We start from the raw sequence: 137,649 nt of genomic DNA on the forward strand, positions 1-137,649 counted from the left end.
TCCTGAAAATGTTTCCATAACCTTATACTAACCCATTCATGCCTAGTGGACTCTCCCATCCTTCTAAATTGGATCAATTTATTTCCAAAATTAGGGATGTCTAGTATATTTATTTCTGTATTTAGAATATTTCTTACATAAATTCCTTTAAGCAAACAGCGCAGACACTGATGAGACACCGCATCATGCGGCGTCTCATCTTGGTCTACGCTGTTTTGCAATGCCTTTTTTCTAGACGCTCGGCATAAATGGGTTAAAGGAGCAAAATTAGTAGAACATTTATGACAAAATCATATGCTAAGAAACAACATTCGATTTAATATCATATACTTACTATGAGATACAGGGCAACAAATGTATTTTTATGCATAAATTTTGGATTCTCTTATTTATTCTTTACATTTTAAGCGGGGGGGGGGGGGGGGGTAATGTTTTATGTTTGTGATCGCGATTTAGATACTCCGTTTGTTGACACATCATGTTTAAATAATGTAACAAGAGCTTGCAACATAAAATGATGGTATTGCGTCATACATATCCATATACGAATTTTTACATAGTTCAAGACCAAACCCATTCTTCTATTTTCAGTGTTATTTATATTTCAGCCCAAATCATGATAGTTGTTGCATGCGACTGCGAACAGGCACAACAGAGGCGTCATTGAGACATCACCGAAGACTCCCGAGCAAGATCCAATGACGTGTGTGGTGTAAAATTACGGACGATTTAGGGCCCGTATGCATCAACCTAACAAAGACGTTTGAATAAAGAAACCTTTGAAACTGTTCTTATTCAGAGACCACTGTAAGTCTGAAGCATTGATAGTTTCCACCCACTCAAGTGGCATCATTTATTATCTGATGCGTTTTAATGTGACTCTTTCGGTATAGCACCGAAACTTCATTATGAATTCGTAACCTACCGGTTTGAATTTGAAACGACTCGGTATGAATTCGAAACTACCGGTATGAATTCGAAACTACCGTTATGAATTCGAAACTGCCGTTATGAAGAGCAAACGAATGGTCATTTGCGCCAGAAGAGTCTGGAATCTTAATGCTCTACAAACTCTGAAGCCACACCTACTTGATATAGAGAGACAGTGTCCTTGGGTCTACTGTGAGCACAGCGGCGCTAAACACGAATCTCGAACTGTTTTTTTTTTGGTTATCTCACAGTTCTTGTAAGTGTTTGTTTTTGACAAATGTCCTCAGTATTGGCATAATTCTTAACTAATATTTATCACAAAAACATGTAAATAAAAATGGCTTCGTGATGACACGGACCCGGACTCTAGGGTCTAATGCTATCAGGCTGAACAGCTGTATGTACAATTTTATGGTAATAGTTGTTTTATTTACATTATGAAGTTGAAATGTCTATAAATGTATTCAATAATTTGTTGTTTTTTTGTAAATACTAACAGGATATTTATTTATTTGTATTTATTTTATGGCAAATGTGTTATTTCTTCATATTTGCAGAGAGCAATGCAACCTAATAATGCAATGCCCCATGTGTTACGTTTGTGACGTTTTAAGATTTGAAATTTTACATAAAATTGTGGATATGTTAAATAACAAAGCATGTTGCTGGAAAATGTTGTTATTTTTTTTTAATTCAATGACCGATTGGTAATGTCACTATGAATGTCTGTGTATATTTATTTTATATTTATTGTTTAATATTTGTTATTGCATTTGCTTTTACAAAAATTCGCTGAACTTTATTTTGTTATAATTCGGAGTAGCCTTAAAGTGTTTTAAGCCAATAGTTACTATAAATTACATTGGCTCAATGTAATCTTAGTTATATTTAATTTGTATATCGTGCCATAATATTCAGACATTCACAGAACGACGTCATTGCGTTTATTGTCATGGTTGAAAAAAAGCCACTTATCTGTAGCTCCGTTTTGAATAGGCAACACGACTCAAATATAAACGAAAATACACAACGAAGTTATTCCGCGTTTTTAAGGACTTCGTTTTAGAAAATTGTCACTCTTCCTTTGATAATATGGTATCAAGACGGTTCAAACTGACTGTCAATATTGAACGGAAAAAAAGACAACACAATTTAAAATAATTATGTATTTAAATCTAGACAATTATATTCTTATTTTTTCTTCATTCGGACGCTTTACAAACATCAATAGTGTTTTTGGAGATTAGGATGCCACATTAAAATCAAATTAGAACATGGGACTGACACCAATATTGGCCAAGGATAATCGAACACGTGATTGACCTGCCAGCAGATTGTTTTTAAACGTTTATGTTGGCAGCTACCCAAATGTAATTGTGTTGATTTGCCTTGGGGTGGCTTTAATGAATAGAACGGAATTCGTTTATGTAGCAGAATTGTAAAACATTAAGCCGCAGGTTTATAAGTCAAATATATTTAGAATGGAATGTCAAATTTTGATTTCAGTGCAAGCGATCCTATAAAAACACAGCACATGTACCACCATATCAGATTATCTGGGTTATGCACATTGCTCGTATTCTGTATCATCTTACAAGTTTCTATGCGCGTCTACAAATATTTTAAAAAGTGGATTTACGGTAAATTGAATAAGAGTTAAAAAAAACAAAAACAATATCATCATCGACATCATCAGCACAAACAAAAATCTTTTTTCTTCGTGACCTTTGTGCGAATGTAAGTAAAATGAATTATTAATGTTCTTTTTTTATATGCATTAATATGCCTAACATAAGCAAAATTTAATATTGCTATATGCTTTCGGACTCCTCGCATCCGTGTCCCAACCGTGTATGCGCATGAGTTGCTTAAACATGTGCATGTGTACATGCGGTGGCGGGCATAAGCCATTCAGTGAACAGTTTTCATTTTATTGCACAACTATTTGCTAGTTTATGTAATAAACGAAATAGTTTTCGCAAAAAAACTACGCTCCTTTTTGGCAAATAACCAACTCTTTGTTGCTCTTAAACCTCACAGCCTTACGTCTTCGCGACTGTTGAACCTCAAGGCCTTAAGTCCTCGCGGCTGTAAAACCTCAAAGCCTTACGTCATCGAGGCTGTTAAACCTCAAACCTTTACGTCATCGCGGCTCTTAAACATCAAAGCCTTACGTCCTAGCGGCTCTTAACCCTCAAAGCCTTACGTCATCGCGGCTCTTAGACCTCAAAGCCTTTCGTCCTCGCGGCAGTTAAGCATCAAAGCCATACGCCCTCGCGACTCCTAAACCTCAAAACCTTACATCCTCTCGGCTCTTAAACCTCAAAGTTTTACGTCATCGCGGCTCTTAAGCCTCACAGCCTTACGTTATTGCGGATCTTAAACCTCAAAGACTTAACTCCTCGCGGCTGTTAAACCTCTTAGCCTTACGTCCTCGCGGCTATAAAACATCTAAGCCTTACGTCCTCGCAGCTGTAAAACCTCAAAGCCTAACGTCCTCGAGGCTGTTAAACCTCAAAGCCTTACGTCCTCGCGGCAGTTAAGCATCAAAGCCATACGCCCTCGCGACTCTTAAACCTCAAAGCCTTACATCCTCTCGGCTCTTAAACCTCAAAGTTTGACGTCATCGCGGCTCTCAAACCTCAAAGCCTTACGTTATCGCGGATCTTAAACCTCAAAGACTTAACTCCTTGCGGCTGTTAAACCTCTTAGCCTTACGTCCTCGCGGCTATAAAACATCTAAGCCTTACGACCTCGCAGCTTTAAAACCTCAAAGCCTAACGTCCTCGAGGCTGTTAAACCTCAAAGCCTTACGTCCTCGCGACACTTAAAAATAAAAGCATTACGTCATCGCGACTCTTAAACATAAAAGCATTACGTCACCGCGGCTGTTCAACGTCAAAGCCTTACATCTTCGCGGCTCTTAAACATCAGAGCCTTACGTCCTCGCGGCTCTTCAACTGAAAAGCCTTGCGTCATCGCGGCTGTAAACGTCAAAGCATAACGTCCTCGCGGCTAATAAACATCAAAGCCTTACGTTCTCGCGGCTCTTAAAGCTCAAAGCCTTAATAAAACAAGATATTACTTCAATTACTTAGTATCAATTGATGATGTTAAATTAAAATGCATTTCTTTATTTCAAAAATTCGATTTCTTGAAAGCAATGCGATTTCTTAAAGGGGCCTTTTCACAGATTTTGGCATATTTTGAAGTTTGTCATTAAATGCTTTATATTAATAAATGTAAACATTGGATCTTAAAAGCTCCAGAAAAAAATCAAGAATAAATAAAAACAAGGAAAAAAAAGTAGCCGGTACCAGGGCTCGAACCAAAGACCCCCGGAGTCCTGGAGTTAGTCTGAAGTAAAAACGCATTAGCCCTCTCGGCTATTCCGCCGAGCATACACAGCATTTGTATTTTATACCTTATATAAGCAATCTTCGTAGTTTCGTTAATTTAAACGACAAAAACAGAACTCTCCAAATTATTAAATCGTTTCGCGTTGCAACGCTTTATAATTTTTAGGTTTTCAAATCGTCAAAAGATACATATAATGGCTATATTGGACTATGGTAAATGTTCAGTAATACGGTTTCCGCACAAATATCATAACTAAAACGAAAATTTGCGAATCTGAAACAACTTTTTTCAATTTTGTCAATTTACCAAACCGTGAAAAGATCCCTTTAATATAAAATTATAGGAAAAAATTATGTTATTATAAAAAATGTTTCATGGATACCAAACAATCGATTTTCGGATAAATTTAATTTCCGGATATATATTTTTTTGCATATAAATATGCATATATTGGTAGCAAAAATAGTTTTTTTTATATCAAAGACATTTTTAAAAAGCAAATTAAATTCATATTCGAAACGGACGAAAACGTTACGTTGTTGTTGGAATAGTACGGATTTTTCTATAATAAAATGGTATTTTGTATAACAAATAACAGATAAAAAAAAGTAACCATTTCGTGACGAGACTTTTGACAAAGGAAACCGAATGTATCGCGGAAACAAATTTTAATTACCGCGTGATCTTATTGTTATATCGATGAGTAAAACTGGCTTACATTCAGTGATTCCTTGGCGTTTAATAGTAACTATCAGGCGAAAGTTTGCGAAAGTTGATACTGAAACCAAAACAGATCGTGACAGGCGAGAAGATGTCAGAAAGAAGACTGTTCAAAAACAGCAACAGCGGTTCGATTGTCTTAGTTCAGAGATGAATGTTTCCCAGGCAATTGTCAAACCCGACTGTACGAAACCAAAAGTTTTGAAGTCGTCCGGTATGAAGAATGCCTTGGTGAAGACAGTACATGAGGCCATTAGCAACACCAATGAAAAAAAACATTTTGGAAGAACACATTCTAATTTTCCTTTCGAAAAGAAGCATTCCAAAACCAGTAATGGAGACTGCATCACATGCAACAATTGAATTTGCTGGGGTGAAATTTAAGATGAAAAGAAACAGTGTTCAATAGTATAATATACTATATAATATAACAACCATTAAAGTCTGTATTGTTCATGCGTCCGTCTCCGAATCATATAAAACGTAGTTATGCGAAATGGTAATTATTAAATAAGCGACGGATAGCAAAGATTCCACGAATATACAGTGAATTCGGAATAATGGCCGGATTACCACAGTTCCGGATATGCAATACGCATATGCAAGAAACAAATGATTCCTCATTTGGAGAAATAGATACATAAATAAAATAAAAAGTTAAACCGCGTCTTGGTATTAGGCATAGGAAAAGAAAGAAGACAATGTTGTGTTCACTACGCTGGTGGTGAGGTTCGTGATATTGATGAGATATAAGGACTTGAAGACAGTGACGTTTTGAATGAAGAACAGGCTGAGCTTCATCCCCTTTTTCTTGGTATTCAGCATCAGGTCACCTAAGGCCGATATTCCATCAAGGATGTCCGAGGTGGTCTGGTGGTCGAAACTTGGTCCATAGTGAGTTGACACCGATATCATCAAAGATGCCGATATTGGCTTTGAAACACTGTAGGTCTAAATGTCAGTGTCGATTTTGTCGGTGGCGGTGTCGAGGAAGGATTTGCTCAGAACTGGTAGATCACTTCTCTGTTGTATCAATTGCGGCTCGGCCGCTACGTTAAAAGAAACATTTGAACGTAAGCTGACGTCAACGAGGAAGTGAAAATCATGGACATTTTAGATGACCGTTTTCGAGTTGAATTCAGTAACATTGTAATCTTCATTTTCGTTAGATGGTTAGCGTTTAATTCGGCATTACCGGTATATTATATTTTCTGTTAAATAACTAAGTTCACCTGTAGTATTCGCCTTTTTGTCTTTTCTCGTTTAAGTTAAAAACGATCCCCAACAAAAACGGAGTTCATCATGACTGTCTTATTGTATTTGGCGGCTGAACTCCATCAATTGTTTTTGTTAAGTCTGTACTTTTTAATGGCGATGTGGTCTTCTTCTGTATTGGGGCCCGTGATACTCGAACGAAAATCCCCACTGGTCTTATGATGGCCTTTATTCGGAATAACCCGGGTTGCTGTTGCTTGAAACAATTCGATCCGAGCCGGGCAACATCGATCTAACGGCTAACATACTCGTCTATCAAATCAATTCACTTAAATAAATGCGAATTTATCAATGAAATATCAAAACTTGAGCTCACCTCAACAATGACATGAAAATAAGTCGCGTTCTGAAAAACCTGGGCGTAATGCATGTGCGTAAAGTGTCGTCCCTGATAAGCCTATGCAGTCAGCACAGGCTAATCTGGGACGACACTTTCCGTCTTAAAAGGATTTTCGTGTAGAAGAGACTTCTTTTAAACGAAAAATACCATAAAGCGGAAAGTGTCGTCCCTTCGGACTGCACAGGTTAATCTGTGACGACACATTACGCACATGTAGTAAGCCCAATTTTCTCAGAACGCGACTCAAATAGTCTTCATTTGGAATGAACTTCGTTTTGGACTCGTCGGATTCTTTCATATCTCAGCCCCCCCCCCTCCTCCTCCCCTGGCATTAAATGGTTTTATAGCATATTGCACGAATGTCTCTTTGCCGAGTCCGTTTAACACTACCTGCAAATTTGTGCTAACCTCAAAAAGGACTTGAAAATAGTTTACATTTTTGATAAAAGTCATTTTTAAGTCCTTGAATTCTTTCATTTCATACGTCAGTGTTGTTTATTATGTTCTCAGTCGTGGGATGATTTGAGTGTTTTGGCATATTACATAAATTCTTCTAAGCCGAGTCCGTTAAATGCAACATCTGAACTTGAGCGCACTTCAACTTGGACGTGAAAACCGTCACTGTACTGAGTAAATTTCGTTTTCGAGTCGTCCAATTATTGTATACCTTAGTCTTATTTCTCTCTATTCGCCACATGATGGTAAGCGTGTTTCGGCTTACGTAATCAATTTTTTTTTTCGAGTCAATTGAACGCAACCCCTGAACTTGAGCCTACTTCAGCAGCGACGTGATAGTAGTAGAATGTTTGTCGGAACGGCTGCTTGTCGAATTCTTTAATATGTGAGCCTATTTTTCGGCGTAAGCTGTATTAAGCCAGTTTTTCACCCTGACTTGACCTTTGTAAGGGTCCAATAATACTCAAATAAAATTTCCCGCGGCTAGGTACGAATGAATACACTTCATTTATTCCATTGGCTGATTTGAGTATAACACCAGAACATTGGAAACATATCCGCGTCTTTGTAACACTGTTTTACTGCATGAAACAATTTTATCTCTAATGAAAAGGCTCAATAGATAGAACAGTTTTACAATCAATTTTCGACATAAATACAGTTTGTGCGTTCACCTTTTATTTTCAGAGAATTACCAGCGCAAAAGCGTTTATACTAAAGGCTATGTTGTCATATTTAGTACTTACTTGCATTGCATTTCAACCCGCGAGGTTTCGGGTCAATAAGCGGCTATTTGTGAAAGTCATAGTTTATATACAGTTCATCGTCGGAGTTCGCAGAAGGGGTTGCGATCATTGTGTTACACCGGTCTTACTGACAATAACGTAGTGACTGTAATGCATTGCATTCCAATCCGCAAGGTATCAAGGTCAGTTTGTCAGTTTGCGGTCAGTTGCAGAAATCTTTATATAAACGCCGTCTCGTAAACTTTGTGCACTTGAATTATGTTTTGATCAGAAAGATACTAAATAAAGATATTCGGCGATATTATTGTGGTATGTCAATCATCGATTTTTAATATGGTTTCAACATTGGCACGATAAGGACCAATTTTGATAAAATTAATTAGAAATATTTATCCATTTAGACCATTTTATTAAGCATGAGCACAATAATTCACTATACTATAATTATGCAATTAAATAAGATTCGAGTATTGCCGGCTGACCTATATGCACTCGTTTATTTTCATGTTTCTTGTGTTTTTCTATTCTGTAAATATAGATATCTGAGTAATAATATCACATAAAGCATAATAAGCCACGAAATCTGGCGCAACACCCCGTAATTGATTTGCTTATGATGTAGCTAAGAACTGCGCAGAAAAAAGGCATCCGCTACTTTTTATCTCATAGAGATAACTTTTGATCGTTCATAAACATCGACCACAATCAACGCCGTATATCTTTTTTAAAGATATTTCTTGTTTTCTTTTCGGCATATTTCATCAACTCCTGTTTGCCGAATCCTTTGAACGCAACATCTGAACTTGAGATGACCTCTACTTGGACGTGAAAACTGTCGCTATTTTTTATGAACTTCGTTTTCGAGTCGTCGAATGCGTTTATATCTCAGTCTTATTGTTCTTTGAACGCCAATATATGTTTAGAGTGGTTTGGCGTATTTTATCAAGTCCTATGGGCTGAATCTGTTTTACTTAACCGCCGAACTTTAGCAGATCACAAGAAGGACTGAAAATAGTCGACATTTTAGATTTAGTCGTTGAATTGCTTTGAGATATCAGCCTTATTTTTCAATCTCACGAACGGAATGGTTAGTGTGTATCGGCATATCTGATCGATTCCTGTTTTGCCTTGTCCGTAAAACGAATTATCTGGGGGAAAAAAGATGAATTCAACAATTGCGTGAAAATCGTGGACATTTTAGATCAACTTCGTGTTATAGTCTTCGAATTCGGGAACATAGAAGTCTTTTTTTGTCTTTCTCCGGCACGGAATGGTTAGCGTGTTTCGGCATATTTCACATTCCTCTTTTCCGAGTCAATTTAACATAACCTCTGAAATTTAGCTGACCTAATCTAGGACGTGAAATCGTCGCCATTTTTGATGAACTTCGTTTTCGAGTCATCGAATTTTTTATAGCTCAGTCTCATTTTTCTTTTTCGCCAAATGTATGCCGTGTTACGGCACATTTAATAAATTCCACATTGCCGAGTCTGTTGAACGAGACCTCTAAACATGAGTTGACCTCAACTAGGACCGAATGTGAAACTGTCGTCATTTTGAATGAACTTCGTTTCCGAGTCGTTGATTTTTTTATATGTGATTCTTATTTTTCTTTCTTTGCCACAGAATGGTTAGCATGTTACGGCATACATCATCAATTGCCCGTTGCAGCGTTCGTTGAACGCAGCCCTTGACCTGTATATGATACAAAAGTATTGGATATGTTTTTCGGGTCGTCGATTTCTTTCTTATCTCAGTCATAATTTTTTATCCGCAACGGAATAGTTAGCGTGTTTCGGCATATCTGATTAAATTCCTTTTTCGCCGAATACGTTAAACGTATTCTCGGAATTTTAGCTGACATCGACTTGAACGGGATGTGAAAATTGTCAACTTTTCATATAAACGTCGTTTTTTAGTCATCGAATTCGGTAAGTAAGTCATTTGAACTCAACCTCTGAACTTTGTAATACCTCAACAAGACGTCAACACTTTCACAATTTAAGAAAAACTTCGTTTTCGAATCGTCGAATGATTCTATTTCTCAGTCTTATTTTCCGTTTTCCTCAAAGAAATGGTTAGCGTCTTTCTGCTTATTTCTATCAATTCCTCTTTGCCGAGTCCGTTGAACTTAAAATCAGAACTTGAGCTGACCTCCACAATAGTCAAAATCTATAACGACCGTCATTTTTGAGGCGTCGAATTCTTTGCAGTCATTTTGGAATGGTTAGCGTGTTTGGCATATTTCATCAGTTCCTCTTTGCAGAGTCCATGAACGCAAATTCTGAACTTAAGCTTACCTCTAAAAGAAACTGAAAAAGTAGACATTGCGGATGAACGTGGTTTTCGAGTCTTTCAATTCTATCGCAGTCTTATTTTTCTTTCCCCGTCACGGGCCTGTTAGCGTATTTCGGCATATTTCATCAATTTCTCTTTGCCGAGTCCGTTTGCACGCAACCTCTGAACTTGAGCAGGCCTTGGACGTGAAACCCGTCGCATTTTTTGATGAACTTCTTTTTTTAATATTCGAATTCTTTTATATATTGATCATTTTTAATTATCCGGCACGCATGGTTAGCCTGTTTGGCATACTTAATCAAGTCCTCTTTTCCGGATCCGTTGAAAGAAACCTCTGAATTTGAGCAGTCATCAAAAAGGAGCTGTAAATAGTCGTCATTTACATATACTGTGTATAATAATATATAATTGAATATGGGAAAGAGTTACTTTGCACTAAGAATATCATTTAAACGCATAATTACAAAATCGACAATGATAATAATAATAATAATACATGTAATAATAGTAATAATAACTATAATAAAAATAATAATTATGATAATAATAATGATACATGTAATAATAATAATAATATTATTATTAATAATAATCATAATAATAATGTTTTTATTTTCTGAAGGAAACTCTATAAGACAAAACATTTTAACAAAGATGTATATGTATTGACACAATGATAGTCGTGTTTTTTATTGTTCCCTTCAAACAAGATCATGAATCAATAACTGAACATGTATATATAAGAGAACATATCCATCAGAACAACAATATAAGATTAACACATTAACAAAACCTAATCTACACTTTTTACATCATGGTGGAGTAAGATAACATTAACAAAAATAGTAAACACAAACAATACGTATTTATGTATCCATTATTAAAATGTTTAAATCTTCAACTTATTTATTCGGTTTATAAAGTACCACCAAAAATCCGTATGAGAAAATCTATTTTAAATACACATTTTAAATAAGATGTGGAGCAAATCAAACGATTAAAACAAACGATTATTATTTAACACTTTAAACATAATTATAATCTATGTAGAGTAGCAATGTTTCTTAGTTTTACAATATATACTGCATGTAAATATTTATATATTACAAAAAATGACGTAAATTTCAGAAAATTCATCAGAAATAAAAAGAAATATGAAGAAAATACGAAAATGGCGTTATTACTTAGATCGGGACATTCAGAAATATACCAAGCACTTTTAGATATATGTATTCTGGTATATGGTATAAACACTTTCTGCAATGAAGCAAAACTTAAGATCTTTAAAATAAAGTATCGCTATCTTTTTTATATTTAAAGTTTGTTGAAAAGGTATGCATAAATGTTCCTTGAATAACACATCAGGGTTTAGATAAATCTTTATTTTGTTAGCTTTAAAAATTGCGGAGGATTTTTTTTTAATAATCTTAACCTACATAGTATGCTACAAATGTTTTAATTTTAATTTTAACATGACATCCTATTTTGAAAAAAAGAACTTGTACATATAAACACTGTCTTTTTTATATAACCATAAACATTTGATCTAATGAGGTTGTTTTCAATACTCTGTTATGTCTATTTTACGTCTCAGAATATTTAGGCAGATTTTTTCCCAAATAATTACCTGTTTAGGTCAATTATTGGAATGTATTGTTGTTGCACACTTTATGAATTGGTACACATTGTTATTGTAATGTACATAATCTCGTTGCTTTTATTATAGTATACGAAATAAAGCATCCTTATTATTTTGTTGGTTAACAATTAATCTGCTTATACTACTTATGTATGTTTTCTATATATGCTTGACAACGTTTATATATATGTATTGAAAAGAACAAAGCTACTCGGTGATTTTCGCATGTGTAAAAACACACAAATGCATCTAAAATGAAAGTGAAAAATGTCGTTGAGACCGACATCATTATAATGTAGAAGACATAAAAGCAGTGAATTATGTGTCCGCTATATTCACAGTTCTTTACTGGATTGTGTTTGTTGTTTCATTTTCTACAATTGGGAGCCGGAAAAAGGAGGAGTTCTCTCCGCTGTTCAGTCATAATGCTTGATGGAATACAAATGGGTCGTGTTCTATGAACAGGGGGTTTAATGCAAGTGCGTAAAGTGTCGTCCCATATTAGCCTGTGCAGTCCGCACAGGCTAATCAGGGATGACTCTTTCCGCCTAAACTGCATTTTTACTAAAAAGAGACTTTCTTTAAACGAAAAATATCATAAAAGCGGAAAGAGTCGTCCCTGATTAGCCTGTGCGAACTGCACAGGCTAACCTGGGATAGCATTTTACGTACATGCAATAATCCCCTTTTTCATAATGCACGGCCCAAATAAACTATGCGGAAAATTTCAGCTCATTTTAAATTGAGAAACAAGAACGGTATTGTTGACTAATTGTAATGTGCTTTATAGCTTAACAGTAATATTCTTCATTCGCGATTGTTTTAGCTAAAAAAAATGTTTAATGTCGTGTATACTGCACTGGGCTTTAATTTCAAACAGAGATCGAAATGTTATTGATTAGTCTTTGTTTCGAATTGCTTTTTTTTTGTAAAAAAAAACAACGTGTTTATGATTCATGGAACAAGATATAGTACACGATTTGCTATGTGGTTCAACCTTTTGTATGATTATTTATAACTACCTTCGTAGTTATAAAATGCAGCTTTAACAGTGACAATGAATGTGTTTTAAATATGTGAACAACAATACTAGTAACCGGGCGGTATTAGAGTTTAAGTTTGTTATTAGACGTTGTACGTCGAGTAATCATAAATGATTTTGAAACAACAATATATGTATAAACTGTAATTGTTTTTAAGCAGGTTTAATTCAAACTAGACGGATGATGGTATATTGCAAGAGTTGTCTCTTATGAATTGCAAACTATGTGTTAGCAGCTTGTTCTTGCAATAATAATACGCACTGTTTATAGTATTAGATCTCAATCAAATTTTATGTCAGATTTGGGGGAAGTTTTGTTAAAATGTAACAAGAATATCTTCAATACTATTCAGTTCAACTGCCATAAGTTAGGCGTAAACGTTGCGTTTCCACTTACTTAAACTACCCAATTCCGTAACCTTGTGTTTGGTATTTGAGGAGAATTTTTCGGCGTAAGCTGTCTTAAGCCAGCTTTTCACCTTAGCCTGACCTTTGTAAGTGTCCAATAAAATTCCAATAAAATTTCCCGCGGCTAGGTACGAATGAATACACTTCATTTATTCCATTGGCTGATTTGAGTATACCACCAGAACATTGGAAACATATCCGCGTCTTTGTAACACTGTTTTACTGTATGAAACAATTTTATCTCGAATGAAAAGGCTTAATAGATAGAACAGTTTTACACTCAATTCTCGACATCAATACAGTTTGTGCGTACACCTTTTATTTTCAGAGTATTACCAGCGCAAGAGCGTTTATACTTAAAAGGCTATGTTCTCATATTTAGTACTTACTTCCTTATTCCTGTCAACATGTTAACATGTAAAAGTATAAAGAGCAATGGAAGCGAGGCCTCACTTTAAAGCATTGCATTTCAACCCGCGAGGTATATCGGGTCAATTCGCGGACATTCAGAGTTTATATACAGGTCCACTGGGGGCTGACGAGGTCAAAGCGTAGTCCGTTTCGCTACGACGTCGGGTATATGTTTCACTACGAAAACATTGTTTTAATACACTACTTAATCAGGCGAGTTTCATCTTTTCTGGTGTTTATGGATTAAAGAACGGAACATCCAATAATGGTAGGTACCTATTTTCAATAACAAACTAATAACAAATGCGCGTAGTTGCAACCTTTAAGTTTATTTTGAGCTAAAATCGAAATATTTTTATTTGAAGCACTGCATAAGGTGGTTATTCTGTTAAAATAGCCAATTACGGTAACTTAAATTACATGTTACTTTGATTCGGTGTACATTACACATTTTAAAGTACAAAACAGGTTACGAACATGTATTTTAATTATTCAAATGCTTTGTTTCGAAGGAAATTACAAGTCGCTTTATGTATAGGTTTCGCACAGAGTATGTATTGGTTGCGCAACGAAGTACAAATATAATGTATAGGTTGCTCAACGAAGTTTCTGTATCCATTTCAGGACATATCACATGCAGGTTGCAGTTAACCGGGGACAACCGGGGCTCCACCGGTAAAGTATTCAAATGTTTAATACCTCCGGGATGAACCAGGAGTTACCGCGAAGGACCGGCAATGACCGGCTTGGCACTGGAAACAACCGGGACTGCACCGGGAACAACCGGGACGGCACCGTCAGAGCACCGGTTTACTTATGTAACGTAGCTATAAAGGGACTCTGCCGGCATTCACCGGGGCTCCACCGCGGCGTTGCTGTAGCTCTGCCAGGGTGTGTTTTGGCCCCGGTGGAGCTAAGGTGCCGTCCCGGTTGTTCCCGGTGCCACCCGGTCGTTGCCGGTCCTACCCGGTGACTCCCGGAGGTATTAAACATTTTAATACTTTCCCGGTGGAGCCCCGGTTGTACCCGGTCGTCAACGGTTCATCCCGGTGGAGACCCTGTTCATCCCGGAAGGGCCCCGGTTCATACCGGTAGATGCCTGATCACACACTGGGGCTCCGCCGGCATCATAGTTAGACTGGGCCTTAACCGCATTGTAACACGAGGTAAATTTACCGGCCGTCATGTACGCAGTAAACAATAACCTGTGACAGAAACCCACTGCCACACCTTTACAACAATATATTGATTACCGGTATGCAATTGCGGATTTGTGCCATTGGGGTTCTACTTTCCACACCTTACGGCTGTTACAGGTGTGGATTTTACAGGTAAAATCATGTATACGAACATGAAATTCATCTCAAAATTAATTGACGATAACCGATTTTCAAGAAAATCGCTTTGATATATACAATGAAAAACTCAAAATCCGTATGAGATAAATAATGATCGAAGTTGGGACATAGGATTTACTTTAACATAAGCAGAGTTTCGAGATAAGCGAGTTGGGGATAACGAGAATCGAATGTTATTTGATAAAGAGTACCGTATGCTATAAGGGATTGTCACAAAGTGAAGATGCGTCATTTTTATTGAGACCGACGACATTAGGTTCTCGACTCTCAACTGTCATCTTATATATGGCTTTTCGATTTTAATCGTTTCCTTTGGCCTAGTCGTGAATTTAATTATATCATAATAATGTGCATTGCCATGTCGACTGTGCGCTTCGGATCATGTTGTGCCGTTGTTACTACCTCTTCCTCAAAGGAAACATCCAGCCACTCCATGACTCTGTATTAAATTGTTTTTTCTTTATTTTGCCTTTGAGAGATAACCAATACGTCTTCTGTGAGAAACGCATACACGCTAAAGCGTTGTCGTAGCCAGGCATATACGTATACTGTCAGAGACATGATCATGCCTAATAATAATATTTAGCCTTTATTTCTGATAACTGGGTCACCCTACACATTTCTAAACACACCAGTGGCTAAACGATACATAGATCAATATGGAAATTGTAAAATTGTGTCAATTAAACACAGTTGTAAACCTTAATTGCATTTTTTAAAAGTGAAACTTGACTTCGGTTTGATAAATCAGCGGTATATTTCTTGTTTAACCGCATAAACCAGACACATCTTGGATTATAATTTTATGTAACAGACCTATGAAATGTCATTGTGCTTAAATTCAGAGTTTTGTTATTAAAAAAGCATAATCTTACATGTTTTAAACACAATTTTCGACTAATCCGTTCTCGATGTCATGTGTATTTAAACAATGTTTTCGTAGTAAAACATATACCCGACGTCGTAGCGAAACGGTCTATGCTTTGACCTCGTCAGCCCCCAGTGAGGTCATCACCGGAGTTGGCGGCCAGTAAAATAATCGTTATATAATAAAGACGCTATCCGTGAACTAGGTGACCTGGAATTTTCTTTAGACCAGAAATATGTTAAATGAAGATATTTAGCAATATAATTATGGTATGTAAATAATAGATTCTTAATGTGTTTTCAACAATACAATGATAAATATTATTGTTGATAAATTTAACAATAATTATTCGTCCATATTGACTAATGTACTAAAGTGATATTATGAGCATGTAACAGTTTATAGGTGTCTATCGCAACCGTTGATTATTTTTGATGTTTCTACTTCATATACACTTATATTAATTAATGCAGCATCATCATACTAAAACAATATACCAGAAAGAGAAAAATAATGCATTTGAATATCAACCGTACTTTCGTTTGACAACTGATCATGCGTTTACGAGTTGAACCTAAATTTAGTTTTAGTGCAGATTTGTTCATACGACACAAAGACACGAAATTGTTTTACGGATCATTTCAGCTTACAGGACTGGGTGGGTCACGTAAGAATATCGAATATAAAATATATTTTTATAAACAACTGGTAGCAAGGTGAGTTGCAGATAATTAATCAGTAACCACATTTTAACTAACTATTTTGACCTGTTAATTCTTTTCAGCTCAGTTCAACAGTGCAAAATGCCCATAATATCACTTTAAGCATTTGCACGATGATAATTGATACTGTTAATAATCGAATCAAATAGCAATGCCCGACAAACCACTAAAACAGGTTTGTTCGAAGAACGCGCCTATAAATACGGATACTTCTCGTGTGGCCGGTTGACTCATATGTTTAAATTTCACTTCCATTCTTCTTTTGGTTTTCTGTTTTGTATCTATAGGTTTATGACCAGCAATATGTTATAATGTAAAATAAGCCGCGAAAACTCCCCGTAACATCCCGTACTGCGTGTGATGCAGCTAAGAACTGCACAGAAAAAGACATTCGCTATCCTTGATCTCATTCATTAAACCATTTACGCCGTATATCTTTTTTAAAGATATTTCTTGTTTATCTTTACTTACTAAATATCTTAAAACTTTACGACTCTTTTTTGTTACATTCGATCATAGTCGCTAAATTAATATTTACTCTACTGGACTAAACAAACAAAGTTCTGAACACGATTGGGAACATTTCTGCATCTTGTCAAATGTGTATTACATTGGAAATCTTTTTTTTAGTTATCGAAATAAAAATTAAGGCGACCTCCCTACACTGATTTTTTTATATGTTAGTTGACAAAAATTAAGTTGGGACATTCTCTGTGAAAAGGGGGTTTTATGCATGTGCGTAAAGTGTCGTCCCAGATTAGTCTGTGCAGTCCGCATACGCTAATCTGGGACGAGACTTTACGCCTAAACTTAATTTTTGCTAAGAAGAGACTTTATTTAAAGGGATCTTTTCACGCTTTGGTAAATTGACAAAATTGAAAAAAGTTGTTTCAGATTCGCAAATTTTCGTTTTAATTATGATATTTGTGAGGAAACAGTAATACTGAACATTTACCATGGTCTAATAGAGCCATTATATGCATCTTTTGACGATTTTAAAACCTAAAAATTATAAAGCGTTGCAACGCGAAACGATTGAATAATTTGGAGAGTTCTGTTTTTGTCGTTAAATTTTGTGAAACTACGAAGATTGCTTATATAAGGTATAAAATACGCTCAGCATGTGTACTCGGCGGAATAGCTCAGTAGGCTAAAGCGTTTTTACTTCAGGACTCTGGCAGGACTCCAGGGGTCACTGGTTCGAAACCTGGTCCGGGCAATGTTCTTTTCCTTTTTTTAATTTTATTCTTGATTTTTTACTGGAGCTTTTACGATCCAATGTTTACATTTATCGATATAAAGCATTTAATGAATAAGTTAAAAAAATGCCAAAATCTGTGAAAAGGCCCCTTTAAATTTGAGATCCAGTGATTTAATATAAATCGCTGCTCATTTCCACAGAGAAAAATAATAGTTGTTTAATTGAATAATTGATGAAGGTTTACAATCAAGCGGCAATATAATTATTCATATTTATGTTCTTCCTGTTGGTTTAAACGAAAGCTAACTCTTCTGTTTCACTTGGTGGTGCGGAAAATACCGCCTGATTTATAAAAATATGTATATATGACAGCCAACTATAATCCATCTGTACTTATTCCTCCCGGATGCATGTGATTTTGATTGGATGTCACCATGTGTTTTACAACTTAGTAGTACACGTCTTAACACGATAAGTAAGCTTAACAGGTTAGTCATAGGTGTAAAATGTTACATACAATGTATACCGTTTCAATCGTGTCTGGTGTAATTTATGGTCGCCCATGACCGTACGGCGATGGCAGATAGCAATGTATGTATGTGCGTCAGAGTGGGGAATCTCGTCGAACTTATCTCTAGCGTGTTGTTCAAGTCAACTGGTATGACGTCATTCAGCATCCAGGCAGCGTTTGTGAGGCTACGGGTATATCCAAGAATCCATTCCCACTCACAGAGACACTATTTGCTGCAATGGCGTCTATTTATTCTTAAATCTTTTTTTTTTTTTTTGGGGGGGGGGGGGTATGCTGTACTTGAAATTAAACCCGTAAATGATGATGATGATGATGATGATGATGATGATGATGATGATGATGATGATGATGATGATGATGATAATGATGATGATAATGATGATGATACTGATGATGATGATGATGATGATTAAGAGGAGGTGGAGGAGAAGAAGGAGGAGGATAATGATGATGATGATGATGATGATGATGATGATGATGATGATGATGATGATGATGATGATGATGATGATGATGATGATGATGATGATGATGATGATGATGATGATGATGATGATGATGATGATGATGATGATGATGATGATGATGATGATACGGAATCTTAGCTATATGTAAAAGCCAGATATTTTGCTGTGGTGGTTCATATGTTATTTATTGTAAGTAAGATCGATAGCGCTGAAATTGCATTTTGAAATTACATTCTATATATACCGTATTCAGCTTGTCAACCACTGGCTAAGTTGTTAACGTTTTTCCTACGTGTACGAATTTCTTCTATTCATTAAAGCAAGCTCGATGCCAATAAACCTAAAAGGGTTTGGTAGCTGCCAAGATATACGGTTTTTAAAACAATATGCTGTCTTGTAAGAGGATCTTTCTTGTCAAAGAATCTTCATAAAGGAAAATCCAGCACATCATTTTCCTGAATCAAATACGTAATTATTTTAACTTGTGCTGCCTTTGTCTTAAATATGGACAGTAAGGTTGAATCGTCACTTTGTACTAACGAACACACGTACATCCGATTCTTTTCGAGTACATGTAGTATGAAGGCAATCGCTACCATTTAATTTACTAGCTGGATCTAGGTAAATGCTGATTTTGCATAGAGGTACGACTACCCAGGATCAACATATACATGTGTATATGTGTTCGAACATTAACCGTGTTTAACATAATCCCAGCTTGATTTTTAACAACTCGGAAAATAAGGGTAACCAACTAAGTTGAACTTACCATACCAGCATTAGTCCTTTAGACTGAATTAGCCCTGCGCGAAATTCGAACCTTTGACCTTCAGCCCCGTACGTCAGGAGCACGTAGTGTTATATAACAAGAAAAATATAAGGAAAACAACTCAATTATATATGAAACAAAACTAAGGCCATCGCTGTAAGTTGGTCGTTGAATGTCAAGCACAGATGGGTTTACAACACTTAACCGCAACTCCAAATGACAAAAATATATGGTTAAGTCAAATTTTGTATTCACATATTACTTCTTGATTAGCAGCATGCAATAACGAATATTTTGCACAATAAACGGACAATTATTATACAAAAACATTCATAGTGACATCGCCAATCGATTATTTAATAAAAACAATAACAATATCGTCCTGCGATATAACTGTCAACTACGCTCAAAGAAGGATTTCATTCAAATTTGGGCTACACACAAATAAAACATAATGTAATGTTTCTAAATAATTAAAATAAAATGTATCCATGATTTGGTGTACCCAATAAGGATTCAAATCTGGAAACGTCACCGACGTAACACACGTGATATTGCATCATTTCGTTGCATTGCTATCAACAAATATGAAAAATGTACATATTTGTCACAAAATAAATACAAAAACATAAATAACATGTGATGTTTGAAATAACAATAAATATTTCAATAAATCTATAGACAACGGAATTTCATCCTGTAAACAAAACAATAACAAACATACAACAGAACATATTGCCGTTTAACTTATTATACATTTAATAATTTTAGTACTACGCAATACATTCGAGAGAGTTGCATTTAACTTACGTGTCAAAATAGTATAAAAATAGAATTAATTTTGCAATTCAGTGGTTATCGCATGAGACCCAAAAGTCTAGACCCATGTTCCATCGAGGCAATTTGTGTTAATATTTATGGTAATACTGAGGGCATTTATTGATGAGATTCGTCAAAAACACGCACTGTGAGATTGCTATTTATACAGTTTGAGATTCGTGCTCAGCGCCGTAGTGTCCACAATAGAACCAGGAGCACACTGTCACTAGATATCAAGTACTGTTGTAGTCGTGGCTAACAGTTGTAGAGCCATATGATTCACGGCACTTCTGATTCGTTCGACCAATCGTTTGATCTTCATACCGGTAATTTAAAATTCATACCGGTAGTTTCGAATTCATACCGGCAGTTTCAAATTCATACCGGCAGTTTCAAATTCATACCGGTAGTTTTGTTCCCATATCGGTGTAGCCAAATAAAAACGCTCAAAATACTTAATTCTGATTGTGAGTGTGTGAAACCCATGCACGACTCAAATTAACAGCGGTTCATAGAGTAGAACAGTTTCAAGAGAAGTTTTTATTCTAAGACCTACGTCCGAATATTGGTTGATGAAAACGAACATCAGACCGCACATTGTTCAACACCACATACGTCATTTGATCTTTCTCTGATGTCCACGGTGATGTCACAATCACGCCTCTGTTGGGCCTTTTCGCAGTCACACCTGACACAATTATTATGATTTGGGCTGAAATATTAAAGAAAACACTGAAAATAGTAAACATATGTACTATCTAGAGCTACAGAAAATATTCGTCGTTTGATATGTATGAGGCAATAGCATCATTTCACTCTGCACGTTCTTGTTACATTATTTAAACATTCTCTGTCAGCAAACTGACTTGTCTTAAACGCGGACACATTAATTATTGTATTTACTTAAAAAAAAATTTTAATGTTAATGTTTTCCTTTTTCATAGTAAGTATATTATATAAAATTTAATGTTGTTTCCGAATACGAATTTATATGTGATTTTGTCATAAATAATATACTTATTTTGCTAACTTAAAGTAGGTAATGACAATATGTGTATGACGGTTGGGGCGGACGTTTTTCACACCCTTTCATTCCGCATATGCATGGCCAGTGCAATTGATAGGCTCCTGATTCTGGGATACTGTTAGTATAGGGGAGCCCTTATACCGATCCATATATATTCAAGGTCTAAGGGGAGTAAATAGACTCACGCCGATATGTTTTTGGAATCAAAACTCAAACAATGTGGATATCCGGATTTCATCTATAACCACACCTACCTGTCACAAGATCCTGCCCATGACCCCTTTCACCCCGGCGGTCCTGTATGTGTCGATGAGGTCCCGCAACGTCCGCTCCATATACTGCTCTAGCTCGGCTCGCCGCCACAGCAAGTAGCTGTAGTGCTTCCGGTAATCCTTTAGCAGTCGCGACTCCATGATGGACGCAGAGAGACCCGTTCTCGAGACGTCGTGGTGTAACATCAATGCAATTTTATTTGGAATATCCTGTCTCCTTTTGAATTCGATTTTTGTAATTATGTTTTGCCTTCTTGTCTAACAGTAAAATCCTGTGAACAGCTATATCAATTAACAAACAGATGAAATACAAGACCGTATATATTGTTTGCTATAATGTAAAGTTTATTTTCTGAATTAATACTGATTCTCCTCGAATAACAGCGTCTTGATTTTATAATAAAAGTTATCTCACACACATTCAACGATGCAACCTCTGGTAAATCACTGAATGTTCTATATTTTATGCACTTCTCCTCGTCGATTGAATATTAAGATTACTTTAGCTTTCCACGATTTAATTTCCGCAGTACGTTCGATTTCTTGGTTTCAGAAGGCTCGCCACTTAATGAATTCCTCTAACTTTTCTTTTCGTGGTATTTGTAACACAATACATTTAATTTTCCTTGTTAAGTAGCCCGTGGTATTCCCCTATCTACTAAACGCGTTCGTCGGTTTAGTTAATGAATTAAACACTGTTCTGCTTTTGAGATTTATTCTGGTTTAAATACACGGTGTTTGTTTACGTTATAGGCACCTTATCAAGCGCATTAGCCTTTCACAAAATGGTGACAAAATCTAGTCCGTCGGTAAAGTATTGGTTTTCGCAATGCTGTCATGTGAAATGGGTTGGACCGATTACGAAATTCTGAAGTTCCCAACTTGTTTGATAATCCCGGCTAATAAAACGTGTTCTCGTTTGTACATACCGGTATTTGTAAATGCCGAAATGTACAGACATTCTTAATGGAAACTCCATTAACAAACATGCCGTGTCAATATATGAGTCGTGTTCTGAGAAAACTGGGCATAATGCATGTGCGTAAAGTGTCGTCCCAGATTAGCCTGTGCAATCCGCACAGGCTAATCAGGGACGACAATTTCCGCCTAAATTGCATTTTTGCTGAGAAGGGACTTCATTTAAACGAAAAATGCCTGTGTGGACTGCAAATGACGAAACTTTACGCTTATGCATTATGCTCAGTTTTCTCAGAACCCGGCTCATATGCTTGTCTTTTCAACGATGTACCTAATTTAAAAGTTTGATGCAATCTGCTGCGTACAGTTATTTATTAGATATATCACACTTGCCTGTTAGTGGTGAAGGAAGGAAAATATTGATTGGAGATGAATGCGCGAACATCTGGTGGTTTGACGAATCGTATAATTCTTTGTTGTAACTTATTGTGTTGTTGTTATAAATGATAGCGAATTTAAATCGCGTAATCTTTAATTCAACTGTCATGCGAAAATTGGAAGAAGATTACATGACTGTGTGGTAATTCCGCCGATAAGTAATACAATGAAGATTATAATAAAGTTAAGAAAAACACTGATAGATATAGTTTGCAAATATAATGTACACTATGGTGGTAAACTTATGCATAAAACAACTAGTAATGTTTCATGCAATGTTAACAAATCTTCAAGAACACTTTTAAAAGTGTCTCGACGATTTCTAATAAGAACGTGTCCAGAAATCGTTACGTTTTGGCCATAAACAATGAGAACTAGAACACGTGTTTAAATGTTTTATTTCAATTGAAATATTATGAAAACAAAATGTCCGTGTTAACACATGATTAAAAACAAAAAACATAAAAACGCGATGCTATATCAGTATTTGATGTCTAAAAAATTGATATAAATTATCGACGGTACTTAAATTTTTGTAAACATATATCTAGTAACATTTTCATGCGGCTGACATGTAAAAACCCATTAACTTCCGTATAAATTGTTATAATATCTATTGTTTTGTGTGTGTATTTCCAAAGTTTATGAGGTCCTTTCGGGCCTGAGGCTGCATTATGTGAGGACCCGTTGTGTGTCCCAGCACTCCTAACTAAGTGTATTATTTAGCTCCCGAAATTTGGGTGTGGGGGGGGGGGAATTTTCAATTATAGCTTCAATATCTAGCTTTTTGGTATAACTGAAAGACACTTAATATTTTAGCAAGTTCTTGTGCTGAATTCCCACCCGTCCGCAAGGGTGACCACAAAAACAAACTCACATGCCGCCTGAACCAATGTTTGATCCCTGGTTGCCTAGGCGAGAAGCGCGTGTAATAACAATTGCGCTAAACGGGCGGTCGAGTTCTTTCGTTTTAAAGATAAAGTAATAAGATATAGTAAACTAAGAAGCACAACCTAAATATCCCTCAGAATGCGCGTATCAAAATAGAATTTGCCAATTCTGTGATAAAGACCCATAAAACCGATAAGCAGTAATAAACGTCATCGGCGTCTAAATAAATTCACATTTAAAGAAGTTTTAAATGTTGTATATCATTTTATTTGAGGTTCGTTGGGACCCTGTTAATACAAAATCCGTATGTGTGAATGTCAGAGTATATTTACAGGTCTCGCTGCGTCTTCGCGACAGCCTTATGTGCGGACCTGCCCCTGTGACCTGTCAGGGGAAAATATTTTAATTTTGAACCAAAGTAGGTCAAATTTACCCCAACTGCTCGGGTTTTCGCCAAAGGTTTATTATTATTAATATTACTATTTTTAATACAAATACACCAGTGCACAGTGGCCAATGAGACCTTATCGTTCGCTGGTATAAAATAAATAAAAAAAAGAAAAAAAACAGGAGGAGAATTATATTACAATTATAAAAAACGTTAATCATAGTAGACCCGTTATAATATAAAATAGATAAATGATTAGGAATATCTTTCGTTAAGTGTGCACATTTTGTCCTATTATAACCATAATTAGTAAGTTATCATCATCATCATTAACCCCAACTTCATAATCATAACTAACATTAACATAACCATCATTCTCATCATAACCATTATTATTATCATTATTATAATTATTATTATTTACGATTTTTTGTTTATGGTTTGTTTACGAAATTGTGTGTGATTTTATAGGGCTCTCCGCCCCAGGAGAGGTATTAGTGGGGGTTCGAGCAGGATACAGGAAACGCCCCACTTCCAGAGGCGTTCCTGGTTCTTTAAAGTGCCTGGTGTACAGCACCGATACACTGCACCCCCGTTTAACGTCCCTCGCGGAAGACATGTGAGTCAGTTAGGTTAGGATTAACAGTATTAGTAAAACAATTTAAACACGCACACACTAATAACCAGATATATGACCAGTGAGTGAAAATCTAGCATATTGCAGAGTAGGTATACAGCTTCTTTCCTAATTTAGGCTGTTTCCTCGTCGCCCATATATATCAATATAAAGAAGTGAAACTCCAGCTGCTGGAGCAGTATTGAATTATCATTAAAAATATCATGCACTATAAACCAGATAATATGAAGAATATAAGAGAGCATGCGATTAACAAGAGGAAAAACGCCACCGTTACAAAATCCGTATTAACAAGCATTTTACTTATATACGGGGCGAATGTGGTTAACATGGTCGTAAAACACACTGTGCGGTCACGAAAACACCAAAACACTCTGATCTCCTTGGTTTATAACCTATTTTGAATCTCTTCAATTACAGCTTTATTTATTATCGCGTGCTATCATAATTCAATAAAGGATAGGTTAAACTGGGTAGACCAGAAACCTATATTAAAGTACCACGAACAAAGACTGACCTCAGTTGAACGGTAACTGGGCTGAAGATGTCTATAAATACCAAACGATAGTTTATTTCTTTTACGTTTATCGCAATATGCGTACCGGTATATACATGCTCTAGAGAGAGCAAGTCATAAATACATAACATCGTCGCCGCAGTTGTCGATATCTATTGGGGTCCATTCCCGTTTCCTGCAGCATGTGAGTTTGGTGGTCGTCACTATACCGGAAAGGTGGGATTTTCTCCAGGTACTGCGACTCCCACCCCCCTCCCAAGACCACACCAAAATTGAAAAATCTTTCGGTTACAACGAAATAGCTGGAAGGTCTGGAAATTACAGCTTTAAATTTAAAATTCGTCCCAACTTTCGCGAGTCTAGTAAGTTATTAGGCAGTAGTGCTGGGTCACACTCCGAGTCCACACATAATGTAGTAGTGCTGGGTCACACTCCGAGTCCACACATAATGCAGCCTCTTGTGCTGGGTCACACTCCGAGTCCACAAACAATGCAGCCTATTGTGCTGGGTCACACTCCGAGTCCACACATCATGCAGCCTATTGTGCTGGGTCACACTCCGAGTCCACACATAATGCAGCCTCGTGTGCTGGGTCACACTCCGAGTCCACACATAATGCAGCCTCTTGCTCGGAAAGGACCTCATAAACTTAGAAATACACATCGTCGTTATCTTTATCGCCTTTGTATACCTGGTATTTATCGTGAATCGTCGTAAAAGTTGTCGTTTTTGACAGGCCGTTTCATTTGTCGATACTTTAATCGTCGTTGTCGTTATGCTTGTGGTCTTTTGATTTGGCGTTGTCGCGCCTTTCATTTTGCCTTTGATTTTTCTTCCGCTGTCGCGTCCTTTTTCATTTTTACTTAGATTAATTAGATAAATAAACAAATGAAGTATAGTTGATAAATGAAAGATCAATTTTGAAATAATCGCAGACGTGCAAAACTTTCAACGTGTTTAGGGACTTACGTATGTCTGAAGACGCTATTTAGAGTATTTTTGCATATATGGCATTAATGGTGATCAACCACAGGCGCCAATTAATGTTCGTAACCTTTTTGCTTTCTGTCACGTAAATTCGATAATTACAATATGAAGGTCGATTGGTCGAGTTAAACTACCAAATACCTCCGTGGAATGATTGCTATAGTTCGGCATTCATTTTAGTTTATCTGCTGTCAAAATCGCGTAGGCGAATTTGGGAATGTTATACTGATTTCAAATACTTATCGCGTGTTTTAAATAATCTACTTGACAGCAATTTTCAATATCGAAAATTGCGTATTATGAACCGTTATGTTTTGAATGTTGATTCAACTTTATAATATTGAATTAATCCTCAATGATTAGTACTTATTTATGATTAAATAGCTAGTTTTGGTATTTTAGCTGGAATTAAGAATGTGTGGCAATAAAAGGTATCTTATGCAATATTGCAATATGAAATTATGTACAACGTGTCTTCATTTGATGAGATTTTACTTGTGCAGTGCTTAAGTCCGCCACATTTGTAAGGCATTTAACGATATTTTCAAACGAAGCTTACCAATTTTCACAAAAATTCGCATGAATATAAATATTCATCTATTTGCGTTTTTGGGATATTTTGGGAATATTTCGATTATTTTGTATAACACAAATAATCATCGAGATTATAGGCCCAAATTTCGTGAAAATGACTAAAGGTGCCTAAATAAAATGACAGCATCTGTTCATTTTAATAAATTAGTAATGGGCGTGATACTTAATGATGACTTTTCATTCATTAGCAGCAGCAAAACGATGGTGACATATATTTTAAAATTATTAAATGTTTATGAAACAGTTTATTTGCAGAGGTTTTAGACTGATCGAGCGCGAGAAGGCAAGATATAATGCGTTTTTGAACGCCGTGTATCAAATCGTTCATAAAATCAAACATGCATTTTCCTTCTAAATTTGCATTTTTTCAATATTGAAATAGTTTTTCGATTTTATTATGCGCATTTGCAATGCGGGGCATCAAGATTGCGCATACGTCAATCATATGTGAAACTCTTACCCCTCGTGTCAATCTGAACGCTTCGGACAGTTATGGCGGAATTTGTCCGAGGGTTCCCGATTGCCCATCGTGTTAAAGTATTTACCATAAGGGAGTTATATCAACAAAAGGCTTAGCAATTGAAATAATTGCTTGTTCAATACGGACACTTGAGTGACGTTAATGAAATCGTTAATATCGATGTGGATGGAATGGCGGATTTAGGACCGTGTCGGAATTAAACAGTGTACCAGTAGGGACCACTTTTCGTTATAATACCACTGAAAGTGCAAAGTGTTTTTGATTTAAAGACAAAATGTATTGAATAGCTGGGTGACCGAACATCAATCATATATAAAATACCAACTTATTTAAAAGGCCGTAAATAAGTACAAAAGTCGTATTAAAACATACCTATTATCGACAGGTATGATAAATTGAGGACCCGGTCCATTATGCCTATTAGTCTTAAGTCTACATACACATGCTATTATTGAAACAATTTCCTCTGAAGAAGGCTAAAAAATACGCATCGTGAATTACATTAACCCATTATAAATTACCACATTCGTCACAATTTACGATGACATTAATAGCAGCAATACATAAATGTTTACAAACAAACTGTTTAAATTGAAGTACAGGTAGGTTATTATTTCTTGAGTTTGAAGTAAGAGAATGAGTTTATGAATAAGGGTCCATCTTTTAATTGTAAATGTGTGTGTTGTCCGTAGTCGAGATAATCTTTCACTCGCGTTAGCCCCTGTATTTCAGTATAATATTCTGAAATTAATGCGTTAATGAAGAGATCATCTACTTATAATCTACCGCAAAAACTTCCTTTTGAAAAACAGTAAAAATGTGTGTATTAATTAAGAAATGTCATTGAATGTATTAACATGTTGTAAATTATTTAATATATTATCTAGAAATTACAAACTTTCAACTAAGTTTGTTTTAAAATGTTCACATATAATTGCTTTATATGAATTATGCCGTTTTGAAAATGTTTATCATTAATACTGTTAGTATAGTGGCTTATTTGATACTTTATTAGTGGCTTATTTGATACTTTATTTACAGTAAAGGTACATACAAATTTATTCGACAAAAAATAAACATTAAGTGTTCGTGTGCTTTGAATTGTTGTTTTGTTTCTTACCGCAAGAATTTATGATCGTACGCAAATTGTTTCTTACAAGTACTTGTTGTTAAACTCATAACGTAAAATCGTGTCCGGGCTAATATTTGGAACCCATGATTCAGATCCGTGCGGTGATTATAGATAGCAACGCAGGTTCGTATGTGCTTCAAAGTAGACTCGTATTGTGAAAACGTGCACATGAGAGACATTCATGATTGCACGTCAAGAAACAACTCTGAATCAACTTCATACAAACATGTGAACCCGTTAAACATCAAAGTTCATCTACCTTACCTAACCAGTTCATTCTAAGACTTATAAAAGCATGAAAAATACTCATAATCCATCCATCCGTCCGTACGCCCATCTGTCAGTCCGTCTCTTCGTCCATTCCTCTGTTCGTGTATTCATTTATTCATCCGTCCATTCATTCATTCATTTATTCATTACTCCGTCCATTCATTCACTCATTCATTCATTAAATAATCCGTCCATTCATTCATTCACTCGCTCACTTATTCATTAAATCATTCGTTCACTCGTAATTGCGTGTTGATGTGCTAGCGATAAAACAATAAACAATTAAATAAGACAATAAAATAATATTTCAGAAATGCGTGTATAAACATTATAAACATTACAAAGACCTGCTGTATTAAAATTGAAAGAGTCTGTGGTCAGATTGACAGTTATTATAAACCGCGTTTAAATAAATTAGCAATTTACCACCTCTTTCATGTTGTATTTATTAGAATGTGTATAATTTATAAAGAGTGTCGCTAATTAACACTTGAATCCGTATATATAAACATTTTGCATTGATTAACCCATGTATGCCTAGCGTCTAGAAAAAAATACTTGGCAAACAGCGTAGACCCAGATGAGACGCCGCATGATGCGGCGTCTCATCTGGGTCTGCGCTGTTTGCTTAAAGGAATTTATGTAAGAAATATTATAAATACAGAAGTAAATATACTAGACATCCCTTATTGTGGAAATAAATTGATCCAATTTAGAAGGATGGAAGAGTCCACTTGGCATAAATGGGTTAATATCATCCATAAGGTGGGTGTGTGGGTGACATGAAAAGGTCAGAAACTGAGATCAACTTGCAATCACTACAATAACAAACAAACATCCAAGGTTTACAACCTGTTTCCCGTCACTTTAACAGTTGAATTATAGCTCGATATAGTATCGCGTATTATCATAATTAAATAAAGGGTGGGTTATATATGGTTCACCTGAACCAACTAATTTACCAATTATAAAGCATGTCCTTGACTGAATGGTTAACGGGCAGAATGTTTATAACAACTAACCGATGCTAATTATCGATGTTTACTTTTGTATTATGGAATGTACTAAAAGCCTCCTCACACATAGACGAATGAATATGACGAAGCCTGGCGAAAGGGGTAAATTTATGAATTCTAGCGAATTCTTACCGAAATTGTTTGAAACTTTGTTGCATTGTGTAATATTATAACAAAAGGTGAACGTACAGGAACTATTTGGTGCGAATGATTTACGAAGTTTAACGAACAGTTACTGCAATTCGCTAGAAAGCGTTAGGTCGCGCAAATAATATTCGTTCTTTCGGTTAGCGATTAGGAGCTATTAAGAGCGTAAAGATACGAATGTAAGCGCAACCTTGCGCATAATTGCGCATACCGCCGAATATATTCGAAACGGTGTTTCTGCATCCGGGCGTTTTAATATAGACTAACTTTTTTCCGACTCGACTATGCATGTTGATTATGCATGAAGTCTTTTTCATTAAAGATTTTGCGTAAATTTAGTGTCTTACTTTTACTATTACTTCCCTTTAAAAGGCCAATACAAACACAATACTCTGTATTAATTTATTCCACTTATATGTTACACTTTATTTCAATCTCTAATGTGGCACCATCCTGTCTTGCTATGGCACACATCCCGCTGGAGAGTTGACCCAGTGCCTCAGAGTGTTTCTCACAATCTTGCCTTTTTTTGATTGCTGTGTTGTGGCCCCTGGTATTGACATTCCTGGTATCCTCCAAGTTGCGACCTCTTCTCCATTCCCCAGGAACCAGATCGCCTCTTCTATCATCATGGTCAACCAGTGCATTCTGCATGGTGGGGTACCTGATCAAGTTGTGGAGAATGCAGCATGCCTTTACAATCAGCCTTACTGTGGATGGGCTGTGGTTCATCTTTGTCAAATTACAGATGATGTGTTAAAAGTTAACGTAAACATTTCTTATAAATGAAATTGTGTTTTGAAAAAGGGTATTGCAGTAAAGTTCCGCTATTAAGACCACTTCGACGATTTAAAAAAGTATGCGTTTTTTGACAAAATTCAAGTCCCAAATGGTTAATTTATTAAGGAAAATGGTCCGATATTAAGACCACTTCGCTATTGAGACCAATATTTTGCCTGGTCTTAATAGCGGAACTTTACTGTACCTGGAATCGGTTGGCCAAAATCCCAAATGCATTTTCTGATACTCTCCTAGCCCAGGATAACCGGTAGTTCAGGATTCTTTCGTCTCTTGTCAGGACTCTATGTCCATAGGGTTTCTGCATGTTCTCGCTAAAGCTGAAAGCGTCATCTCTAACCAAGAAATAGGGCATGTCGACGGTGTCATTTGGAAAGGGCTGTGGGTCTGGAAATCCAATAGAACCATCCTGCACCATCTAAAGGAATTCTGATTCATTATAAATCTTGGCATCTCCACTTGAATCGTATCCTGAAAATACAAAAGGATAAGAAATTGTCAGTATACAACTGTACATTGAAAACAGCATTAAATGTATATAATTTATGTAATTACAAAATAATGCAGTTAAATTTGTGTAGACTAATGCATACAACCCAGATCACAACATACGAACTTGTAGTCCGAGTCGACAATGGCCAGTAAGATGATGCTGAATAATCCCTTATAATTATAATATATGGAACCAGAGCTGGCAGGCTTTCTGATAGCTATGTTCGTGCCATCAATGGCAGCAACGTTGAGAAGTTCCAATTCTTGAGGAAACCATCAGCCAGTTGTCTCCATTCTTCAGGTGTGGAGGGGGCTGTCATAACATTATCAACATATTCTTCACATATAGCATGACACACTTCTCTGACCACTACAGAGAGGGTATTCTCAGCGACCCGCCAGGAATACTGCATGTCTGAGTACTTAATACCAGAAACCAGGTGACGTAGTGTGACAGCTAACTTTAGCCCTGGATCCAAGGGCTCCCTGTACCGAGTGTGTTGCTTCACGAGGCGATGACGAACCTTCCCAAAATTGTATCGAACATTTCAGTAGGCATGCGGAGGAATGTTCCAGGATCTTCACTTCTGAGCTCAACCATGAGCTGATCATAGATGCCAAATTGGCGCCGTCTCCCGGAATGCAGACATGGTCTTCTCCAGACATTACGTGCTCTGGCTCCTCTTCTCCACCTGAGTCGGCCTCTGAGAAAGCGGTGTATGTTTAGTTGTTGCTGGACTACTTCTTGGTTGGCCATAGCAGCAACATACTGCAGTTTCAGGCTTTGTATATCTTCCATTTGACGAAGAAATAATGATGCCTTCAACATTATATATATGAAATATAGGCATATGTCTGCACAAACTACTAAAACAATCAGGAGCGCTATTATTCGGATGGATTCGCATAGATTCGCCTATCGTAGTTACCCTTCGGATTGATTCGTATACGAGCGTATACCGTTCGTTTTCTGAACGTTAACTTATCGTTATAAATCGCTTAAATGCGTCGGATTCAATTCGCTACAATTCGCAAATCCTCGCTATAGTTTGCAAAAGTTCGCAAGCTATCGCAAAGATTTGTTTTCGGATCGTCCTCCTTCGCTTGATATGCAAATCAAGTAATCATGATATGCAAATTAGCTGAGAGCTGCGACCTGTAACGCCAGTTGACGAACGATATGCGAAGACTTTCCGATCGGCTAGCGTATTGAAACGAACGAATTTTAACGAACGATAGACGAAACTTTTATTCGCCAACAATTTTTGAACATGTTTACAATTTTCCGACGAACATAACTAATCGCAACGGACGCAAAAGCTCGCAAACGCATCCATACGAACACCGCCAAAGATGTGCAACGTACATATACTAATGAGAACGAATTTTGCTGAAGTCTTATTCGCCAGTATACGCAAGTTGACGTCGGGAGACTTTCGCCTATGTGTGAGGAGGCCTTAAGGGCGGACTAAATACGCAATAATGAACATCGCGATAAGAAATTAACGGTAATTCAGTTAAAATGTAGGTACTGAAGTCATGAATAATGTCACAATTAATGTCGACTTTGATGTATTTTAGGACATGGAATGGACATTAATGGTAATTATGACGACGAAACAGTTACTGACAATGGGTTCTTATTTTACAAGATTTTAAGAGTTTGTCAGGAACACACTTCAACCTTTATGAAGGACGGTAATTTATGTTTAAATAGTTTTGGGAAATGTGTTGTTGTTGTTTTTTGGTTTTTTAGTATAAATACTAAAAACAACGACAGTAAAAAAAACAGTCGTATATGTATGATCTCGTTGAAATGTTCGTAATTGATGCTCTGCTTGTGGTCGTTTCGTCTTTTAAATCCTAATTTAAATAATTTGAATTTGTTTTAATTTTAACTTTCCAAAAAAAAAGAACTGGCTCCTGTGACCCGGGCTGAGTGCATGTGCGTAAAATATCCACAAGCGTGCAATTCATAGGGACTTTCCGCTTTTATGGTATTAATCATTTTAAAGAAGTCTCTTCAAAGCGAACATCCAGTATATGCAGGAAATGTCGTCCCTGATTAGCCTGTATGGGCTGTTTTCTCAAAGACATACTGAAATGTTTTCTGATATTGGTAACACAATAAATATCATCGCTATAATGTAAACATGTGTTCATTATCTACCAGCTCTCCAAGTCCCGTTTGTCAAACATATTTAGGGCATGCCATAAAACCCTTGTAAACCGCAAATCAATCCACATTCCCTTTTAATTTCCTTTTGCATAGTCCTATTAGATTATAACATTTCTAGTGGAAGGTGGATTTGTAGGTTCATTAAATTCGTTTTCTCGACTTGATTTTACGAATCTTCAGGCTTTAAAAACTAAGAGTTGATAATCAATATGTTCTTAAACTAAAGTGCGGAGGAAACCAATATAAAGAATATTTGTTGATTTAAGTGTGAAATCTGTTATCACTTGAGTCTCGATATGGGAACACTAAGCTTAATGCATTGGAGTGAAGTGTCGTCCTAGATTAGCCGGTACGGGCTGCTTTAGAATGGACTTGTGAAATCGGGAACTAGTTGACACACAATTTATTGTATACTTTTCAGACGAAGTTTTCACAGTATTCTGTCATTGTTTTATATTGGTAAAATAAAAATTGATCTTAATGTAAATATAAAATTATATTTTATTTATTTAGTTGGATCTAAGGAATAACAAAATACATGCAGGGTTGTAAGTAATGAGAAAGCACTACATTCGGTAACAGTACATGCCAAATTAAGCCTTTATAATGAACATCGACCTTTAAAAGATGTGTCCAACCGACCTGCGTTATGACCTGACAAGACCTTCTGAGGATTATCTGTCATTAGCGTCGCGTGATAAAATTGAGAGGCGTTTTTGAAAAACATAGCATAATGCGGATAGGTTAAGTTTCGTCCAAGACGACACTTTCCGTCTATACTGGATTTTCTCTAAGAAGAGATTTCGTTTCAACGAAAGTGTGGAACTGGCCTTAGTAGTTTATTTGACTATATGATTTGATGATGCCGTGAATTATGAAGTCAATATTTAAATAAAAACGATGTATTATTATTGTACGAAAATGTATAATTTTAATAAGGATATAATAACATACGGCGCTTATTTTCATATTGAAATACATCGTATTGATTAGTTGATTAAAATAGCCAAAGAGCCGGGCGATATCAAGTTTGTGTTTTAATAGAACACAGCTTATTCGACTTTCAGTTGACATAAATAACAACTAGCATTTGTTTGAGAACAGTCCAAATATGTGTCAAACACTTGCATAATGTGCATCAAATAATTGTATGCTTGTCGTCAACATAGAAAACCTTAACACACCCACTTTCAAATAAAGAAAAATTGTTTTTTTCAATAACACACAGACAAAAAACAATGTTTAAAGAGGAGTGCAAATACAGGAATCAGCCATTTATGGATACCCGCGTACGTCTGTATGACTGCATGAACTCTGTACTCATGGAAAAAGTCGGTTGCAGTAGGAACAAGTATCACATATTGTCTCCCTTAGCTGGGGATGTACACGTTTATAGTGCATTCTAGCCTCTGATGAGCTACCGAAAGTAGTACCCAGTGTGCAAATCATGCATTCATAAACATACCGGGAACCGAATCTCCCTCTATGACGGGCAAATGTCTGTGTTCGCCGGACATAAAATCGTTTATATCGGACCAAGTCTTGCTTGTGCTTGCTTAACCGGTCGGTCAACTTGTCAAAGTATGTTAGAGTTTCGGTCCGATGTGCGTGCGATCGCCTTCTTTCCGTTGAGCCTGGATCTTTATCGGAATATTTATTTCCCCTATGCCTGTTCACCAACGCATGCTCGTTTTTGTCCTCATTCGAATGGTGGTTAAGTGTCAGTGTGCGCTCGTTCTTCGATGGATTTTTGGCGTACTTATCTTTCTTTTTATCCAACCTACGCTCGTGTTTATAAGATACAGAGGTCAGATCAGAACTTTCATTCTGATTGTCTTTGCACTTAAGTCGGGCCATGTTGTGGCCATCCACATGAGCTGTAAGCGTTCCGACATCGGCAGTACGAAACGCACACATGGTACATGCGTATGGACTGGACACGACTTCAGGATAACCAGAGCTGTCTTTATGGTCTCCTTTAGTTTTATGCTTGGCTTCTACGTCATCTTTCATTATTGTATTACCGCAACGAATGGATTGTGAATCACGTGGGTTCTCGTCTTTGTTTGCTGATTGGTTTCTTTCTGTGATATTTTCAGCCGTGTCAACGTCATTCGATGTTTTACCTTCTATACCTTCTTCACGTTTGTACTTCTCTGCTACATCTTTGCCATTCATAACTGAACGATCCTTAAGCTTCGTGTCACTCGTGACTCTTGGATTTTCAGTTTCGTCGTCATTATCATCCGCTGTGTCAGAATCTTCATCATAACCATCGTCCTCCGTGGCTGAACTCGTGCGATACCCAACGCTTGATCTAGTCTGCTCCGCGTGCAGGGGAGTTTCGTCTGTTTTATTGAATAGCTCGTCCATGTCGTGGTCGTCCAGATGTTGGGTAAGATCTCTGTAAGAATGAGCCTCATAGTCGCAGAACACGCAACTTATTGCATTTCTTGCGACATTGTTTGGTTTGGGCCTTTCTTCGTCCTCATATGTTGTTTTACCGGCATGAGTGTCGTAGTTAATTATTTTTGTTTGCATAACTTCCTTTTCTGTACTGTTATCTTCGTTTTCGTCGCAGGACTCGTTATCGTGATCTGAAACTTTTTTAACTCGGAATGATTCCTTCAATTCGGGTTCCCCTTCATGCATAATGTGTTTTGTTAACTTCATCGGCGACTGTTTCTTTATTTCTGAGTGTTTTGATTCGCTATAGTTTTCACACTTGAAACTTGTTGCATTTTCATCAGAGAATGTTTCATTTGCTCTGTGTTCGATTATATTGCCACTTGGCCTCTTTGAACAATTACTGTTTATATAGGCTGTTTTTGATGACCGGTGTTTTTTCTTTGATTTACATGTGAATGTATGTTTGTGCTTTCTTTTGGTGCGCAGAGGTGTTCCTTCCTCGTCTACCTGCGTTTTAGTATCATGCGATTGACATACGTCACCTCTTAATTCAACTACATGTAACTCATTATGCATATCAGTCATTTTTGTCATGTTAGCGGCCCCCTTCATTTGTTCACTTAAATCTTTCTTAAATTCCTGCTCTGGTTTAGATAACGTTTCTTTTCTGATCTTTTCATGCTTTTTGTTTTTGAAGTTTTCCCACGCATCCTTCATTTCCTCGAAGTCCATGGCGCTGTCAGGACCGTGGTGTTTTCTGAGATGCGTTTTATATCTGTCTTCGTCAAGGTATGGTCGTCTGCAATGGCGACACTCCACCAAACATTCCTCATGTCTGCGTCGATGCCTATGTATATCACTGGTGTGATTGGTCTCGTAGTTACAGATAGAACACTTGAACGGTTTCGCAACTGTATTCTTATCATGCGCAGTTCGTATATGCCCGTTCATGTGACCAGCAGTGGCGAAGGGCATGTTACAGTGTTGGCATGGAAACGAGGCGGTCACGTGACGCGCTTTGTGACGCCGGAAGTCGCATTTATATCTCGTTGAAAAAGGACACAGCTCACACTTCATGTCTATTTCGGAAAGCCAGTTAGATTTTCTTCGATTCATTGATTTTGACTTAGGGTTGTTATGATTTTCATTTACGTTCAACTGGATGCGAGGGCTTGCCTTGACATTTTCCACGATACATCCGTCTCCATGGTTACACAGAATGTCTTGACTACCGGATGTTAAAATCGACTTGAACGGGTTTGAATCTTTTTCTTCGGACATGTTGGTCGTTCTAAAATACAGTAGGACCATGTAACAAATATGGTTGCTTATTATCGATTGAAGTCTCAATTGAGGTAAACGGGATTTGAAATTAGTGAATTAGTTTGTGTTTGTTTTTTAATTTTCGTCGGTATTCAGAAGCTTATTCTGAATTATTAAATGTACACGCATTGAAACAGAGAATGTATAACATGTAAATAAGAAAACCACTTTTGTAGAACAAACTATAATACACTTTTTACATTGTTATTTTTTATTTAATTACATTTCATGAATAACACGAACCGGCTTTTTAAAACAATTACACTACATTGGCTTAAAGGGATCTTTGCACGGTTTGGTAAATTGACAAAATTGAAAAAAGTTGTTTCAGATTCGCAAATATTCGTTTTAGTTATGATATTTGCGAGGAAACAGTATTACTGAACATTTACCATAGTCCAATATAGCCATTATATGTATCTTTGACGATTTGAAAACCTAAAAATTATAAAGCGTTGCAACGCGAAAATATTGAATAATTTGGAGAGTTCTGTTGTCGTTTAAATTTACGAAACTACGAAGATTGCTTATATAAGGTATACAATACTTAAATAGTGTATAACCGGCGGAATAGTCGAGAGGGCTAATGCGTTTTTACTTCAGACTAATTCCAGGACTCCGGGGGTCACTGGTTCGAGCCCTGGTACCGGCTACTTTTTTTCCTTTTTTGAAATTTTATTCTTGATTTTTTACTGGAGCTTTTAAGATCCAATGTTTACATTTATCAATATAAAGCATTTAATGACAAACTTCAAAATATGCCAAAATCTGTGAAAAGGCCCCTTTAATATTAGGAATCCTTTAAAGAAAAACTAAGTTAGTTTTCCAATTTGTATCATTTCTTTATGTCTGATTCAATATTATAAAGTTAACACCAATACGAAAGCGCTAACATGGTGCCAAAAGAACAAACTGTACGATAAAACTACTAATATATAAAAAAAAACAATCGCCAACTCTTGTGTTCTTTTCGGGGTAAAATGCACAAGAAATAAACCTTTTATTAAGAAATTAATAATGATGGCCTTAGCTGAACAGAGCAGTGATGACCCTCATTATATTACTTTTTATAGAAATGTTTTTTGTTTTTTTCTTTTTTATCCCGATTTTCATCATTTATTTTATCTCAAGTATATATCTATATTACAAATGACACAATATTCATGTTAATATACAAACACTAACAACAGGGCAGTGAAAACTTTACTTTATACCGCACTCTATACCGTAACGGGTACATGTACTCGGGAATCGATATTTTCGGTAATAAATGAGCCGCGTAATGCGAAAATGGGTCTCTCATTTATAGTGAAATGCAAAGCGCCGTACCAGAGTGCGCAACGGCATAAGACCCATTTTTGCATGACGCGACTCTTATAAACAAAACTACAAGATTATTCAAGACTTTTGTACGTATAAATGATATAGAGTTTCAGTATACTTGTGTTGAACCAGAGTTGTTTATTGACTGACCTATAACTTAAAAAAAGAATACAACACGCCGTGCACATCTTCACAAATAATCGGGATTTATTTTTCCGTTGTTTATTTTGACGTTTAACAGCGGTTAAGGTCATCGACAATTGTCTTGTAAGTATTTAAATAATTGTATACAATCTAAACTTTTAGCTACTATAAGAAACGAATTTATACTACCGATTCGAAAAAGACATTATAATTCCAAAACCAATGATACTGTACTGAACTGATAATTATGAGTAGACCTATAATATATAGACGACCTACTTGCATGTCACGCGGACTTTCATAAACGATAGTGTATTAGTTCTTCCGCATGTTGCCTGTGTTAACCAATAATAACATTTCATGTACTCGGAAAATATATGTACCGGTACCTTTTTTCGGATATGAGTAGTGCATAATAAGCAATCCCTCCAAAAACGTCGTGTGTTGTCTTTTTAAAATAACGTCACACAAATTGACAAAATGCATATGACGTCATTATGCGTTACGTCAATTGCGTGCTTTAACGCGCAACTTTTAAAGTACAAGTCGTCAAAGGCTATTTACATGCAAAACTTTTGTAGAAAAAACGTGTTTTAAGAAGTACCAGCGGCAATGGTATGGCATGATTTGAAATTAGAATGTTTTCTAACATCGTACATTCAATGTTTATTTCTAGAGCTTAGCCGACATTGATTGAATTTATGATATACTTTTGTAGTAATAATTCAGTATGCAACAAACATATTCTACTTCCGGCGGAATATCAAGTGCAGCTGTTCTTCAGGATGGCAGTTGTGGTCTTGTTTCTGTAAAAAAAATGCACAATAAATATTGCTCAAACTTTAGTTAAACTATACAACCCGTATCAACAAAACAAAAAATGTTAAAACGAATGAAAATGCACGAATATGTGCAACATGAAGGATGGATCAAAAGACTAGGCAACGAACACACCATGCCCAAGTGCTGCGAAATACATTAAAAACAAAACGAAACCTGCCATAATAAATTTGAAACCCATTTTCAAACTCAGCTAAGATATAATTAGAAAAAAGCAAGTTTCATGGCGAGGAAAACAAACAAGATGGCAAGACCCAAAGGAACAATTGTTTGCCATTGCATGTTGAACTACATTTTCAAATGTATATTATAAAGGGATAAAAAACATAATTCAATAAACCAATTATTGAGTTTATTGGAAAAGTTCGGCAACTATTTTGGGGAAATTTTGGTCAGATTTTTGGGAAACAATGTTAAATTTGGGAAACAATGTTATTTTTGGGAAACAATGTTATTTTTGGGAAACAGCCAGTAAGAGGCTGTTATTTTGGGCCAAATAAATCACTGCGTAGTGTTTGCATTTAAATCCAAAAGATAGTCATTAAAAACCGATCATTGCAGTTGTTGTGTCAAACAAAAAGTTTGATTTAAATAGATAGCTGCTTTAATGGTATAAATAAAAAATTCTTACAACGTACATAATTGTAGTATAATTATGTGCTAAGTGACAGGTGAGGTAATACGACCATTCTCTTAAGAATCATTCAAGTTCAATATTATTATTAAGTCAACCGGCTAAAATAAGGTAGATTTTAATTTAACCGAATAAAAGTCACAGAATAAGGTAAGATATAATTACATCAAGACACTTAGGCATACTATTGAATACAAACAACAACCAAATTACAATATATTTTTATTGATATCTCTGCTGTGTTGAACAGTTTCATGAACAAATTTTAAATCATCATACATCTAAAGTCCACTACAATAAACAAAGTGCACACATATAACTTTTAAATCAACAAACATACCACCACTCTCAATCTTGAGGGCAACGTTTAATTAAGAAATGTAACTAACTGTGGGTTGGGTGTTTTTGATGGTGTGGAAAAAAGTGTATTGCAACTTTTGCACTTGGTGACGGTATATGATATGAATTTTGAAAAGTCCAAATAATAACAAGAAATAATGATAGGCATAAACATTTTTATTAAATGTTAGTTTAAATTTAGTAATATCCCAAATAATTGTCGGCAGATGATGTCAATTTTGAGAAGTCCAAATAATTACAAGAAATTTTGATTGACATTAAGGATTTTATAAATGTAAGTTAAAATTTATTAATATTCCAAATAATTACAAGAAACAAAGTTCAACATGTACACTTGTTAAATAATATTCAAATCATCTTGGATAATTGAGAAGAATATCTGTTATTCATTATAAATATTGTTTAGGCATATTATTTTACTTATAAGCATTTATATTTTAGGTAGTATTTGAAGTTGTTAAATATTAATAGACATTTACAAATAAACATTACTAAAAAAGTAACCTTACAGAATTATGGGGCCTTTAAATATTACTGTCTGAACAGATTTACCTCTGTTCTTTAACCCTTTCAGTGCTGGAACCGAATTCTGAAGGCCTTTGCAAACAGTTTGGATCCAGATGAGACGCCACAGAATGTGCGTCTCATCAGGATCCAAACTGTTTGCTAGTCTGATAGTATTCTTTGAAATAAATCGAAGAAAATGCTTATTTTAGAAATTCAGCAGACAACATTTTAGCTGACTACAAATTTCCCAGCATGCAAAGGGTTTATATATAAGGTCTTTATACAATTCTTCTTGAATATCAAAGTGCGCGCATTCAAGTGTCACATACTTTTAATTACAGTCATTGCTCACAATAAGAATTGTTGCTTTTGTGATTAGCATAGAAGTAACATACTTAGTACAAAAAATGAATATTTTTCTCTTGCTTTTTAAACACTTCTTACATGACACTTGACTAAAAGGAATTTCAATACACAAAGGTTAACTGCTTTAATTTGCAGATTTAGCATTAAGAATTGTATCTTTATATCGTTTATAGACCTGGTCAAAAGATCTTACTGTTACAAGATGATGACACAAACTAATTAAATAATGTTTTCAAGAAGACAGGCAGTCATAAGTGAAATCATTAAATGTTTGTGAAATCATTTAATGTTTGTTATCACAAAAGGATTTAAAAAATTGATAATTTCAAAAATCAATAACTTCTTCATTTTACGTGAGAATGTATTGTGAATGATAAAATTAAGTCAGCATAAAGACGTAATTTCACAAATTATGAGTATCGCACATTCCACAATAATTTCATTTACTGTATTAATTGGGCAGCTGGAAAAGAAAATGTGAAACTGAAAATTGAAGACAATATGCAATCTTGATTTTGCAACTGTAAATTACAAATTTGTGATCACTGATAGTGTCGAATAAACCATAGGAAAGCATAAAATATATCATTTATACCATTTCAAACGGTACATTTTAACAGTTACAAACTATGATTTTACAGTAAAAGATATGATATAGGAAATTTCAATGTATTTTTAAAAGCTCTGATCAAGGCATATTATGAATGTTGGCACCATAAATAGGATAAAGTATGCAGTAAATAACCGAGAGGGACACATGTGTTTTGCAATCTAAATTGTGGTCCTTAAAATATTAAAATTTTATATAGCCTTTTTATTGAGAAACATTAATTGAATTTGAAATATTTCAGTATTGTCAAATATGTCTGTTTGAAATTCTCTTTACCGAAATATTATATATATCAGGGGTTTTTTTGGGTTGTGGGGGAAGGGGCCTTTAGCCCTTATGTGGGGGAAATTTTACGCGGGATTTTCCAGTTTGGGGAAAAATTGTGCGCGTGGGAGTTTTCGCGGCGTACCCCTTTTTGGGGGATTTGTTTACTTACTCTCTCATTATTACAATACATTTGTACATTTTTGCACTATATTCATTGTTTTTTCATAATTTATTTCGTTTGGCAAGATTAAATTGAAATAAAATTGAGATATTATAATCATAAGACATGTCTTTCTATTTAAAAAAAAAAAAAAAAAAAAAAAATTAAGGGGGGAATTTTTGGTTCTTAAAGGGGAAAAAAACAGCCTAGTTTGGTGGGGGAAGACGCTGATATTCGGCGTCTGTTATACAAGGTAAAAAAACCCTGTATATGCACAAATGACAAGATATATGCACAAACAACAATGTGTCATTAATGCAAACCATTTTACTAAATCTGTTGTATAGAAATATCTTTTACCGCTTGTAATTGCCAGTTTTAATTCCCAGTCAGATATACAGAAAAATATTACATAAACAGCGCTGAATTCAAATAAACTGAGTGATTGAATGTCATTACAAAGAAAAAGTTATCATAATAGTAAATAAATATTAACCCAAATAAAATAAAGAGATCCAACCAAAACAAAGAGATTTCAAGTAGTATTTTACCAATTCACTATTTCAGATAAAACATATTTCAAAGACAAAAATAAAAACACATGAATTACTTTTTAATAACACATCAATATAAAGTACCTTACCAAAGAAAACACAAACAAACAACCAACAACAAACACGTTAGTATCAACACCATAATTTAACTCACATGCATGTTACTTCATACACGAACTGGAAACAAAACGTATGATGTATCTACTTACAAAGTATAGACATTTTAAATAAACATCAATGAAATTAAACTTCAGTCAAATGAAACAAAACAATTAATAGAAATGAAAAACAATTACAACAGCTATCATTAGACATGTCATTGATTTCTGACATGTGCTTCAATAATTTTAAACATTAAACTTCTATGGAAATCATAAAACATTTTAATTTCTAAGAAATAATAATAACTAATAAACTGATTTAACAATAGCTTACACCCAGTATAAAAGCACATGTAATACTTTCCTTCAGTTACTACTAACAAAGCAAGGTTAAAATCATGATCCAAACAGCCAAATTTATTAATTATAATTAATGGAATATACTAGCTATAACATATATATTATTATAAAAACTTCAAGGTTACTTCCCTCACAATGCAGTATTTAATTTCCACATATTCTTTACATAAGTTTTTGGTAGACATATTTCCACATAAACACTCTGTCTAGTTTTGTTCTTGAAAATCCCACAGATAAATACAACAAATACTATTACAGTTATTTTTATTTTAAAGCACAAAGATGAGAAACATTGAACAAAAATGAATGTATCGATCTTTACCACAGGGAAAAAACAAGAATTAAACCATAACTTAACTTTATTATTAAACACATATATTCATATTTAGTTTCGTTAATTTTTGTATGCACAGTTATATTAATTCTTCTCCGCACCACATAATATAATCCACAATCCACTCTAGGGAACAGAACGAATTCTGTCATCCCCCCAAAAAAACTATCCACCATGTTTCTTCTCCCATGCAAAGGGAGGCAACAGCCAGCAGGCAACACAATCATGACAAGTGGAATGAGAGTTGTCCTTCCCTTGCTGCTATTGCAAGCCTCTCTCGCATCACCTCCACTGAAGAGTAGTCGGGCAGTTTGAGATAATTCACACACGTCATCACAGACGGCAGGAAGCTGTCAGGATTGTCCGCCCCTTCGAAGCTCTTTCGTACGATAGTCAGCGGGGGATTGAGAGTTCGGAAACCTGACAAAAGAGAATGTGAAATTTATATGAGCCTAACTTTGGGCAAATTGGACTTTATGCATGTGCTTAAAGTGTCATCCCAGATCTAGCCTGTGCAGACTGCATGGAATTTTTGGATTATCGAAAATTCAGTTTACTCGGAATGTATGTCCCTGACTATCATGTGCCGATTGAACAGGCTAATCTACGAAGACACATGCATTCAGCCCAGTTTTTTCAGAACGAGGCTTATTTGGTGTACGATCATTTATGAAAAAAAACCTTATTCTGGTACATACCTCCAACGGGGAGTTTCGGGGACCCCGTCACAAACTGAAGGAAGAGCCTCTGTTCATCGGGCGAGTAGGATGAGAGGATCTCGTAGAGGAACTTGACTGCGCGGCTGTCGTGGGTGTACCCATGGTCGGGCCGACAGCACTCCATGAGCACCTTGGTGTCCCAGACATCCTCCTGGTTACCACAGAACAGCAGCTCCAGCTGAAATATAATAACATTGTAGATGATTATTTGAAGTATTTTTTGGGGACAAAATAGGACTTGGGATTTTGAACACTTTACCGCTCAGATATGCATTTTTGCCATTTTGTTGTCGCTTAGAAAATCTATTAGATTAAAGACTTTTCTTTCTAAATTGAAGTATTAAAATGTTCATTTTCAACTCTAAATACAAGACTACTACAACACTTTTTAAGTTTTTACACCAATACCCATCAAGATCCAGAGCTTAGTGTCTTCATAAGAAATTTCACAAGGGATATTTAAGAAGGCATTGTAATCACAAAACAGTACACAACCATGACTACACAGAGCTGCTTTCTGGGAAGAATGGGATCAATTCAGACTTAAAATCTGCACTTAATAAATGTGCGTCAAATGTGTCCTTCCAGATTAATCTGCAGAGTCAACACAGGCTAATCAGGAATGACAAATTCCGCCTTTACTCACTTTTCATTAAGAAGAGAACGCTTAACAAAGGAACATTTCAATAAAAAGGAAAGTGTTCTCTCAGTTTAGTCTGTGCAGTTTTCACAGGCTAATCTGAGACAACCCTCTACACACATGCATTTAGACCATATTTCCCAGATCTCAGCTAACACAGTAATCCTTCCCTACCTCCTCAGGGTAGAAGCTCTGCAGAGAGGACAGAGAGAACACAGACTCGAAGCCCTCCCTGAGCGACTCAAACTGCCTTGACACGCCCTCCACCAGGCTCCAGTGGGTCAGCAACTGAAATAAACCAGCAGCATGGGTCCATGTGTGTTCCCTATATTTAAATTAGTTGTGCTCAGCAAAAAAAGGGTTTTCTATGCAATCGAGCCAAAATAAATACGTTTCAGATAAAATATAGGGAAAATGCTGCATACTATTTTATACTTTTTGCGCTAGGAAATGCATGTGCATAAAGTGTCGTCCAAGATCAGCCAACGCAGTCTGCACAGTCTAATCAGGGACAACACTTTTTTCCCTAGGCTGTATATTCGTTCAAAAGAGACTTCCATGAAAGGAATAATTCCGATTAAGCAAAGTGTCGTCCCAGATTAGCCTGTGCAGACTGTGATGGCTAATCGGGAGTAACGCTTTACACACACGACTTTGACCCTGTTGTCTCAGAGCAAGGCTCAACTAGAGCTTTGTCACAGAGGTGACGAATACCCCCACATGCCACATTGACACAGAATATTTTGCATGTTGTCTTCACACTAAGTGACCCTGAGACATTGTTTTTGACCTGCCATGACCCATGTTCGAACTTGGCCTAGACATCATCTAAATACAACTTCTGACCAAGTTTGGTGAAGCTTGGATGAAAACTACTTAAAATATAGAGGGGACACCATGCTCAATGTTTAAAACACACTAAATGACCCCGTGACCTAGTTTTTGACCATGCATGACCCATATTTGAACTTGACCTTGATGAAAACAAATTGAACTAGAAATGGCGCGGCAGAGGCCGACGTGTATCCCCACGCCGCATGTTTGACCCAGGGGCGCCCCAGGTTTGGTAATGGGGCCTTGCATAGTTGAGATTGACCGTATTGTCATAGGAGAAGTACAGTATCAATTAAAAGTGAATTGGTGCAGAAATGAAGAAACTATAGTAAAAGGCAATTTTGGGTGGGCGTGGCCTATGTGGGCGGGGCGCCCCAGGGTTGGTAATGGGGCCATGTATAGTTGAGATTGACCGTATTGTCATAAGAGACGATCAGTATCAATTTGAAGCAAATCAGTGTAGAAATCAAGAAATTATAGTAAAAGGCAATTTTGGGTGGGCGTGGCCTATGTGGGCGGGGCGCACCAGGGTTGGTAATGGGGCCATGCATAGTTGAGATTGACCATATTGTCATAAAAGAGGTTCAGTATCAATTTGAAAGGAATCGGTGTAGAAATTAAGAAATTATAGTAAAAGGCAATTTTGGGTGGGCGTGGCCTAGGTGGGCGGAGCGCCCCAGGGTTGGTAATGGGGCCATGCATAGTTGAGATTGACCGTATTGTCATAAGAGAGGTTCAGTATCAAGTTGAAGACAATCGGCGTAGAAATGAAGAAATGATAGTAAAATAACCTAAAACAAGGGACAAAATCGTCACAAAACCAGGTTTTCAGTTGAAAAAAGTCTTATAAAGGGAGACAATTCAAAATGTGTATTATTAACCCCCGTTTGTAAAATTCACCTTGATTTCAATTAGAAAAAACAAGAGATTTGTTCGTCAGAAACACATTGCCCCATATTGCGCCGCTTTGAAATAATTTTAGTTTTATTTTTTTACCTTTGACCTTGAAGGATGACCTTGATCTTGAACTTCCACCACTCAAAATGTGAAGCTTCATAAGAACGCCACTTTGATTTTATTTATTTTTTGACCATTGACCGTGAAGGATGACCTTGACCTTCCACCACTAAAAATAGGCAGCTTCATGAGAATGCCGCTTTGAATTATTATTTTTTTACCTTTGACCTTGAAAGATGACCTTGACCTTGGAGATATTGACGTAATTCTTTCGCGCGACACAATCATGGTGAACAAATGTGCTAAATGATTTTAAAATGTCACGATGAATGACATAGTTATGGCCCAGACAAGCTCATTTATGGCCATTTCTGACCTTCAAACTCAAATTGTGACCTTGACCTTGGAGATATTGACATGATTCTTTTGAGCATTACACCGTCTAATGATGGTGAACGAATGTGCCAAATGATTTTAAAATCTGACAATTAACGACAAAGTTATGGCCCGGACAAGCTCATTTATGGCCATTTTTGACCTTCAAACTCAAATTGTGACCTTGACCTTGGAGATAATGACATAATTCTTTCGCGCGACACATCGTCTAATTATGGTGAACAAATGTGCCAAATGATTTTAAAATCAGACAATGAACAACAAAGTTATGGCCCAGACAAGCTTGTTCCGCCCGCCAGCCCACCCGCCTGCCAACATCACCAATCTAATAACCAGTTTTTTCCTTCGGAAACAAATTTTTTAAATAAAATTCATTTTAATTATTAAAAACTTACCTGTTATTGTATGCTTATACTTTCCAAGGGGAAATAACTCATCCGGAATTTTAACTGGTAATCCGCCACCTCAATACCGTAATACAGGCCAGGTTAAATATAGTGCAATGCAACCTAGCCAAAAATCGGTAACCAACCCTCAATATTCTTTCAATATATATACAAAAATATTAATCAAATAGCGGGTTGGGAGGTGGGACTTACCGATAACAGGTAAGTATTTAATAATTAAAATGAATTTTATTTTAAAAATTTGTTTTAATGTCATAAATACTGACCTGTTATCGTATTGCTGATTTTGCAGCTGCGGTGGGAAGGTTCGTATATATTTTCCCAACACAGTAGAATCCATAAACAGGGTTATCAGCTAATGATATCAAGTAATCTTCGTTAAAACGGTAATAATAATGACTTCTCGGACAGAGTAATATGTATATGTCGTAAAGAAGACACTACCGTTAGTGAAACCACAACAAGCCCAAACATATACAAATTGTATTGTTGGCACTTCAGAAAACGAAGATAAAAAGATGACAAAGGTGGTCGGATTCCTCCAGTAAACAGCTTAGAGCACGTCAAAAAGTGGGGTGTGATTAACATATGCCCACAAAACAGACAGAGCTCTTAATTCATGCGGTCAGATCCTAAAAAGGAATGAATCCTTAGATAGGAGTAACTTTCCTTAGTCGAGGTCTAACCCCGAGAAATAGAAGCTGCAGACACATCTCCCCCCCTTTTTGGGGGAAATGAAGGGTGTCTTTTGAGAACCTCGAATGGACTTCGGACTAACACTGCTGAGATAGAACTTCAAAGCCCTGATTGCCCAAAGAAGTTTATCCTCATCTTCATGACTACCAGTTTAAGAAAAACTTGGAAACTTGAAGGTAGAAGCCATGTAGAGGACTTGATATTAAGCAAGGAATCCTGGCTGACACAACAAAGTGAAATCGACAATAGATCCAACTGGAATTGGTCGTATTCAACAGAAAAAGCATGAATTTCACTTCTCCCTATGGTAAAAGCCATAATAAGAAGGAAAACCGTCTTAAAATTATATTGGAACTGTTAATAAGCCTGATGAAAAAGGTTCATAGGGAGCTCATTAAGCATCCCAACATGAAACACAAGTCAAAACCGCTTAAAAAGGTAAAGGAACGAAAAACATAAGTGTTGATGTTCCATAGTTTGGATCAGTTCCAAAATAGGTAAGACAGCACAGAGTTGCGATGACTTACACAAAACAAGGTATACGAAAGCATAATCTCTATCCATTGATGAAGAAAAGAACAAATTTCTTAACATCAAGAAAAAGATGAGAAAAACCTCTATGTATCTAGCAGAGTGATTAAGGTAATAACTATGCTCTCGAATACCCAGTAAAAAATGAATTTCCATAGAACCTTTATACAGTTCTGATGGAATTATCCTTGCACAAGTAACAAGGATTGAAACTCTAACAGAAAAACGTTCTTCTGTAGAGATAACTAAAAGTTATTAATGGCCAGACATGTAGTGGCACAGGTTTGGATCAGTATGACAGTAAAAATATGTCTCTCTGAGATATGATATTTGACCTGTGAAGAAGTTTCCTGAAAATAATTGTACAGGAGACTTAAAACGTCGTAGAACCATAATCCCATGGTTCATTAAGTATATTGCAAAAAACTCACCAAAAAGGCAAGATATTCCAGTTTATGTCAATGGACGAATGTATAACAATCGCACACCCTGCTGGATCGATTTCTGTGAACTGCATTATACACGTTGTTCAGCATACCGGTATACACTGCGATATACGATCTCATAAAGCTAATTACTAGCGTTTGATGATAAACAACATTCTTTGATATACTATGTACACCATGCAACTTCACTGCCGCGCATGCGCAATTACATTATTTGAACCCAACGGAAAAATAATTCGAAAGAAAGAACTGCAGGACAAAACGTCAAACAAGGCGTTGAGACGACCTGGTATGAGAAAGGCGATAGAGAAAATTTGTTGTTCTTGCAAAGAACGAATAAGTTCCTGATTTCCAGTTACAAGGAGTGATAATATGATCACCGCCGTGTCTGTAAGTAAACCACGACCGATGTGTGATAGTTGAAACCATCACAAAGGAATCGTGAAAATGTGTTGTAAATGAAAAACAGCTAAAAAGAATTTTAGCTTTTCAAGATGTAGATGTGCAGGTGATATTCATTAAGATACCAAATAATTGAGAAAAACAAGATACGTTGTTTTATGTGATCGTCCATAACCTTCTCTGATCACATCTGTATAAGATGTAAGGAAGGTTGTGGTAGAATAAACTATATTCTTGCCAAGATAATCTTCTAGTCTAGACACCACTGAATAGTGGTAAATAATGACAAAAAGATGGAAATCTGTGTCATTGAATAATCCCGAGATTAATACAATTATCTTAAAAATAAAGCTGAAACGGACGTAAGAAAAGACGTCTCAGCAGAGGGACCGGTGACCGGACCGGTAAATACCGACCAGTGACCTGAACCATTTGTCAAGCCGAACTTTCCCACTCCAAACACACATGAAAATTGGTAGAATAGGACAGTGTTTAACACTTATAAGTTTATGACCTATCTACAGAATATAGCCTCTTCTTGAACCAATAACAGGCGCCTTTAAAATCCTGGATAATACAGGTCGCAAGTCATCGATTTGCGAAGTACGGAGATATGATTGACAGTGGTACCTCCAGAATCGGAGGTGTGATGGCAGAAAAAGGTGAAAACCCTAGGAGTAACCTTAAGCGGGTCCATGCTTGCCGGTAGAATGCATGGAAGTCTTAAATTCTGACTTGATTAATCCATTTACTTCAAGACTTCTAACCGGGACGAATTCCGAAAGGAATACGACCAGTTCAGGGCTCGAAATTAACTTTTTTTTCTACTTGCAAAACATTGCGAGCTGCTTTAATACCAACTCGCAAAATCAAAAACAGTCTCGCAAATTTTGCAGGAAACATAAAAAAGTTCGGACATTAATTTAGTACTATTAAAACAAAATCAAAAGTTCTTAACATACACATTTTATTTCTGCAATCATACAAATATATCAGTTCCTTGGACCATAAGGGCATTGTTTTCGAATATAAGTGTGTCGTGTTCACTCAGAAAACAAAGTTTAAGTGTCAGTTTGGGATATTTTTAATGGGTTTAAAACTTTTCAAATATTGAAAAAAATCAGCTATGATATCGTGTGTTGAGTGCGACGTCACCAAAATACAAATCAACGGTTAACTTTACTTCATCTTTCGTATTTTTTTTCCGTCTGTAAGCAAAAAGAAACTAATTATGTTTGGCTTCGACGCCATGTCTGTTCAAGTTCAATGAACAAATGTGAATAGTCAACTGTTTCACGTTCTTTGTTCCAATACTATCCTCGTATCTGTACTATAAGTATACCAGTCTACATGCAAGGTGTGCGCTTCCGCATACAGGTATTCAGACGTTCTATAAATTGACCTACGCAGGGCTCGAATTTAACTTTTTTTTCTACTTGCAAAAAATTGCGAGCAGCTTTAATACCAACTCGCAAAATCAAAAACATTCACGCAAATTTTGATGGAAACATAAAAAACCCTTGGTTTTTAGTTTAGTTCTATTTAAACAAAATAAAAGTACTTAACATGTATACACATTTTATTTCTGCAACCATACAAAGATATCAGTTCCTTGTACCACAAGGGCCCACATTAGGTTGATTGACCATCTTCATCTATAACAAGTTTTAGTCTTATTTTAAGTTATTTTTTCCACTAATTCACTGTTTTCATAGAAGGATTTAAAATCTGTTTTTTCTAACTAAACGGTTAACTTTGCTTTATCTTTTGTATTATGTATATTTTGTGTTATTTCCGTCTGTGGGAATAAAGTGACAAGTTATTTTTCGCTTCAATGAACATGTGTGAATAGTCGACTGTTTCACTTCCTTTGTACAAATACCATCCGCGTGTCTGTATATACCAGTCTACATACAAGGTGCGCGCTTACGCATAAGGGTTCTTGGGCGTTCTATAAATTGACCTAAGATTTAGTGATCATGTGTCGAGCAGCATTATACCTACTCATTTCTTTTCACTATTTACTTGCAAAAAAATACTAGTGGCTTAAAACTTGACTCGCATTCGGTATTTTTTACTCGCATTTTGCGAGTGTGGGAGTGTTAATTTCGAGCCCTGCAGTTATAGGAAGACGGCCTGTTATGGCCAGAAGTGTAATAGAAGAATAACTTTAAGATGAGGTCCCTCCAGATCCTAGGATCTAAGATCTGAGTTCAATAGGTCCTAAGCCATCTACAAGACTGTAGCCGCTATGCGGTCAATCTGATAGGCAATCCTATGTATCAGAACTCTTGTTGATTCCAATAGCTTGAAAATATGCACTGTCGTAGGAGCAATAGAAAAGCAGAAGTCGATACAAAATGTCCTCTTGCTAATCCTGCTGGCGTCATTAATGTGTCCCAACTGTTCCGTGACACTGACTGCAAAGTCTGTAGCCGACAGGTAAAGGCGGTTAAAACAATTCATCCTTCGGGTCTCGAACATAAATTAATAGAGGTCAAATAGTAATGTTCGACCTCAATGCTAGTCTCCGAGCCCACTTCAGCCGATCTATCTGCAAGACCAGTAGTCTGCATGTAGCCGGTTGAGATAGAAGTACAAATAACAGATATAGCATGATTTGGTAACCGTCGCCAGTAGAACATTAGTATTGAAAAACACAAAAAGTCATGTAGATTGTTGAATCCATAAAATATAGTATTCAATACAATCATAGCCAGGGGTATACAACTAGGTAATGTAGACGATACCAGTGATACTACAAATTTACCGATGAAAACACAGTGGAATACCGGTAATTGGTAACTGGTGACCGAACCAGACCGGTCAATGACCGGTAACTGTAGCCAGGTGATCGGACCAGTCATAATATGACCGGTGACGTTACCAGTTAAAGACCGAAAAATGGTGGAATCCATATGGTCTGATATCAATGTCAAGCACTGCTCGGAAAAGAAGATCGTGCCAAAAAATCCAATCCGATGGCGATGAGACATCACTTATTCTGACTGGTGATCAGTGATCGGTGATATGACCGATGAATGGTGACCGATGTCCGGTGATCAAACCGGTATAATATAACTGCGTCAGAATGGAAATATCTGGTGCAGAAGAATGACCATCCACGAAGTCATCTGATAATGTTAACCGGAAAACAACGGTAGATTATCAGTATTAATAGGCATAAGTGTCCTTGTAGTCGTAGTGGAGAAAAGAACAGCTTATCCCGAAGCCTGAAAGTTAAACGAACTAGTGTTCGTATACAACTACAGCTCGGTGACTGCAACATGTGTGGATGCCATAAGAAAAACCATCACACGTGGAATGGAGACATGATATTCCTAAAAGAACAAGAGGGCCTGAAAGGCCCAAGGTATCCCCCGCAACATATGCTTTGTTTGAGGATGGGTGCAAATTGGACGGATGAACATAATGATAGATGGACGGACGGAGGACAATAACACAAATGAAATCCGCCAAAGCACTTCCAAGATATGGCTCCGGACACAAAAGTGCCGGACGGACAGCCGGACGGACAGACAACGCCAAAACAATATCCCTCCGCCTCTGGCGCGGGAATATATTCATACCAAGTTTAAAAGAAATCCGCCAAAGCGCTTCCAAGATATGGCTCCGGACACAAAAATGCCTATAGTAAAAAGCATTTTTTCAAGATACAAAGGGCCATAAGTCTGTTTTTAACAGATGTTGTACAATGCCATTTGGCGTGCATCATCCTCTTATGCATATATTTACTCATACCAAGTTTAAATGAAATCTGCCAAAGCACTTCCAAGATATGGCTCCGGACACAAAAGGGCCTAAAGTAAAAAGCATTTTTTCAAGATACAAAGGGCCATAAGTCTGTTTTTAACAGATGGTGTACAATGCCATTTGGCGTGCATCATCCTCTTATGCATATATATACTCATGCCAAGTTTCAATGAAATCCGCCAAAGAACTTCCAAGATATGGCTCCAGACACTAAAAAGCATTTTTTCAAGATACAAAGGGCCATAAGTCTGTTTTAAACAGATGGTGTACAATGCCATTTGGCGTGCATCATCCTCTTATGCATATTTATACTCATACCAAGTTTAAATGAAATCCACCAAAGAACTTCCAAGACATGGCTCCGGACACAAAAGTGCCGGCCGGACAGCCGGACGGACAGACAACGCCAAAACAATATCCCTCCGCCTCTGGCTGGGGATAATAAAATGGAGAACATCGATATGACCAGTAGGTTCATTAACGCCTACGTGAGAAGTGGCGACATCCATATAACTGCGATGCCGAAATATTGTTCGGCTACGCTGGATAATGAAACAAAATCCATTAAATCCACACAAATTAATCCGAATGAGAAATAAAAAGATAAATAACACAATTTATCTATTCAAAACCCCAATCAACCAAGTGAAAAACAATATTTTAATTCAGAGCCGTAAAAGACACGTATACACCTGGTTGATCCGGAAAGAATATTGAGGGTTGGTTACCGATTTTTGGCTAGGTTGCATTGCACTATGTTTAACCTGGCCTGAATTACGGTTTTGAGGTGGCGGATTCCCAGTTAAAATTCCGGATGAGTTATTTCCCCTTGGAAAGTATAAGCATACGATAACAGGTCAGTATTTATGACATTAAAACCCTGGTTAAAAATGAGTAAAAATCTCTGACCTGGCCCCACCCCCTACCCCATAACTTTTGACTCAGATCAAAATTCCAAATAGTGCAGGGTCGCACATATGCTCATAGCTACTATGTGTGTAAGTTTCAAGGTTCTAGTGCTTATAGTGTAGGAGGAGATAGTGTCCAGGACGGACGGACAGACAGACGCCGGAGATAACCACAATATCCCCACGCTTTTCAAAAAGCGTGGGGATAATTAGAGAGCGGACACTTAATACTGACCAACACACCGACCGACCGACAGACACAGACAGACAGACAGACAGACAGACAGACAGACAGACAGACAGACAGACAGACAGACAGACAGACAGACAGACAAGTTCACGCCTATATACCCCCCTAAACTTTCTTTGTGGGGGTATAAATATATTTTAGCTTGATTGCAAAGAACACCTTGAGAATATTAAAAAAGTTTGTTTCCTGAAAAGAACCAGAAATTGGATGTCTTAGGAATTCTCTTAACCTGATCCCACTCTAAGGCAAAGTGAAAATGACTATGTGCAAACAGCATATGTTTGCTGCTCATCAGTATCTAAGGGTTGGAAATGAAGCCTTTAATACTTGAATCTAGTAAGATAGGTCTTTAATTAAATTTAACTTTTTAAGGGATAACAAATGCGTTAAAATACGTTTCTCAGTGGTGACCAAACCAGTGACTTAGGGTCACGAGATGGAAAACATATCAACTACATCATTGTGGCCCTTTATATATTTGGTACCCAAAACCTTGACCATCCTGACTTACAAATTTTCTCAATTTGAAGATAACAAAATTAATTATATTGGAAAAATTATTTTAACAGATCCTACAGTTCTATTATAAACAAGGGTGAATAACTCTAAAGTGGCTGTCCCAATTTTGCTGGTTATAAATCTTGACCTCCATCAAATCTAAACAAACATTTCCAGAGAGTTTGGCAAAGATTCAATGTTAACTGTAGGAGCTGAGAGGCAAAATGGCGCGGGGAAATAAGCATGAAAAGGCTGGTGCAAATTGGCAGGTAATGTGTATTTCATTACATATATAGTTGCATATAGCCATTTTCATTTTGCTTTCTAGCGGGACAGGGTTAAGAAAGGAAACAGCATCCCAACCTGTAGATATTCCTCAAAGTTGTCGCTGTGACTGCCTTTTCCTTGCAGCTCTTCTGGCTTCATTTGTAAACAATTTTTATACCATGTCTGAACTAGGCTAAGAATAATTGTTGTGCAAAAAATGACTTCTAGATTGTTCACAAAAGGGTAAAGATCAGAGGCAGAAAACCCACCTGGAGATATTCCTCGAGGTTGTCGAGTATGACTTGCTTGTCCTTGCCGCCCTTCTTGAGCTCGATGTTGGGGTGGCCGGGCAGCGTGAAGTCCAGGTCCAGGTTCTCCAGGCTGCAGCCGTCTATGGACAGGTTCTCTAGGGCCAGCCGACGACTCTCCTCAGTCTGAGGACAAGAAGACAGATTATATTTATATAAAGAATATTAACAAGATAGTCCAAAATACTTTGTGTATGCTTTCCCCTTGACATTATATGGGCCTCGTTCTGTGAAAATTAGGCTTACTTTATGTGCGCTATGTGTTGTTCCTGATTAGTTTGTGCAGTCCGCACAGGCTTATCTGGGATGATAATTTTCGCTTTATGGTATTTTAAATAAGAGGAAGTTACTTCTTAGTGTAAATGAAGTTTAGGCGGAAAATATTGTCCCGGATTAATCTAGGACAACATTTTAAGCACATGCATTAAGCCAAGTGTACATACTGACGCCAGTAACTGACACTTTACTGTCCTACTTGACTCAGCGTTAGGGGAGAATGGCCATAGACAGGATTTCACAACCAATCCTCACAACAATTCTGTGGCCGGCCAGGGATCAAACCTGTCATCCTCAGATTTGTAGTCCAAAGTTCTACCAACTGAGCCTTAGGATTGCAAAATGAAGCCTTTAAAACTTAAATCTTCAAGAAAAGGTATTCAATGTAATTTTATTTTCTAAGGGACCGAAAACGTATAAAAATGCGTATTTGAGCAGGAAATGGTTAATGAATGTTATTATTTTAAGAACATTAAATGAAAATCTATCTAGGCACAATGTGTTGTCCCTGATTAGCCTGTGAAGTTTTGTGAACAATTTCCCAGAGAGAGGATCATATTAGTTCTAGGTCACTACATACGTGAGACTTGTCGGCCAGTATCACTACATACATGAGACTTGTCGGCCAGTATCACTACATACATGAGACTTGTCGGCCAGTATCACTACATACATGAGACTTGTCGGCCAGTATCACTACATACATGAGACTTGTCGGCCAGTATCACTACATACATGAGACTTGTCGGCCAGTATCACTACATACATGAGACTTGTCTGCAAGTATCACTACATACATGAGACTTGTTGGCCAGTATCACTTCATACACGAGACTTGTCGGCCAGTATCACTACATACATGAGACTTGTCGGCCAGTATCACTACATACATGAGACTTGTCGGCCAGTATCACTACATACATGAGACTTGTCGGCCAGTATCACTACATACATGAGACTTGTCGGCCAGTATCACTACATACACTAGACTTGTCGGCCAGTATCACTACATACACGAGACTTGTCGGCCAGTATCACTACATACATGAGACTTGTCGGCCAGTATCACTACATACATGAGACTTGTCGGCCAGTATCACTACATACACTAGACTTGTCGGCCAGTATCACTACATACATGAGACTTGTCGGCCAGTATCACTACATACATGAGACTTGTCGGCCAGCATCACTACATACATGAGACTTGTCGGCCAGTATCACTACATACATGAGACTTGTTGGCCAGTATCACTACATACACTAGACTTGTCGGCCAGTATCACTACATACATGAGACTTGTCGGCCAGTATCACTACATACACTAGACTTGTCGGCCAGTATCACTACATACATGAGACTTGTCGGCCAGTATCACTACATACATGAGACTTGTCGGCCAGTATCACTACATACATGAGACTTGTCGGCCAGTATCACTACATACATGAGACTTGTCACTACATACATGAGACTTGTCACTACATACATGAGACTTGTCAGCCAGTATCCTCATCATATTACTTCTAGGTCACTACATACATGAGACTTGTCGGGCAATATCCTCATCATATTACTTCTAGGTCACTACATACATGAGACTTGTCGGGCAATATCCTCATCATATTACTTCTAGGTCACTACATACATGAGACTTGTCGGCCAGTATCCTCTTCTTCTGTCGGAGCACTTCCTCCAGCTGGTTGAATGACCTTGAGAGTACGGGGTCAAGGTACTGGAGGTCGCTGGAGGTCAGGCTGTGCTCCTGGCCCAGCAGCCACTTGTAGAACACCTCGCTCAACGGGATGTCCAGCTGAAAACACCAGGCACAAAATGGTCATCAATAACATCCATGGGTCTAGGTTAAGAAAAACCTCAAACGCCTATTTCCATATTAATTTAAGATATACATCCATCTAATAATAATGCAATAAGCAGGTTTCACCAGAAACAGTGTACAGATGTCTTCTAAATTTCTACTAGCCCCTTTTGCATTTCACCACTCCCAGATTGTCATGATATTAATATTCATGAAGACTTTTACCATGCACAACATGCACCTAAATTACTTTCTTTAATTTTCCTTATTGAGTCAGAAGATGTTAATGTATATAATGATTTACATCACTTGAGCCACGTTCAGGGAAAACTGAACTTAATGCATGTGAGTTAAGTGTTGTCCAAGATTAGCCTGTGCAGTCAGCACAGGTTTGTCATGGACTACACTTTCAGCCTTCAATGGATTTTTTGTTAAGAAGAGACATCCTTTAAATGAAAAATTCCATAAAAGTGAAAGTGTCATACCTGATAAGCATGTACAGACTGCAAAGGCTTATATGGGACTACACGTTACCCACATGCATTAAGCCCAGTTTTCCCAGAACAAGGTTATATGTATCAACTGGTGTACCATTCTGGAGTCCATGAGGGACTTGGCCATCAGCTTGCCGAGGAACTTGGTCTTGGCCTTCATCTTGTTGACCACTGCGGCCTTCGTGTTGCGAGCCAGGGGCTTGGGGAACAGCCCGCAGGGGGAGAACACGTACTGGTTACCCGTCTCATTGCCTACAGAACACAGTAACGGAATCTTCAGCAATTATTTTCCCAAATGAGAACAGCACTGTACCACCCATTGGGAAACATAATATGGACAGCAATTATGAATTTTGTTGTTTTTCCTTGACTGGAAAAGTGCCATGTACAGGTATTTTGTAAAGAAGGAAAAAAATCGCTGGGGAGAAAACACATTCTGGTTACCCATTACATTGCTTACAGGACACAATGAAATATTTTTTACCATCTATGCATGAATGTAACTGCAGGGGTGTAATTTAAGAACCAACTAAGGAAAGGAAAACGCCCTACCACCCTTACAGGGTTCGATAAAATTCTTAGAACTAGCAAAGTTAATAACTATTTGTAAAATTTATTTAAACATTTAATGGGAAGAAATCAGCTGAAAGGAGAATAAATCACACCTCTGTGTCTACTCACACACAATATCCATTCTAACAAGAGATGGGTTTGTCAGAAACACAATGCCCCCTACTGCACCGCTTTGATTTAAAAATTTTGGTTTTTATTATATCCCTTAAAAAAATATTACTTCCCTTGTAAAAATGATCTGTACCTGCCAAATGATAAATAGAAATTATCTCCCTTTAAAGCTTGTTACTTCCCTTGGATTTGTTTTTTTTTACCTTTGACCTTGAAGGATGACCTTGACCTTTCACCACTCAAAAATGTGCAACTCCATGAGATACACATGCATGCCAAACATCATTTTGCAATCTTCAATATTTCAAAAGCTATGGCCAATGTTTAAATTTTCGGACGGATGGACGGACAGACTGACTGAAAGACAGACAGATCAACTGCTATATGCCACCCTACCGGAGGCATAAAAAGAGAAGTCAATCTGTTATGATATTCAAGATAAAACAATGCACATTACTCACAGAAAAGTTATAACAAGGATGAAATAATTGGTCAGATTGCTTATTTTGATGATTGATAACTTAATATTATAGCACAGACCTTTATGAATCCATCGAGTCATGTTCTTGGAAAACTAGGCTCAATGCACGTGGGTAAAGTGTCCCAAATTACCTATGCAGTCTGCACAGGCTAATCCAGGACGTCACTTTACACCTACACTGGCTTTTCATTTACAATAGACCACCTTAAATAAAAAAATGCCATAGAAGCAGAAAGTTTCATCCCTGATAAGCCTGTAGAGACTTCACAAGCTAATCTGGGATGATGCTTTATGCATAGACATTATTAAGCCCTGTTTTCACAGAACAAGACTGTCAATATGTGTCTTGTTCTGAGAAAACTGGGCTTAATTCATGTGCGTAAAGTGTCGTCCCAGACTGCGGACTGCACAGGCTAATCAGGGACGACACTTTCCGCCTAAACTTGATTTTCGGTAAGGAGGGACTTCCTTGAAACTAAAAATGCCATTAAAGCGGAAAGTGTCGTCCCCGATAAGCCTGTGCGGACTGCACAGGCTAATCTGGGACGACACTTTACGCATATGAATTAAGCCCAGTTTTCTCAGAACAAGACACATATGATCCACACTATCAGCTTTCTAAAGATCCTATGAAGATGCCAAGGACTGGTTCTACTGAGAAAACAGACACGAGTGTCCCAACAAGTCTTAGATGCAATCCAGATACGGATTAAGCCCAGTTTTATTATATTGCTTACCTGAAGCATCTTTCTCCTGTACGACATCGCCCCTCCAGAGGTCAAGGTCAGACTTCTGTAACTCTTTGGAAACAAGGGCATAAAACTCCAGTGTAGGACCAAGGCCTGTGCCAACCTGAAACACAAACACAGATTGGGAAACTTGAATTTCAATCTCATTAAAAGTGTAAATGAATAGTTGAATCTGATTAAAACTGCTGATCTGACAAATTAAATTCATGATTAACTAACAATACAGCAAAACAAAAAATATTCGAAGGAATGAAGCACTACAAAAACAATGTTCATGATAAATCATAAAACATACTTAAATGCAAATCACAATAAATAAATATTCCTCATTCATTTATTAACGCAGCTTATGCCATTGTTTGTATTGTAATTGTGAAGCCCCTTTCATACCTCATTTTCATACTGTATCTCCAGCATAGCCCTCGAGGTGGCAAGGTCTTCCATCAACTTCTCAGCCTGCTTGAGCAAATCTGTGCGATTTACAACTCGCTGAAAAACAACATGAGCGCACTGAGAATTATGCTATATATTTATAGTAAATTACACCATTTTCCAAAATAAAATAGAAATTATGTTCATTACAGGAATACATATTATTCTTAACTCCAATATTATTATCAAACTCAAACTCTTTTCACATTTCACACAGGACATGTCTGTTTGATAAAGATTGTTCACAAATATTTTAGTAAATATATTTCACTTCTTAGCAGCAGCATTTTGATTTCTCAAGCATATACAACAAGCCTTTATGACCTATGTCTGTCAGTCTGTATGTATGTGTCTGTATGTTTGTATGCAGGTATATACATGCATGCATGTATGCTATTTGTTATGGAGAACATTAAATTATGCACATACAAAACAAACAAGCAAAATTGTTGAATTGATATCTCCTGCCAAAAAAAGTAATTTTATGACAAACGGACCGACGGACTGACAGACTGACTGACAACGCCAATTCTATATCCCTCCACCTTTGGCGGTGGATAAAACAGCAATCAAACCCACAGACCTTCCTCTTATCTAGCCTGGGAGCAACTCTCTCGCTGGAGTCGTTGTTTGACGTGTCCAGTGAGTTGTCCTGCAGCCTCATCAACGCGCGGTCACGGTCAAACGTTGTCGCATAGAACAGAAGCTGACGGGTGTCGAACGGGAACAGGAATGGGCTGTAACAGGCCACAATGTGAACACATGCAATGGCAGTGTTAACCCTTCACAACTTAGATACCTATTTTCACGCATTTGTAATCCTTAAGAACGTTATATTTGATTTAAGACCTCTCTTACTAGATTAAAGTTTTAAAGGCTTTATCTCCAAACCTTAGATACTGATGAGCAGCAAACAGCATAAAACCTGATCAGACTGCAAGTTACTCGCAGGCTGTTCTGGTTTTTAGTTGGTTGCAAAAGCCAATTTTACTTCGCTTCTTACGGGGGAAAGGGTAAACAATATTGGTAATGCATTTAATATTTCCATCTACTTTTGTATATAAGATGTGCTTTGGAAGAAAACCTACACCTTGAACTGGATTAACCAACTCTCATTATGTACTATTGCAATATAAGAAAATAATGCTTAACAAAGAAGAAACTAAGATTATGATGTTAACTGTTCTAACGTTCTCTGACTACCCCCATTTTCACTTTGTCAAATCACTTTGATAATAGATTATACATAGTTTATAAATATCAAAGAGTAAAGACAATTACAATAAAAATCTACTGCTCGAGTATAGAATAATTTTTTTTAAGGCGGGGGGGGGTTGATTTTGAAACATCTGAGGATAAAACCTACCAAATAGGGTTCCCTTAACATCTTAATTTTAAATAAATCTAGCAAAGTTGAAAACTATTTGTTGAGCAGTCTTAGTATTGAGCAGGAAGAAATAAGCTGAAGCATGGAGAAATCACACCACCTTAGATCAGGCCTCAGTAAAATGGCAGAGTCTTGAAATAGATTTAGCAAAATTGAAAAGTATTTGTTTAACTATTATATTACAAGAGATGTATTTGTCAGAAACACAATGCCCCCTATTGCGCCGCTTTGAAATAAAATTTCAATGTATCATTTGGCAGGTTTGGAAGTTATCTCCCTTTAAAGCTTATTGCTTCCCTTGGATTGTATTTGTTTACTTTTGACCTTGAAGGATGACCTTGACCTTTCATCACTCAAAACGTGCAGCTTCATGAGATACACATGCATGCCAAATATCAAGTTGCTATCTTCAATATTCAAAAAAAGTTATGACCAAACTTAAACGAACGTTAAAGCTTTGGGACACACACATATAATGACAGGGCAAAAACGATATGCCCCCGATCTTTCGATCCGGGGGCACAAAAATGGAGGATTTATTTATCCGTCTCGATATTGAACAGAAGGAATCAGACGACAGCAGGAGAAGTGAGACCCCTGTAAAGTATTGAAGACTTACGCGGCAGCCGCAATCTCTGCCAGCCATGAGGGCAGGTTGCCTGTCATGATCACAAGGGGGTCCTGCAACTGGCGGTTTGCCTTTGCTGTCAACTTGGAGCTCACGAAATCTGACTTCCCCAACACTGGTTTTGCATAATACGAGGGTACCTGTGTGAGGAAAGCACAATGTGCATCCAAATAAACATTATTCAGAACTCAGCTAATCCATAGGTACACACAACTGTTATGCACTTTTCTTTTATGAATATTTGCATAATATTATGAGAAATAACGAGATGGTCCCCAAACATTGAATCTCCACCATTGTCAGAATTTGTCTTTATATTTGTTGCCATAGCAACCAGAATTCTTGATGTAGGAACAACATGAAATGGCGTGCATAATCTCCATATTACCTTCTATCAATGTTTCAAGTTTCATGAAAAAAAATGAAGAAAATTTTAAGTTATCGCAAGAAACATACCTCATACACAGTGGCCCAGTATCTGTTGAAGGCATGCAGGATACATACCTCATACACAGTGGCCCAGTATCTGTTGAAGGCATGCAGGATACATACCTCATACACAGTGGCCCAGTATCTGTTGAAGGCATGCAGTATACATACCTCATACACAGTGGCCCAGTATCTGTTGAAGGCATGCAGTATACATACCTCATACACAGTGGCCCAGTATCTGTTGAAGGCATGCAGTATACATACCTCATACACAGTGGCCCAGTATCTGTTGAAGGCATGCAGTATACATACCTCATACACAGTAGCCCAGTATCTGTTGAAGGCATGCAGTATACATACCTCATACACAGTAGCCCAGTATCTGTTGAAGGCATGCAGGATACATACCTCATACACAGTAGCCCAGTATCTGTTGAAGGCATGCAGTATACATACCTCATACACAGTGGCCCAGTATCTGTTGAAGGCATGCAGTATACATACCTCATACACAGTAGCCCAGTATCTGTTGAAGGCATGCAGGATACATACCTCATACACAGTGGCCCAGTATCTGTTGAAGGCATGCAGTATACATACCTCATACACAGTAGCCCAGTATCTGTTGAAGGCATGCAGTATACATACCTCATACACAGTGGCCCAGTATCTGTTGAAGGCATGCAGTATACATACCTCATACACAGTGGCCCAGTATCTGTTGAAGGCATGCAGTATACATACCTCATACACAGTAGCCCAGTATCTGTTGAAGGCATGCAGGATACATACCTCATACACAGTGGCCCAGTATCTGTTGAAGGCATGCAGTATACATACCTCATACACAGTAGCCCAGTATCTGTTGAAGGCATGCAGTATACATACCTCATACACAGTGGCCCAGTATCTGTTGAAGGCATGCAGTATACATACCTCATACACAGTAGCCCAGTATCTGTTGAAGGCATGCAGGATACATACCTCATACACAGTGGCCCAGTATCTGTTGAAGGCATGCAGTATACATACCTCATACACAGTGGCCCAGTATCTGTTGAAGGCATGCAGGATACATACCTCATACACAGTTGCCCAGTTTCTGTTGAAGGCATGCAGTATACATACCTCATACACAGTGGCCCAGTATCTGTTGAAGGCATGCAGGATACATACCTCATACACAGTGGCCCAGTATCTGTTGAAGGCATGCAGTATACATACCTCATACACAGTGGCCCAGTATCTGTTGAAGGCATGCAGGATACATACCTCATACACAGTGGCCCAGTATCTGTTGAAGGCATGCAGTATACATACCTCATACACAGTGGCCCAGTATCTGTTGAAGGCATGCAGTATACATACCTCATACACAGTGGCCCAGTATCTGTTGAAGGCATGCAGGATACATACCTCATACACAGTGGCCCAGTATCTGTTGAAGGCATGCAGGATACATACCTCATACACAGTGGCCCAGTATCTGTTGAAGGCATGCGGTATACATACCTCATACACAGTGGCCCAGTTTCTGTTGAAGGCATGCAGTATACATACCTCATACACAGTAGCCCAGTATCTGTTGAAGGCATGCAGTATACATACCTCATACACAGTGGCCCAGTATCTGTTGAAGGCATGCAGGATACATACCTCATACACAGTGGCCCAGTATCTGTTGAAGACATGCAGGATACATACCTCATACACAGTAGCCCAGTATCTGTTGAAGGCATGCAGTATACATACCTCATACACAGTGGCCCAGTATCTGTTGAAGGCATGCAGTATACATACCTCATACACAGTGGCCCAGTATCTGTTGAAGGCATGCAGGATACATACCTCATACACAGTGGCCCAGTATCTGTTGAAGGCATGCAGGACTCATACCTCATACACAGTAGCCCAGTATCTGTTGAAGGCATGCAGGATACATACCTCATACACAGTGGCCCAGTATCTGTTGAAGGCATGCAGGATACATACCTCATACACAGTAGCCCAGTATCTGTTGAAGGCATGCAGGATACATACCTCATACACAGTGGCCCAGTATCTGTTGAAGGCATGCAGTATACATACCTCATACACAGTAGCCCAGTATCTGTTGAAGGCATGCAGGATACATACCTCATACACAGTGGCCCAGTATCTTTTGAAGGCATGCAGGATACATACCTCATACACAGTGGCCCAGTATCTGTTGAAGGCATGCAGGATACATACCTCATACACAGTGGCCCAGTATCTGTTGAAGGCATGCGGTATACATACCTCATACACAGTGGCCAAGTATCTGTTGAAGGCATGCAGTATACATACCTCATACACAGTAGCCCAGTATCTGTTGAAGGCATGCAGTATACATACCTCATACACAGTGGCCCAGTATCTGTTGAAGGCATGCAGGATACATACCTCATACACAGTGGCCCAGTATCTGTTGAAGGCATGCAGTATACATACCTCATACACAGTGGCCCAGTATCTGTTGAAGGCATGCAGTATACATACCTCATACACAGTAGCCCAGTATCTGTTGAAGGCATGCAGTATACATACCTCATACACAGTGGCCCAGTATCTGTTGAAGGCATGCAGGATACATACCTCATACACAGTTGCCCAGTTTCTGTTGAAGGCATGCAGTATACATACCTCATACACAGTGGCCCAGTATCTGTTGAAGGCATGCAGTATACATACCTCATACACAGTGGCCCAGTATCTGTTGAAGGCATGCAGGATACATACCTCATACACAGTGGCCCAGTATCTGTTGAAGGCATGCAGTATACATACCTCATACACAGTGGCCCAGTATCTGTTGAAGGCATGCAGTATACATACCTCATACACAGTGGCCCAGTATCTGTTGAAGGCATGCAGGATACATACCTCATACACAGTAGCCCAGTATCTGTTTAAGGCATGCAGGATACATACCTCATACACAGTGGCCCAGTATCTGTTGAAGGCATGCAAGATACATACCTCATTCACAGTGGCCCAGTATCTGTTGAAGGCATGCAGTATACATACCTCATACCCAGTGGCCCAGTATCTGTTGAAGGCATGCAGGATACATACCTCATACACAGTGGCCCAGTATCTGTTGAAGGCATGCAGAATACATACCTCATACACAGTGGCCCAGTATCTGTTGAGGGCATGCAGTATACATACCTCATACACAGTGGCCCAGTATCTGTTGAAGGCATGCAGGATACATACCTCATACACAGTGGCCCAGTATCTGTTGAAGGCATGCAGAATACATACCTCATACACAGTGGCCCAGTATCTGTTGAAGGCATGTAGGATACATACCTCATACACAGTGGCCCAGTATCTGTTGAAGGCATGCAGGATACGCAGCAGGGCTATCACATCCACAGAGGGGTCCTGTACTGTCACAAAGGCAGGCAGCTTGTCTGTCAGGTAGGCATTGAGGGCTGGCACAAAACCTGGGCAGTTCCCATCTGTAAATATGGAAAAGGCTTTTAATCCTTTACCACTCAGATGTGCACCTTAAAACGTGAGTTGTCTGTTACAAAATCAAACTAGAGCTTTGTCACAGACGTGATAAATACCCCTACATGCCGTATGGACACATAATATTTTGCATGTCGTCTTCACAAAAAAACAGCGGACACCATGCTCAATTTTTAAAACGCACTAAGTGACCCCTTGACCTAGTTTTTGACCCAGAAAGGCCCATGTTCTAACTTGGCCTTAAGATCATCTCCATAAAACTTCTGACCAAGTTTGGTGAAGATCGGATGTAAACTACTTGAATTAGAGAGCAGACACCATGCTGAATGTTAAATAACACACTAAGTGACCCCGTGACCTAGTTTTAGGCCCGGAATGGCCCATGTTCAAACTTGTCCTAGAGATCAGCTAGATACAACTTCTGACCAAGTTTGGTGAAGATTGGATGAAAACTACTTGAATGAGAGAGCGGACATGGTGAGGTTTAAAACGCACTAAGTGACCCCGTGACCTTGTTTTTGACCCGGCATGGCCCATGTTCGAACTTGATCTACACATCATCTAGTTACAACTTCTGACCAAGTGTGGTGAAGATCGGATTTAAACTACTTTAAATAGAAAGCCGACAACATGCTCAATGTGTAAAACGTACGAAGTGACCCTGTGACCTAGTTTTTGATCTTGCATGGCCCATGTTCAAACTTGGTCTTCAGATCATCTAGATAAAACTTCTGACCAAGTTTGGTGAAGATCGCATGAAAACTACTTGAACAAGAGCACCGCCTTGCGGGTGCAGACCGCTCATCTATTTTCTTTTTAAAGGTGAAGGGACTCTCATTTTCAATCACAAAGGAGGGAGGAGTGGAGTGAAGAGGGGTGTATAGTGTGGGGTTGTGGACATTTATTACATTATCTTCCAAAAAGCGAAAAAAAATAAAATAAAAAAAATCGGGGGGGGGGGGGGGGGGGGGGGGGGGGTTGGGTGCGATGGTTGGACGGTATTTCAAACATAACAGTTTTAAAAAAAAAATTGGGGGGGGGGGTGGGGGGGGGGTGGGGTGGGGGTATAGTGTGAGGGTGTGGTGGTCATTTGTGAGATGATCTTAAAAAAAAAAAAAATAAAAATAAATAAAAAAATAGGGGGGGAGGGGGGGGGAGGGGGGGAGGGCACGGGGGTGGAGTCTATTGTGGTTTGTCAGGTAAGAGTAGTTTCATCAAAGTATCAATCAAATCTAATCATAAATAAAGAAGTTATGGCAATTTAAGCAAAATTTAATAATTTGACCTTGAGTCAAGGTCATTCAAAGGTCAAAGTAAAATTCAAGTTGCCAGGTACAGTAACCTCATGATAGCATGTAAGTATTTGAAGTTTGAAAGCAATAGCCTTGATACTTAAGAAGTAAAGTGGATCGAAACACAAAATTTAACCATATATTAAAAGTTACTAAGTCAAAAAAGGGCCATAATTCCGTAACAATGACAACCAGAGTTATGCAACTTGTCCTTTTACTGTACCCTTATGATAGTTTGTGAGTGTTCCAAGTATGAAAGCAATATCTATGATACTTTAGGGGTAAAGTGGACCAAAACATAAATCTTAACCAAATTTTCAATTTTCTAAGTATAAAGGGCCCATAATTCCGTCCAAATGCCAGTCAGAGTTACATAACTTTGCCTGCACGGTCCCCTTATGATAGTTCATAAATCTTGCAAGTATGAAAGCAATAGCTTTGATACTGTAGGAATAAAGTGGACCTAAACACAAAACTTAATCAAATTTTCAATTTTCTAAGTATAAAAAGGGCACATAATTCTGTCAAAATGCCAGTCAGAGTTACATTACTTTGCCTGCACAGTCCCCTTATGATAGTTAGTAAGTGTTGCAAGTATGAAAGCAATAGCTTTGATGCTTAAGGAATAAAATGGACCTAAACACAAAACTTAACCAAAATTGTCAATTTTTTAAGTATAAAAAGGGCACATAATTCTGTCAAAATGCACACCAGAGTTATCTAACTTTGCCTGCCCAGTCCCCTCATGATAGTAAGTAAGTGTACCAAGTTTGAATGCAATAGCATTGATACTTTCTGAGAAAAGTGGACCTAAACGCAAAACTTAACCGGACGCCGACGCCAACGCCAACGCCAACGCCGACGCCGACGCCAAGGTGATGACAATAGCTCATAATTTTTTTTCAAAAAATAGATGAGCTAATAAGAGAGAGGACACCATGCTGAATGTTAAAAAACACACTAAGTGACCCCGTGATCTACTTTTTGATCCAGCAAGGCCCATGTTCGAACTTGGCCATAAGATCATCTAGATACAACTTCTGACCAAGTTTGGTGAAGATCGGATGAAAACTGCTTGAATAAGAGAGTGGACAACATGCTGAATGTTTAAAATGCACTAAGTGACCCCTAGCCTAGTTTTTGACCTGGCAACGCCCATGTTCGAACTTTGCCTAGACATCATGTAGATACAACTTCTGACCAAGTTTGGTGAAGATCGGATGAAAACTACTTGAATTAGAGAGCGGACACTTAATACGGACCGACAGACAGACCGACCAACAAGTTCACTCCTATATACCCCCCTAAACTTTGTTTGTGGGGGTATAAATACATTTAAGACCTTTCTTACAAGATTCACGTTTCAAAGGCTTCATCTCCAAACCTAAGACACTTATGAGCAGCAAACAGAATAAAACCTGAATAGACTGAGTTACTCGCAGGCTGTTCTATGTTTATGCTGGTATAATGTAGCCATTTTAACTTTGCTTCTGAGTCTGAGTGGAAAAGGGTTGATAAAACACAGACTGCAATTTGAATTACCGGTCCAGAGATCTTCAGACTTCTTCTTACTACTTGACTTGGCAGCCTTCACCTCAGACTTGGTCTTCTTTGGGCTGGCGTGTGCAGGGTCCTCATTCTCAGGGGCCGGTCTGTACCTGAAAACAAGTTTCAGTTAAAGATCAGTTTGAAGTCTGATATTGATAACATGATGATATCTTCATCTAACTTTTAAATTAGCCCCCTGATTGCTGGGACATAAATCGTCTGATCACGTAGTTTTTACATCAAATGTGATACCATTTATCATTCCTTTAGGAGAGACACACTGGCAAACACAAAATTCTTCCCTACCATATGGTGTGTGTCTGCACCCAGACACTGGCGTGCCCGACAGGGTTCTCAGAGTCTGTGTCTGTCTCTTCGCCCTCGCGGTCTGTGCAGTTGCTGTACTGACGTATGGCCTGGTACACCGTCATGTTGTAGGGCAGCACGTGGTCCCCGATAAGGAACTCCAGCCTGTGTCGGGCCTGGCCCTGGCTGATGAACACTGCAGCCTGCATAAGCGATAGAACAATTTATCCTACAGCTAAATTACATTATAGAAGGAAACTCTGGGTGTCATGTAAACTTGTACTTTACATGCCTAGAAGCCTATTCACTGCTATTAGTTGAATGTTAACTGGATTGGCCCTGATTGATGAAAACAGCTGCCTGCATGGTGGATTGGAACATATGGGCTGGGATCTGGGAAAATTGGGCCTTATGCATATGTGCGTAAAGTGTTGTCCCAGATTATCCTTTGCAGTCCGCACATCTGGGACAATACTTTGTGTCTTAACTAGATTTTCGTGTAGAAGAGACTTCCTTTAAATGAAAAAGACCATAAAAGCAAAAAGTGCTGTTCCTGATTAGCCTGTGAAGACTGCACAGGCTTATCTTGGTGACACTTAACACACATGCATTAAGCCCAAAACAAGGCTTATATAGAGAATACTAGATTAGTGTTTCTTACAAATAAGCGTATTTTGCGTATATAGCACCTGAACCATGAGCTTCAATTTACATTATTTAAGGCCATTAACTGTCAACTGTTCTTCCTGAATCAGGGGTAGGGAGAGAATGGTCGAAGAAATGATTTCATGACCTATGCCCACAAAAGTAAGGCCTCAAGCTGGAAATGGAATGAGCAATCTTACCATTTTAAGTTCATCAATCAAATAACTTCACAAGCAGGACCAAAATTTGTGGACAATTGACTGAAGTAATTAACAAGAGTACCACATAACGGGTGCCACGCTCAGCTACGTGTGCAGTTTTGAATAAATAAAAGATTGTAAGACTTTTTTTAATTTTTTTAGAGGTAACAGTGACCTTGGCCTTTGACCTAGTGACCCCAAAATGGGTGTGGCATGTAGAACTCATCAAAATGCATCTACATATGAAGTTTCAAAGTTGTAGGTGGAAGCACTTTGAATTTAGAGCCAATGTTAAGGTTTTAGCACGACGCAGACGTGGGACGACACGACGAGCTGGCTATGACAATACCTCGGGTTTTCTCAGAAAACGCCGAGCTAAAAAACCTGGAATAATTTCAACATCAGAAAAAGAGTGTCACATAGCAAGACAGAACTGAAGTACATAAAAAAAATTATGTAGAAAAGCAAACTGAACTTTCTTTTGTGCAAATGAATTGTTGTTTTGACAATTACAAGATGTATGAAATGCTTTAAGACTTAACATTACCATTGTGTCGTCCACTTCCTCATCCGAATTGTCATCATCACTCCCATCATCATCTGTCTCCTGCAATTTTTTATACACATATAGCAATGAACTCACATTTTCCAAAGAAAAAACACTATATTGAGCCTAAATCAAAATTGTATTCATTATTTTAAGGAAAGTATTTGCATCTTTCAACTTCAATGCACTAGAAAGTTGTAATAAATAATTTATCAACAAGAGTGCCAAACTGTCACAAGATACGCCCGTTTTAAGACTTTGGACAACTTGATAACTTTACCATGACCCATATTTGAACTTGACCTACATATCATCTAGACACAACTTCTGACCAAAGTTGGTGAAGATCTGATGAAAACTACTTCAATTAGAGAGCAGACACCATGCTAAATGCTTGAAATGCACTACGGGACCTCGTGACCTAGTTTTTAACCTGGCAAGACCCATATTTGAACTTGACCTACATGTAGATATTGTCTAGACACAACTTCTGACCAAAGTTGGTGAAGATCGGATGAAAACTACTTCAATTAGAGAGCACTTGCTAAATGCTTGAAATGGTTTAAGTGACCCTGTGACCTAGTTTTTGACCTGGAATGACCCATATTCCAACTTGACCTAAATACTGTCTAGATACAACTTCTGACCAAGTTTGGTGAAGATTGGATGAAAACTACTTCAATTAGAGAGTGGACACCATGCTAAATGCTTGAAATGCACTAAGTGACCCTGTGACCTAGTTTTTGACCCAGCATGACCCATATTCGAACTTGACCTAGATATTGTCTAGATACAACTTCTGACCAAGTTTGGTGAAGATCGGATGAATACAATTTGAATTAGAGTCCGGACAAAGTGGCGCCGTTGAAAATGCACTAATTGACCCTATGACCTAGTTTTTGACCCGGCATGATCCATATTCGAACTTGGCCTATATATCAACTAGATGCAACTGCTGACCAAGTTTGGTGAAGATCGGATGAATACAATTTGAAATAGAGTCCGGACAAAGTGGCCCCTTTGAAAATGCACTTATTGACCCTATGACCTAGTTTTTGACCCGGCATGACCCATATTCGAACTTGGCCTAGATATCAACTAGATGCAACTGCTGACCAAGTTTGGTGAAGATCGGATGAATACAATTTGAATTAGAGTCCGGACAAAGTGATGCCTTCCGCCCGCCGCCCGCCGCCCGCCCGCCCGCCCGCCGCCAAGGGGTTTCACATAATACGTCCCGTATTTATACGGGCGTATAAAAAAATATATTTTGGTTTTGTTTGTTGGTTTTTGTTTGTATTTTTTCTTTTATTCTTTACAAATGACAGATCCCCTTTTGTAGAACCTTTTAAACACTTTAATTCCATTTTGATTTTTTACTTCTGATCATGAACATTTGCAGACCATTTAACAAAATGCCTGGAAAAATTGAACTTGTGCGTCAAGTGTCATCCCAGATAAGCCTGTGCATTCTGAACAGGCTTATCAAGGACAACACTTTACGCACATTCGTTCAGCCCAGTTTTCCCAGGACTAGGCTCAAACATACACCTACCTTGAGTCTGCCATACCCTCTCATGATGAGGTAGCGCTCTATGGCCTGTACCAGCGCCAGGGGGTCAATCTTCACTGGACCACCCTTCCACTGTTTAAGGGTCGTACATGACGGGTGCTTCTGCAGTAGACACTGAAATCAACAAGGACTATTGGTTTAGACAATACTGATTTAGTTATTTCTAAACACATGTAAGCAATAAATAACAAGAGATTGCCAAGCAATATGGTCCCCTACTGGTGAAACTCCACCATTGTCAGTATTTTTTTTATTTTTATATTTGTTGCTATAGCAACCAGAATTTTTGACGTAGGAACAAAATGAATTGACGTGCATAATCTCCATATTGCCATCTATCCATGTTTCAAGTTTCATGAAAAAATATTAAGAACTTTAAAAGTTATTGCAGGATGCAGAAAAGTGTGACGGACAGACAGACAGACTGACAGACGGAGCACAAACCATAAGTCCCCTCCGGTTTCACCGGTAGGGGACAAAAAACATACACTACTTTTGACAAAATATGCTTAATATTAAGACTGCAAACTACACTTTGACAGAATTGACAAAAAAGCTTTAGGCTTATGCTTAGCCTCTCTTCTGTAATATCAATTGATGGGAGTCGAACAATAGGCAGCAATTATGTATGAAATTGATTGAAAAAGGTTTTATCACAGCAAAGAGTCTTCATATGACATTTTTTATAAAACATTTTCAAAGTACATTTTAATAGTAAATAGGAGAAAATGTCTTGAAATTATGAACTTCATTCATCCTCTTATTGTTTTATGTGTAGGTGTCATGACTTAATATTTGTATACATAAAATATTTAAGCAGGTAACAACAATTCTGATGAGTTCTAATATTTTTTCAATTTGTAACAAGTAATTATTGGTTTGCAGATTAAACAAATTCTTATTTAACTCACAAAAGTACAATTTATGATAAAGATGAAATCTTTCATTGTAATACCAACATATTTATCATGATAATTTTAATGATTTGTATTTGTTACAAAATATTTTTTCTAGCAAAATAAACCAATTACTACACATATAACAAGACTTCAAACCTTCAGCTGATGAGTGTTGAAGAACTTGAGGGCGTTCGACCCCCTGCCGGTTGACCCTGACCCCCCGGGAAGGTCGTGAACTTTGACCTGGAACTGCTCCAGCTGGTGCATGCAGGCCATGAGCTTCTGTACGAGAGGCAGCATGCTGCATGTGTCCGGCCCGTCCGGCATCTTGATGTCCTTCATGTACATGATGTCCGGGGACTGCATGAGGGAATGGAGACATACAGAACACGTGTTGGTTTAAGTGTCATATCTATTTGTAGTTCTAATTCATGAATAATCATCCAAAATATATTTTCAAGTGTGGTATAAAAAACAGAATTAAACTTAGTAAAATGCAAATGTATATGCGTGGGTTTATAGCGTGTTCAGAAAAAAAAGTATGGAAAACTGCTATTCTAGAGAAAATTCTTAAGTTCAAGGCCTGTAACTTCCACCAAAATCTATGGACCAGAAGGAAACTCAAACTACAATAAACCATAGTGAGAACAGAAACTAACCGGACAGTTGAGGAAGACGTGCAAGAAGCGTCGTATTCTGACATCTCGTGGGACGGCCCCCTCCATGGTGGTGAGATACTGCAGGAACTTGTTCACCAGCCCGCTGTGGATTACCTCGAATGGCGACACATCACTGTCCATCATGATTAACGAGATTTCTTTCAGTGGCTCCAGACCACAGTCCTCCTGTGAAAGTAAAAAATCGGGCATGCAGGTTTGGGTAATTTAGTTTTTTCCCGCTCAGATACACATTTTGAAGCGTTTGAAGTCGCTATAACAATCAAACTGAATTGCAGACCATTCTCACTAGATTTGACATTCAAAGGATTTATTTCCAACCCTAAGGTACTGACGGGCAGCAAACAGCATAAAACCAGAACAGACAGTCAGTTACAAACAGGCCGTTCTGGTTTCATCCTGGTTACATGTAGTCATTTTCACTTTGCTTCTGAGGGGCAAAGGATTAAAAGTAGCTGTTTAGAATATACATGTTCTTAAGGACCTTATTCAGAACTAAAACAATCCCTAGGTACAAACAACTTTTTTTATAGTTGTGCTGCTTTGTTACATGAATATTTAAATATTGACAAAAGATATGAGTTCACTTATCTTGATTTCCAAAATCAATTCATAACCCTATGGATTTCCGATATATATGGTTTTGTACCTCATTCAAATTAGAGCAAAACCCCATTTTTCATTACCACTTACTGAATAAATACTATTAAAAGGTACTATATTCTTATTTCTGATTATTTATGTTTTTATGCAGATCCTTTATTTAGCTTCTTCCTGAAATTTCTAAACTTTTAACTTACATTCTTCTATCAGGACACAGCCCTTATTGCCAAATATTAGTGCATCACCATAGGAAAATAAAGAATTAAAACGCAGAAAATAAAAATAAAATTAAATTAAATCTGAGAATGAAATCCAGGCCAATGTTTTATGTATTTGACAAATTAAATAAAAAACAACAACAACTACCAAATGTCTTGTAATTCAAGTGAGTGGTTTTGGCGTAAAGTGTTGTTCCAGAGAAGCCTGTGCAGTAAACAAAGGCTAATCTGGGACGACGCTTTCCGCTTTTACGGTATTTGTTTGAAGGAAAAGTATCTTCTTAGCGAAAAATCAACTTCAGGTGGAAAGTGTCTTCCCGTATAAGCCTGTGTGGACTGCACAGGCTAATCTGGGACAACACTTTACACACATGTATTAAACCCCCTTTGACCAGATCAAGGCTCATATTCATTTTTCTCATGTATATATATATGTATGTATACCTGCAGACTGAGATTCTCCGTGGCAGTGCATAGCTTGTTCAGTGTGGACAGGGCGGGGTGGCTGCCAGACTGGGTCTCCTCAGAGAAATACTGCTCCAGGAACCGCACAGCTGCAGTAAACACACAAAATAATGAACATTAATATGCAGCACTTACCTAAAACAAGGTCGCCATGGCAAAACAAATATGGTGTACACTTAGCACTGTGGGAGCGATCTTCAGTCCTCATTAAAAGCACCAAGTACTGGTTCTTCCCAGAAAGCTGATTTGAGAGCATTTCAAAAAGCCTTTGGCTTTCCATAGAATCAAGCTCAAATATAAATACATTTAGACTAACTAAAACAATTACAGCTTGTCAAAGTGGGGATGAATACTCAACACATCACTAAATGCAAAATGTCACATTAATATAAAGCAAGTTTTAATTATTGAAATTCAGAAATATAGACATTCAAATTTGAGTAAAGGGCATTACTTTACCTATTTCTACCATAGGGTAATAAAAGCTGCACAATTTCACATCAGGAACAATGCATGCAAGTTGTATAGATGTACTGTAATCGATATAAGATTACTTTGTTGAACAAGTTTGTACTGTCAGTCGAGACAACCAGACAGATAACATCGTGCATTTTTGGCCCTGACATACAATGACAGACATTTATATAACCTTAATATCACTTTTATCTTAATTAAACTTTCAATACTTGATAGGTAAATGATCACGCTACATTTATGTTCACCACCCATTATTTTATACTGCAAGCATTTTCCCATACCTTGTTCTTTGATCCAAGCCTTGATTTTGTCCTTGTTATTGGATATGGGGGGAGGTAACTGCTTGACACCAGGGTACTGGAAAAACAAAGTACACTTCTAAACAAATAGCATTCATTGGCGCCTCTCTGGGATACAACGGGGTTAAATGCATGTGCATAAATTGTCCTTCAAGATAAGCCTGTTCAGTCTGCTCTGGCTAATCAGGGAGGACACTTTTCACCTACTGGATTTTTGCTAAGAAGAGACTTCCTTTAAACAAAAATACAATAAAGTGTGAACTGCACAGGCTAATCTGGGACGACACTTTACGCACATGCATTTAACCACATTTTCTCAGAGCCAGGCTCAAATGAGAAAAACTTCAAACGAAACCAAACACAATCATTAATTAACTAAAGTATTTCAAATAAACCATCAAATAAATCCAAACCATCAACAGCAATCTTAAGACAAACACGAAGAAGTTATCAGATAAAAGCACATGACCAGTGAAAGTTAAATTCAACGCAAGAGTTCAAAAGAGCTAAGCCATGAGCCAGATAAAAGGTTGCGAGGGTGTCAATAAGATCATGCTTAGAATTGAATGAATGAGCCATATCATGCGAAAATAGGCCTTAAGTCATAAGTGGCCAGAGTAGTTCCAACCCAGCCTGCACATCCAGGCAGTGTGGTCAGGAGCTACCTTGTCTGCTTATGAGAACACAAACCTTAATTAATTTGTTCATTTATAGCAGACTGCATAGCTCCTGACAAAACTGCGCAATTGCCAAGGCCGGTCTATGACTACGCTGACCATATATGGCATAAAGCATTTTCGCATGACCCAGCTCAAATGTTAGTGTTTTAGTCTGCATTTCAAGCCATTGGCTTACAGATCTCGAGTGTGAATCCAGGGCAGAGTCAGTGCTGGGTCTCTGAAAGTGAAGTATAGGAACTGTCAAGATCGGTGTACTATGCTCTTTCACTGCATTGCTTGTAATTACTTAATATTGATGGCATCAAGGCAACATTATTTTATTGATGAATTGATTAATTTTCTTACAGGAATTAAGTTCAATTGATGAATTGAAATTTTTTTTTCTAAGGGACTAGAAATGCGTAAAAATATGTATTTGAGCGCGAAGGGTTTAGCCAACACAATACCAACCTTTGACAACAGCGGCCTATCAGTAGACGAAGACGATGCTGACGCGGACCCGCCCAGTTTTCCCCAGGTGCGAGGGTTTAGACTCGGCAAGAAGGACATCTTGGATGACGACCCGCTGCTAGACTTCTCCTTGGGGTTGAGTCTACTGCGGGCTCGACTGCTGGAGGACTTGAGACTGAGCTCGGGACTGTCCTCCTTCTTGTTGCCCTTCCTCACTGGACGCTTGGGTGGCTTTTTACGCTTCAGAACATCACTCAGTCTCCTGAATGGGTATAAATGCATGTCAAATATCAAGTTGCTATCTTCAATATTGCAAAAGTGAACATTAAATGAGCGATTTTGACATATATATTTGACCTTTGACTTTGACCTTGACTTTTCACCACTCAAAATGTGCAGCTCTATGAGATACACATGCATGCCAAATATGAAGTTGCTATCTTCAATATAGCAAAAGTTATGGCCAATGTTAAAGTTGGAGCAAACAAACACACAAACCAACCAACCAACCAACTGACAGGGCAAAAACAATATGTCCCCCACTATAGTGGTGGGGAACATAAAAATACCAAGGCATACTCACATTTGTGCCAGGCCATGGTCCTTCTCATCAGCATGGTTCAAGTTCCCAGACACGTTAGACGCGCTGCCGTCAGTTACACTGACGCTGTGACTCGAGTCCGTGTCCTGACCTCCAACCTCACCAGAACCAGCACTGCAGCTGGTCTCGCTTGAGGTCACGCTCAGCAGGGACCCTGCGTGAGCAGAGCCGGTTCCTATGGCTACCAGGGTGGCCCCGCCAAACAGCGAAGGGCTGACAGGGCTTGGCTGAGGGGACTTGACTGGGGTCACTGCCGTAGGGTCTATCTGTGTCAGGTGCTTCATTTGATGCATTACACCTGCAGGACATGGGGGCAGCATTAGAAGGTTACTGAGACAGGGTATCGGGACTACATTTGAAGAATATTCATACCTAGATAAAAAGACAACATTCTTAACAGATATATTTCGCTCTGGGAAAACTGAGGCTTAATGCATGTGTGTACGGAGTCGTCCCAGATTAGCCTGTGCAGTCTGCAGGGACTACACTTTGCGGCAAAACTGAATATTCCTTTAGACTAGAGCTGATTCAAACAAAAAAAATCGCTAAAAGCAGAAAGTGTCGTCCCTGATAAGCCTGTGCAGACTGCACAAGATATTCTGGGATGACCATTTACGCACATGCAGTAGTCCCATTTTCTCCAGAATGAGGCTAATTAAGAGACAATAATAGAAGGGTATTCATACATAAATATAGAGAAAACATTCAAAATATATTCATACATAGGTAATACTTAGACAACATTAAAAGAATATTTGCAGATTTGTTCATTTAACACTATGAAACAACAGCAGCATTTTATACATTTTAAATCTTTAACTAATTAAAAGAACAATAGTTCCACAATCAGAGACATATGCCCCCCAAACAGGGCTTTGAATTAGTGACCCCAATTTCAATAGGGGTCATCTACTGTCCAAGGCCAATGCACATGTGAAGTATCAATCCAATCAGTCAATTTGTTGACGAGTTATTGATTGAAAACAATGTTCGCACTTATTGTGACAGTGACCTTGACCTTGTGACCCCAATTTCAAAAATGGTCATCTACTGTCCAAGGCCAATAAACGTGGGAAGTCAATCGGATGATTCGTTGACAAGTTATTGATCAGAAACGATTTTCAAACTTATTGTGACAATGACCGTGACTTTTGACCTAATGACCCCAATTACGATAGGGGTCATCTACTGTCAAAGTTAAATGCAAATAGAAAGTATCAAACCAATCGGTCAATTCACTGATGATTTATTGATCGGAAATGATTTTCACACTTATTGTGACAGTGACCTTTGACCTAGTGACCCCAATTTCAATAGAGGTCATCTACTGTCCAAGGCCAATGTACATGCGAAGTATCAAGCCAATCGGTCAATTGGTTGATGAGTTATTGATTGGAAACGATTTTCACACTTATTGTGACAGTGACCTTGACATTTTACCAAGTGACCCCAATTTCAATAGGGGTCATATACTGTATAAGGCCAATGCATATGTGAAGTATCAAGCCAATCTGTCAATATTTTGACGAGTTATTGATCAGAAACGAACTGGTCTACCGACATCCAGCAAAACAATATACCCCTCTTCTTCGAAGGGGGGCATAATTAATATTTAGATTGCACAATTTTAACAAGGATTTCCCCGAGTCGAGACATATCAGATCAGCCATTTACCTTAAATGTAAAAAAAATTAACTAGATTTTTGTAAGAAGGAAAAAGTAACTGGAACTCCATACATACAACAAAGCATTTTTCTTAGCAATAATCAAGTTAAGGTGTAAAGTGTCGTCTCTGATTAGCCAATGCAGACTGCACAGGCTAATCTGTGATGACAGTTATCACACATGCATTAAGCCCTGTTTTTCGCAGGCTATTACCTTCTCTTCGGAAGTAGACATTGAAAATATCTGGCAACTTCTGCATAAGCACTTCCGCCATCTGTATGCCCCCCACCACCACTTTCAAATCCACCGAGGCCATCATGGCTGCTATGTGACTGCAACAGAAAGTTGACCATTTATGAGCGAGAAAAACTCACTGTTCAATTTAACAGCAAGTTAATTACATGAAAATGTATGTGTTTCACTAAAATGTTTCACCCACAATTTTACTGGCTAGAATAACACATGAGAAAATGTGTGGACTAAAATGGATGTTAACTCTTCTTTTCTTTTTGAAACATACTATATCCTAGAGGACAGTAAACTATTAACAAATATAATATGTTTTGATATTTTCAAATATTCATCATTTAGAATTAAAGAAGTGGTTCCAAGGGTAAAGTAGAACCTTTGAGCCTTGCTCAAGGAAAACAGGACTTAATGCATGTGTGTCAAGTGTCGTCCCAGATTAGCCAGTGCAATCCACACAGGCTAACCAGGGTCGACACTTTACTCCTAAACTCGATTTTCAATAGGAAACTTCCTTTTTTAACAAAAAATGCACAAAAGCAGAAAGGTTAATTTGAAAGCATGGTATGGCATTAATACCTAGAGACAGGTTGCGATTTGAGTACATCTTTCAAGAGATCATTGTTGCTGAAGAAAATCATCCTCAGAAGCGTCTGTAAACACTTGTGTCGAACTGTCGGTCCAGCCTACAAAAGTCAAACAGAAACAACTGAGCCTCGTTCTGTGAAAACTCGGCAAAGAAACTCCTTACCATCAAGTGGTAAAGAGAATAGATAGTTAGTATGGAATAGAGATATGTGTATTCAGCATGGCTTGGAAAGCCTAAACCATGAGAACTGGTGATTGGTTCATGTAATCATGTGGGGCAAATCAATTAATCTGTACTTGATATATTTCTAGAATTGCATTTATTCCTTCATCTTAAAGTGTTTTTCTGTCATTTGCTGAGAAACTGAACAAAAGAAAATGACTTAACAAACACAAACATAACATGTGTCAATGACAAAGAGGCCCCCTCTTGAACTTTAAGTAGGGAGACAGTGTTACACAAAACATGCAGTCTTAGCATGGTTTACATTTGTTCAAATTTATTATAAAATCTACCAATACATGGCAAAGTTATGAATGAGACAGCAATTTTTGGACACACATCAGGAAACTCGCACATATTGACAGTGTGACTATCTATATTCCCCCTTCTTTGAAGAGTAGAAAAATCATCAAGCAATGTCATGAAAATAAAACAAAATTACCTAATAACACTGCATGTTCTTGCCATTTTCAAAAAAGTAAAAATACAGTTTAGTTTCCACCACAAAGCCATTATTTTTTACACTTAGACGTGATGGGATTCAACCAAAGCTGACCACTACTCAAAAATACCATTTAGTATCATTAGCTAAAACCTATTTATTTAAGGTCAATTGCATCAAAAACCGAATGCTTATTGAAGCGTTCCTGGGTAGCAACCGTACTTGGTGTCTTAGGGGGAGATCTCAAGACCGCTCCCACTGTGGAGATCGAACCCTAACCTACTGGTCGCTAGGCATACACCATACCCAGTACCCAGCGGCAACAAAACGTTTTCCACACATGACTACTCACAGATGAGCTGTAGACCTCATAGAGTACGGCGAAGAGCGTCTTGATGAAGGCAGAGGCGAGGTCCGCGTCCTCACGCAGGACTTCAGCGCGCGAATCACAGCGTTCTAGGTCAGTCTCCGAACCAGAGCCTGCAAGAGCGCAAGATAAAATAGAGATATTTGTTGAATTTCCTTAACAGGAAAAGATCTGGGACCAAATTACCATGGTGTTGAACCTTACTCCTGTTTTCTCCCCACTATAAAATATTTCTAAAATCAATATTTTTGTAACTGGGTTATGTTGGCATGTATGTAAAAAAATCAAGAATTCCTTCTCTCCCTTATTAGCAGCATCTAATATTTTTGTGGTTCTACATCTTTCCTTAGCTTAAACGCATTCATCAAAGTTTATGGAGACAAGAGCTGTCCTGGGTAATTTCATTCAAAGTAATGAAATAAAACAAGACTATTGCCAAGCAATATAAGTGAAACTCCACCATTTTCAGATTTTTTATAAAAAATGTTTTATATTTGTTGCCATAGCAACCAGAATTCTTTACGTGGGAATAAAATGAAATGACATGCATTATGTCCATATTGCCATCTGTCCATGTTTCAAGTGTCATGAAAACATATGAAGAACTTTTAAAGTTATCGCAGGATCCAGAAAAGTGTGACAGACTGACTGACAGACAGAGGGCAAACCATATGTCCCCTCCGGTCAAAAATAAACCATATATGTATAAATATTAGAAGTCAAGCATAGGATTATGTTATGCATGTATAAAATTGAAAGGTTTACAATTATCATGTTAAACATGTTACATGATACTTCATGACATGCTGCACGAGCCTCAGTCTGGTAAAACTTGTATTAATGCATGTGAATAAAGTGTTGTTAAAGATAAGCCTGTGCAGTCCATACAAGCTTATCAGGGACGCCACTTTCTGCTTTTATGGATTCTAACATTAAAAGGAAGTCTCTTTTTAGTGAAAAAGAATTGGGTGAAAGGTGTCATCTTTGTTTAGCCTGTGCGGACTGCACAGGCTAATCTGGGAAGACGCTTTACATACAAGTATTTAGCCCTATTTTCCCACAGCACACTGAGTTCTTGTTTACTTAGTACATGTATTATGAAACATTTTTAACATGCTTGCATGCATTCATACCTGATCCCTGTGTGTTGCCAGCTGTGGGGTTAGCCTTCCTCTGTACTGCTCTGGCCGTGCCTGTGTCTTCGTTGATCTGTTGCATTGAGTAGAAGTCTATGGTGTAGGCTCGACCGAATGTGGATAGGCTCACTTCGTCCTCACCTGACTGATGGGCCGCCTATAGAATGGATTGATTACATCAAATGTAATAGTAGTTAAGTGGATCAAATGTAATTGTTGTTATGTGGATCAAATGTAAAAGTAGTTATGTCGATCAAATGTAATAGTATTTACATGGATCAAATGTAATAGCAGTTATTAGGATCAAATGTAATAGCAGTTATGTGGATCAAATGGAATTGAAGTTGTGTGGATCAAATGTAATTGAAGTTGTGTGGTAAATTGTAATCGTAGTTATGTGGATCAAATGTAATTGTAGTTATGTGGATCAAATGTAATAGTATTTATGTGGATCAAATGGAATTGAAGTTGTGTGAATCAAATGTAATTGTAGTTATGTGGATCAAATGTAATAGTAGTTATGTGGATCAAATGTAATAGTAGTTATGAGGATCAAATGTGATAATAGTTATATGGATCAAATGTAATGGTTGTGTGGATTAATATAATAGTAGTTAGGTGGATCAAATGTAATAGTAGTCATGTGGATCAAATGTAATAGTAGTCATGCGGATCAAATGTAATAGTTGTTATGAGGATCAAATGTAATAGTAGTTATGTGGATCAAATGTTAAAGTAGTTATGTGGATCAAATGTTATAGCAGTTATGTGGATCAAATGTAATAGTTGTGTGTATGAATGTAATAGTAGTAATGTGGATTAAATGTAATAGTAGTTATGTGGATCAAATGTAATAGTAGTGTGGATTGAATGTAATAGTAGTAATGTGGATCAAATGTTATAGTAGTAATGTGGATTAAATGTAATAGTAGTTATGTGGATCAAATGTAATAGTTATGTGGATTGAATGTAATTGAAGTTATGTGGATTGAATGTAATAGTAGTTATGTGGATCAAATGTAAAAGTAGTTATGTGGATCAAATGTAATAGTAGTTATGAAGATCAAATGTAATAGTTGTGTGGATTAAATTTAAAAGTAGTTATGTGGATCAAATGTAATAGTAGTTGTGTGGATTAAATGTAATAGTAGTTATGTAGATTAAATGTAATAGTAGTGGTGCCACATACCTCAATGATCTTGCTATCGATGGGGGAGTAGTTGTGCCACATGTTCCTGTCGTCCTTCCACTGCCAGGCCACGGCATCCACACTGAACAGAGAGCCCTTCCTCATTAGGGCGTCTACGGAAAAGATCCCATCTGACGGGAGCATGGGCAACAGCTCCCTGATAAGAATAATTAATAACATTTTGATGTTGCCTTTCAAATACAAGAACAGAAGAATTTCAAATCAAAATTTAATGGGATTTAAAATATATAATTATATATCTAATATATAAATTCATTGAACAAAAATTGGACATTATCTTAGTATTGAATGTCTTATTAACATTAAGAAATGTACACTGTAATTCAAATATAACACGCTCTGTTATAATGTGGAATATAATATACATTGCAAGGTCTTGGTTCCTGTTTTTTCTCCACCCTTCCATTTCTGTCTCAAGAGTTTTAAGCTTATTGCATATTTGCTCAATTATAATTGATTAGAGACTACTCATTGCTGGGCATTTAACACCTCAAGTTTGATAATCAATGGTTTGATGCAAATAAAGGTGTGAAAAAAGCATGTGTTTAACCATATTTCATGTTTTTATGCTGCAACGATTTATGTGCTATCCATCTTTTGAATCATTGACAGGTTTGACAAGTTCATCGAGGCAGTTTTCATTTCACTGTTATGTGATCAACAATATGTATTCGAATAATTTCAGCTATAATGCAATTGAAAACATAACAGTTAAAGAGTAATTAAATAAGTTATTCAGACAAATTAGTTACATTGAAACACTATCCCAGAGCTACCCTCATATATATTTAGATCATGATTGTAATGGGGACCTACCCAATGAGACAGACTATCTCATACAGCTCCTGGGGTGTCCTGGACACAAGCTCTATCGTCTTTGTGGCCTCCTCAGACGTGCCTACCAGCAGATAGCACAGAGTGTCCGCTACCTCTGAAGTTACACAAACACAAGTAAGATTTCATGTGCCTTGTTCTGGAGAAGGTCTGCCTTATGCATGTGCATAAAGTGTCATCCCGTCTTAGCCTGTGCAGTCACTACAGGCTAATTAGTGAAGATACTCTCAGCCTAAACTGGATTTTTGGTTAGAAGAGACTTTCTTTGAGCGGAAAATTCCATGAAAGCTGATAGTGGTAATAACACGCCAACACACACATGCAGTCGTGCATAAACCCAGTTTTCCAATAATTAGGCTACAATTAGTTACACCCTGTACATTGTACATTAATTATGTTGCAATAGGTCAAAAATAAATTTGAGTAACAGTTTATTGACCTTCACTTCACTGTCCCAATATAAAATCATGTTCTTGGTATAAAGTATCTACATATGAAGTACATGAAACATCTCAATTTGTTATCATGTTATTAACCCTTTCCCTCTCAGAAGCAAACTGAAAATGGCTATGTGCAAACAGCATAAAACCACAACAGCCTGGGAGTAACTCGCAGTCTGTTCAGGTTTTATGCTGTTTGCTGCTCATCAGTATCTAAGGATTGGACATGAAGCCTTTAAAACTTGAATCTAGTAAGAAAGGTCTTTAATTAAAGATATTAATAAATAATTTACGCCGGAATTATTTCACCAATACATCAGCAATCGTCTTTGTCTCGTGCCTTTTTGCAAATGTCGGTAAGTTGATTTAGTTTTTTTTTGTAGTTAACATTCTGAGGGACTACAAGTGTGTCAAAATATGTATCTATGTGGTAAAGGGTTAAGCAGACACCCCAGTTTAACTCTGTTCAAACCAAAAACTCTTCCCAATTAAAGAAGCCATAATATTATAAAATACAGCAACACTGTACACATTAAAGCCGCGTTTTGTGAAATCTGGGCTAATGCATGTGAATTAAGTGTTGACCCATATAAGCCTTTGCAGTCTGCACAGGCTAATCAGTGTAGACAATTTCCGCTTTAATGGAATTTTTTCTTTAAAAAAGAGGTCTTTTCTAAATTAAAATCCAATTTAGGGAGAAATTGTTGTCCCTGATTAGCCTGTACAGACTGCACAGGCTTATCTGGGACAACACTTAACGTACGTGCATTAACCCAAGATTTCACAAAACGCAGCTAAATAGAACACTGTACAATGATGAGGTAAATGTCCTTACTCTGCCTCAGCAGCACCACTGCCAGGTCAGGGCAGTTTCCACACATGATGGCCAGCATGCGAATTACCATCACAAACGTTCCCGTAGATATCACAGGGGGGCTCACCACAAGCTGAAATAGGCAACAAATTATATCGTCTTGTTCTGATAAAACTGGGCATAATGCATGTGCGTTAAGTGTCGCCCCAGATTAGCCTGTGCAGTCCGCACAGGCTAATCAGGGACAACACTTTCAACTTAAACTAGATTTTCGGTAAAAAGAGACTTCCTTTTTACCAAAAATAGCATTAAAGCAGAAAGTGTCGTCCCTGATTAGCCTGTGCAGACTGCACAGGCTAATCTAGGACAACACTTTATGCACATGCATTATGCCCAATTTACACAGAACACGACACATATCTTTATTGCTGACTGAAATTTCTAGCTACAAATTCCTGGTACAAAAATACTTTATTGGATAACATGACATATAGATGTGGCTCTGTTTGACAGAGGAATTTTCACAATCATGATTAAACACATGCATTATCATCATCATCATCATCATCATCATCATCATCATCATCATCATCATCATCATCAACACTTATATTCTCCATAACCATTATCAAAATAAAAAATTATCCACAACAAATACACAACGTACTGAAACCTTCATTGATATATTTGTTGGCATAAAATAACATATTATTGTTATTTAAATTGTGGACCTGTAATTTCGTGGATTTTCGATTTGTGCCCCAAAAAAAGTTATTATTTGTTGGATCCTAAATTTGTGGATCAGTCAACCCACAAAATTAGCAAAAATTCACGTCCCACAAATAACTATGATTGTACAGTACATCAAGTATCAAGATGTGTGACTGACCAGCTGCTGTATGTAGGTGAGGAGTCCCTGGACGGCTATCTCCTTGAGGATGCGCCGGTCGTTCTGATAGTTGTCCACCAGTCGGGCAAAACACAGGCACACGCTCTCCACAGATCTCTTGTCCTGGTATGGTAGAAAGAAAAAATTATGTACGAATAACTTGCAAGTTGTCACTTTATACTTGTAATTATGCATTCAGAATTTTTCTTACTATGGGGGATAGGTCAAGGCCTTCCATTTTGGGGAATGTCTATTTACATTAACACCATGATAAATGGTCAAGCAAAATTGCGATAACTACAGTGGAAAGGGCCCAAAGGTTAAAGTGCTGTTTTAGCGCTAGCTTTATGAATTTAACTTTGAAAAGTGGATAAAGTGTTCTGCTAACCATCAACAGGTTCTAGTTTCAATCTCTACTCTGAGCTTTCTAAAGATCTCTTGAAACATCAAAAACAGGAAAGGAAAATGTTTCAGTAAGCCTAAGGCCTAATTGCGCTTACATTAATGAGCGCTTTGGAAAACGGGGTTTCATGCATGTACATAAAATGTCACCCTAGTTTATCCTGTGCAGTCCACACAGGCTTATTGGGGAAGACATTGTCCGCATCTACTGAATTCTTTGCTTAAACTAAGTATCTTTTAAAAGAAAATCCAGTTTAGGTGGGAAGTTTTGTTAGCACAGGCTACTCAGGGACGACACTATTCGCAGATGCATTAAGCCCCCTTTTTTTCCTGAGCGAGGCACATATAGGTTACAACCCACCTGATGAGAGAGCCTAGAGCTGAGCATGGGCACAGAGTCTCGTATGTAGTGGAACTCCTCTGGGGTCATGTTGAGGACACAATTGGCAGTGATGGCCAGGGCACAGCGCTGGGCGTTGATGCTGAAGAAGTCCAGGTACATCAGGCATGCAGCTATGCCCCCCTGAAATAGGACGACCAGTGACTTTTTTGTTATATATTTTACAGCCTGTTCCTTTCATTTTGAGAAAAATATCGCTATAAACCACTAAATTGTACAAATTTAAACATCATTAAAACTATTATAAATAATATGCATGTTAAACTGTAATTTTGGGCAAAAATAACTGACAACATTAAACTTTTTTTAAGGCATTCTTTTCTATTTCAGCCACAAAATGGCAGCAAATTTACATTTTTGCCCATCTTGTACATGCAAAGCTGATGTTAAGTATAGAACAGTCTTAAGAACACAGAATTATGCCAGTAACTTTAAACTGGGAATTCTTCAAACAAGACTTAAGAATATTGAAGTATTTTACAAAGATTATTTTCATGAAAGACATATTTGATAGTCCTATACTCGACAAAATTAGCACATTTTCATCATATTATCCTTATTCTGGGAAGACTGGGATAAATATAGTGCCAAAAGTGTTGTCCCAGATTACCCTGTGTAGTCTGCACAGATTATCAGGGACAATACTTTCTGCTGGTTTGGTATTTTTACTTAAAGCAAGTAAGAGACTTGCTTTAGCAAATATCCAGTCTAGGTGAAGTGTCATCCCAGAATCTGGGCAAAACTGTATGCACATAACGTTAAGCCAAGCTTTTCCAGACAATTCTAAATTGGTCTAACATGAAAAGTGAATAAACAAAAAATAGTATAAACAAGAAAAGTGTCATCCCTGTTTAGTCTGTGTGGACTGCACAGGCTAATCTTGACAACACTTTACGCAGATGCATTACGCCCTTACCGCCTGCAGTATGGCCTTGCTGTGCTTCTTGGACAGGGACTCCAGCGCCGTCAGGGCCTGCTCTGCCACATCCATACACTGGATAACTTGCAACTGAAATACACACGTGAAACTAAGGAGTCCGTCTTATCAAAGATCGTACGACATTGTTAACTTACGATTGCATTTTGTAATTTAAAAATATAAGTGATTATGATCTATATGTTTCAAATATAATGGATATTTGACAGCTTCTTTGGAAATGAAGGGAAATGTTCAACAAAAGTAATTATAAATGCGACGGGTACGTATATATGGCGCTTCGAAAATTGCATCGTAAGGTAAGAATGTCGTACAATGTTTGATAAGACGGCCCCAAGGTCTGCAATGCACAGGCAAATTAAGACTATAATTTACAGGCAAATGAGGTCTATCACTTACAGGAACGTACACTTAATCACTTGAAACTGAAATACACACTAGCAACTGAGGTCTATAATTAGGCAACTGATGTCGTCAATTGACATGCAACTGAAGTATATAATTCAAAGGCAAATGAGGTCTATCAAGTACTGTTCAGGTTTGGAGCAAAATTATGGAAAAGACAGGAAACTTCCCACAGAAGCACGGACATACAGTGCAACTGTTATATGCTGCTTCTTTGAATGTGGGCATAAAAATAGAGACAATTTTTTGTAAAAGCAATACATGTGTGCTATAAGCACATAGCAAATTATCCAGAAACACATGTGCATCATATCCAGTGATTCTTATAACTGCTTTTGTAATTGCCCTGTTATCTTTTAAAAGAAAATTAAACAAGAGCACCGCATACCGGGTGCCAACGCTTGACTGCGGGTGCAGTTTTGAATAAATGAAAGCTTGTCCTGTGTTTTTTTTTAAAGAGGTCACAGTGACCTTGACCTTTGACCTAATGACCCAAAAATGGGTGTGGCATGTAGAACACATAAAGGTGCATCTACATATGAATTTTCAAAGTTGTAGGTGGAAGCACTTTGATTTTAGAGCCAATGTTAAGGTTTTAGCACGACGCCTACGGCGGACGGCAAACAACAGGATGAGCTGGCTATGACAATACCTCGGGTTTCCTCCAAAAACAGCCGAGCTAAAAACTTGCTTCTCATAAAATATTGGTTTTAAGACTGTTCAAATTGCTAAGCATGCAACCTTGTTTGATTTAATGGCTTAATTGACTTTCCCCCGAGTGTTTGGGAAAATTCCGAAAGCAGTGAAGGAATCAAAACTTGAAATGTGTCCTTTCAGACCCGAGTCAAAGACAGGAAACACTCACAATGTTTATGACCAATTACCACTAATTAACATTTTCCCGATCAGCATCAAAGTGAAAATGGCTACATGCAACCAGCATAAAACCAGATGTTCTAATAAATGTGGCCTTTATAGAGTGAACATAAGGTTAGTGTTGATGCAACTCCCCACAAGAAGGCCATCACAAAAGCACCAGACGCATGTTCTTGAATTAATATTTACCCATTCCTGCTCAAACGCAAAGTGAAAACGGCTATATGCAACCAGCAAAAACACAGAATAGCCTGCAAGGAACTAGCAGGCTGTTCAGGTTTGTGCTGTTTGCTGCTCATAAGTACCTTATGGTTAAAACTTTAACCTAGTAAGAAAGGAATCTGAGTGGTAATAGGTAAAGACAGGACTTTTCTTGGCCGTTTGGGGAAGAATGCAATTTCGGGATTGATATTTATTTTTTAGAGAAAACTCCAGATCAAAAAAACAATTAGATAAAACTCTTTTATTTTGAATTAAATAATATGTACAAAATCGTATAACTTACAGTTACATACTTAAATAGATGTCACTGAAATAAAATAATAGATATAATAATCATTAAAACATTTTTTCCAAAAGACATTTATATTTCATATTGGGATTTTTTTCAAATAAAAGTCTTTTAACATGAAAAGCAAGTGACACAAACCTTTTCAAGGAACACAGGAACCGCCTCCACGACGACTGCAGATGACCTGGGCAGTGCTTCCATCATGTAGGTAAGGGCGCGGCATGCGTGATTCATCATGTCAAAGTTGTGCTCCATCTGGAGCAGGCTGATCAGCGCGGGAACCACCTGCTTCACCGGGAAACCCCCCAGCGTGTCCTCGTTACCCATCACCAGCATCTGTAAGTGGCAGTGGTACATGAACGCTTTACTAAATGCACCTCTTTCACTAAAATAGGACCATGATTCTGCCAAAAATGGTCACAGCCAAAATTCCTTCTTTAACGGACTGCATGGGCTAATCTGGGACGACACTCGGCTCACATGCATTGAGCACAGTTTCCTACAGCAAGGCTGAAATAAATTAATCCACTAACAATAACAAGAGAGACATTTAAACTGTTTTCAGTGAATGTTTGAAAGGGCTACACTACCTGGCACATCTCGATGACTGATGAGAGCTGCTGGTCCTCATTGCCTGTCGACTGGATACCTTGAAGCAGCTGCTGGGCTTTGTTCACTGAAACAATCAATTAATCAGTAGAACAAACATTTGAGAAACTTATGGTATTTGAATAAAATCAAAACAGTGTGGCACAGGTATTTCAATAAAAGCCGTCAGATAAAAGGAAACATCTTGAGGGGCATAACTTGGGACAAAATAATACGATGGATGGTTTAGCAACTTAAAATTTTTAAAGGGCCATTACTCTCTAAATAAATGTTCTAACCAGAACCCCCAAATAACATGCGCATCTCCTCAAGGTAGTTAAGCTTCCCATAAAGCTTCATTGAATTCCAGTCAGTAGTTGGGGGGACAAGAATTGCACTATATGTACAGTTAATGGAAAATTTAAAAGGGCCATAACTCTGTGAAAAATCATCCGACCAGAACCGGCTGATAATATGCACATCTCCTTTTGGTAGTGAAGCTTCCCACAAAGTTTCATTGAATTCCAGTCATTAGTTGCTGAGAAATAGTCCGGACAAAAATTGTGCACGGACGGGCGCACAGACAGACGAAGCGGTGACTACATGCTCCCCCCACAAAATTAATTTGGGGGAGCATAAAAACCATAGAAAAACCAGTCCAGGTTAAAATTTAACGAACAAGATTTTAGCATTTTCGAGAATCATAAAATGGCCAACGAAAGCGACAGCCCTGCTTGCTGATGATATGTTCATTGAAAAACAAACAATAAAATAGAACTATTTTTGGCAACCTAAATAACCAGGCATTTTAACCAACACTTGAAAGACTAGTGAAAATTACACACTTTACAATGAGCTTGTCCAGCTAATGATGCTTTCTGGAAACAGTCACCAATACAAATATGAATGATACTAAGTGGCAACAATAAGGCTCAAAGCACTCCCTATATCAGGACACTGAAATCAAACAGGAACGTGAAAGATACAAATAGGCCGATCCACTTGGCGGTTTACAACCGCCACCCATGCTCAAATTTCACAAAAATCAGCAATTCAGCGGAAAATTGGCAAAATGTGGATGGGCGGACAAACCATAAGTTTCCTCCAATAAATGCCAGTCAAAAGCTTTTAACCCTTTCCCACTCGAAGCATAGTGAAAATTGCTATATACAATCAGCACAAAAACAGAACAGTCTGTGGGTAACTTGAAGGCTGTTAAGGTTCTATGCGGCTTGATTCACAAGAATATCTAAGGGTTGGAAATCAAGCCTTTTAAACTTAAATCTGGCAAGAATGGTCTCGAGTTTAATTTGTTTTTTATTGGATTACACCACACTTACTAGAGCTATTACTGCCCATAGTTCTGTGCAGCAACTGGTGCATTCTGGGACCCAAGGCTCCAAATAGCTGAGACGGCAAACCTCTAGCCTCCAACAGGGCTGAAACCACAATAGAGATATAGCGCATCATGTTTGCAACAGGTGATGTTTCCATTCAAATTAGACAAACAAATAGCATAAAAAAGCATATGTGGACATGTGTCATTTCAAACCTAAACATGGCTTACCTTTTGACTGTAAACAAGGAGGCAGATTTTGTCTGGAATACACTTGAAAACAATATTACACTGCCTTTTTTCTGTCAAAATGCATTTTATCATGAGTTATGGTGTCCTAAATCGTATAGCTCTTAACCAGAACAAAAGTGCAAAATGTTCAAGTTTACTAACATGGACGCAGTTAACACAGTTAATTGGTGACAATTAAGTTTAAAAAGATTCTTTATTGTGTCCAATATGATTGACGACAAATGGCTGGAACTTTTGAAAGTGGGGAAACTTAGTTGCACCAATTTTCTCTTGAGCCAGCAGAAACCCTGAAACATTTGCTTTAGCTTTCAGTTACACGTGCTTGCTACCTACAAACTATTCTGACACGTGCTTGCTACCTACAAACTATTCTGCATTTGTACATGTAGTCTGATAACCCAAAATGTTTGTCAAACATTCATTTTTTACCATGTTGAGCAGAGCCTGTTAACAACATAAGCTCCTGAAGTATATTAATTGAGCCTCATTCTGTGAAAACTGGGCTTTAAACATGCACTTCAAGTGTCAGAGGGACTGGGCTTTACACATGCACTTCAAGTGTCAGAGGGACTGGGCTTTAAACATGCACTTCAAGTGTCAGAGGGACTGGGCTTTACACATGCACTTCAAGTGTCAGAGGGACTGGGCTTTACACATGCACTTCAAGTGTCAGAGGGACTGGGCTTTACACATGCACTTCAAGTGTCAGAGGGACATGCACTTCAAGTGCAAGAGGGACAATTTTGGCTTCAATGGAATTTTTCGTTAAAAAAATTCTCTACTAAACAAAAATCCAGTTAAGGCAGAGAGTGTTGTCCATGATTAGCTGGCGTCAATTGCACAGGCTAATCTGGAGTGACACTATGCATTTAACCCCATTATCTTAATAAGGCTAATATCAAATGTAAGCATTAAGCCCTGTTGTCACAGCTAGAGACAAAAAGTAATGCATGTTTCCTTGACAGCTACTGGCCTGACCTTGCAGTCGTCCCATATCTGCCTCCTCTGACTCACTCTCTGACATCATGGCAGTAGCACCCCCTGCTGGATTGGCTGTAATCAACACTGAGAACATAAGTGAAGGAAGTACATGTATAAGGAAACAAATACTACAGTAGTTTAGAAATAAACAGAGGCTGCAATCAACAGAGAACATATTAGCTACGTTCTAGTAAAACTGGGCTTACATGTGTGTAAAGTGTTGTCCCAGATTAGCCTGTGTAGTCTTCACAGACTTATCAAGGACAACACTTTCCATTTCAAGGAAGTTTCTTGTTAGCAAAAATCCAGTTTGGACTGAAGGTGTCCTCTCTGATTAGCCTGTGCAGACTTCACAGGCTCATTTAGGACGACACACTACATACATGCATTATATCCAATTTTCCCAGGAGGCTAATAAATTGAGGAAGTATATGGAAGTAAACATTATACTAGAGTAGTTTAGAAATGAAATTAATGGAACTGCTAATAAAGTCCAAACCTAGTATTTGACAAAAACTAGATAAATATTTGAATAAAACATTAAAACAACTTTTTATTAATGTTTTTGGTTTCTGATGGATTTTTAATTTTGGCATATTTCAACAGTATTTCAGTCCTAGCATGGCAGTCTGTTTACCAAATCACACTTGTCCTTGGATAGCAGGCTTACTGGTACTTAGCGCGCACACTTATGCCTGTCACTGACAACTGCCGTACTTGAATCAATGTTATGTGGCCAGGCTGAGAATCAAACTCGCAATCCTAGAATTTGTAGTCAAGCGCCCTATCAACGTAGCAATCGTGCACGGTTTAACAAGTTGTTAATGTACATATTTTCTCAAAGTAAATTTGTGCTGATTAGTTATCAACATCAAATCAAGCTCAAATCTAATTCTGCAGCAGAGGGGAAAACAGGTTTTCATGCATATTTGGTATAGGCGACAAGTCAAATTTGCAAATGATTCTGACTGACGGGGAGTTTTTTAGAACCACCTCAAGGGAGGAAAATGACCTACATTCCTAACAGGGTTCAACTGAACTTTTCATTTCTATATAGTTTCAGCAAAGATAATAACTATTTTGAAAACAATATAGACTTCTAATCTGAGGAAATTTGCTGAAAAGAGGATAATCATAACCGTGTTTTTTTCACCATGGGGCCGGGTCCCTTTGGATCGGGAAAAATCACAGCGTTTTTACTAAAATAGGGAATTAAGAGTAGTTGTTGTTAGGCTAACAAATGCTTCAAAAATTGAGAATAAAAGAGTTTTCAATATTTTATTTACTAAGGTTCATCGTATAGAGCTGGATGGGATCTAAAAAAAACAAGGGCCGGCAAGGTCCTTGGAACCTTCAATTGGGAATGTTGAGGTCCCATTTGGGAAAAATATTTACTTTTTTTCAATTTGGAATGGGGCCGAATATTGGCCTTGAATTTGAACGAATAAAAAAAACTGCACAACCCAGGAGTAACAGAAAAATAAGAGCACATACAAAGGCCGGTTGACTGCAAGGTCTCCTCTTGCTTCGATGAACTCCCACTTCCCCCGCTGCCTGGGGGCTGGGAGCCGTCGCTGTCCGACATGAGTGCCGCTAGTGGCCTGGCTAGTCCTCCTCCGCTGCCGCTGGCTGATGGTACCCCGCACGCTGCAGCTACCCCGATACCCGCCGCCGCTGGGCCCTGCTGGGTGGTGGAGCTTGGCCCACTTGAACGCCCGCTGCCCGCCGAGCTCTGGCGCTTGGAAGCTGCTGAGGATTGCCTACCACTGAAACACAGATTCAGTGTTTATGTTCATTATTTTGAAAATTGGGCTGGGCCCTTGGGATTGATAAAAATTGCATCGTTTTAACTAGTCAACTAAAATTGGGAATTGGTGCATGTTTTGGCTAAAAATACTTAAAAAATTGAATATTTCAATGTTATATTTACTAAGGTACAACCCATAGAGCTGGATAATAAAATTAAATAAATGTTTCATTTTATTCCCAAACAAAATATATTACAAGAGGGCCAAAAAGGCCCTAGTTCGCTTACCTGAGAGGAGTCTGTTCATTCAATCTTTACCTAATGTCAAACTTGACCTAGATATTGACCAGACAAACATCCTGGTCAAGTTTCATCATTATTGAACCAAAACTCTGGCGTAGGGAGTGTTTTTGTTTTTGTAAGATTTGAAATGGTGACCTATATTTTGAGTTGACCCCCCTTACCAAACATCAAACTTGGCTGACAAGAATTTTGTATAATATAATGAAAATTTGGACAATCTAAGGGCAATAATTATGGCATTAATTATGTGATTTTGCTCATCATCAAACTTGACTGAGATCTTTCAGCAACTTTTATAAAGAATGCTTGAGAAATGTGAATGCTAGAGTGTTTACAAACCAAATGTGGACAGACGGACAGCGGACAAAGACCAATCCTAAAACCTCACCTGAGCAATCAGGTGAGCTAAAAGTGTGTTTCACCGATCTGAGCCATTTTCCAACTTGTCCAAGAAATCAATAAAACCAATATATTGACTTAAGTTTCATGATGATTAGGCAAAAAATGTGACTTCTATAATGTTCGATCACAAGGTTTCTCTCTATATAGTCACATAAGGAAAACTGCCCCACCCCCCTGGCAGCCATGTTTATTGACCCATCAGGACCATTTGCAAACTCATCTGAGATATATATAAAACAAATCTATTCACCAAGTTTCATGATGATTGGGCAAAAAATGTGACTTCTAGTGTTCACAAGCTTTTTTTAAATATATAAAATATAACAAAACTGCCCCCCCCCCCCCGCCTTGTCATTCAACTGACCGGAACCATTTCTCAACTCTCGTATCAAGCCTTTTTACTATATAAATATAAGGAAAACTGCCCCGTCCCCCTGGCAACCATGTTTTTCAACAGTCCGGAACCATTTTCAAACTTAACCCACATATCTAGGAAACAAAAGTTCTGACAAAATTTCATGAAAATTTGGCCAAAAATGTGACTTCTAGAGTGTTGACATGTTTTCACTATATACATATAGAGAAAAATGCCCCGCCCACTGGCGGCCATGTTTTTTCACCGATCTGGACCATTTTCGAACTCGTCCGAGAAATCAATAAAACCAATCTTTCTACAGTGTTTACAAGTTTTTTCTTTTTTTTGACCTAGTGACCTAGTTTTTGACCCAGCATGACCCAGTTTCGAACTCGACCGAGATTTCATTGGGACGAAGCTTCTGACCAAGTTTCATGAAGATAGGACAATAAATGTGGCCTCTAGAGTGTTTACAAACAAATGTTAACGGACGGACGGACGACGGAAAAAGACCAGTCACAAAAGCTCACCTAAGCAATCAGGTGAGCTAAAAAAGATTTTAAAAGTTCAAAAGGAATTACAATTTCAAATTCATTGAATTGCTATCCCCACAAAATCTCCTCATTGATACCTAGCCACTGATAAAAGGGGTCTACATGAACTAATTCAAAATCAGATTTTGAGGAAAAGCATGAAATTGAGGCATGAGAAATTCACCTTAGGAGTAAAATTGTCCCTTGGTAAATGTGTGTGTTGCGTCATCACTTTCTTTGCAACTGCAGCAAGTCAAGGCACAGACTGCCCAGTGATTTTGTTTGCTTTTAATTGTTACAGCCTGTGCCATTTGAATTGGGAAAATTAGCGCGATAAACCGTGAAATTGGGTAAAATGGCGCGATAAACCATTAAATTGGGAACAAGAGCACTGCCTTGCGGGTGCAGACCCCTCATCTATTTTTCTTTTTAAAGGTGTAGGGACCTATCTCAATTTCAATCACAAAGGAGGGAGGGGTGGAGAGGGGTGTATAGTGTGGGGGTGTGGTCATTTATTACATTATCTTCCAAAAATGAAAAAAAATGAAAAAAAAAATAAAAAAATTGGGGGGGTGGACGGTATTTCAAAAATAAAATAATAAAAATAAATATTTGTGTTTTTTAACCATGTTTGAAAAACAAGAGATGTGTTCGTCAGAAACACAATTCCCCCTATTGCACCGCTTTGAAAAATTATATTATTTTTTTTACCTTTGACCTTGAAGGATGACCTTGACCTTGAACTTCCACCACTCAAAATGTGCAGCTTTATGAGAATGCCGCTTTGAAATATTATTATTTTTTACCTTTGACCTTAAAGGATGACCTTAAGGATGACTTTGACCTTGAACTGCCACCACTCAAAATGTGCAGCTTCATGATAACGCCGCTTTGAAATTATTTTTTTTACCTTTGAACATGAAGGATGACCTTGACCTTGAAGGATGACCTTGACCTTGAACTTCCACCACTCAAAATGTGCAGCTTCATGATAACGCTGCTTTGAATTAATTTGTTTGACCTTTGACCTTGAAGGATGACCTTGACCTTGAAGGATGACCTTGACCTTTCCACCACTCAAAATGTGCAGCTTCATGAGAAGCCACTTTGAATTTCTATTTTATTTTTTTTAACCTTGAAGGAAGACCTTGACCTTGAACTTCCACCACTCAAAATGTGCAGCTTCATGCGATACACATGCATGCCAAATATCAAGTTGCTATTATCAATATTAAAAAAGTTATGGCCAATGTTTAAGTTTTCGGACGGACAGACGCCATATAATTGACATGTGATCTTGAAGCATGACCTTGACCTTCACCTTTCACCACTCAAAATGTTCAGCTCCATGAGATACACATGCAAGCCAAATATCAAGTTGCTATCTTCAATATTGAAAAAGTAATGGCCAATGTTAAAGTTATCGGACAGACAGACGCCATAAATTTGACATTTGACCTTGAAGGATGACCTTGACCTATTACCACTCAAAATGTGCAGCTCCATGAGATACACATGCATGCCAAATATCAAGTTGCTATCTTCAATAGTGAAAAAGTTATGGCCAATGTATAAGTTTTTTTCGGACGGACGGACAGACTGACTGACATACTGACAGACAGTTCAACTGCTATATGCCACCCTACTGGGGGCATAAAAAGTATAGTGTGAGGGTGCGGTGGTCATTTATAAGATGATCTTTTTTTTTTAAATGGGGGGGGGGGCGTGGGGGATGGTTTGGGTGGAGTCTATTGTGGTATGTCAGGTAAGAGTTGTTTTGTCAAAGTATCAATCAAATCTAATCATAAATAAAGAAGTTACCAATTTTAGAAAAAATTAATAATTTGACCTTGAGAGTCAAGGTCATTCAAAGGTCAAGGTAAAATTCAACTTGCCAGGTACAGTACCCTCATGATAGCATGAAAGTATTTGAAGTTTGAAAGCAATAGCCTTGATTCTTTAGAAATAAAGTGAATCTAACCACAAAATGTAACCATATATTCAAAGTTACTAAGTCAAAAAAGGGCCATAATTCCGTAAAAATGACAACCAGAGTTATGCAAATTGTCCTTTACTGTCCCCTTATGATAGTTTGCGAGTGTTCCAAGTATGAAAGCAATATCTATGATACTTTAGGGGTAAAGTGGACCAAAACACAAAACTTTCAAGTATAAAGGGCCCATAATTCCGTCAAAATGCCAATCAGAGTTGTACATAACTTTGCCTGCACAGTCCCCTTACAAGAGTTAGTAAGTGTTGCAAGTATGAAAGCAATAGCTTTGATACTTTAGGAAAAAAGTGGACCTTAACACAAAACTTAACCAAATTTTCATTTTTCTAAGTATAAAAAGGGCTCATAATTCTGTAAAAATGCCAGTCAGAGTTACAAAACTTTGCCTGCACAGTCCCCTTATGATAGTTAGTTAGTGTTGCAAGTATGAAAGCAATAGCTTTGATACTTAAGGAATAAAATGGACCTAAACACAAAACTTAACCAAAATTTTCAAGTATAACAAGATGTGTTTGTGAAACACAATGTCCCCCTATATGATGTTTGACCTTGAAGGATGACCTTGACCATGTGAAGGATGACCTTGACCTTTCACCACTCAAAATGTGCAGCTCCATGAGATACACATGCATGCCAAATATCAAGTTGCTATCTTCAATATTGCAAGTGTTCATAAAATAAGCAATTTGGGCCACATATATTTGACCTCTGACCTTGAAGGATGACCTTGACCTTTCACCACTCAAAATGTGCAGCTCCATGAGATGCATATGCATGCCAAATATCAAGTTGCTATCTTCAATATTGCCAAAGTATTTGTAAAATAAGCTATTTTGGCCACATATATATGACCTCTGACCTTGAAGGATGACCTTGACCTTGACCTTTCACCACTCAAAATGTGCAGCTCCATGAGATACACATGCATGCCAAATATCAAGCTGCTATCTTCAATATTGCAAAAGTATTCATAAAATGAGCGATTTTGGCCACATATATTTGACCTCTGACCTTGAAGGATTACCTTGACCTTGACCTTTCACCACTCAAAATGTGCAGCTGCATGAGATACACATGCATGCCAAATATGAAGTTGCTATCTTCAATATAGCAAAAGTTATTGCAAAATGTTAAGTTGGCGCAAACAGACCAACGTACAGACCAACAGACAGACCAACGTACAGACCAACAGACAGGGCAAAAACAATATGTCCCCCACTACTATAGTGGGGGACATAAAAAGGGCACATAATTCTGTCAAAATGCAAGCCAGAGTTATCTAACTTTGCCTGTCCAGTCCTCTCATGAAAGTAAGTAAGTGTACCAAGTTTGAATGCAATAGCATTGATACATTATGAGAAAAGTGGACCTAAATGCAAAACTTAACCGGACGCCGACGCCAAGGTGATGACAATAGCTCATAATATTTTTTTTAAATAGATAAGCTAAAAATTAAGCATTATTAATATTAATATAAGTAACAGAATTAATATTGTTTTTAAGTGCATGTTCAGAGGGTTTTCTAGCTATTTTGGGAAAGGAGTCTGTCAAATTGGGATATTTTTTTAAATCAATAAAAGTGGCAAATCTGGGAATTATTTATGACAAAAAGGACTCAATTAAAGTTATATATTTTGTAGGTTGTTTAAAAAATAAAGTTGAGATCTAGAGTTAAGAAATCATAATTAAGTCATAAGAGACTACTTTCTTTAAAAAAAAAAATGTTTTTTTGTGGAAATTTTGGTCAGATTTTTGGGAAAACCCGTGGAATTTTGCACGATAATCGGTGGTAATTTTGGGCAAAAAAAATCACTGCTGCCATTCATACATTAGGCCTACCTAGTCTTAATCCGTTCATCTTCTGCTGATATGAATGCCTGGGGGGTATCAGTGTGTGACTGAAATCATTTAACTCTTTCCCACTCAGAAGCAAAGTGAAAATGGCTTTTGCAACAAGCATAAAACTAGAACAGCCTGCAAGCAATCCGCAGTCTGTTTCAGGTTTTATTCTGTTTGCTGCTCATAAGTATTTTAGGTTTGAAATGAATCCTGTCAAACTTGACTGAGTAAATATTTTTAATTTATTTAAATTTTCAAGGGACTTCAAATGCATTATAGTGCGTTTATAAGGGGTAAAGAATTAACAAATTTAATAAGACATTAACATCTTCAATTTGCAACTTCACTTTAGCCTTGTTTTAAAAGTAAATTTGTTACACCTCAGGGCCCTCAATCCATTTTAGGGGAAGCGAGTTGCTACCCATAGCAGGGGGAATTTTCGCTGCGTTTCCCTTTTGGGGGGGGGGGGGATTTTTTACTTACTCTCTAATTATAACATTTGTACATGTTTGCACTATATTCATTGCTTTTTTCATAATTTAGTATGTTTGACAAGATTAAATTAAAATAGAATTAAGATATAATAACCATGAGACACATCTATCTATAAAAAATTAAAAAATATTTTTTTGGGGGGAATTTTTCCCCAAAAAAGGGGAAAAAAGTATACTTTTCAGGAGCGGGAATGCGGCCGAATTTCGTCCGTGGATTTGACAGATTGAGGGCCCTGCACCTTAATTATTGCCATTTGACACTAATTATTTTGACATGTTCAAAGATTTATTAAATATTTTAATTAATAAATTTACTTACAATACAATTTAAAACACTTCAACATTTAACTGCACTTGGACTATAAAAACACGCTTAATACACTATAAAAAAAATCGGCCGAAAATTAAGTGCGTGTTTTTATGCATTGGTACCACGATGTACACCTCCACGATGAAATCTGGGCAAGTTATTTAGAAGACTGACGATGCCATCCAAATGTGATCATCTTGGAAATTTTGAATATCATGCACAATATTGTCAAAGCATGTTTTAAATGACGTGCATAATGTCCATATTGCCATCTATCCATGTTGCAAGTTTCATGAAAAAATATTAAGAACTTTTAAAGTTATCGCAGGATCCAGAAAAGTGTGACAGACAGACTCACAGACGCACAAAGCGCAAACCATAAGTCCCCTCCAGTGAAACCGGTAGGGGACAATAAAGACTCCATGCTCATGTATTTTGTGTGGATCCATCCTTTGTCTCAATAAAAAAGTGCAGAAATTATGCAGCAAATGGACAAAGTCGCGTCATCTGCATGGAAAGCATGGATGTATTAATTGTTGTATGAAACCTCAATCATCCTGTCGAAGAGTTACACATGATCTGAGGGAATACCCCCTCACAGTTAAGATGTCTATTCCATCAATTCTTTAAAGAGTCACATATGCCAAATTCATTTGATACTTTAGAAAAATGGTGAACGTTTGTTACTTTCTAAGAAATTCTATAGAAGTTTTAACGTCAATATTTACCAGAATTGGAGAATCGATCGAGTCTGGATATGTATCTATGCAGGAAAGGGTTAAAACAATTAAAATAATATATTTGTATCAATTATTTTTATAGCTGCTTTTTCTTATTGAGTAATTACGCACCAAATAGTCATTTTAGTCTACAAAGTAAGAAAAAAAAGTAACTTATGTAAGGGGCAGACCTTTGTAACGGCCCCAAGGCGTCTGAACAAAATCTTGTGGAAAGCACTTAAGTGTACTTATTTCCTACTTTGTCATTAAACTGATAATGTTTTATGCTGGGCAAGTCCGTTATTGTTTGTTAGATTACACAAGCTTGAATGTCAAGGCGCGAAAAAAAACAGTACCAAACTTGATTTACAGGTAGTTGTGTTACATGTAGCTCCTTTTAGTATAAGCACAAACAATTGACTAGTGCCTGATTGATCTGATTGGTCTATGCAAACAACACTAGATAAGAGCTTGCAAGCCTTGTAAAGATTTTAAGCACTTAATAACCAGGATCAGAAAATCAAGCTTCGCTGACATATTGATTTCCAAAACAAGGCACAGCTGTGCAGCTGCATTCAAACTGCCAGGGGAAAAGCTTGCTACTTTATACACTAACAAGAAATATCTTTTAAAAAGATATGGCGTTGATAGTTCAACGAATGAGATCAAGGATAGCGAATGTCTTTTTCTGTGCAGCTCTTAGCTGCATCACACGCAGCACTGGATGTTACGCGGAGTTTTCGCGGCTTATTTTACATTATTAAATATTGCTGGTCATAAACCTTTAGATACAAAACAGAAAACCAAAAGAAGAATGGAAGTGAAATTAAAACATATGAGTCAACCCGCCACACCCGAAGTATCCATATTTATAGGCGCGTTCTTCTCACAAACCTGTTTTAGTGGTTTGTCGGGCATTGCCATTTGGTTCGATTATTAACAGTATCGAGAATCATCGCGCTCATGCTTAATACATAAGTCAATATAGTGGAATAATTATTGTTTAATTAATCAAAAATAGTATTTATCATTGTATTGTTGAAAACACATTTAGAATCTATTATTGACATACCATAATTATATTGCTGAATATCTTCATTTAAGATATTTCTGGTCTTAAGAACATTCCAGATCACCTAGTTCATGGATAGCGTCTTTATTATTTAACGATTATTTTACTGGCCGTGAACTCCGGTGATGACCTGTATATAAACTCTGACATTCACACACTAACCGTGAATTGACCCGATACCTCGCGGGTTGAAATGCAATACATTAAAGTGAGGCCTCGCTTCCACTGCTCTTTATACTTTTACATGTTGTCAGGAATATGGAAGTAAGTACTAAATATGAGAATATAGCCTTTAAGTATTAACGCTTTTGCGCTGGTAATTCTCTGAAAATAAAAGGTGCACGCACAAACTGTATTGATGTCGAGAATTGAGTGTAAAACTGTTCTATCTATTAAGCCTTTTCATTAGAGATAAAATTGTTTCATGCAGTAAAACAGTGTTACAAAGACGCGGATATGTTTCCAATGTTCAGGTGGTATACTCAAATCAGCCAATGGAATAAATGAAGTGTATTCATTCGTACCTAGCCGCGGGAAATTTTATTTGAATTTTATTGGACACTTACAAAGGTCAGGTAAGGTGAAAAGCTGGCTTAATACAGCTTACGCCGAATTATCGCCCAAAATGTTTAAATATTGCCAATTCAGATCACCCGATCCAAAATATACCTGCTGCTTGCACAGGATCCCGTCTTTCTTTCCCGAGTTTTCCGACCAAGATTATGGGCTGTATCCTGTTTGAGCTGTTCAGCTCCTTTATCTGGTAGTAAAACTTTGGTAGAGTCTAACTTTTTTCCTTTCTTGTGACAGTTTTTGTCTGATTTGTTTGATTTTGTATGATCTTTGAAAGCTAGATGATTAGCTACCACACTTGGCCCTTGCCCGATTAAAAAGCTTGAAGGCAAGCTATGAATGTGAAGTGAATTATTTGCTTCAATGTTACTTCCGAAAGCCTCTGTCTTAATTTCTACATTCACTACAGGGTCAAATTTGCTGAGCTTGATGGCTGGTTCGGGAGCAGTAACAGTAAATGAGGCAGATGAATTTAATGACGAGTTTGTTCGTTTTCTTGAAGCCCTGTAAAATCCTGCCTCTGCTTTTGACTGGGCCTGAGTGCTTGCCCTTAAACACTGTTTAATGGACTTTTCTGATGAATCTGATGAACACACAGACGAAACACTGGTAGATGTTGACGGTTTCGAAGCTTTGTCCAAACCGGCTTTACTACCACTACCCAACAGTTTTGTAACTGTCCACAGACTTGTCGAGCGTGATTTTGCTTCAGAAGTCCTTTTCTTCTTTTTGGACTGATGACACTTATCACAGCTACCACCTATTAAACTCGCACTGCTTGCCAATGAAGTGACACTTGATCCACTGCTTTTCCTTGATTTTACTGAAGACTTTGAAACTGAACTTGTCAATGATACAGATGCAATTGCGTCTCTTAAAGTATTTGTATCAGATGTAGATGAAGTTCTTTTTGATCCACTTTGTCGCCGCACTTTGGCGGGTTTAGTGGATTTACCTAAAGCTGAAATTGTGTCTGTTGAAGAAACTGAATTTACACTGTTACTGTATCCAATACCAGTTGTAGATTTATCCTGAAAGGATAAACTTGTGTTAAGATTTACTTGTGAGCGGCTTCTGTTATTCAAATAGCTCTCGCTTTTGGAGCGTTGTCTATCACCGTTTGATTCAACTGCTGACTGAACCAGACTTTTGGATTTAGATCCGCTGAAGGATCTCCCTCTTTGTTTAGATACCACAGAAAGACTCTCTGTTGAATTGGTATTGCGATTATTGTTTGTTGTCCCAACAGTAGACTTCACCTACAAAGATATAAATGTATTACTTATTTATTTGATGGCATTTTTTGTAACACAGTCACTTTATCATGTAATATGTATGTATTTCAAATGAGCGAATTTAAGAGAAATTGAAGGTTTCATGTGCTACTAAGGTAAAAAGGGCACAGTATGCTTACCCCAAAATACTATTGACCCTAAAAATCTCATACTCAACAAATCAATGACATACATTTGAGACACCCTGTTCTGCTTGAAATTTGGTTTTCTTGCTAACAATGTCTTTTTCTTCAGACTGTCTGTCTTGACTTCTTGTTCTTTTTGCTATTCCCGGACTAGACGCTTCCCTACAAAATTCAACAGATAAGAAATTGAATGACATTTCCAAAGCCATTCTTGTCGTGAAAAAACAACATTTCACAATTATTTTCGAAGAAAGATTAATCCTGCAGGTTTCAGTTCAGCAGCTTATAGATATCTAAATATCAAGATATATTATCTGACATACCGTTGTTTGGCCCCAGATTTTCGAGTATGTTGTTTGCTCCCCCCTCCACTCAGGCAATCAGCTTGATCGGCCATAAGCTCCACACCACCACTGGCACATGCCAGGATTGTAGCTGGAAAGGTAGAGCAGATAATTTATTAGACGCTTTCTTTGGTTCAACAAGAAGTATCCGCGATTATGCCTGGACTGTAGTTGGAATGGTAGAGCAGATAATTTATTTGACGCTTTCCTTTGCTTCAAAAAGTATCAGTGATCCATTTTTCCAAATTGTGGCAGTTCATAAAACCAAAGCCCCACTTGATATGATGCATAAGGATGACATCATGATGTTATTATATTTTACCTTCTAGAAAAGTCTCAGATTAAACCTTATCAAATGTAAACTGTGGAAACTACAACAAATATGGTTTCGATTATTTAAGTTTATGTGAACTTTTTCTTTTATTTTCTTGTTCAAATAACTGTTAAACCATGTCTATGAGAACAACTCATTGCACCTCCATTAAAGGCATTTAGTCATCATCTAGAAAAATCGTACGACGAAATGCCAAACGATATCACTTCTAACAAAACGAAAGAAAATATTTTAAAATAGGGCAGATACACTAATTTGTATAATACAACATTTAATACGTGTCGCACACACTTTTAATGTTAACAAATGCGCAATCAACACAACACGATATTTTCCTGAATTGCTTTTCCAACCGAATCAGCAACCAATTACCAAAAATGGCAAGAATTATAATTTCATAAGTGAATTATTTGATGCAATGTGTCACTCATAAGAAATTTAACAACATACTCTGTTAAAATATAGCAAGATAATGGTTCCAGAGACAAAGAGACCTTGATATTTTTTGTTTATTTTGTGTATTGATGAACAGATGATCTATTCTGTGAAATGCGTGCGCCACTCCGGAACTTCCGTTAACTGGACCAAAAAAAAATACGTTAAATCCCGACAATTTCCGTACCTATGGACGGGAATACTTAATTAACGGCAGGCGAGAGTTCCCAATACAGTAATTTATGCAATGTACTGAAATGATTACATTATTTTTAATTCACAGGCTGATACAATATCGTTATTTTAAGTGATTACGACATAATAAAATGTGTGTTTTTGAAAGAAAATCAAAGCGCTAAAATCACCAAAAGACAAAAGCTTCTTAATGACAAGTCGACATTTGTAAATAAATTGTAAGGGTTATCACTGGTAAAGTATGTTGCAAAGTATAGAGGAATAAAAAGCAAGAACCGTTGGCGTTCAATGTTTTAATAAGGTCGACCTGTTAGTCAATCTGCCCGTATTACTAGTCTTTATATTCAATGCACATCATCATCATCATCATCATCATCATCATCATCATCATCATCATCATCATCATCATCATCATCATCATCATCATCATCATCATCATCATCATCATCATCATCATCATCATCATCATCATAATCGTCGTCGTCTTCGTCGTCGTCACCATCATAATCATCATCATCATTATCACCACCACCACCACCACCACCATCATCATCATCATCATCATCATCAGAGTTCTTTTGCCAATCAGGTCAATAGTGGGCTGCTGAGAGTAACCCATCCATGGGGAGGGACGTCCACTCATTCAAATTCTGTATTCAGCTTTTCTTTTGACAGCCTCCACGGCGACCTTCCTCTAGCGTTCATTGGGGAGCAGTTTTTTGCACAGAGTCTTGCCTGGTGACGTGTATAAAACAAGCTTGCTCTCTATGTTTGACAGTCGCCAGGAGGGACTTTTGTTGGCTGTCTTGTTCCGGACCTTCTCGCTGGTCTTGTGCTCCTTGTGAGAGTTGCGAAGCAGTCTTCGGAGATCCTTGTATTCAAAGGCAGGTCTGTATCATGCGTTCTATGTCTGCATGAATTGTCCAGGTCTCGCAGTCGTAAGATGGAGACAACATGGGACTTGTAGAGCCTTTTCTTAGTGAGGAAACTGATGGAGCAACTTGTCCAATACCTGCTCAGTCTGGTAATCGCAGCTGCCGCAATTGCAATAATTATTCGGAACTCAGCGGTACTGGCAACATCCTTGAAGTGAATAGCTGCCAAGTGCTTGAAGCTGGTCACTTTTCCAGCTTCTCGTCGTACATCCATATGTCAGCAAATCTCAAGTTGGAGATGGATCTGCCACCGATGAAAATACAGGTTTGATGGTCTTACAGGGTCTCCTGCGTAATATTCTCGGTTAAACGATTAAACAGGACGCGGGAGAGAATACATGCCTGGCGGACGCCAACCGATGTCCTGAAGAAGTCATCCATTTGTCCGTTCCCGTTGAAAAGTACTGCGCTGCTGGCGTTTCCGTATAGTGTTTGGACGACTTTCACCTGCCATTTGCATATGCCTATGTTTTAGTATACTAGTATATCAATGCTGCCGCCTGTATGATAAGTGCCTGCACGTGAAGTATAACCAGTTCGGATTTTCGGTACTTAAAACACCATTTTAGCCTCTACGTAAGTTCAGAAGTATTCTTAGGTACGCGCATATACTTTTGAAAGACATCTATTCGGAAATTTAAATGGAATAGGGAACTCAGGCTTCCAAACGTTACCAATTCTTAGCATTGATCGGCATCTCACACACACAATGAAGACATAGAAATATGTATGAGCTTTACATGCACAATGGTTGCGTGCAGCTTTCACGGCCGTTAATCACGGGCGCCGTCTCTTTTTTTGAGATGCATTAATAAATGAGCTCATGTAGCTTCCGAGTTGGCTCTCAAGCCCGGATATTTTGAAATTAAACGGATAATTTTACAGGGTGATTAGGTTTGATATGTTTTTTCAACATATTTCGCATTATTATAAAAAAAATGGCCAATGTAGTGCGATTTAGCGAAGATTTATTCGTCCAAAATTGTACAGAAACATACAATCGCAACCCATTTGAAAACGTGAGGACGTTTTTAAGCTGTGGTTAAACTTTTCAATTTAATTAACTTGTTTTTATCAAAAGGATACGATGCTTATGTACTTAAAAACACGTGTTTGATGGTTTTCGATTCACTATATCTTTCTTCCCTTAAAATTTGGAATCATTAGTGATATTATAGGCATTTTTCACTGTTGAATAAAATTGTGTCATTGTGTCGTATGAACAAATCTGCATTAATACTACATTATAGGCATTTTTCACTGTTGAATAAAATTGTGTCATTGTGTCGTATGAACAAATCTGCATGTAAACTACATTTGGACTCAAATCGTACATCAAATCTTTTCTGTCTTCAGTTGTCAAAACACCTATATACTGTGTGATTCCAATAATGTCGCTTTAATGGAATTATCATTTGTATTCATTTGCTTCTTAATATTAAATCACGTAAACTTGTTTTATTAGTAGCACAGCCCCATTAATATTTTTATTTAGCACTGCCCTTGGAATTTGTTCACGTCATTATGTCATTATGGATTTTTGTGACGTCATACGACCGACTTTCCCAGTTGTAATCTACATGCATAGGTCATTGGGTTTATAATGTTCCATTTTATTTATATTTTCTCTCTGATAGGCGTTTCTTGTTTGATTTAATTATTTTTAATTTGTTTAGCAGTCACATAAACAACCAAGCTATGTAATATGGAATTTTTACACCCATTATTGCTGCTTCTTCCTGTATTTGCGCGATGATTATCTGATATATTAACTCTATGATTCTACATTCTCAAATCTTTTCTATAAAGAAGGAATGTAGTTGACAATTGTTAATAGTTTTATTTGATCGTTCGTCAAAAAGTTGTAATTCTGTTACTCTTGTATCTTCAATGCAATTGAGTAATTAAATAGTAATTAAATTGAATGCGTTTTAATTCCCTTTTATTATTGTTTAATTTGAGTTACAATGCTATGACGTTATATTTTATTTACACTTAAATGTATTATGAATATTGCTGGGCCAAGTGTGAGGTTGAGCGCTCTATAACCAGGTTTAAACCCCCAATGCTTTGCATTGACCGTTCCAAGGCGGTGACCCCAGCTTTATTCATATTTTGTGTTTATGTTGGTTTGTATTGTGCTGTATTGTGCTGTTTTGTACTGTTTGGGCAATCGGTCACTTGCCTTAAATAAAGGACCAACTAATTGTTTTTAATGAAAATTCAATACTGCTCCAGCAGCTGGAGTTTCACTTCTTTATATTGGTAGAATTCGTAAAAAGCAAATCGATTTATTTTGCCTGTGTGACGAGCACATTCCCAGCCAATTAAATCGCTCATTGCATAAAACGATTGCGTTGAACATGTACAAGTAAATGCATGCACAAAAACAACGGCTTCTAGCCGATCTAATAGATAATTTTCATTTTTTCAAAAAGAGACGGAGCCAATGCAAAGAAGGCGGTGCTAAGAATAGAAGGTGGCACAAATGCACATTTATAGCTATTTTAAAGTAACATATTTTATGTAATGGTTTCTATTATGTTTACAGGACTTATATTTTTATTTGTAAGATGACTACTTCAGCACATTTAAATCGCGTGCGTTTTTAATTAGAAAAAGTAGTTTTCTAATAATGACTCAATGGATTTAAACGTTCGTCTTTGCAAGATAAAAACATTTATTAAGTATGATACAAAAAGTTAACGGAAAAAGACCGAGCTATCTTCACTTTTTTGAGTCAATAATGGGAGAAACAACATTTACACGCCTAGTTAAGATTCGTTGACGTTGGCCCTTTAGTAAATTAAGCAGTTACTTTAAGGGGCACAAATAATTGTTTCAAGATGAAGTATTACCTAAAATTTATTTCATTTATTATACTGTCTACAGAAAATGCCGTCGATGAACTATTTTGATAATGTAGTGAATTTGTTATTGGTTTTATTGAGTATTACAATTTTTTGGTATATATCGTACCATATGTTTTATTTAGGTTGGTGGCTTCTTAACTGCGTTGATAACTTATATATTAAAAAACTACATCTTATTTATTATAGAATGTGTTTATGTTCTGCAAAGATTATGGCTTTCGTATGTACGTTGACAAATAAAGTAAATATGACAAATAACATTATCTATCAAATGGACGTCATGTGATAATGTCATAGTGATACGACTATCAATTAATACATCGTGCATTGGCGCCACCTCCTATCATAAGCGCCATCTTCTTAGCATTGGCTCCATCTCTTTTGGAAAAATGAAAAATGATCTATTTCTTGGACAAGAAGCCAATATTTTTGTGCATGCAGCATCTACTATGATTATAGGTGCTAACTTATTTACGGGCAAAAGCTTTTTAAGTTTTTTTTATAACCATGTATTTTTAATAAATATATGGACATGATTGTGTTCAAAATATTATAATTGTTGCAATAATTAAGTAACGCATAAAAAAAAAACATCTTAAAACGAGTTACATGTTCTTAGCTTAAAGATCTAGCATCTTTTATTTTTGTTTTCTAGCCACAGGAATTTAAAGCTGGTTCGGTGGCTGTGGTATAGTGGATGGGGTGTCTGCTAACTGGCTTAGTCACTGGGACTGGGAGGTCTCTGTATTGATCCCTTAAGTGGGAGCATTCTTAAGATAACCCTAAAAACATACTATGGCGTACCATTTGGGTTGAAAGTCAAGAAGACCTACAAGGTAAAAAGAGAAATGTACGTCGAAGTACAATAATTGTACGTCGACATACAAATATAAAATACACTTCGAAGTATATGTTTGTACTTCGACGTACACATTTTCTGAACAGCCAATCAAAACATTTGTCTCTTGAGCCGCTTTACCTTCAGATTTATTCATAATAAATGTTTAAAATCTCTTTTTTAATTGAGGACAAAAGGAATAAAAATATCAGAATGGCAAAAAAAACACATAGAAGTTTCAAGTATTTAATGCATTAAAATAGATTATATCCACATTTTAAGAAGATTAATTTTTTACCTTTTTAAAATTAAAATTATTCAGCATATTGTGAGTATTTATTGATCATGCGGGGCGGAGTATCACGACTGTCCAGCGCATTACTGTGTAGGAAATTCCCAACGGTAACCAAACAGTTACCAAACATTAACGGGATAAATAATGTATAATGACCTCCCCGCTGGTCGTATTTTGTGATAACCATAACTTGCATAAGTCAGAGGTTAATTCCGTCATGCAATGTCAATAAATACACACAATATCTATGAGTTAGCGGTTGATAGTCGCATAATTTGGTATAAATTATAATAATAATAATGTTTAATAAATACGCACAATATATATGAGTAAGCGGTCGATAGTCGCATAATTTGGTATAAATAATAATAATAATAATGTTCAATGTCAAATATCTCTAAAAGCAACAGATGTAAGGTGTCTTCTGATTGGCTAACACTCAATGGTCGGTGAAAATTGTATGTCGAAGTACATTTCTCGTTCTACCTAGTAGGTCTTGTAGACTTTCGACGTCATGATACGTCGTATAGACACTAAGTACTGGTCCTACCCAGGAAACAGTTTGTTTCATCAAATGTCTCAATTCAACTTGACAGCTTGCTAAAGCAGTTGCATTTAGCATACAGTACACTTGTAACAGGCTTACCTGTTAACCCAGGTTAAAGTTCACTAGTAGTGTAATAAAACATAAAACAAATGCCATTATACGCAGTTTATTTGGAAGTACAATACTAAACACTAGAATACACACCAACAGACTAAATGTTTTAACTGACTGATTGGATAATAGAACCGAATAGATATTAAAATACACTAATATACCAGGATGGTTTCAACAGACTCTTTATAATAATTAACTAAATAAATATTTAGAATTTAAGCCACTAAAAATAAAATAGTCCCTACTGACTTTTCTCGTTAACGTAGGCAGGAGCTGCCTTCAGTGTTGGTGAGAAAAAGCCAAATAACATAGCAATCACAGGCTTATATACCATTGCCCATTAGAGGCCCTGTCTCATTTTGACACATAAAGTTACAATAAATAAATGTTTTACACACTAGATTAAACATAAACAGAAGTAATTGTATGGGCCTCCCATTTATATAACTAAAACACCATGAAATCCATGAGAAATAAATGGTCACGAAATTAAGTAGACTAGCAAAGACTGGTTACAAGATGACATTTACAAAAGAATAAGTAAAATTAGACTGGAGACTTAATTACAAAATAGACTTCGTTATGTAAAATAGTCATTCCTGCTACACACTGATTAAACATAATCAAAATCATGTGATGTGTCAAATCAATTTTGATTGACAAATTTGACAGGATTTCTTTTTAATCCAATAAGTTTTAGACTGTCAAATAACACACACTACGAATTGAAAGCCATACCTGGAGCTTTAGTCTGTATACCACTGACTTCATCAGAAGAATGATTAATAGTTTAATACTGTTGGGAAACGTTAACACCGCTAATTGTCTTCTTATTTATTATCAATGTATAATTATGTGTAACAGCATAACAACATACTTGTTTCGCAATTAAAATATTTAATAAATACAGGTATCTTGCAGGTTTCTAATTTTCTTTCGCAAACTATTGTTGAATAGTTTAAATTTTGACGCCACTAAAAAACTAGCCATTTTGTAGCAATTCTTAAATCACTGTCTAAACTGCATACACTTAGCTCTATAGTTACAAATTGAATGCAAATATTATAATGCATTATGTTATATCATCCATATATTTTTATTTAAACATTCAAATAACACATAACACAGTACATATATAAAAAGGTATGTAGTATTGTGTGGAGATACAAAACACTTCACATCATTTATTTGCACATAAAATAATAGTTACAAAATAAGTAATACTAAAACACTGTCATCAACCTACAGTACAAGAATATTTACGTATATGAAATTACATAGTGGCGTTATTTTATTACCTTTTACAAAATTAACAATGCTGGTTTTCTACTAGCCATAAAACATTTATTATGGATCAACAAGTAACAACCAATTTATTAATTACACAATAGAAAGGAAATCATATTAATTGCATTATGCATTTACTAAACAAGCTATTTGCTACTGTTTAGAATTACACTATCTTACTAAAATGATCACAACAGGTACTTAGTGCTTTTACATACTTGTGGTAAGTTTTGTATGACTGGTTTGATATTTATTGGCAGACACTTGTCGATATACAGACTAAATTTGCATGGAAACTTTCATATTTTTTTCAGCATAATTGCCTTCAAATTGTTAATTTAACAACCCTTTGACATTGTTTTCACATCTGATCTTATTATACCATAGCTGATTTTTGTTTATAGATAGACAGATATAGACTTTTCAAAGTTCTATAAAAGTTCACACATGTTTCATCCAAGTAAACCAACAGAACCAATAAAGATCACCACAGATAATAACTGTGTGTATAGCTTGGAAATTTTGAAAGTTCAGGAATCCCTCCTTTGTTGATTTCTGTAAACCAAAACTGCTGAATAGAATGGATTGTGTGATGCCCAGCTCTTGCCTTGGCAGAACAGCTTCTAAACACGGAAAACCAACAAATATCTTCAAATTTGATCAATAATGCAGACAATGTATAAATGTCTTGTTTTTTTTTTGTTGATTTCGAATCTGGACGATTTTTTACGTAAGATTGTGGTACGAAAATCCAACGGTATCGGATTTTGTGGTTTTAGGCCTAAACTTATTATCGTGATATGTAACCTTTCGGGATATCGGTAAAGTGCGAGCAGACGAGGTGTAAATACGTTACAGATTAAAGCTTAAACACTAAAAAGTTAGATAGGAATATCTTTAAATTTTGTGAATAAATGTATTTCTGATGGATAACAACGACAACTTGCCAGAATATTACTCATGATCACACGTTTAACTTCTTTCTGAGAGCGAATCGAAAATGCGTCACGAATTCTGACAAACAGTAGGGTGTCGTTATTGAAAAACCGCGAGAATACGGGAAGAATAGAGATGCCAACTATAATTTTTAAAACAAATAATTTTTTAACAAGCGTTTGTGATTTGTCAGGATAATAATAACAATAAGATATCGAAAAGATCAAAGCAAATAAATTCGACAGAAATCTGAGATTCGGCAATATATTTAAGACGGGTTATGTTCACGTAAGTTGTGTTTGGTAAAGACTGTCACTATATGTAGTGAACCAGTCTTCGGCTTGTACCCACTGAAGATGAGTATTCAGGGGAGATAATTGAGTAATGACTTAATTCTGGAACGGTTGCGAATAAAAAAAAAATAATGCGAGAATATTTAGTGCGATTCGCTACACTATTATGATGCAATTGATATAATTTTTCCTGAGTTATGTATTCACATGTGATTTAGCATATGTCAAAGTGTTTTTAATTTGTTTAAGGTCATAAATAGCATCGCGAAAATATATGTCGCGTGGCCATTTTTTTTAAGACGCATCCCTATGTGGTATTCTTATGTAATTTTATGTCTAAATTTCTATATGTATGAACGGTCAACGCCCGCTTCGCGGGCTTTTGCCCGTAATATATATGTTGTATGCAATCGTTTGATGTCGTTAGCGATTTAATTGGGTGGAAATTTTCTCGTTGAACAGGAAAAACTCATAAAAAATTCATTTTTAAACTCCACCATGCCATACTTATTAAGGTTCTCACGTTTTTAAATGGGTTGTCAATACATGTTTCTGTATATTTGTGAATGAATTTATCTTCACGTAATCGCACTAGATTTGCCGATTTTTTTAAATCATGCGATATATTCTGAAAAAAAACATATAAAACCTTATCACCCTGTAAAATAATCCATGACATTTCAAAACATTCGGGCCTGAGCGTCACCTCGGAAGTTGCATTAGCTCATTTATTAATGCATCTCAAAAAGAGGTGCCCCCGTGATTTACGGCCGTGGCCTTATACCCCCGATACACCGACTCCGTTCGAAGTACGTTCTGAAAAATGTAACTAAACGGGCTCGAACTGTATGAGAACGGAGTGATCGTAGTAGCAATGTGTTACGAACCGTCTTCGAACTTTGTGGACGGCCTGCAACGGGGTAGAACGGGAGAGGTGTTTCATACTTTGAGCCTACTCAAAATTTTCTTCCGATCATCCCGTTCTACAATTAAATGTAATAACAACGTACTGGAAACGGAATGGACGTACTAAGAACGGACAGGTCGTACTAAGGTCGGGTAAGGAACGTGCCAGAACGTAGTGTGATCGGACCAAAATTACCTGTACGATGCCACACCGATCGAGTCCGTTTCTAGTCCGTCCAATCCGTTCTCAGACAGACCGACCCCGTCCACACTACGTCTCAAGTACGATCTTGTTTTGTGTAAATAAATAGAAACTAAAAGATAAGTTATTACAACGTATGCAACACGTTCTATAAGTTCTAAGTAAGTTCTTAGTACGTTGTACTCGTTTTAAGGATTTCGCAGTAGGTTCCAAGTACGTTGTACTCGTTCAATCCAGTTGTTACAACGTTCCAACCGTAAATACAATACGTTCAGATATTGTGTATATAAAAAGAGGTCGCTGTCTCAAAATTCATCATTTTTGATATTAAGTTGAAACATGGACAATCTTGTAGCTATTACTTTTTTAATTGTTGGCTTCGTGCAATTAATGTTAAAAACAGAGCAGCAATGTAATGTTTTGTTGGGCCGAGAAAGAAGGCTCAAAGCGTGAAACATAAATGAGAACTGGCAGGAACGTAGTCGGTTTTATAAATGCCGTGCAGAACGTGGTTGCGACTACGTCCTTAACGTACTAAGAACGTTTTAGGATGGAGTGAGAACTGCCTTTGAACGAGTTACCACTGCACAACGAATAAAGGAGAACTGTGCTGAGGACGGGCTCGGTCTTACTCGAAACGGTATACCAACGGGGACAATCGGAAAACTGACCCGATTTGAACTGGGTAAAGATGGACCGGAAACGGGATAGGACGGGTTACCCCCCCCCCCCCCTCTCACACATAGCTGCGACTTTACGACGATCATCCCGATCAAGCCACGATCTGAAAAAGGATCGAGGCCGATCGGGAGTCTTCATTGAGCAATTTGGAACATTATGGTCTTCATTTCGACCGTTCTACGATGTCTCTAAGTCAAACGCTTACTGCGTTTACTGCCGCGACATTCAAGATCATACTACGACGCTACTCAGAGCTTTTACTGTGCTTTTACTACGATCATGAAGATCTCTCCACGATGCTTCCGCGCTGCCTGTACGATTACGGCGCTACTACTACGCTCATTTTACGACTCTACACCGATTCTTGTTGGCCACGATCCCGTTACGCTTATTTTGAGCATGTTCAAAATAAGCGTGGCGAGAGCGTAGAGCTCTCCGATCATGAAGACTCTACCGCGATCATACTGCGCGTATGAAGACTCTACTACGTTTTTCCTGCGATTTGTCACGATCGGCCACGTTTTCGGCCACACTTAGATCGTAGAAGAAGCGGCGTCTATGTGTAAACGGGGGGATAGGAACGAGATGCACGTAGCGCGAACTGTGTATAAACATCATTCAATCATATTGCAGCTTTTTTTCGACCAAAACTACACGTTCAAGCAAGTTCTCATCCCGTTTTGCATTTTCTTCAGAACGTGGTCGAGCTGTCTAAGAACGTGCTTGGTGTATGGGCTCCTTTAGTAACATATTTCTCAGCAAATATATCATGACAATACTTACAGTGTATCCACCCCAATATATTTTTTTAAATTATGATTATGTTAAAAAAGTACCTGTTTTCAAAGTTCTACCATTCTTTATTCAGAAAACTTGACTCAGTATTTTATTTCCAACCATCATATATGTTTTTATGTACATAAATAAATAATCGTCACACTTAAAATAAATAATAATTTAAATACATTTATAATTTTTTTCTCGTCACCAAACATGGTTTAATTTACATAAATGAACAATCGTCGCACTTAAAAATAAACAATAATAAAAAAAATGGAAACACCTTTTTGGTACATAGTGCGTAATGTATGTATGTATATAATTAAATCCCTTAGAATACATGATAATAATCAAACTTAAATAGGCTTCATATTATTGAAACTGCAATCATCTTTTCTCTTTTTAACCGCAAAGGTGAAATAAAAAGTCTGGATATATATGCAAAACAAATTCTGCTAAACCAACGATATTTTTAATTGATTAGATTTTCCTGAACACAAAATCTACTTTATTATGATTTTCAGGCTGACGGCGGAATCCAACGGTCTAATAGTAATGCGATTTCGCGAGTGGGATTTTCCTGAACAACATTTGTTATGTGCGCGCTACGAAGTTTTAACCATCAATCGCCCAATTAAACAGTGAATTTTGTTCAGTGTAAATTGCTACTGCAGAAATAAAATTTATTTAAAACAATGTTGGTATCTGGTATACTTTCTTTGTTCCTATGTCGATTAATTGTTTCCTTCTTCCTTATATCGCGAAGAGTATTTATATGCTATCAACGTTTTAATTGTTTTGACTGTAAGTTTCTGGCTGGAAGATGAAATTTTCTTGTTCGTTTTTCCCCTTGTTGTTTTTGAAGTGTTTCAAAATAAAATAGTTTTGTTCATCTGATGTTTGTGTGCATGACTTGCACATTGAAGCGTAGTTTACATGGCCTCTCTTTAAAAAGTACTGGTAACTTTTCGCAGATATTTAGCAACGAAGTGGCTACCTCTCCTGTAGGCTTATGGCACCCTGTGTCATCACTGTGATACATCGATTATGAGTAAAAAAAACGTCCAGATCTGGTAGGATTCTATTTGTAAACTTGATCCCTTACTAACCCATTTATGCCTAGTGGACTCTCCCATCTTTCTAAATTGGACCAATTTATTTCCAAAATTAGGGATGTCTTGTATATTTATTTCTTACAGAAATTCCTTTAAGCAAACAGCGCAGACCTTGCTGAGACGCCGCATGATGCGGCGTCTCATCTGGGTCTACGCTGCTTGCCAATGCCTTTTTTCTATACGCTAGGCATAAATGGGTTAAATAAAAACAGAAGCTTTTTTCTACGAAATCGCACATATAACTCATACTTTTCAGTCAAAACAAAAAAAAAGATAAACGATAAATCGAGGAGACCAACAAATTACAAACTAATAATACTTGAATTGATAATAACCACGTTGTTTGTTATCACGCTGGGTATGCGGATACTTTGATAACAGATGGCACTTCCATTCCAGATAACAACAAAAGCCACGCGCGAGAGGTTAGTTCATCGGTTTTTTTAAAGTTATATCATAAAGATTAGTTTTTTAGACAAGGCGCATGGTCGAGTTTATAAATGGTGTATCCTTTTCTATTGCAAAGAAAAATATCACGGAAGAATTGTAGATTTTCCCCCAAAAAATAGAAAATTCGGTCGGAAAACAGCATAAACGGGAGAAACACTAAACATTTCAACTAAATAAAACTACTTAGAAATATTGCAAGAAGATGTTTGATATTCCAGCATGTAGAGTAATCCCTGTGCTTCAAATACTGAAATTTTGATAGTATTCAATGAAATATAAACGAAGATGGAGCATGTTTTAATAGGTGGTATTCATTAAGTTGCGGATACTTTGATTCCCGATATAGGGCACTTCGGATAACAGAGACTTTCAACAAATTGGGCACTCTGATAACCGAGTTTTATATTCTACCTGAAATGAATTTATGTATATTATGGCTATTTTTACCAAACATTTTGAAGTACGAATCAATTTGCATTGTCAAGTCCGACACATTGGGAATCTATGCATAACGTAATTACATACACATGTAAAATATAACCACTGGTGTTGTTCGTTTTCAATAATACATTTGTTTTTAAGTGGTAAATTGAGATTAAGAGAATTGAAATTACAACGGATCATGTGGATCAACACGACTGTGGTCATTTGAACTTATATTATAGCAGGACTCTAAATAAGGGGAGCAGGGGGTCTTAATGCGGCCAATACACCTCATAAAATCCTTTGTCATTGGTGCTCATTAGAATCGCATCATGTAGACGATACTAATGCGTAGTCACAAAATTTAAAAGAGATTGGAAAACTCGCTTTATATTGAGCTCTACTTATAGGAAGCACCTCCCTTTACACTTTATTTCCCTGTTATTATCATATTCCAAAGGGATAAGAACATGTTTCGGTAATTCGTTTTTAATTTACGTCAGTACATATATTTTTATTTATTGCCTGCTTACTATAGTAGAATTCCACAGCAAATTCTGCATTTCTGATTCACTAAATAGAGTGTGTTATATCTGGTAAAAAGTGTCGAGTTATCTGGAATCGAAGTGCCATTGTCTTTGAGATGATCGGTAAAAGAAGTGTCCATGAAAATTTGGCATCCGACTCTTAAAACATATGAATTTCATCAAACACGTTATTCAACTAAAATTTAACATGTTGTAACATTAATGGACATATTGATCTTTTATTTTGAATAGTTGGCACGTTCTTGATTGATTTATAAGTATTTTTTTTATTTTGTTGAAATACGTACTGATCATCGAATTCATGACGATTATCGATGACATTTTATCTCTTTTTTATAGTCCACTGTTTTGTTCACGACTTTCTTGCTCCGCAATACGAAAGTACTATACCATTAATCGACCAAACAATGTTAAGTGTCTGAAAACCAAATGAACAGAACATAAATGCAAAAAAGCTGATGAACTCAACTCTCGCGCGTGGCTTTTGTTGTTATCTGGTATCGAAGTGCCATCTGTTATCAAAGTATCCGCATACCCGGCGTGGACATGGTTTTAATAAAATATTTTATCGAAACCAGTCAAAACTCTATGCGGAGTTTTCTGTGACATAAGGACGATAGCCGTTGTGTGCAGTTGTTTGTATGCAAAGGAAGTTAACTCCCTTATGTCACAGTTACTGAAAACAGCTACACATGTTATAAGTTGTGCATAATCGCATATACCGTCGTTTTGACAAATGTCATATGATAACTTTGACCAGTCTATATATACTCTTGGCGAAGTATTACATTCTTGTATTTGTTTTATCGGACAAACAAAACGATGTTTATACGATTATGTTTTACTGTTGCTCAGTTTAAAAAAGTGATAGGGATCCTTTTAAAATATCTCGTTTGTATTAACGACCATTTATTCTAAAATGTGACAAACTTGGATCTTGCGCATATCTGTTTTATTTTTCGGCGTCGCTGTCTTAGCCGGGTTTGACCTTTATTGACCTTTCTCAACAACTAATCAAATGTTGGAGAAATTTCCCGCCATTAGACTCTTATGAATAATTCCGAAGATTTAATTGGCTTATTTGGGAGAATTCCTTCAAAACTGTTACTATGCTTATTTTGTTCGTGATTTAAGTGATATTATGGGCATCTAACAGTTTATAGGTGTCTATCTCAACCGTTGCTTATTTTTGGTGTTTTCACTTCATATACACTTATATTTGTTAATGCAGCATCAACATACTAAAACAATATCCCGGAAAGAGAACAATAATGCATTTAAATATCAACCGTGCTTTCGTTTGACAACTGATCACGCATGTACAATGTGAACCTAAATTTAGTTTTAGTGCAGATTCGTTTATAAGGCACAAAGACACCATTTTGTTTTTACGGATCATTTCGGCTTAGAGGACTGTGTGGGTCACGTAAAATATATTATATGTTATATATTTTTATAAACAACTGGTAGCAAGATGAGTTGCAGATAATTGGTCAGTTATCACATTTTAACTTACTCTTTTGACTTGTTAATTCTTTTCAGCTTAATTCAGCAGTGAAAAATACCCATAATATCACTTTAATGGAAATCAATGGCTGACATTTTTGTTTACTGTTTTATGTTTTTGAAAGCTCTTTGTTTATTGAAGTAACTATTTTTTTTTTAATTAAATGAAGTTACCGGTATTTACCATTTGCTTTTCACATCTTTAAAGAGACGTGACCAGTGCTTCGAACGCCGATTTTTTCTTTAAATTTTGTTCATTTATTTTAATGGAGTTCTCTAGGATCGATGTTTAAATTTATCAATGTAAAGCATTTAATGAGGAACTTCAAAAATTCCAAAATCTTTGAACAAGACTGTTCTTGTTATTTTTAATGTTCACTGTCCGTCAAGAAATACTATTCGTTATATATAAACATGTTGATCGGTTTAACTGATTTCTATATTTCGCATTCTTAAAGTGGAGTTTTCACAGATTGTGAAAATGACAATTTTCCAACAGTATGTAACAGATTTAAAAACAAAACAAAAGAACACTAAACCTCTGTGACAGAAATGAGATAAATGATGTTTACTCATATTGAAAATTTTCGTTTATGCGGACTCATCTTAGAAATCGATAACATTATAAAGCCTTACAAATGCAAAATGTTTGAATACTACAGAATGATTCTGTTGTTTATTTGTTTTCTTATTTTTTTACATGTGTGTATTTCAAATGTATGAGATCCTTCGGCATCTGAGGCAGCTTTATGCGTGGACCCGGAGTGTGTCCGGACAATACGATCAAGAAAACAACAGGTTTGTCTGTATATCGGGTACTGGTCTGTATCTTGCACTAACCCCGGTAACCGACCATGTGTATGTCCCTTATTCTCATATTATCGGTCCTTTTCGTAGTATCGTCAATTAACGAAAAAACATCAAGAAGTGCTGGAAAGTTATTGTGGTTTTTTTTCGTTTATTTTTAAAAGTTTTAATTTATTTGATGGTTATCCATGACTATTAAGACGATCATTCTCATAATTTCAGGTGGTCATTGGAAAGAAGGTTATGCGTATTCAATGGTGTAACTAAGATTTTAAAATTACGTACCACCTAATTATGCTAGTTTTTTAATGGGTAATTAGTAGTTATATAAAATATTTAATATGCCGCTTAATTTTGAAAACAAGTAACAGCATTTTAAGAACAACATCAGAAGGGTCGATATTATAAGGAAACATAACAGAGAGCTATGTCTAGCCAGTATTTTGTCAAACCAATGTCGATTCAAATGCAGTTTAAATATAGATTGACATGTACCGTAATAACTCTATGTCCGAAAACTTAGAAACGAAAAATATTCACAAAATACAGGTGTCCGAAAACTTAGAGTCCAAAATTGAATGTCCGAAAATTGTTCATAAAACGTGCAATAGGGTGCATCACACTTTGAAGCGTTTAGTATTTGTCACTGTTGTTTTACTGAGAAGGGGTAGAACCATTGCGGTAGATAATTGAACTTTTAATTGGCACTTCCCCTGGTAATTGTCATAATGCTTATGCTATCGGACGAAACCATTGTTTAATACCGGTTTACAAGGTTATTTACCCAAATAACGCAAATGTAATGGTCCGTTGCATTCAGGCATGCACCTGCCATGTTTTATGATGTTAATCTGGTTGTAAAACCCCATGATCGAAGTGTCATTAGATATCGAAAACAGGACCGAAATTTGGTAAAATAGCGCTGTAAAATATAGAAAACTTAGAGGCATTAATTATGGACGAAAACTCGTGTGTCCGAAAATTAAGAGTCACGAAAAATAATTATTTTTGCTAAAAAGAGGTGTCCGAAAACGTAGTGTCCGAAAACATAGAGTTATTACTGTAACACATGTTTACTTCCAAAAGTTGTATGTATTCATTAAGAGGGCCACTACTACGGATAGACATGCTGGTAGTAGTTTGTTTCGAACGCACAGGTATTTCCCATATGGCAATTCCGAGAAAACCTGTTAATGACGTTACAGGGAAACGTGCGAGACATGAGAGACGCACCGGTCCAGAGACAAGTCTGTTTGTTAAAAGGCCCGTCTGAAGCACGTAGTTAAATGTCAATATGCATTGGTTTAACGTCTCTTGTTAAAGTCGAGTACGAGTTGAGCGGGGAATCGGGTCTGCGACTCCTGGGTTGTGGCATCGTTGTGATACTGCTAGTCCACCGTTCCTCTCTTATAACCAAGCCAATTGGCCTTCTGTGGTATTGTATTTTTTCTCGTGGGAGGCACAATAGCTTAATAAGACGTTTTAACCAAGCATTCTAATTAAATACGCAGTCGCTTTTTAATAATAGTTTATAAAATAAAACATTAGTTTACATCCAGTCAACAATTTACACAAACAACAAATGATGCATCAAAGCAAAGAACGTCACCATATTGACAAATTATAGTTGAACATCGTGTTTTAATTGATCAACAAAGTGAAGAATCAACGTGTTTACGTCATATACTAGTACACTTTCTTTTTTAATAACACTTCCACTACGCTTGTGATGTTATTTGCTAGTTTTTAATTGAAACTTTTAAAAAGAAAACAATACAATGTAAAACAGTAAAATACAGTTTGCTTGTGCACTTTCAGAATATATCTTGTTATTTCAATTTCAAAGATGTACTAACTGAATTTACCGGTATATTTACGTCAATCTGCATTTTAAATAATGTAATCATGTAAATAATCAAAACATTATAAACATATATTTGTTTTTTTACTTTCAGGTCATTCATTACGTGAAATCTATCTTACGTACACTCATGTATAAACTGAAAAAATGCAAACGTATACATTTAAGCATAATACAAAAGTTTCATAACGATCCTAATTATATCGATAATCCTGAAAACTACGTGTAAATCGTAGTTTAATAAATTAAAACTATTGGCTAGTTTATCACATGTATTGCTGAAAGTTATTGACGCGCATGAGCAGTTGCTCATACTAGGACCCCGTGGGTATCGGCGGGGCAGATTTTGCGCCCTTTTTCCCCTTCTTGCCTTTCCTCCCAGCTTTGGGGCTTATTTGCGTCTCCGACTCCACTGGCTTAGGGCGATCGCGCGGCTCCCGCTTCTTTACAGACGACTGCTCGGCCATGTTCACTTCAGCTCGAGCCCGTAAATTCTCCCAGGCCTTTGGAAAACCTCGAGTAATTTTGTTACCGGACACGTTTAATTCTCGTAAATTCGGTATTTTACATATACTCTCGGGTAAAACTTCAATGATATTGTCAGAAATGTCCATGACTTCGAGCGACTTCAACTTGTCTAGCTCACCCGGAAGTGCCTCTAAATCATTTCCGGCTGCGCGCAGCTCCTGAAGACGATACAGGTACGGGAAGTCGATCGGCATCTGATCAATGTGGTTCTGGTTCAAGTTCAGCGTCAGCAGCGACGCCAGGATGTCGATCCGGTCCTTTGGGAATGTGAGTAGTTCGTTGTTTGATAAATCAAGGCGGATCAACTTGTTCAGCCGGCCGAAATTCTCCGGAAGCAGCTTTAATTTATTGTGCGACAGTTTTAGCGTTTCAAGCGCCATGCATTGCAGAAGGCCCCCGGTGAACTCTTCCACGTTGTTGTCCGCAAGGGAGACGTTGTGTAGCCGCTGGAGGGCGCTGATGTTTGCCGGAAGTCCCGTCAGGAAATTTTGGTCCGCCACCAAGGATTCCAGGCCTCGCATCTTACAGATGTTGTCGCCTAGTGTTTTAATGCTGTTGTTCGACACGTTCAGATGCTTGAGCATGCGCAGATTGTACACGCTAGGTGGCACCTCTTCCAATCCCAGATTACACAGTTCCAGTGACGTCAGGTTCCGGAGATGGTCCTTATCGCCGATGACAACAAGAGCTGAGCGGTGATCGGTGTAGTTGATGGTGATGGGATTTCCGGACAGATGCAATTCTGTTAGAGTTTTGGGAACGTTCAATTCCGTGAATCCATTGCCGGCGACATCTAAGACGCGTATTTGGTACAAGAAATCAATCGACTTTGGCATTCCAGCGATGTCGTTGTTCGCCAAGCGGAATTCTTCGAGGTTGCGCAATTTCCGCAAGTCATGTGGTAGAGCAGTAAGGCTGTTGTTCGAGATATCCAAATGGGTCAGCACTTGGTCGTGTCCCAAAGACTCGGGTAGGGAGCTTATCTTGTTTTTAGCAATAAACAAACGTTTGAGGGTCTTAATACTCCCTACACAGTCAGGCAGCACTTTGATTTTATTTTCAGAAACACCCAGTTCAACAAGATTTTTCATGCCGACAATTTCCACTGGAATGACTTCAATGTTGTTTTTACCAACTTTCAAAACTTCAAGAGATTTTAGGAACACCGCAAATTTCATTGAGTTTAGTTGATTTTCCGAGGCGTCCAATAGCTGCAGACATGCGCACTCCTTCAGGCCTTCCGGCAGGTACTCAAGCTTGTTTCCGGAAACATCGAGTTCTTTTAGTTTTGTAAGTTTTTGAATATCGTCTGGTAAAACGCCCATTTCGTTGTGTCCGAGCAAAAACGTACTTAAAGCAGTTCCCAAGTTCCATATCTCCTGCGGTAGGGCCTTAATGTGATTGTTAGACAGGTTGAAATAATGCAGAAAGCGCACCTTTCCTATTTCCGCCGGAAGTTCGTCCAGTGAATTATGGGAAAGATCAAGCCAGGTCAGCCGTTGTAGTTTTTCAATGGTTTCCGGCATATGACTGATGCCGTTATGGGAGAGATCCAATCGCTGAATATTCGGCTTCTTCACTGTTGCCGGCGGCATGTCGGTTATTCTGTTATGCGACAGGACAACCGTCGCCGACAACTCGTAAACTCCCTTCTTGAAGGATTTAATCAGGTTGTGCGACACGTCTACGTAGCTGAGCGACGTCGATTTTCCGATGTTTTTCGGAAGTGCTCGGATTTTATTGTTGGACGCGTGCAGCGTTGTCAGTCCAGATGCCTTGTGGATAGCAGGAGGCAGTTTCTTAATGTTGTTATTCGTGATGTCCAATTCAACCAGCTTTTTCAGCCTCGATACGGAGCCCGGAAACGCGCTTAGAGCGTTGTTCCGGATGTTGATGTATTCCAAGTTTACCAAGACGGCGACGCTTTTTGGTAACCGCTTCATCCTGTTGTTTTCGCAGTTGAGCTTGATTGTAAGTTCGGCGAGTTCCTCGTTCGCCCATATCTCGATGGGTAGTGATTTTATGTTGCACGTGCCGAACTTTAGGTGAACCTGAGAAAAAAAATCCGTGAATATATTAACATACTTTTGTATGCATGTTACATTGTGTGTTTGTTTTGTTGAAGTGAGTACCGCGCACCTGGCATTTGAACGTATAGCGCTCGGCGGAAATTGCCAAGAGTCGGCCAAAGATGATAGGGACTGTAAGAAGGAAATATAAGGATCGCAGTTTCTTGACATTATATGCATATTCTTTTAAGCGCTAAGCAGCGCTGTGAAAAAAGGAGTTTAATGCACGGGCATAATGTGTCGTCCCAAATAAGCCTGTGAAGTCCGGGCGGGCTAATCAGGGACAAGAATATCCGCTATTATGGTATGTTTTCGTTGTTTCGTTTAAACGAACTATCTTTTTAGCGAAAATCCAGTTTTGGCGGAATGAGTCATCCCTTATTAGCCTGTGCGCGCTGCACAGGTTTATATAGGACGACACTTTACGCACATGTATTTAGCCCCGTTTTCCCAGATTCCTATAAATGCTTAAAATCGATTTTGAAGATAAACAAAAAGTTGTATAATGACTACGACTGAAGAGACCATTATGGTTTGATCTAAATTCTCTAATATATGAATGAAAATAGATATATTGTATTGTACATAATGTTGACAAACGTTTTACTATTAAATGTATACATTACGTGAACTGATAAACACGAATTTCTCAAATTACAAAATTGAGGATATTACCTTGTTTCCCTCTGTCCGCTTAATGTGTTTCTTGAGAGCGTCGTTGAGCGAGATGATCTTACTTCCGGGACCCGTCGCCGGCGGCGGCTTGTCGTCCTTCTTCTTCCGCTTTGCGCTCATCTTTGCCTCGTCGGCGACGGCGTCGGTGAAAAATCAATGTCTAGAATGTGTTTTGAGAGCTTTAATGATGGAGCATCAACCTGCAAAAATAAAAACGATATACATTATATAAAGAGAATAATTCGGCGAACCCGATAAGATCCTCCGACGAGCCAGATAACCATTCTCCATCCACGTCACCAACCTGATATTCTATTTATCCTGTCACATTTACAACATTCGTTGAAATGTTTCTAAAATATATAATTTTTCAGTATTTTTTGTTTAAATATTTAATATGGGAAAAAACATGCCGCAGCAAAAACATTGTGACGTCACGTCATGCAAAACGCTTAGGCTAGCTTCCGTCTTGTTAAACAACACAGAAATCGAGTCAATCGTTATTAATTCAATACACAATGACGAAATTATGCTGTTAAAATAATAATTTTTAAACAAACAGTACTTTACACGTATGTTGTAATTTTTTTAATTGAAAACAAGTATATTTTATAAATAGAAAATAGTACAGGCGTGCGCATGCGCGGACAGCAACTGACGGATATTCGAGGTCACGTGGTCATCTAGCCTAATATCTTTTGGGATATTAGGTTACCTGGTTATCGGGCTGATTTAAAGGCATGTTACAGCATAAATAGCGATATGGTTTCATATTTACTGTTATTATGTTATTGAAAGTAATTTTAATATTAATATGCAGTCCTTTTATTTCATTCTGTGGATTATGTAGCTGGTTTTGTAAATGAAAACGTTAGCGAAAGCTTCAATTCAGACGGTGTAAAATATTTTGGATATGAATTTATGAATATATGTTTTGTTCCATATTACAATGTCTGTCAGTTTTGCTAACAGACATACACTCATAAACAAATGTAAGGTACTAATGCTAAAAATAATAATTTAATTATGAAACACACCCAAAATAAAAATCTACATATCCGACTGTTGCTACGACGTAAACGTTAAATGACGTCACAATGACGTGACGTCATCTAATTCACCATCTAAACTTGGACGAATAATTGAATAAATAAAAAGCTTTAATTAATTTAAAATGTAGATATATATCAAATAACGTTAACCGTATCATTTAGATAAAAACTATGGACGACATAGCCACAATAATTGATTAATTTTGTATGACAGATTAGTTTAATTAGGCATTCCCGTTAATGTATTCTTATTATAGTGTATGTATACGGTTTATTTAGAATACGACATTATAAGCATTGTAATCTGTTGATAAACGATCAATTAAATTGAGTTGCGCGTATGTATTTTTTGGATCCCCAATGTTATTTTAAATAAATATATCTAAAGGTTTATAAGCAACTAAAATGAAAGTTTTCATAAACATTCTCAATTAATGTCCGCAGCTTTTATTCGAATATATAGCTTGGACTTCGTTCTATAGCAATACGACCTAGAAGTGAAATGCGAGATATGTGTATTGATTTCTACTTTAAAACGAATCTTAACAGTATATTTTTAAACTGCAATTTCTGTAGAGTAATCAATGATTGCCATTAAAACTACAATAAACATAGCATTTTCATATACCACCATGTTTACCACCTTATAAAATAGTCATTTGTATGAATCTCTTAACTGTTTGTGAAACTGTAATTTTCAGCAAGTACTAGAATGTTTAAAAACGTAACATATCTAGTTTGAATACTGTAATACATTAGATACAACTTAACTTAACACCTAAATTAAGTTCATGTTACTCATATATCGGTTTTTATATGTGTGTGACCATCGATGCATGCTTTAGTAAAGTTTGACACACCAACTAAGGTTTACTATACATTAAACAATTTATTTACGTCGGTGCCTTTTCAATATATCATCGCAAGAGATTCGACTGAAGTTCAAAACTGTATTCATGAGTACCTCATTGATTTGCTGTAAAATTGAATTTATCTCAGCCTATTGTCGCGCTTCGCGTATGGATTTTTATTTTCAATAGAGTGTTTGAGTTAACCGAACTGAAAAATCATCGAGTGAAAAGCTGTGTTTACTTTCCATAAATATTTGACGAATTTTAATAGTATAGATACCAGGTTCGTTTAAAAGAGGCAATGAGGTTCTAATTTTCGAGAATTCCCAGGCAAACATGACATTTGACAAATTGTATGCAAAGAATTAAAAGGGTCGAAAAAAGCATTTTTTTCAAAACATAGAAGCCAAGTACAACAAATATTACCGACTACAGAGTGAACTTAAAAAGGAATGATGCCAATAGCGCATGTGAACTTTTTTGTAACTTGCCAAATGGTGACTTAGCATAAAGAAAAAATGGGACATTTTGATACTGGTTTGTTTGATGACAATCGTCACTAAAAGCGCAAATTATTATCAAGGATTTAGTACACTTTTGTCCATCAGCCAACAATGTGATTGCTTCATGTGTGCGCATCAGATATTGCGCAAACATTTACAAGATAATTTCTATGTATGCACACATACACAAAAGCTTCTTTGATGTCATGCATAATTGGCGTGCTATGAAATGCCCTTAACATTTCCACAAACAAATGTCAGTCAGAAACATGTTTATAAAATGCACTAAAATATGTGCAACGGCTTTTTATCAGATATAAATGGCATACTAGGGACTATAAACGCATCGCAATGTATCATGCGTTTTTATTACGTGTTTGAAGATCACAAACGCATGATAAGAGCGCAGACACATTTCGAATAAACATATAAGGATTTATTGTTTGTATCTAGTGTGACAGGTTCTTATCAGATAATACAGTATGTCTGTCGGGTAATCCAGTTGGTATCTTGTCGCGGACAGTTTCGCCATTCAGGATTTGGTAACCCATTATATTATGTAATACCATCGGTCTTTTAAAGGGACCTTTTCGCAGATTTTGGCATGATTTGGAGTTTGTCATAAAATGTTTTAAAGTGATGAATGTTAACATTTGAACTAAAAAGCTACAGTAAAAACCAAGAATAAAATGAAAGAAAGAGAAAGAGTTGTCCTCAACTGGGCTTGAACAGGTGACCCTTTGAGTAAAAGTGTAGTACTTAATCACTCGGCCAGCCGTGCTCTTAAAATTAGCGGTGCATTTCATGCTATATGTAAGCATTTGCTGTATTGTCACAAAATATAACAAGAACAACAGAACTGTCCAAATTATTCAATCATTTCGCGTTTATAACGATTGATAATTTTCAGGTTTTTAAATCGTCAAAATATGCATGAAATGGATATTTTAGAGGATTGTAAATGTTCAGTGTTACTATTTCCTCGCAAATATTATGACTACAAAGGACAGTTGCGATTCTTAAACATTTTTTTTCAATTTTGCCAATTTACCAAAACGTGAAAAGGTCCATTTAAGGCGTGCCGTTAGCATTGTGTACAATAAGCATATCTTTAACAATTGCACGTGTACATGGATTATACATGCATATCATCTTTGCAACACGATTCCCGTCCCTTTAAGTACGGCACATGAATAAATTTGTATTTAGTTTTTTTACGAAACAAATAATCCAGTCTCTGTAAAAACGAGGCTAAATGCATGTGCGTAAAGTGTCGTCCCAGATAAGTCCGTGCAGTCCACACATACTAATCAGGAAAGACACTTTTTACATATAAAAAGTTTCCATTTAGAACAGACTTCCTTTTAAGAGAAAAATCTATTAAAGTGGAAAGTGTCGCCCCTGATAAGCGCGATTCAAATTCAAGTAGGAAATTGATTACATTTTAACAAAAATGTATGCTTTTTTACTTAGGCACTTTTTGAATGTATAAAAAACATCAAAATCGGTTGAAAATTAAGCCGACGCACATACAGGACTTGGAATAAGGTTTTACATTTTACGGTATACTGTACGCCTACCTCCGACCTATTATGACTAGCCGATATTTTACAGTATTCGATACGCCTGCCCGCGATCTATTGGGCCATTGTCGACCTCAAATGGCTTGAAGTCACACGGGGGTGACTAGAAGCCAATTCATGTCACCCTGGGATGACTTCGAGCCGATTCTAGTCACCCGGTCGGCTTGAAGTCACCCCAGGGTGACTTCAAGCCATTTCAGGTCGACAATGATCCAATGAGCCCTATTATGACAAGCCAATATTTAACGGTATTCGGTACGCCTACCCCGACCTATTATAGCAGGCCGATAGTTTACGGTATACGGTACGCCTACCCCCGACCTCTTATTGCGGGCCGATATTTTACGGTATACGGTACGCCAACCCCCAACCTTTTATGGCAAGCGGATATGTTATGGTATACGGTACTCCTACCCCCGACCTATCATGGCAGGCCTATATTTTACGGTATACGGTAGCCTACTCCGACATTTTATGGCAGGACGATATTGTACGGTATACGGTACGCCAACCCCGAAATATTAATGACAGGTCGATATTTTTACAGTATCAGACAGCTGCACTTAAATGTTATCTTAATTCCATTTTACCTTATGAGACGGGTAAAAAGTAAACGTAAATTTTGTAACGTAGTATAAATGTTTAATTACGCGCAATTTAAAGTTATTTATTATCACCAACCGACCGTCCCAAAATGTTCGTTTCGACTAAACTTTGTTTGAGGGGGGAGGGTATTCTAGTTTCATGACTGAACATAGTTTTTTATCATGTAACAACATTCTATCATATTCGGTAATTTAATGTTAACATATAAAGACAGAAACTTGCATGGAAATTTTGCTGATTTGTGCAAATGACAGATCTTTAACCAATTTGAAGGAACAGCTTGATTAAAATGGGAAACAATTCAAGTATCAAAAAAAAGGTCATGACAAACATGTTTGGCCGACCGACCAGCCTATATTTCGGAATGTTAGTGGAAATTACAAAAAAAAATTAGATAAATAATGTTTACTCTTTATAAAACTGTTTAAGTCTTTTATGTTGACCATTAGTACCACATTGGTTTTCTAAAGTCTACTAGTAGCAGGCATTTAAAGGGATTTGCAATAGGTTTAAGGGTATTTACTACCAAATTCCCCTTTAAATTGAAGAACTGGGTGGCGTGTACCTAGTCTTGTTTCTAATTTCATTTACTTCGAATGTATTTCGATAGGTTCCTAATTTAAATGACTTGCGTTTTACTATAGAAAAAAATCTTGTAAACATAATACAATTAAGAAGTTTTCATTCGGTACGTAAAAGTCATACAGTGACCGTATACATCAAATTAGAAACACATGTCGCGTATACGATACAATAGACAAATATCGTATAAACACGGATACAGTATATTAATCAAAGAAAGTTAAATAAAGGCTCTGAAAACAAATTAAAAACCATGTCTCAAAAGTTAAACCCCTACCTCAATAGATGAATCATTTAAATTCCGCTATTTTTTCCACCCTCCAAACTAATTACTTAAATTAATTACAGGTCAAAACGGCACTTCATATCCACGAGTTAAATCTTATTTAAAAGTTTGTCTGGCTCGAAAGTCAACACTTTTTCCCTAACTACATCAACATTAGACGCGGTATTTGAAAGCCTAGATCAATACCCTGCGTGATACGACCGGTGTTTGATTTGTTGATATACATTCCGATATCTATGCTATCGAAGGTTGTAAATTAATGCAAATTCATTTTGTCAGTGGAGTTAAATCCAAAAGCTTACAGGACCTGCCATTGAATGTCGGCAAAATAAAATGTATGTATGTCGTTTGTTCATTCAGTGCACCAATCATTGAATATTAAATCTTACGGTATTCGTTATTGAAACGCTCAAATGATGTAATAAACATAATAATGATTTGAAATTGAATATGGAAAGGCAGATAATTAAAATATTTTTTTTTACAAATTTTTATATACAAATGCAATACAAGTCTTGAAACTCGAATGACCAAATTGGCGAATATGTTCAATAATATTTTAATGCGTCAGGAAGAATTGAAACCGGACTATTAAGTCGCACATAATAGACAACTTGCATTATTATAAAATACCGACCTAACTATGGCATTAAATTTGTCGTTTAAAAAGATCCATTACCTTGCAGAGAACATAATGCTAGTTAACCCTTTCCCCCATAAGAAGCAAAGTAAAAATGGCTTTGGCAACCAGCATAAAACCAGAACAGCCTGTGAGTAACTCGCAGTCTGTTCAGGTTGTATGCTGTTTGATGCTTATCAGTATCTTAGGGTTGGAAATGAAGCCTTTAAATCTTGATTTTATTAAGAAAGATCTTTAATTAAATTTAACTTTCTATGGGGCTGCAAATGCGTCAAAATACCTATATATGTGGTAAAGGGTTAAATACAACTATAAGTCGACTACGATTTATACGGTGTGATAGGACACTGAACAACTTGAGAACAAACGCGTTGTCCGTGTGACGATATGGCTATGAACCAATACTTCAACATATTTATGCATAGTGGACTCTCCAATCCTTCTTAATTGGATAAATTTATTTCCAAAATTAGGGATGCCTAGTATATTTATTTCTATATTTATAATATTTCTTACAGAAATTCCTTTAAGCAAACAGGAAACAAAGCATCATGCGGCGTCTCATCTGGGTTTACGCTGTTTGCCAAGTCCTTTTTTCTAGACGCTAGGCATAAATGGTTTAACATAATATCACATGCCCTGCTACATTATTTTGGTCTTTTGTTTGATCTTTTAATATCAACTATGCTTTAGCATGGTCAATATTTTGATATCTACTTTATCGACATGAAATGTTCGTATTTATATTGGCTTAGTGTGAAACTGGAACCTAACTCTGATTTTTAAATGCTGACAGAATGTTTGTTGTTCGGCTCGATATTTGAAAGGAACGCCTGCACCAGTTTGCAAGTAACTGGATGCAAGCGATAAGTGGTCATGAACATGGCATTTCAAATGTAGTATTGAATATATGTCGATGGCTCTTTACTTGAGCCTTTCCCACTTAAAAGCAAAGTGAAAATGGATATGTGAAAACAGCATAAAACCACAACAGCCTGCGAGTAACTCGCTGTCTTCTCAGGTTTTATGCTATTTGCTGCTCATCAGTATCTAAGGGTTCACCGCTGTTTGCTGCTCATCAGTATCTAAGGGTTCACCGCTGTTTGCTGCTCATCAGTATCTAAGGGTTCACCGCTGGAAATGAAGCTTTTTAAACTTAAATCTAGTAAGAGATCTCTTTAATTTAATTTCTAAGTGAATACAAATGCGTCGAAATACGTACCTAAGTGGTAATGGGTTAAAGTCACTTTCACGCTTATTCTAACAATCATTTTTAGCTCGCGTTAAACATGAGAATATTACTACTCCGTCTAAGTTTGACGCAGTTCGAAAACCATTTTATTTTCAAAAATTCATTTCGTTATCAGTATGTGTGATTTGATTCGCACTTTCAGTAAAAGATAAACCGTGTATTCCTGTACATGAACATGTATGCCCTAGTATACAGATAGTTAAAAGACATGTGCATAGCTGCGAAAACCATGAAGTAAGCAAATGTCGAACGACCTTATTCATTCTTAATCAAAGACCATTCCGTATGAGCAATGTATGGCCTCTTAATAGCAGAGATTTAAACCGTAATCTGATTAAACGACGATATTAAAGTCAAATGTGGCTACAATAGACACCGTTAAATGTTCGCATACGGTCAGATGTAGGAAGAATACAACGTGGTGAACATGCCACTCAGGCCATGCAGTGTATCGTATAGCTGTTAATGGATCGGATTGTTCGTCGGTCGCGGTTATTATAATCATAACGAGGCGTGTAAGATCGATACCACACTGTATTGTGTGCGCTTTGATGGGGATTGATTGATTCGGATACAGTTGTTAGACAAACCACGTAACGTTGATATATATATGCACTTGTTTCAGAAAAATTCATGTCTGCTCAGCTTAATAATAGCAGAAACAATAAATCAACAATGGAAAATATTCAACCAACATCTTTGGTATGCTTTTCTTATAAAATGTTAATAATTGAAATTTTCCCAGGCCCTTTAGAAAAATTAACACGAAGTACAGCGACTATATACTACCCGATTTTTGTGTTTTCTGTCATCATACGTTCTTAAGCTTTTTCTAAACATACACGCGTTTTGCAGACATAAATTCAGAATAGGTGGCGTCATGATCGATTATATTTCATTTAAATATTTTTGTAATATAACAATACGCAACATAAACAGAAGAAATCATCGAATAAAATAAACATACCGGCTTCACTTATAAATTCCCATCACTAGTTTGTTGTATATGTCTTCAGTCATCCACAGTTGTGGATATAACTTCAATAATATTAATAATACGAGAAGTACCGGTATACTTTATGGCGTTTTTCTTTTAATCCCAACAATAAGCAGTTTGTTGTGTAAAGCAGCTAAAACTTCAAAAGTTTATTTATCCGAGTAGTGAATGCTGTTATACTCCCATGCTTAAAAGGTTCGGACTTTCAAACTGCCATTGCCAGTTTTTAATCCGCGATTCTTTTAAACTGACATGAAAATGCCTGACATGCAATAAACTCGATCACAGTTTGGCTTTTCGACTTAGCAGTGATGGTTTGTGCATTTCATTCCCGTGAAAAATGTCGTCTGCACTGAACACCATTTTAAATCACGTGACGTTGAAAGATTTGTTTTCCTGCACCATGACAGCAATTCGAGATGACTCGGACACTTTTCGACCTTTTCTTTCTCTCTTCCAGTACCGTAATATCGGTAATAAATAATTTGTACACACATTAAGAACATGAGCGAATAACTTCTAAAAGGAACGTATCTGCTTATTTCGCTATTCAATATACTTATACCAATCGTTTATTGATATTGTAGAAGGCCAAATACAATTGAATATTAATCCATGTACAGAATAACCAGAATCAATGAGGATTTTAAAGTATGTACATATTGTTAGTCATTTTTCCCTTGAATGATTTTAAGGGAACCACTTATTTTTATATAAATCGACTCAGTATAAATAAGTATTCAATTTGTTATAATGCGTGCAGCCCGAGAATAAGGTACTTGCGATTTGTTCTCTACTAGACAGTAAAACACATACTTTGTCCAGACTCTTTATACTTGGCAATTTTTGTTAATTTAATCTCTTTTTTAATCAAGAAATCGAAACGTTTTGGTCAAACATTGCCTTCTTTAATAAAATAAAACAAGTACATTTGAGCTTCGATTTTTTCAAAACGGAGTTCAATGTATGTGCGTAAGGTGTCGTTCAAGATTAGCCTATGCAGTCCGCAAAGGCTTATCAGGTACGGAACTTACCGACTAAACAGAATTTTCGTTTAAAAGAGACTTTCTTCAAACGAAAAATGACATAAAGGCGAAAAGTGTCGTCCCTGTTAAGCCTGTGCGGACTGCTCAGGCTAATCTGTTACGACACTTTACGCACAGCTTTTAGCTCGTTATTCACACAGCGGTGCCCTTGTCTAGGATTAGCGGTATATTAGCTAGCATAAATACGGTACCGAATATTTATTGATACCATGAGAGCGCCGGTTTATCAGTTTAAATTTATACCGTGCCATTGAATGTTGATAAAGAACAGATTGATTTTTATTAATTCTAAAGTGTTTGCTGAATACGCTAGCTCTAAGTATACCGAGAGAAGCGCTTTTATCATTGTAAACTACGGAACAAAAATACACGTTCATAGTTCTTCACACGATATGTGGAAATCATGTGCAAAGGATTATCTTATACATCCTTAATATTAAGTGTGTTTCGCGGATCAAGCTTTATGCCAAATCAATCTTTATGTTATGTTATGAACTCTTAAAATTGAAATGAGAACGACCCATATCTTTGAGTCAAATATTGAAAATAATAATATATGTTGTATTGTGATTAAAATAGAGCAACAGTACATAAGTCACACGTATGGCAAGTAAGATAATATTCATTTGGGCATCTGTAAAAATGGGGTTTAATGCATGTACGTAAAGTGTCTTCCCAGATTAGCCCGTGCAGTTCGCACAGGCTAAAACGGGACGTCC

General features: G+C 37.2%; 3 protein-coding genes and 1 long non-coding RNA gene across 10 annotated transcripts; all 4 read right to left on the bottom strand.

The window, feature by feature from the left end:
• Positions 1 to 19,775: 19,775 nt before the first annotated feature.
• Positions 19,776 to 22,752, bottom strand: LOC127836340 (uncharacterized). Its single transcript, XR_008028717.1, has 2 exons — positions 21,643 to 22,752; positions 19,776 to 21,073 (listed from the first exon to the last, which is right to left on the bottom strand). It is a non-coding gene; the product is annotated as an uncharacterized LOC127836340 (long non-coding RNA).
• Positions 22,753 to 34,451: 11,699 nt separating this feature from the next.
• LOC127836332 (zinc finger protein 271-like) lies at positions 34,452 to 39,251 on the bottom strand. 2 transcript variants are annotated; one of them, XM_052362915.1, is made up of 2 exons: positions 39,135 to 39,251; positions 34,452 to 37,246 (listed from the first exon to the last, which is right to left on the bottom strand). In XM_052362915.1, the coding sequence occupies exon 2, from the start codon at positions 37,234 to 37,236 to the stop codon at positions 34,867 to 34,869; it is 2,370 nt and encodes a 789-aa protein (XP_052218875.1). In that variant the 5' UTR covers positions 37,237 to 37,246; positions 39,135 to 39,251; the 3' UTR covers positions 34,452 to 34,866. The 2 variants fall into 2 exon arrangements, with proteins under 2 accessions (XP_052218875.1, XP_052218874.1); XM_052362914.1 differs by having other exon boundaries at positions 39,025 to 39,189.
• Positions 39,252 to 40,428: 1,177 nt separating this feature from the next.
• LOC127836331 (E3 ubiquitin-protein ligase TRIP12-like) lies at positions 40,429 to 106,813 on the bottom strand. Of its 3 annotated transcripts, none has more exons than XM_052362911.1 (41): positions 106,684 to 106,813; positions 105,879 to 105,990; positions 105,603 to 105,717; positions 104,232 to 105,394; positions 95,272 to 95,543; positions 93,775 to 93,849; positions 92,549 to 92,647; positions 91,211 to 91,296; positions 90,759 to 90,956; positions 88,808 to 88,900; positions 87,853 to 88,014; positions 87,090 to 87,212; positions 86,222 to 86,333; positions 84,929 to 85,043; positions 84,092 to 84,248; positions 82,900 to 83,059; positions 81,752 to 81,879; positions 80,726 to 80,832; positions 80,114 to 80,232; positions 78,218 to 78,533; positions 77,635 to 77,896; positions 77,360 to 77,401; positions 76,487 to 76,562; positions 75,708 to 75,817; positions 74,425 to 74,610; positions 73,922 to 74,125; positions 72,849 to 72,980; positions 71,294 to 71,353; positions 69,902 to 70,104; positions 69,590 to 69,705; positions 66,591 to 66,742; positions 62,814 to 62,962; positions 61,391 to 61,544; positions 60,766 to 60,864; positions 60,364 to 60,478; positions 58,559 to 58,713; positions 57,797 to 57,961; positions 55,833 to 55,997; positions 45,372 to 45,485; positions 44,537 to 44,735; positions 40,429 to 44,258 (listed from the first exon to the last, which is right to left on the bottom strand). In XM_052362911.1, the coding sequence occupies exons 2-41, from the start codon at positions 105,950 to 105,952 to the stop codon at positions 44,062 to 44,064; spliced, it is 6,729 nt and encodes a 2,242-aa protein (XP_052218871.1). In that variant the 5' UTR covers positions 105,953 to 105,990; positions 106,684 to 106,813; the 3' UTR covers positions 40,429 to 44,061. The 3 variants fall into 3 exon arrangements, with proteins under 3 accessions (XP_052218871.1, XP_052218872.1, XP_052218873.1); XM_052362912.1 differs by having other exon boundaries at positions 106,728 to 106,808; XM_052362913.1 differs by lacking the exon at positions 77,360 to 77,401 and having other exon boundaries at positions 106,684 to 106,734.
• Positions 106,814 to 123,898: 17,085 nt separating this feature from the next.
• LOC127834574 (leucine-rich repeat protein lrrA-like) lies at positions 123,899 to 136,306 on the bottom strand. 4 transcript variants are annotated; one of them, XM_052360552.1, is made up of 3 exons: positions 135,855 to 136,306; positions 127,533 to 127,732; positions 123,899 to 126,839 (listed from the first exon to the last, which is right to left on the bottom strand). In XM_052360552.1, exons 2-3 carry the CDS (start codon positions 127,650 to 127,652, stop codon positions 124,575 to 124,577), a joined length of 2,385 nt encoding a protein of 794 aa, XP_052216512.1. In that variant the 5' UTR covers positions 127,653 to 127,732; positions 135,855 to 136,306; the 3' UTR covers positions 123,899 to 124,574. The 4 variants fall into 4 exon arrangements, with proteins under 4 accessions (XP_052216512.1, XP_052216514.1, XP_052216515.1 ...); XM_052360554.1 differs by lacking the exon at positions 135,855 to 136,306 and adding an exon at positions 132,987 to 133,149; XM_052360555.1 differs by lacking the exon at positions 135,855 to 136,306 and adding an exon at positions 128,570 to 128,625.
• Between the last annotated feature and the right edge of the window lie 1,343 nt (positions 136,307 to 137,649).

This window comes from Dreissena polymorpha, chromosome 6 (assembly GCF_020536995.1).
Source record: "Dreissena polymorpha isolate Duluth1 chromosome 6, UMN_Dpol_1.0, whole genome shotgun sequence".
Classification (NCBI taxonomy): Eukaryota; Metazoa; Mollusca; class Bivalvia; order Myida; family Dreissenidae; genus Dreissena; species Dreissena polymorpha.

Excerpts from the sequence above, each read along its gene's own strand:
- LOC127836331 (XM_052362911.1), bottom strand. The coding sequence starts at position 105,952 with ATGGCCGATCAAGCTGATTGCCTGAGTGGAGGGGGGAGCAAACAACAT. Across the intron at positions 105,395-105,602 it reads CAGAACAGGGTGTCTCAAAT|GTGAAGTCTACTGTTGGGAC; the intron begins GTATGTCATTGA and ends ATATCTTTGTAG. Across the intron at positions 80,233-80,725 it reads AAATCGCAACCTGTCTCTAG|TCACATAGCAGCCATGATGG; the intron begins GTATTAATGCCA and ends TTTCTGTTGCAG.
- LOC127834574 (XM_052360552.1), bottom strand. The coding sequence starts at position 127,652 with ATGAGCGCAAAGCGGAAGAAGAAGGACGACAAGCCGCCGCCGGCGACG. Across the intron at positions 126,840-127,532 it reads AGCGGACAGAGGGAAACAAG|GTTCACCTAAAGTTCGGCAC; the intron begins GTAATATCCTCA and ends TTTTTTTCTCAG.
- LOC127836332 (XM_052362914.1), bottom strand. The coding sequence starts at position 39,107 with ATGAAATGTTATTATTGGTTAACACAGGCAACATGCGGAAGAACTAAT. Across the intron at positions 37,247-39,024 it reads AAAGTCCGCGTGACATGCAA|AACGACCAACATGTCCGAAG; the intron begins GTAGGTCGTCTA and ends ACTGTATTTTAG.